Here is a 144,179-nt window from a genome sequence, read left to right as displayed (position 1 = left end):
TACTAGAAAAGTTACACAAGATGCAGACAAAGCATGATCGAAAACAGAAGAAAACTCGGACATGGGGAGACTTCGCTGAGTCGATGCAACTCGTTGGAACTCCACCGCAGCTGAAAACAACCGGTAATTTAAGTCAGAGATGGGAAATCTTTAAACAAACATTCGAACTGTATATCATAGCTAATGAGTTGAGCGCGGCCTCAGAAGAAATGAAAATAGCACTTCTCCTAGCAGGACATGAAGCTAGAGAAATCTATAACTGCTTTAATTACTTGAAACGTGGAGACAACACCAAATTAGAAGCAATACTTAAAAAATTTGAAGATTTCTGCAACACCAGTAACAATGCTGCTTTGAGCCATTCAATGCTCAGACATCAAAATGCACAGGGAATGAGTGTTACAAAACTCAATCATCAGAACAGAAAGGGTTAATGCTGGAAATCGCGTTTGACAAGTGCAGATCGCAAGAAAAAAATAACTTTAAGTTTTTAACAAGAAAAAACAGCAAAAAAGTTCTTTTCCACGGGTCTGAAGCAGTTAAAATGGCGTCTAAGCACATTTTAAACACCCCGGGGAGCAAAAGACACAAATCTGGGTCTGCGCATGCGCAGGAAACGGCAGCCGCACATAGGCAATTGAAAAAAGACGTTTTCAATTCAGATAGGTCTGCGCATGCGCAGGAAACGGTAGCCGCGCATGTGCAATTGAAAAAGAAGTTTTGAGCGCAGATCGTTCTGCGCATGCACAGTTGAACCAGAAGCGCACAGCGCGAAGAGGGATCTGCGCATGCGCAAGCCGCGCATGTGCAGTTTACGAAAAAGCGCAAAGTAAAGGAAAACGATTTGTGCATGCGCAATCCATTCCTACGCTTTACGGCACGAGCGTCATGGCGTCAGAGGTCCCGGACCACGCCCACGTAAAGGGGAAATGTCCGAAAATTGAAAAAAGATTTTTAAAGCTACAAAACACAATCTCACCTCGAAAGACAGAACAATGTCTGAACGTCTACCAGCAGTTGAAAATACCCTCCGCAGCACCCTGGAACAAGCAGTTTGCATCACCTGAAGTGAAGAGCACAATGACAAATCCGAAACCAAAGAAGATGATTTGTTTATCGAAGAATACTACTCAGACATGGCTGAGTTATTCGGATATTATGATCATAAAAGCATCAGCACCACGGTTGAAAAGCGCAACACGACTCTACTCGTGGTAGATGAATCCAATACCATGATGCAATTGCAGATCGTCGATACATTGGATGACAGCAACCTGTCAAATACCCAAGAAGAAAACAATGCCACACAGCGAGAACTGAACGACTCCATTGAGAGAGCACAGATCGACTCCACAGTGAGACCACTGCACAACTCCACACAGAGAGCGATGAAAGACTCCACAGTGAGAGCGATATAAGCCTCCACAGAGAGTTCGTTGACAGACTCCACAATGGAAGCAACTCAGGACTCCATAGCGAAGTCCATGCATGAACAAGACCATGAAGGTCTATCAACCTTATCTGAGCAACCTGCATCAGATTATGAAAATCTACCAAGCTCATGTGAACAACAAAAAGACTATGACAGTCTACCCAGCTTATTTGAGCCACCTGAAGAAGACTATGACAGTCTACCCAGCTCATTTAACCAACAAGAAGACACTGAATGTCGACCCACTGTATGTGAGACAAGTGACGAAGAAATCACAATTCCCATACAAGATGTGCAAGATCACAGCGAGACTGACAGATCTCAGTTTATATGTACAAAAGCACTCAACAATAAAAGTGAAACTACTCAAGTGAGACCACATCAATTAAAACCTCATCTACTCCAACCTATCCACAAGAAAATGAAATCTTGAAGATTTTGTATCCAAAAGAGGAGCACCAAGAAACCAAAGATGATTCAAGTGAACCTGAAATGACTCTAGAAGAGGAGCACCAAGGAATCAAAGAGGAATCACATCAACCACAAATGACTGATGTCACCATGATCAATGCAACATCAGATCATTCACACAATCCTCAAGAATAAACGCTCAGTGAAACATCAGATACCACAACATTTTCTTTGTTCTTGTGCTTTTTGTTGTTCTTGTTGCGCTCAATGACTGTTCCGTGTGGATAATTCGAGTCATACTCAAAGTTATTTGCGTCAGTGTCAAAGTTATTTGATCATGGTGACATCAGTCATTTGTGGTTGATGTGATTCCTCTTTGATTCCTTGGTGCTCCTCTTCTAGAGTCATTTCAGGTTCACTTGAATCATCTTTGGTTTCTTGGTGCTCCTCTTTTGGATTCAAAATCTTCAAGATTTCATTTTCTTGTGGATAGGTTGGAGTAGATGAGGTTTTAATTGACGTGGTCTCACTTGAGTAGTTTCACTTTTATTGTTGAGTGCTTTTGTACATATAAACTGAGATCTGTCAGTCTCGCTGTGATCTTGCATATCTTGTATGAGAATTGTGATTTCTTCGTCACTTGTCTCACATACAGTGGGTCGACATTCAGTGTCTTCTTGTTGGTTAAATGAGCTGGGTAGACTGCCATAGTCTTCTTCAGGTGGCTCAAATAAGCTGGGTAGACTGTCATAGTCTTTTTGTTGTTCACATGAGCTTGGTAGATTTTCATAATCTGATGCAGGTTGCTCAGATAAGGTTGATAGACCTTCATGGTCTTGTTTATGCATGGACTTCGCTATGGAGTCCTGAGTTGCTTCCATTGTGGAGTCTGTCAACGAACTCTCTGTGGAGGCTTATATCGCTCTCACTGTGGAGTCTTTCATCGCTCTCTGTGTGGAGTTGTGCAGTGGTCTCACTGTGGAGTCGATCTGTGCTCTCTCAATGGAGTCATTCAGTTCTCGCTGTGTGGCATTGTTTTCTTCTTGGGTATTTGACAGGTTGCTGTCATCCAATGTATCGACGATCTGCAATTGCATCATGGTATTGGATTCATCTACCACGAGTAGAGTCGTGTTGCGCTTTTCAACCGTGGTGCTGATGCTTTTATGATCATAATATCCGAATAACTCAGCCATGTCTGAGTAGTATTCTTCGATAAACAAATCATCTTCTTTGGTTTCGGATTTGTCATTGTGCTCTTCACTTCAGGTGATGCAAACTGCTTGTTCCAGGGTGCTGCGGAGGGTATTTTCAACTGCTGGTAGAAGTTCAGACATTGTTCTGTCTTTCGAGGTGAGATTGTGTTTTGTAGCTTTAAAAATCTTTTTTCAATTTTCGGACATTTCCCCTTTACGTGGGCGTGGTCCGGGACCTCTGACGCCATGACGCTCGTGCCGTAAAGCGTAGGAATGGATTGCGCATGCACAAATCGTTTTCCTTTACTTTGCGCTTTTTCGTAAACTGCACATGCGCGACTTGCGCATGCACAGATCCCTCTTCGCGCTGTGCGCTTCTGGTTCAACTGTGCATGCGCAGAACGATCTGCGCTCAAAACGTCTTTTTCAATTGCACATGCGCGGCTGACGCAAATAACTTTGAGTATGACTCGAATTATCCACACGGAACAGTCATTGAGCGCAACAAGAACAACAAAAAGCACAAGAACAAAGAACAAAGAAAATTACAGCACAGGAACAGGCCCTTCGGCCCTCCCAGCCTGCGCTGATCCAGATCCTTTATATAAACCTGTCCTCTATTTTCCAAGGATCTACTTCCCTCTGTTCCCCACCCGTTCATATATCTGTCTAGATGCATCTTAAATGATGCTATCCTGCCCGCCTCTCCCATCTCCGCTGGCAATGCGTTCCAGGCACCCACCAGCCTCTGCGTAAAAAACTTTCCACGCACATCTCCCTTAAACTTTCCCCCTCTCACATTGAAATTGTGACCCCTTGTAATTGACTCTTGGAAAAAGCTTGTTGCTATCCACCCTGTCCATAACTCTCATAATTTTGTTGACCTCAATCAGGTCCCCCCTCAACCTCCGTCTTTCCAACGAAAACAATCCTAATCTACTCAATCTTTCTTCATAGCTAGCACCCTTCATACCAGGCAACATCCTGGTGAACCTCCTCTGCACCCTCTCTAAAGCATCCACATCCTTCTGGTAATGTGGCGACCAGAACTGCACGCAGTATTCCAAATGTGGCCTAACCAAAGCCCTATACAACTGTACCATGACCTGCCGACTCTTGTACTCAATACCCCGTCTGATGAAGGCAAGCATGCTGTATGTCTTTTTAACCACTCTATGGCTACCTTCAGGGTACAATGGACCTGAACTCCCAGATCTCTCTGTACATCAATTTTCCCCAGGCCTCTTCCATTGACCGTATAGTCCGCTCTTGAATTAGATCTTCCAAGCACAACAGAAACAAGAACAACAACAGCAACAACAAAAACAACAAGAAGCACAACAAGAACAACAACAAAAACTACAAGCACGACAACGAAAACTACAAGAACAACAACAAAAACAACAACAATGAAACAACGACCTGTACGACATGGTACAACTCTGCACATGAAGGACAATGTAACAGCACAGCTCAAAACAATGGCAAGAGTACAAACATACCATAGCATGACAACAAATCTCACAAATTCACATTTGCTCTACTACAAACATCAAACCAGCTTTCAACGCAGATGACATACAGAATCAATACCGAAAGCACAGGAAAAAGTCCAGGTCAGACAACAAAGGTGACATATAGAATCAATACCACAAACACAGGAAAAAGTTCAGGTCAGCCAACAGAGATGACAGACAGAATCGCTACCACAAACATTTTTTAAAAGTCTAAATCAGACAACAAAGTGATTCGACCATTCGCACACCTCATGATGACTTCTTGGTTACTTAAACACAAGAACACTGATGACATTCACAAATAAATGACAATATCAACATCACCACTTCAACAACAGAAGAAGAAAGCAACTCAACCAAACCAATTTATAAAGCTTGGACTCATAATTTTTTAAAATTAAGATTGGGCTCATAAATATTAATTGGCTTTGTATAATCATCAATATCATCACAACTTGTACATATCATCATTTATCTACCTGTTTTGTACAATTTTCTTTAACAAAGTACAGAAAATATGTAACAAGAAAAAAGGGCGGATGTAGTGATATGTATCACTGTATATACACAAGGGGTTAAGGTAAATACACTACAACTAAGTAACCATTAGAGGGAGCACCAGAGATGTATATATACATAGACAAACAGTCTCTCTCTCTCTCTTCACAGGAACGGCAGATGGTGAGCAGGACACAGACAGGCAGCTCAGACGTAACATAGTATAAGCGCTGGAGAGAGAACAAACTCATAGAAATAAAGCATCTACTTCAACTGTAAGACTACGAGCTTTATTCAGACACAAGGAATAATACATACCTCTGCAATGGCGTGAAGGCATTCAAATCTGCTTGATAATTAGATTGACCCTCAGACTGCTGGCTGCTCCAGGGAACTGACGTCCTCTCAGTACACATATTCTGGTGCTGAAAGAAATACTGATATTATGGCAGTAAAAGTATTCCAGTGGGTGGGTGGGGGGATCTTTGTTACTGTGATAACACAACGCAGCTACAATAAGTATAATCAGACATTTAGTTAAAGGTTAATGGGTGGGATTCTCCGATCCTGGGGCTAAGTGTTGACGCCGTCGTAAACGCTGGAGCGTTTTACGACGTCGTCATCTGGCCCCTAGGATCAGCGATCCTGCGCGGCACATGAGGCCTGGAGCGCCTCACTCTGCTCCAGCTGCCCGTTCGGGCATCAGCACGGCCGGCGCGAGTTTGCGCATGCGCGTGGGTTGCCTTCTCCACGCCGGCCCCGATGCAACATGGCAGAGACCTACAGGGGCACGGCGCAGAGGAACATAGGCCCCCACCGGGATAAGCCCACCCGCCGATCGGTAGGCCCTGATCGCGGGCCAGGCCACCATGGAGGCCCCCCCTGGAGTCGGATCCCCTTCCCCTCCACCAGGCTGCCAGAACACCGATGTCCCACCTAGTAGGACCACACGAGAATGACGCCGGTGGGACTCGGCCGAACTCGGCGGGCACTCAGCCCATCGTGCGGGGAGAATCGCCGGGGAGCCGCTCTGACTGGCGCCACGGCGACCACGCCGGCGCCTTGCCGCCGATTCTCCGGTTGCATGTCTCCCTACGAACACCTGCAGATGACAGGCCGGTCTTCACAAACCGTGATGAACGTGCAGCTGATGTGTGACCATGAGATGTGCATCATGCACGCCTGCACCTGACACCGGAGCTGTGAGCGCTGGCTGATCTGTGGCCCCTGGGCCAGGCGCACCCACAATGTCCGCTCATCGCCCCGTCCCCAGCGCACCCTCTGTGGCCAGACCAGACCATCCCTCGCACTCTTCTGCCAGAGCATCGAGGCAGGATGTAACATTGTACACAGGTGTTTACTGTGAATAAGCATAGACAGGATTGTGCCCGAGCCCCGAATGCTACACTGTGTCCTGCACCCATGCCAACTTAACTGGTGTCTACTTTTCTGGCCTTATGGGCCCCAAGGCTACACCGAGGTGGAACCCCAGGTGGTACATCAGGAGTGGAGGCGGCCTGCTGCGATTCCCGCCCTGTGATCTTGGATGGACCCAGTTACTGCTTTTGTGTTCCAGGTGGCGTGGTGCCACTCTGTTCTGCCTGCTGCCCCTGGGACAGGAGGGGGAGGGGTGAGTGCGAGGCTGTGCTGTTCCAGCACCTCCCCTGCGGGTGTCACCGGCATGGGACCCATCAGCACCTCCTCCCTCAGGGTGCCCGATGGCCCCCGGCCTACATCATGGGATGAGTGTGTGAGTGGAACCATCCCCTCAGGCTCCCCCGCCACCTGGCACTGCCAGGCCCCCCCCCCCCCCCCCCCAACCGTGGTCTCGATGTTCGCAGCCATGGACCATAGGGAGCGGACCATCTCCCTCTGGGACTGTGCCACATCACGCTGGATCAATGCCATGTCAGACAGCACCTGGGCAATGTTGCCAGCGCCCTCAGCCATGGCCCGCTCAGGAGCGCCACTGCATTGTCCAGGTGGCTCTGGCACATAGCAGCCTGTGAGAGGGCAGTCCTGTTGTGGGCCTCGGCCACCGACCACACAGAGTGCCCCAAGCCTTGGACACCTTGGCCCATGGCCAAAACCTTCGCCCCCCCAAGATTGTATCATTACAATACATGGGACTGCCCTTTCCAGAAGACCGAGACCTGTCCAGGCGGCAGCTATTCCCTGGGCCCGAGCTGCCCTATGACCATCCGCCCCCTCGGGAGTTCCTACCTCCACCTGATGTACAAGATAAGCTGTGTGGTGCACACCAGAAAGTGTCCCAGGAGCCTCTTGACTAAATTGCCCAACAGAGGCGAGTGTCCCTGGGTTGATGGAGAGTGTTCGAGATAGCTGTGACGGGAAGTCAGTGTTGTTCCCGGAGTCGAGCTCCAGGGTGTGTCCGGCTGTGGGTGAGGGCTCCCGTTCATGTCCATGTCTCTCTCAAAGAACAAAGAACAATACAGCGCAGGAACAGGCCCTTCGGCCCTCCAAGCCTGCGCTGACCATGATATCAATCTTTGCCAAATCCCTCAGCACTTCCTTGTGCCGTATCCCTCTATACCCACCCTATCCGTGTGTTTGTCAAGATGCCTTTTGAACGCCGTTAATGTATCTGCTTCCTGAACCTCCCCTGGCAACGTGTTCCAGGCACTCACCACCCTCAGCCGAAATCGTGGCGGGTGCCGGTTTCACGGCAAATCGCAATTCTCCAGCACCTCGACAGTGGCGTCAATGTGCTCTACTCCGCACGTACAGTAAACATCGCTGGCATACCATTAGTGGGCCTGACCCGGTATTCTCCGGGTCCACCGCAATTCTCCGCCACCACCGGGGCAAATTCCCGATAGCGAGGTTCACTTGTACTTTTAAAAATCGCGAAACAGCCACTATAGCTGCTGAGGGAAGGAGAGGGCGGATACGGAAAGTGTCCAACATCGCCATAGTTGTGCCACTGGCTGCCCACTGTGAACTTAGGGTCACAGGTCATATGGGTGTCCCACCAGGGCACCCCCCTGGGTGCCCTCTGGCCCCAGTCGACCCATCAATGGGATGAGCGCACTCCAGCACATCCAGTGCCATCTTGTTGGCTCGGATGAGTGTGTGTGGAGAATATAATGTGTATTTGTGGCTGCAGCTTGTCAGCCTCCTGAGCGTAAATCACGGACCCGGCAAATCCTGCACCATTTCTCATTGGAATCTAGGGTGTTCCACTTGCCGCCGGTACTAGCCCCTCAATGGTCACTGAATCGGTCCAGGTGCGGCGCCAGTTTTGGTGACGTGGAAGTCCACAAATCCTGACCCGGCATCAACGTAGTCTCAGGAACGGAAATCCCGCCTGTCCTGGGAATGTCCCTTTAAGAAATGTTTTTGTCTCACAGGCCACGATCTCGCTGATACTGAAGCGGGATAAGGATCCGGAGCTGTGTGGGTCCTCCAGGCCGATATCCCTATTGAATGTTGTCGCCAAACTGCTGGCCAAAATTTTGTCCTCTAGGATTGAAGATTGTGTTCCGGACGTGATTGAGGAGGAACAGACGGGGTTTGTTGAGGGAAGGCAGTTGGTGTCCAATGTAAGCAGGTTGCTAAATGCGATCATGATGCCCCCAGAAGGGAGGGAGGTGGAGGTAGTGGTCGCAATGGACACAGAGAAGGCTTTTGATCGGGTAGAATGGGAATATTTGTGGGATGTGCTGGGACGGATCGGATTTGGACGGGGCTTTATTGGCTGGGTCAGGTTACTGTATCAGTCTCCTGTGACAAATGTACGGACGAATAGGACGAGATCAGACTATTTTAGGCTACACCGGGGGATGAGGCAGGGACTCTTCTCCCCACTGTTGTTCGTGCTAGCTATAGAGCCGCTGGCAATTGCGCTGAGAGCCTCAAGGGGCTGGAAGGGGTTGGTCCGGGGGTTAGTGGAACACAGAGTCTCACTTTACGCAGACGACCTGCTCCTGTATGTGTCGGACCCAGTGGAGGGGATGGAAGAAATCATGAGGATTCTGGGGGAATTTGGCCAGTTCTCAGGGTACAAACTGAATATGGGAAAAGCGAGATGTTTGTGATCCAGGCAAGGGGACAGGAGAGGCGATTGGGGGAGCTGCCGTTTAGACTGGTAGGGGGAAGTTTTAGGTATCTGATGCACTATCAATTACCACAAAGACGAGAGTAGCGGAATAATCGAGGCTTTATTGAGCAAAGCTGTTGTGCCTCCTGTAGCTGGAACCAGAATGGCTGCAGCACCGGCGAGGACACACATTTATACGCCGCCTACTGGGTGGAGCTAGCAGGCAGGGATCTACCCATGTACCTCTACTATACGGCCTTACCGTAATACATGTAATACTACTTAGCGGTGACTACCACATTCACCCCCTGTTAAAAAAAGAGTCCGGCGGGGTGGTGGAAAACATTATAAGTTAAGTCTGCCGGGGGCCTTGACCCTCCTCTGCGATCGCCTCAGTCCTGTTGGTGATGTGGGCGCCGACTTGGTCACCTGCGACTCCGGGAGCGTGTTGTTCTCGTCTTCGTCACCCCTGAGTGGAACCAGTGGGAGGACGGATCCTACCGGGGCAGGGGCAGCGGTGAGGTTCGCTGGGGGGAGGGGGAGTGGCGCAGGGGTTAATGAGGCAGCGGGGGGGGGGGAGCGGTGTCAGGTCGGGGGCTGCGGGTGGGGATCCAGTGGGTGCCAGGTCGCAGAGGGGGAGTGTGTCCTGGCGCCCGTCGGGGTGCGCCACGTAGGCGTACTGCAGGTTCGCGTGTAGGAGGTGGATTCTTTAGACCAAGGGGTCTGACTTATGGGTCCGCATATGCTTGCGAAGGAGGACGGGTCCAGGAACTGTCAGCCATGTTGGGAGCGAGAACCCGGAGGTGGATTTCCTGGGGAAGGCAAAGAGACGTTCATGGGGGGTCTCGTAGTTGCAGTGCAGAGGAGCGAACGGATGGAGTGGAGCGCGTCGGGGAGGACCTCCTGCCAACGGGAGACCGGGAGATCTTTAGACCGCAGGGCCAGCAGGACGGCCTTCCAGACCGTCCCGTTCTCCCTCTCCACCTGCCCGTTTCCCCGGGGGCTGTAGCTGGTAGTAATGCTTGAGGTAATGCCCTTGCTGAGCAGGAACTGACGCAGCTCATCACTCATAAAAGAAGATCCCCGATCACTGTGGATATAGGTGGGGAAACCGAACAGAGTGAAGATACTGTGGAGTGCTTTAATGACCACGGCAGAAGTCATGTCGGGGCATGGGATGGCGAAAGAGAACCGGGAGTACTAGTCAATCATGTTCAGAAAGTATGTGTTGCGGTCGGTGGAGGGGAGGGGCCCTTTGAAGTCCATGCTGAGGCGCTCAAAGGGGCGGGTGGCCTTCACCAAGTGCGCTTGATGTGGCTGGTTGAATTGCGGCTTCCACTCTGTGCAGACCTGGCAGTCTCTGGTGACGGTCCTGACCTCCTCAATGGAGTAGGGCAGATTGCGGGCCCTGACGAAATGGAAGAACCGGGTGACCCCCGGGTGGCAGAGGTCATAGTGGAGAGCCCGGAGTCGGTCCACTTGTGCGCTGGCATATGTACCGCGGGATAGGGCATCAGGGGGCTCGTTGAGCTTCCCCAGGCGATACAAGCCTGCCTGCTTGAGGGTGGCGGCCAGAGCTACGTCCGATGCATCGCTCTCGACCTGAAAGTTGACCGCGTGCATTGTGGCCTTGGCGATGTCTGCCTTGATGCGGTTGAAGGCCTGGCGGGCCTCAGCCGTCAGAGGAAAGACTGTGGACTGAATGAGTGTGCGGGCCTTGTCCGCATAATTAGGGACCCATTGGGCATAGTAGGAGAAAAACCCCAGGCATCGTTTCAGGGCCTCGGGGCAGTGGGGAAGTCGGAGCTCCATGAGGGGGTGCATGCGGTCGGGGTCGGGCCCTAAAATTCCATTTTCCACGACATAGCCAAGGATGGCTAAGCGTTTGGTGCGGAACACGCATTTCTCCTTATTGTACGTGAGATTAAGGAGTTTGGCGGTCTGGAGGAATTTTTGGAGGTTTGCGTCGTGGTCCTGCTGATCGTGGCCGCAGATGGTGATGGTTATCTAGGTACGGGAAGGTGGCCCGCAGTCCGTACCGGTCAACCATTTGGTCCATCTCTCGCTGGAAGACCGAGACCCCATTAGTGACACCGAAGGGAACCCTAAGGAAGTGATAGAGGCCGCCATCTGCTTCGAAAGCAGTGTATTGGCGGTCCTCCAGGTGGATGGGGAGCTGGTGGTAGGCGGACTTCATGTCCACTGTGGAAAAGACCTGATACTGCACAATCTGATTGACCATGTCAGATATGCATGGGAGGGGGTACGCGTCGAGCTGCATGCACCGATTGATGGTTAGACTATAGTCAATGACCATCCTGTGCTTCTCCCCAGTTTTTACTACTCCGACTTGAGCTCTCCAGGGGCTGTTGCTGGCCTCAATGACCCCTTCTCGCAGAAGCCATTGGACCTCCGATCTGGTGAAGGTCCTATACTGGGCACTGTACCATCTGTTCCTGGTGGCGACAGGTTTGCAATCCGGGGGTGAGGTTCGCAAACAGGGAAGGTGGATCGACCTTAAGGGTCGTGAGGCTGCACATGATTGGGGGGGGGGGATCCGCCGAATTTTAAGGTTAAGCTTTGGGGGTGGCATTGAAAATCAAGACCGAGTAGCAGGGCAGCGCAGAGGTGGGGAAGGACGTAGAGCCGGAAGTTGCTAAAGTCTACGCCTTGGACGGTGAGGGTCGCAATGCAGTATCCCCGGATTTCCACGGAACGGGAACCGGAGGCCAGGGTGATTTTCTGGGTGACTGGGTGTACCGGGAGGGAGCAGTGCCTTACCGTAGTGGGGTGGATGAAGCTCACCGTGCTCCCGGAGTCAAAAAGGCAGGTCATCTCGTGCCCATCGATCTTCACCGTCGTTGTTGCGGTCGCGAGGTTGCGGGGCCGGGATTGGTCCAGGGTGATCGAGGCGAGCTGCGGCAGATGCTGGGAGGCCCCGGGCTGGTCAGCGGTGGTGGAGGTAGCGGCAGGCGATGAACGGCCAGATGAGCAGGGGTCCTGAGATGCCGTCCAAAATGGCGGCGAAGATGGTGGCGCCCTTGGGGCGCACATGGCGGGAGGCATCAAAGATGGCGGCGCCCACGGGCCGCATGTGGTTTGCAATGAAGAAGATGGCGGCGCCCACGGGCCACACATGGCTGGCAATGAGGAAGATGGTGGCGCCCCGTGTCGCACGTGGGGGGTGCAGGAACGCCGGGCCTGGAAACAGCGGCAACCGACCGGGCCTGGCAAACAGAAACACAGTGTCCCTTCTTCCCACATCCGTTGCAGGTTGCGCTCCACTCCGGGCAGCGCTGCCTGGGGTGTTTGTTTTGCCCACAAAAATAGCACTTGGGACCCCCAGGGTTGGCTGGCTGCCGCGCGGCGCAGACTTGCGGTGAGCTGGAGTAGGCAGCTGGTGGGGCCCACGATGCCCACGAGGGTGCCGCGCTGTCAGGGCCGTATGCCTGGACATTACGGGAGGCCACTTCTAACGAGATAGCGAGCTGCCTAGTTCCCGCAAGATGAAGCATACCCCCTTCCAGTAGCCGCTGGCAGACGTATGCAGACCTCATGCCTCTAACGAAAGCGTCGCAAATTAAAAGTTCTGTGTGCTGGACTGCCGAAACAGCCTGGCAGTCACAGTTCCTCCCCAGGATGTGCAGGGCATGCCAGAAATCATCCAGAGACTCCCCTGGGAGTTGCTGCCACAGGAGGTGTCTGGCGTATAGTTGATTTACTGGTTGAACGTAATGTCCCTTCAGGAGCTCCATCGCTTCGGAGTAAGTGGGCGCATCCCGGATGAGAGGAAAAATGTCAGGGCTCACCCGTGAATAAAGGACTTGGAGCTTCTGCGAGACCGAGGGTTCCTCAGCGGATGTTCGGAGGTAGCTTTCGAAGCAGGCTAGCCAGTGCTCAAAGGCAGACGTTGCGTTGGCTGCTTGAGGGCTCAGCTGCAGGTGATCAGACTTGATGCGGAGATCCATCGTTTTAAAAATCTTTGCTCAATAAATTGATGCACTATCAATTACCACAAAGACAAGAGTAGTGGAATAATCGAGATGTTGTGCCTCCTGTAGCTGGAACCAGAATGGCTGCAGCACCGGTGAGCACACACATTTATACCCCGCCTACTGGGCGGAGCCAGCAGGCAGGGTTTTACCCTTGTACCTCTACTATACGGCCTTACCGTAATACATGTAATACTACTTAGCAGTGACTACCACAGTATCTAGGCATCCAAGTGGCACGGGAATGGGAATGGTTACACAAACTTAATCTGGCCCGTCTGGTGGACCAAATGAAGGACGATTTTCGAAGGTGGGACGTGCTCCCGCTGTCACTAGCTGGGAGGTCCAGGCGATGAAGATGACGGTCCTTCTGAGATTCCTGTTTGTGTTCCAGTGTCTCCCCATCTTTATTCCGCGCTCCTTCTTTAAACGGGTTAACAAAGTTATCATGGGCTTTGTTTCGGCGGGCAAGACCCCGCGAGTAAAAAGGGGATGATTGAGCGGAGCCAGGGAGAGGGCGGGCTGGCGCTGCCAAACTTCAGTAACTATTATTGGGCGGCGAATATAGCCATGATCAGGAAGTGGGTGGTGGGGGGGAGAGTCAGCATGGGGGCGTATGGACGCGGCTTCATTTAAGAGCACCATTTTGGGGGCGCTGATAATGGCGCCTCTGCTGTTCCCGCCAGCACGGCACTCCACCAGCCCCGTGATGGGGCAGCCCTGAGAATCTGGGGACAATGGAGGAAGCATGTGGGACAGAGGGAGCATCGGTCTGGTCTCCAATCTGCAATAATCACCGGTTTGCCCCGGGAAAGTTGGATGGGGGTTTTCGGAGATGGCAGAGGGTAGAAATTGAGAGGATGGGGGGATATGTTTATAGAGAGGAGCTTACCATCTCCATATGTTCTGGACATGTCCAAAGCTCAGGGGATTTTGGCAGGGGTTTGCAGCTGTCATGCCCACGATGTTAAAAACAAGGGTGGCACCGAGTCCAGAGGTAGCGATTTTCGGGTTGTCGGAAGATCCGGGAATCCAGGAGGAGAAAGAGGCAGACGTTCTGGCCTTTGCTTCCCTGGTAGCCCGGAGACGGATACTATATTGTCCCCGAAGTCAGAGACCTTGCTTACTGATATGGCTAGCTTTCTCTGTCTGGAGAAAATCAAGCTCGCCTTGAGAGGGTCACTGTTAGGGTTCTCCCAGAAGTGGCAACCGTTTGTCGATTCTTTGCAGAAAATTAATCGTCAGCAGAATGGGGGGGGGGTAGTTTAGTTTAGAGTAGGGGGTTAATAAAGGTGGGGCCTGCAAGGGAGGTAGCAGGCTTTTATTTTGCACTATGTTTATGGACTTATGTATATTGTTTATTTTGTCGTTGTTGTAAAACCAAAAAAACCTCAATAAAATGTTTATTAAAAAAAAAGAAATGTTTTTGTCTTATCACATGGCTTCAGTGATGTCATTGTGTGGGTGGAGCTGGGCTGTGGCTCAGTGAGTTTTACTTTCGCTTTGAATTTTGAACTGGTTTGAACTGCACAGGTTGAAAGAAGCGTCTCTCTATCCTCATTTTAAAAGCTGTTTCCAGACTGCTCGATAACTTAAAAGAGATAGTTGCTTTCTGAAAGGATTCTAACCTGCTGTTTGGAAAGGAAACAAGAGTATCAATAACAAGTCTTATACCAGTAAGAGTGCCGTGTGCTGGGCCACACCTTTGAAAAGGGGTTTCTGGTTTTACTTGGATTTTGTTATTGAATTGGAACAGTTAAGGGGGAATTCATTAAAGGTTATACATAGATTACTGAGCTGTGTGGGGTATTTATGTTTGTAATGGATAAAGGCTCTTGCTGTGTGTATTTATACAAATGTTAACTAAATTCTGAAAATAAAGATTGTTTTTTTTATTAAAAGTGCCTAAGAATCCTGTTGACTAACACCTGAAAGACAGGTTCTTGTGCTCATCCTAGCCAAAATCAATAAACAGTTGTAGGTCAGGTGAACCCCATAATATACTTTGGTGTTTTTCTAAACTCTGGCCCATAACACACCCCAGGTTATTTGGTCATTATCATATTCCTGCTTGTGGGAGCTTGCTGTGCTTAACTAGGTTGCTGCGGTTCCCACATTACAATAGTGGCTACACTTCGGAAGTACTCCACTGGCTATAAAATGCTTTGCATCCCAAAGTCATGAAAGACAGCCTATAAATGCAAATTAACCTGTCTTTTTTTCTTCTCTCCTCTGTATCATTGACGGTGGTTCGAAACTGAAACCCTCTTTCCTGGTGAGCAGCCAGGAGTCTGCAGTGTGAATCTTTCTGCTCATTCTTCACTCACAATAATCGAAACGGCCTCATTAGTGAGGTGAGCATTTCTACCCTCGATTCCTTCACTGCGCCAGTTTGATAATCTTCCCAGAGAATTATTAACAATACTGCCGTGTCTCCAGAGCAGCACTAAAGTCTTTCTATCCCAGTAGGCTCTTCAATTATTCATTTTTGTAACGCATCCTTATGTACCTGAGTTCCGAAACAAGCTCTGTGGTGAACCATATGCTTCTAATCGGTGCATTCGCCAGAATGGGAGGGAAGAAGAACAAGTTTATTTCAATGTGTTAAAAGCCAAGTTAATTCCCAGGTTTATAAACCACATTTTTGTGGTTAATTCCTTGTGGAGGTTCCCAGATTAAGTCAACCAAACTTCAGAGGCAGGAAATTCCCTGGACCATTTTTAAGTAATGGATGCGTCGCTTGTGAGACTTCTGCCTCCTCACTGTGGCCTTGAGTTGAGACTCATTCACAGTCTGTGGGGCCTTTTAACTATTTAGATTGCGTACCCAATCCACTCAGGCGATGGAACCTGGACATGGACAATTTAGGAGCCATTATCAGGCCGAAGGTTGGAGGGAACCAGACGAAAACACAATTTCTCTGTTGTTGGCGCTTCCGGGAAGTGCGGAACACGATCCATACTTTGGCAGGTATGGTTTTGTCAGAGGCCTCACCCCCACCGACAACCTTCCAAGATAACTGTGAGGTGTATCAGGGTGGGCCTGCAAGACATGGGGAAACAACATGGGTAAAAACCCAGGGCTGGACTCTCCGCCCCGCCGCGCCACATTTCTATTTCACCCCGCCGGCGGGATGCTCGGTTACGCCGGCCGGTCAATGGGGTTCCCCATTGTGGGCCAGCCCCACTCCGTCGGGAAACCCCCTGGCTGCCGGCAAAACAGAGCATCCCGCTGGTGGAGAATCCAGCCCCCAGTTTTCGGATTATCCCTGTCGTTGTCCTACCCTCCTTTTCTGGTGACGTGCTGGAGATGCACCCGGGCAGGCTGGAGTGTCTAACCTCATGCACTTGTCCAGTCAGTTACCGAGAAGAGAGACCAGACTAATGTTTGAATGCCTGTGCCATCCAAACATATCTTCACAATGGAATGAACTCATTCTTTGAAATTCTTTTCAAATTGTAAAGTGTTTTGACCTTTTTATCCAGTCGAGTCAGCAATAAGCCATCAATTTAAAGCTCAGGGAGAGACCGGGTAATTACTTCAGCACAGAGGAAGATTGGAGCCCGGAATGTTTTATTGCAGAGAATGGAGGAGGGAGAGATCCCTGCATCTTTTAAAGGTCATATTCTTAAAATAAGAGCTAGCAAATTTAAAACAGATTTGAGAAGAAACGTCTTTCTCCCAAAGAGTTGTGAATCTGTGGAATTCGCTGCCCCAGAGTGCGGTGGATGCTGGGACAGTGAGTAAATTTAAGGAGGAGTTTAGACAGCGTTTTAATTGGTAATGGGTTGAAGGGCTATGAAGAGCAGGCAGGATGGTGCAGTTGAGGCCAGGATGGGATCGGCCACGATCGCACGGAGGGAGTTTCGGCTCGGGAGGCTAGATTGCCGACTCCTGCTCCTAGGTCATGTGTTCTAGGGAGGAGATGCTTGGGCTGATTTTCCAATCCAGCTCTTGGTGGTCTGTAGCCTTGTAAGTAACAGATGAGGAACGTAGCAGCCATGATAGAATGGCGGAGCAGACCCGATGGGCCGAATGGCCTAATTCTGCTCCAATATCTTATGAACTTATGAACCTTAAAAGAAAATTGAGTAAATACTTGAGTTGGCGCAGGGCTACAGGAATAGAGAACGGCAGCGGGATTAGATTTGCGGGCAGTACGAACCCGACGGGCCAAACACCCTCCCTTTGCTCTGTAAAGCGTCTGACATTGCCACAATTGAGTACACTTAAATTTATCTGTGGACTCAACTTTGAGCTCGTTTGCAATCCAGGATGTAAAACCAATAAAGCAAAGGTAAATAAATGAATAAAGATGCATTGAAGATCTATCTGGGAGGTCAAGACCTTTCTCTGATTAATCAATGTGAAGGCAAGAAACAACAGCTCGAGAACATTAACACCTGGGGTTTTCCTTAATGATCCAAGTGATCTTGGTGATACAAATTGTATCCATTGGGAAGGAAATAATGGATTGTGCGCAGATTCATTTTCAGCATAGCTGCCTTTTTAGTTATCTTGGTCTAAATCCGCAAGGAGAGATCATTATTTCACTAGATGAAATATCGCTGCGCGTTCTGTGGTAAATGTGACAGATTTATCACAGCTGCAACCTCAAGACCTGCGCACCTCCAACCTTGATAATTGCTGCTCTACTTGGATTCTAGATAAACCCATAATCATCTCTGTCATTCAGAATAGCAGTCCCATAATAATGTCAATCCCGTGGAGGTCTACATGAAAAACCCTGGAAATGTCAAAGTGCTGGAAGCGTGGCCACTTCTGTAATGCAGGAAAACATGACAGCCGATTTGCACAGAGCAAGGTACTGAGGTAAATGAACTGAGGTAAATGATGTGTCTTTCAGCGATATTGGTCAAGGGACGAATATTGGTTCGGATGCGAATGGGGAAAATGTTCCTGTTTGAGGATCGAGCCCATGGATTCCTATATATTCACCTGAACAAGAAGATGCAATGTCCGGTTCTCTTCTGATTCAAAAGATTTTTAAGAGGTCAGTCATCTGCCCTTTTGAGAGCTGCTATCTCAAAACATTTCTCACCACTGCCCCATCCCCCCCACCCCCACATAACACTTGCTCACATTTTTCCAATAAACACACACGACTGTGTGGCAAAATTTAGTTCCAACTCCATCTACAGTTTGCTGACGACACGACCATGGTGGGGTCAGATCTCGAACAACGACGAGTCAGAATACAGGAGGGCGATAGAGAACCTAGTGGAGTAGTGCAACAACAACAATCTCTCCCTCAATGCCGGCAAAACTAAAGAGCTGGTCATTGACTTCAGGAAGCAAAGAACTGTACACACCTCTGTCTGCATCAACGGCGCCGAGGTGGAGATCATAGAATCATAGAATTTACAGTGCAGAAGAAGGCCATTCAGCCCATCAAGTCTGCACCAGTCCTTGTAAAGAGCACCCTACTTAAGCCAACAACTCCACCCTATCCCCGTAACCCAGTAACTCCACTTAACCTTTTTGGACCATTAAGGGCAGTTCAGCATGACCAATCGACCTAACCTGCACATCTTTGGACTGTGGGAGGAAACCGGAGGAAACCCACGCAGACACGGGGAGAACGTGCAGACTCCGACAGACAATGCCCCAAGCCGGGAATCGAACATGTGAAGCAACAGTGCTAACCACTGTGCTACCGTGCCGTCCAACCACGATGGTTGACAGCTTCAAATTCCTAGGTGTGCACATCACCAAAACTCTGTCCTGGTCCACCCACGTCGACGCTACCACCAAGAAAGCACAACAGCGCCTATACTTCCTCAGTAAACTAAGGAAATTCAGCATTTCCACACTGACTCTTACCAACTTTTACAGATGCACCATAGAAAGCATCCTATCTGGCTGCATCACAGCCCCGTGTGGCAACTGCTCGGCCCAAGACCGCAAGAAACTTCAGAGAGTCGTGAACACCGCCCAGTCCATCACACGAACCCGCTTCCCATCCATTGACTCTATCTACACCTCCCGCTGCCTTGGGAAAGCGGCAAGCATAATCAAAAAACCCTCCCACCCGGCTTACTCACTCTTCCAACTTCTACCATCGGGCAGCAGATACAAAAGTCTGAGAACACGCATGAACAGATTCAAAAACAGCTTCTTTCCCGCTGTTACCAGACTCCTAAATGACCCTCTTATGGACTGACCTGATTAATACTACACTCCTGTATGCTTCACCCGATGCCGGTGCCTAGGTATTTACATTGTGTATCTTGTGTTGCCCTGTTATGTATTTTCTTTTTTTTTCATGTACTGAATGATCTGTTTGAGCTGCACGCAGAAAAATACTTTTCACTGAACCTCTGTACACGTGGCAATAAACAAATCCAAATCCAAATGAGGAGCAAAGGATAATGTCTCAAAATCTAACCTATTGCTAGGTACCTTGGTATCAGAGTGGGTCATGCCCTGGACCTTGCTCACGTTGCAGCGATGGGCAGCAATAACATTTTTTAACCCGAGACAGTCCAGGGTGGTGAGAAGCAACCTGAGGGAAATGCAGGCAAAATGAAGTATCGGTCCGAATCTTATTGAGATACACATCTATTGGATGAAGCAATGAACATATGGTCAGAGGATTAAAATTATTCCCAGAAGCGGAGTTAGTATCCCAATTTATCAGCACACAGCAGAAAGTTCTTCTGGATTCTTTATTTTGATGGTTGCTGGGAGAGATAATGCTGAAGGTCTACGATTGAGGATACAAAGCTTCTCATGGTGAATAATTAAGGTTCCTCTATTCCTGCTCAAGGCAGCTTGTACATAACAATGTATCCCCCGAACAATAGTTCCACATCGATACCTCAAGTTTCTACCAGCTCTTGCAAAGATTCCGAAGGCCTCTTATGTTAGGTAAAGGATTTATGCCTCTCTGCTGCCTCCTCCACTCACACTTTTCCCCACCACGCCAACCCCCCCGCCCCTCCAACCTCTACAGCAAATATTTAAGGGGCGGGATTCTCCATTTTTGAGACTAAATGTTGACGCCGGGGCAGAATTCGATGACTTTCGTGACAGCAAAACTGCGGCCGAACCTGGACCGCTTCAGCGACTGTGGAGGGGCAGCACCGGCTCCATGTGGAACACAATCGATTCCAATGGAAAACGGTGCAGGATTCGCCGGGTGCGTAATTGACACTCGGGAGGCTGACAAGTTGCAGCCGCACATACACATTCCAATCCCCACACACACTCATCCCAGCCAACAAGATGGCACTGGGTGTGCTGGAGGACGCACATACAGCTGATGGGTCGGCTGGGGCCAGAGGGCCCCTAGGGGACCTATGGGACACCCATACCACCCTAGGTTCACAGTGGGCTGTTAGCAGCGTGCGCAGCTGCATGGTGTTCTGTGCCCATCCACACCAACCCCACAGCCCACCTCCTGCCCCCCCGCCTCCCCCACCCCGCTACTCTCCGCAGCCTTGGCAGAAGCCCCCCGGTCAGCGGCACAATTGCCAGAAAACTATGGTGATGTTGCACACTCTCCATACTCCCTCTCTCTCCCTCAACAGACGCAATGCCAGTTTCACGATTTTTGAAAGCATAAGTGAACCGTATTGTCGGGAACACGACCCATCGGAGGCAAGCATCTTCGAGGATCTGGAGAATACCAGGTCAGGCCCGCTAATGACATATAAACGGTGTCGACTGCATGTGCATTCCAGATCACATTGATGCCGCTGTTGAGGTGACAGAGAATTGCAATTTGGCAAATCGGCACCCACTGCCATTTTGCCGTCAGAACCTATTCTTTGCCCAATCGCGTTTCACAATTTTGGCGTCATCCAATGGAGAATCCGTCCCAAGAACGTATTCCAACCAGCATTTTATCAAGGTCGAAGTCTAACGCAAGGGCAAGGTTCAGTTAGCTTCACTGCGGATCACACATTCAGCATTTGCGGTATTCAGGTAGGTGAGGGTTACAACCAGCAAAAGGTGGTTAGCATTCTCTATGTCAGACCGCATTGTGATCTATTAAAGTTCCAAAATCTTGGTTTCATTTTGTTTTCAATTTTCCAACGGGGGTCGATAACCCCTGTGAAATGTCAGCCATTCCTAGATGTACTCACACTGGGATGCACTCAGGAACTGTGAAGTGGAATGTATCCATTTTATTGAAACTGCTAGGCCACTGTTGCCAAGGGCAGTGCTTGTCACAGCTGAACTGTGATTGGCAAAATGCATTGAAAGCTTTGCTTCTCTCACTTCAGAGAGCAATGCATTAAGGAATGATTCCCAGGGAAACTATTGTTACCTCCTGATATCCCCAGTGCCACGTTAAGCTCACATTCATATGTGTTCAGAGATATCCCATAAATGCAAGAGTCTTTGACTTTAATTACCTCAAATCCTGTGTGGTTCAGATTCCAACTGGCTTTGTTCCAGACTTGCTTCAGCTTTTATAAATCCATCTGTGTTCATCTCGCAGCAATAAATGTGCACAGGAAAGAAAGTGGCATCTGGGCTAAACAGTATTAACATTTTCCATGCTGAATTGTGTTGTGGTTATGTTTATTTAATGTTCTAAAGAGAGATATTTCGGTGTTGTTTAAATTAATTATTTTTCTGCAGGGGAGGGGTGAAGAACACCAGAAATGGGAGACAAAGCAGAAAGGTCAAAGTAAACAAGCCATCGGGGAAATGGCCTTAAAATACTTGATTTTTACCTGACTTGGAAGGAGGATTTCTTTTCCAGAGAGGTGGTAAAGCAAATGGAGCTGAAATAGGGAAGGGTAATGACAGTGGTTGAGGCACAGAAAGAAATAGTCAGGAATATTGGCGATGAGGAGTGGAGAAGCCAATTCAGATTGCTCAGTCGAGGTGTGCTGTGTTTTTATAATGATTAAAGAGCACCACTCACTTATGAGGGATTGAGTAAACATGGTGTGGGTTCATTTATCAATCTTAAACACATGTGAACAGATATACAGGAACAGAAAGCTTGAAGAATCAGGTTGCAGAACAGGGCGTGTGTGCTCTGCTGGAATCAAAAGCTAAACTAAAACTGGATCACGTGACATGCTTTTTCTTCTAGTGATGTCATGCTTCTATCTCTTAAAGGCATGTTACAACATCCCAACATCCCCCTTTCTTTTTCAAGATACTTTACCCCCCCACCCCCTCCCCATCCAAAGAAGTATAACAATTGTTATGGGCATGAAAGGGGTTTAATTTAAAACAGCCCTGATTATTCATCTCGCCACCCATCTGTGAACAGAAAGTTGTTGCTTTCATTTTTGATTTCCACTTTTATAAGTGGTGGCATATTTTCCCCAACCCTTCGGGTTTGGAATGATCCAATCCACTATTGATCACCCCATAGCAAATTTGATATGGGGTAAAATGAAACAGTTTATTTTGCACACACTCAAAATGTGGGAAGAGGGTCCACAACCCCCCCCCCATTCTCGCTCTCTCTCTCTTCCCCTACCAACCGCCCACCCCCACCCCACCATCCTCATGCACACGTTTTGCTTTCAATAAGAGAGGGATAAGGGAAAGAAATAGGTACAGGGCAAAGATCACAGACAAAATAAGGATTATTGTTTCACCTGAGTCCAGACTCAAACATCTAATGGTGTTTTCCTTCAAAGAGGTTAGCAGGCTGAAGCTGATGTGGGTAATCCACTTTTTCAATAGCATCGACTTCCACAATGGGAGAAGCACGCAGCGATTAATTAGTCTTGTCGTAGGCACTGGAACAGAGGTTCTGATGTTCATAGAGAATCATAGAATTTACAGTGCAGAAGGAGGCCATTCGGCCCATCGAGTCTGCACCGGCTCTTGGAAAGAGCACCCTACCCAAGCCCACACCTCTATCCGATCCCCATAACCCAGTAACCCCACCCAACACTAAGGGCAATTTTGGACACTAAGGGCAATTTAGCATGGCCAATCCACCTAACCTGCACATCTTTGGACTGTGGGAGGAAACTGGAGCACCCGGAGGAAACCCACGCACACATGGGGGGAACATGCAGACTCCGCACAGACAGTGAACCAAGCTGGGAATCAAACCTGGGACCCTGGAGCTGTGAAGCAATTGTGCTAACCACAATGCTACTGTGCTGCCCACCACGTTGTCAAAATATTTTGGACATTTCAGTGTTCGACCATGAACCGAGGTGTTAGGAGTAGCTTCTCAGCTTGATCTGCTGTATGATGTCTGATTAGTTCCATGGGTTGTCACTAACGTAAGGTCACAGCATGCTGATAGATCTGCAATCGACGTGCCTTCAGTCTCCACGATGTAGAACGTCTGAGATACCCAGGAGAATTGATTGTACTTGTACTCCAGGAGCATGGAACCCTCACATGGAATTAGTAAACAATTGCAGCCTGAGAGTTTCACAGCAGTAGGTTTCGCCATGGCTTTCCGTGTTTGTGGATATATGTCTTTTATAATTCATAGGGCTAGAATGTTGGCGTCAGTCCCTATGTCGATTTTGGTCAACAATGAGTAGTTATCAATATTCTTAGGATGGATAATTTGAATCTTGGCGAACACTTTGGATGGTGTGATGGTATTTATATTTTCAATGAGATTAATGGTGTGAAACAGATGAGAAAAATATGCACATCATTGTCATTTTCTGGTCTGTCAACCCCACATGTACATGTTTCTGATGGGATACTGGGCAAATATTCTTATTACTTCAAGGTACCCATAGTGTACAATCTGTTTGCATCAGTGCATGGCTCTTTGTAGCTGCATCAACCTTTGCTCTAGTCCGCTGCCGCCGCTGCCAATGGCACTTTCTGCCACAAGCCTTGCAGAATTGATGAAAAGTTGGGCATGCAAAAGATAACATTTTCCACATGGATCGCTACATTTAGGTTTTCTAATGAGTGCATCAACAATCAGGGTTGTACTTAGGACCTGTAAAGTTCATTGACCTGCTATTACGATCCCATACCAGTTCCCAACAGGTGCTTGGATACCGGACAGAAACCCCCAATGTTTTATTTCATTTGTCAGACTGTGAGGGAGTGACACTTTGCTCAAGGAGTGATTCCACAAACATATATGGTATATTAAAACAAACTTTATTCCCAACACAGTATTACTAGTTTTAGCATCACAAATGGCTTACAATTACCCATTAAACAATGCTTAACAATATAATGAAACAGTAACTCTTAACTGCTATCTTTATCTCCACCCAAACAACACCCATCTTAGGTCACAATCCCCTTTTAAATACAGTTAGCCAACCCACGAATACTTGCTGTAAAGAGATGTCTTGGATACCCCATTTTCAGAAAGCAATTTCCTTCAGGACCCAGCTTGCAGATGCTTGCCTGTCTCAAACGACTGTTTAAACTGCTAGCCTGGGAGATTGCTCCTGTCCTGTCCCCGGTCAAATCTTCAACTGAAATGCTTTGAAAACGAATGAAATGAATGAAAGAAAATCGCTTATTGTCACAAGTAGGCTTCAATGAAGTTACTGTGAAAAGCCCCTAGTCGCCACATTCCGGCACCTGTTCGGGGAGGCTGTTACAGGAATTGAACCGTGCTGCTGGCCTGCCTCGGTCTGCTTTCAAAGCCAACAATTTAGCCCTGTGCTAAACAGCCCCAGCTAGAGAAGAAGCTAGTCTGTTCCCAGACAGATACAACCTGAACTGAAACTTCAGAACCCAACACCTGACTGCTTCAGCCCTTCGCTCTTCCCATTAACTACATCATCTCACTAAATTGAACACAAAGGGCGTGATCTAGAACAAAGAACAAAGAAAAGGACAACACAGCGTTAAAGGCGAAGTCTCTCCCCGTTACCGGGGAAGTTTGTATTCCGTGGAGGTCACAGGGAAACGGATGGGCCCACACCCCATGTCCTCCATGGGGGTTGTAACCATCCCCCCCCCCTCCCCCAACCCACCACAACCCCTTTTGGTTACCAGTGCATCTGTGCATGAAAATCCAAGTGCCAAATTCCACTGAGGCGCGATGCCAGAAATTAAGCGCTTCTTCACACAAAATCTCGTGGAAATCTGGAACTTTCTTCCCCCCAAAAAAGGTCACCTGGAAATTCCAAAGCTGAAATGGTTAGATTTCTGTTAGTCAAGGGTACCAGGAGGTATGGATCCCAGCTGGGTAGATGGTGTTAAGGTAAACATCAACTGTGACATAAATGAATGGCAGAACAGGTTTCAGGGTTACTTCTCCTTAGAGGTGGCAAGGGATACCCAGGGCTGTTAAAATGGCGGATAGCCAGGCCCGATTGGCTACCCAACACTTCCTGCCTTTGGGGCATTCCACCCCCTCCCCCCCCACCCCCCACAAATTCTATTAACGTCTGCTCGAGAACAGTTCTATTCTACCCATTATAATCTTCTCACAGGAATGAAAAATATATGTTATGCCTGACTGCATCAGGAATCAATACAGACTCTCGGCAACAGCTATCCGGATGATAATTTGCATCGGCATAACCTCGATTCTAGGAGGTGCAAGACCTATGGACCAAACTGCCCTTGTTCAGCACTAATTAGTGCAGAATTGGCAACCCCGCTCAAACACCAGGTGATGGCTCCTGTGAGAAATGGAAAATGTCAACGTTGGTGACGTGGAGGTGCTTCTTGGGAATGGGGCTGAGCACGTGGGGTTACGTACGAGGATGGAGTTTGGAACTTGCCTCCGCAACTAACCTGAGTTGGGAATGGTTGACGCTGCGTTTACCTGCATCAGTCATTAATTCTTAATTCCCCCACCGAGCATCGTAGCACATTGATGGTAAATCTGCGTTTATTCAACACCAGATTGTTTCGGCTCTTACATTCTCTGTATATTAAAATGTTCTGTTTTCTAAGTGAGTGAGGAATGAAGTTTTTTTTCCCAGTGAATAATTAAACAGACAGGCTCAAATTATATTAAGTGGTTCTCTACTGCAGTTTGGGATGCCCAAAATACCAAGTAAGCATCTGCTCATTAGTTTACATTTATATTGACCAGTGCGCCACAACACACGAGAGAACAGCAGGCTCATTTAGTCTATAAATATTAATTGGTCTACAAGGAAATCTTTCAGCTGTAATCAGTAGCTTTTCAGGTTTAAATCAATTTGCGAGAATTTACAGATATTTGTTTATTATTCTCTCTCTCTCTATAGCAGCCCCTCGAAGCAAGGAGTCCCTGGCAAGGGTTTGTGCATGGAGTATTTTAATGTGGAGAGGCTATCACACAGCTCTGGCTGACCAGGAAACCCTTCCAATCTTACCAGCTGCCACCGGCTCATCGGAAGGATTTATACTTGATAATCAGCCCGCTTAGCCGCACCCTGATTGTAACTTCTGTGGCCATCAATTCCTGGGATGGTACTTGAACCAGAGCTCCTGGGATCAGAGGGAGGGTCACCATAAGACGATAAGACATAGGAGCAGAATTAGGCCATTTGGCCCATCGAGTCTGCTCCGCCATTCAATCATAGCTGATATGTTTCTCATCCCCATTTTCCTGCCTTCTCCCCTTTACCCCGATCCCCTTATTAATCATGAACCTATCTATCACTCTCTTAAAGACACAGCAACTTGGCCTCCACAGCCTTCTGCGGCAATGAGTTCCACAGATTCACCCACTCTCTGGCGAAATAAATTCCTCCTCATCTCTGTGCCTTCAGTCTGAGGTTGTGCCCTCGAGTTCTAGTTTGTCCTACTAGTGGAATACCTTAGTATTCTGTATGTTTCAATAAGACCCCTCCTCATTCTTCCAAACACCATCGAGTACAGACCCAGAGTCCTCAACCGTTCCTCATACGACAAACTCTTTGTTCCAGGGATCATTCTCGTGAACCTCCTCTAGCCCCTCTCCAAGACCAGCACATCCGTCCTTCGATACAGGACCCAGAACTGCTCAGGGCATTCCAAATGGGGTTTGACCAGAGCAGTACATCCCTGCTCTTGTATTCTAGCCCTCTTGACAAGGGCGCTAACATTGCATTTGCCTTCCTAACTGCTAACTAAACCTGCAAGTTAATCTTCAGAGAATTGCGATCAAGGACTCCTAAGTCCCTTTGTGCTTCTGATTTCCTAAGCATTCCTCCATTTAGAAAATAGTCGATGCCTCTATTCTTCCTACCAAAGTGCATAACCTCACACTTTTCCATATTATATTCCATCTGCCATGACTTCTTTGCCCACTTGAATTCAAATGTCACTACCTGCCCTGGTGTAATTCGTTCCCAGGTCTCTAAAGCATTACCCTCAGCCTCTGGATTACTAGTCCAGTGAGAATACCACTATGCCACTACCTCCTCCATCAATAATATTATATGCACTATTGTTTACAGAATTTTGCAGCCCCTACATTCTATCCCTTGCAGCTATTCAAACACTTTGCCGATCTGTCCATTCTTTCCAAACAATCTGCTGAAGAGCACCCTCTGCACTGATCACCACGGAAACATTCTGCAAAGCTTTTCCTGCCCTCCTCAAAGGCAAAGGACCATTTTAACCTTACATGATGATCAACTTCGCAGAATCCCAGACAAACTGGAGATGAGAACATTTAAACATCATGGTAAAATGCCGAAGATTTTAATTGGAAGTTGACAGTAGGCTGGACAACATCCCATGTTGAAAGAATTGATTATAGAATCATAGAATTATGGAATCACTGCAGTGCAGAAGGAGGCCATTTGGCTCATTGAGTTTGCACCGACCCTCTGAAAGATCACCCCATCACTCCCCCACCCTATCCCAGTAACCCAAACTAACGTTTTGGACATTCAAGGGACAACTTAGCATTAGCTGGGGCGAGATTTAACAGGAGAGGTTTGAAGTGCTGTGGCGGGCAGGACTTCCTGATGGCTGGGTCTATGTTTGTATTTAATGGCACTTAGTGCCGGAAATGACCCCCCCATGGGCTTCACGTCAGAAAGGGCCGTCCCACCAGCCAATTTGCCCGGACCGCGCCCAAAAGCTCCTCATGGACATGGGGGGAGCTGCACAATGTTTCCTTCGGACACACTCCACTCACCTCGCAGCCATGATGCCATGTCCCCCTGAGCCCAGTGTTCCAGGACCCGGTTTTATTGGGAGAAAATTGTCCTCCTTTTCGACTACAAAAGAGGAAGGAAACAGCAACAGCAGCCTCCAGACATTTGCAGCCAACAGCAGGAGCAAGCAGCAAACACATGCTGAGGCTGTGAGGTGATCTCACATAACTAACGATGCCAATTCCTTATCAGCAATAGCTTTCAGCTGTGCAGCTAGAGGTTACTTACAGTCAAAGGGAGTTAAAGTGACCGTCAGCATATAACCAAGCCCTAGGGTCAACTAACCCCTCCCCAGCACCGGGGCAGTAGCCCCATTGTCCCTGGGCTGCATGCCTGAAATTGAAGGTGGTTATTCATCTCCTCTGATCCCCTCAGCAGCCATTGCGCTAGATTAAATCGAGTGTGAAACAGCGTGACTGCTCGCCAGGGAGCCGGTTAGATCACGGAAGGCTGTTGGATCGGGCTTTCACCTCACTAATGAGATTGCCTTCACTTGGCCTCAATCGGCTTTGCGCCGTCTCTAGGCGGGGATTCCACCAATGGGAGCAGACCGGTTCGATCGCAAACCACCCGGTTCGGTGCCTGAATCAGGCCTCTCCAGCAATCTAACTAACCTGCCCACGCGGATCCTCGCCGGGCGCACTGGGCCATTAAATCGGCCCCATGAAACAATGCTGCTTTCCCCCCGCCTTTTCTGAAGATGTCACCTCTCTGCTGAGTAACCGTTTTATGGGATTCCGATTTCTCTTCTGTACTTTGCCAGCGAGACCAGTATTCATCTGTGTGCCCTGACCATTAATACCTGGTCATGTGCCGTATCACAACTGAATCAAATCCTGTTCTTCACCATATGCAGCCTTATACATACATGCATCCCTGCGACACGGGTCACTGGAAAAGCATTCTCAGGTGAAAACCCTGGCTGGTTGGTTTTATCCTCCCTGCCCCACAGTCATTGAGACCAATTGCAATAATTAATTAACACGGCAAAATGGATCTGCCTAGTCAGTGAGGCTGAGGTACTCGCTGGTCTAACTCTGTTCAACCATCAGGGGAAGATGGTGCGCAAGCTCCCTATGCTAACAATTTTTTGTCTGCACCGCAGTTTGTCACAAGCATGATTTTCTTTTCCTAATTTTAAATATAATTACTCTTTCCGTCCACTATCGGCGCTTTCCCACTAGCCCCCTTCAGTTTAGACAGCAATCTGACCAACAGACTGCTCGATGGTTGCTGTCAACGTCACTCTGTGACCATCTGAAAGACGATCCGATTTCAACCCTCCTCAAAGAAGCAATGGTCCGGGAGCTGCTCGAAGATGTCCAAAGAGAACTCAACAAATCTGTCAGCTGTGGCTGGCTGAAAGATCCCTTCCACACACCTCATAAAAGAAGCAATAAGTCAAAGCCGGGGTTCCTTACAAAGAGTCCCCCATCTCAGCTGGGAGAAAGGCGTGAGAATGTTTGGCACAAAAATCTATTGTGCACAAGTTGTCAACTTGAAAGTGATGGACTGGAACACCATGGAGCAACCTTCAGTAACCTCTCCTGCTCAAGATGTCAAATAAAAATGCCATAGCACAGGGTAGCAAGTTGTCATGAGGGCTTTATGTTATGGAAAGTACAAGAATGTAACGGCTGCGTTGCTGGGCTAGTCACCTAGAGGACCGGGCTACCGTCATAATCCAGAAAATTTGAGTTTAAATTCCATCATTGAGAATTATAATTCAGTGCACAAAATCTGGAAATGTCAAAGCTCATATCAGTAAAAGTGACCATGAGGCTGTCGGGTGGTTGTGTAGGGAAGAAATTTTATTCCATCTGGCCTATTTGTGATTCCAATCATGTGTAATGATCCTCCTGTTTAATCACTGTCTAGCCCCTTTCCTCCTTTTAATTTCCGTTAATCTTTTTGCTATTGCAATTTTGGTCCATGATTGTTTAATGGCTTTAAGGAAAGCTTACTTTTAATTTAAAATCAGGAAACCCCAGCAGGATGTGCTGTTTGGTCTGACATCAGTGATGACCCGGACTGACTGGCTTGGCTGGATTTTCGGAGGCAGTGATTGGTTCTGCTGTCTCTTGAATGTTCCTTAGGGGAACCAGATTTTACTTTCGTTTTGGCCAAATGCTGGAGGGTCAAAGCTCTTATTTCTCTCTCATCTAATGGCTTATTTCTGAAGGTCCAAAGTAAAGACCTTTCTCTTTCCACAGCCAGATTGAACTGCAAAGAAATCCAATCCAGCCTTTGGCTGCAAGCACGGTCAGTTGCTTAAAAATCCTTTTTAAAAATCTTGTGTGGGGAACTCTGATCTTATCTTAGAAAGGCTGTTGCTCATTCTGCTGGGTTTGAAAACAAGTAAGAATTAAACAGGCCTGAGGCGGGTCCTTCGAGTGTAGGCCCAGGTTAATGAAAGTTAAAGGGACTCCCCAGAAGGAATCCTACAGCCTGGGAGTTATGTCTGAATGCGACTACCAGAAGATCCTCATTTGCAATCCGACTAGTGGATCCAATCACTCTGAGTCCTGGGAGGGCAGCCTGCTGTAACAACCTCAAAACCAGAAACAAGGACAGTCATCTCACTCTTTTCATGTTAATCCCTATCATTTTACCCCTCCTCCTCCCTCTGCTTGTGTGTTTGTCTTGTGTTTGGGTAGAGGGTGGGACGGTAAAAGGGAGGAGTAGTAGATTAGCTGGCCGTTAATCTGTTATAATTATTGCATGTTTTAACTCTATTTCTGTTCTAAATAAAGAGTTGCTGTGTGTAATTTACAAATCTGGTGCTGGCAAGTCATTGGAGCAGTCAAGGGCCAAAGAACTCAGAGATCTTTTACAAATTATCGGTTAATTCACTTGTGTTGGGGTTCTGGGGACAGTGGGGCTGGAATTGACCGTGCACACACACCCAGGATGTTACAACACATGTGCCAACATGGTTACTTCTTCACTGAACTCTGAAGTGGCCTTGCAAGCTCTTCCATTGAGCCAAGCATGGGTAACGAGGGTTGGGCATTAAATGCCAGCCTATCCAGCTGTCCCCATATCCTGAGAGTTATTAATTTTAAAAATGGATGAGTAATCATTAATAATCTGGATATCTACTTGAAACTCTATGAAACTATTCCTTTATTCCCACAGCAAGAAACGTTTCAACCCAGTCAATCCTTTACATTTTTCCCCCCATGTACAGAAGGTAAAGTGAAATCTTTTAATTACTGTTAATGATGTTTAACTTTGATATTTGTACAACAATCTGCATCCTCAACCAGAGGAATAAATTGCAAGGAACTGCCAAAGGATTTTTAATAAATTAAACTAAATGTATTCATTTGTTGTTTTTGTTCCCGTGCTATTTGCAGCACAGACATAAATGATTAGTGTGAATAGGTCAGTCCTGGAGCTGAGAGATGCTGAGGCATTGAATCAATAGCTTTCCACATCAGACAAATGTGTTCTTATTCAACAGGACGTTCGTTAAATTAGCTGATAAGGGATTCGACTTTCCAGAGCAAATTGTAAATTTAAAAGTCCCATTCATCTTGGCTGCCTGGGTGTGACCTGCTGCCTCATCATTAAAGAAGTTTAATTCAGTGCAACTCTTCTGAGGTTGGCGAAGAAAGAAAATGGAAATCGAGTTGCAGGAAATCACTGTCATCAATTTTATGTGACAAACGGATTTAAAACGTGTTAATATTTTATCAACTGAGCCATTAGGACTTCAAGATTTAGAAAGCGACCTCGACTGTGGACATGATGAGCCGGGTTTTATGATTATTTTTCATAATGGGGATAGGGGATCAATGTCACAACAACGAGTTGCATTTCTATAGCGCCTTTCATGAGTAAAGTGTAGAGAGGTGCTTAACAGGAGCATTATCAAATAAAATTTACACACAGCCATGTAGGAGATACTAGAATAGGTAATAAGGAGAAGTAGGTTATAAGGAGCGTGTTAAAGAAGGAATGAGGGGTGGAGAGATTTAAGGGGAGCATTCCAGAGCTTGTGGGCAAGGCAGCCAGTGGTGGAGCGATGAGATTTGGCAATGTGCAAGAGGCCAGAATTGGAGAACTGCAGAGAACTCAAGAGCGTTGGAGGGCTGTAGGAAGGTACAGGGATAGGGAGGGGCCAGAGGGGTATTTTATGTGAATTATTTGCAATGCTTTGGATAGTGACTAAACAAACCTGACTGGTATTTCCCTAAATAAAATCTAAAACTAAACATGCAGGATCAGGAATTGATTTATGCTACAATAAAATGCCAAGTCATTTGTCTGCTTTATGTTGTATCCATGCTGTGTGAAAACATACATTTTGTTTTCTGTCGTTAGTTGCAGCTATTATATTTCCATAAATTGTGGATTAGAGAGATGGTGGTATATTGGTAATGCCACATGACTAGTAATACATAGGCCCAGGCTAATGGTCTGGAGACATGCGTACAATTCCCACCACAGCAGCTGGTGGAATTTAAATTCAGTTAAGAAATCTGGAATTGAAAGCCAGTCTGAGTATTGGTGACCATGAAACTATCCTTTTTCTAAAAAATATAGTTTTATCCTCCTCCTTTATCACATTTTCTCCCAAATTTGCACCCACCATGAATAAACAATAATCAGTAACGAATATAATGTCAATCCCCATATCAATAACAACGATCCCATCCTCCCACCAAACACCAAACATTAGACCGCATTTTAACATAAACAAATGACAATAAGGGATCAGGGGCGTCATTCTCCGACCCCCCGCCGGGTCGGAGAATGGCCGTTGGCCGCCGTGAATCCCGCCCACGCCCCCGCCGAAGTCTCCGAAGGGAGAAAAGTCGGCGGGGCGTTAATGGCGCCGCTGCCGCGGAGAATGTCACGGGTCTGCGCAAGGCAGCCGATTTTCGGCCTGCCGATATTCTCCCTCCCGGATGGGCCGAAGTCCTGTCGACGTGATGACCGTTCACGTCGACGTGAATCAAACCTCCTTTTCATCGGCGTGACTCGGTGCTCCAGGCTCACGCCGACCAACGAGGAGGTGAGTAACGGCCTGGGGGGTTGGCTCTGGGCAGGAAATGGCGTGGCCGCAGACTGATTGCGTGAGGAGAGGTGTGTCTCGGCTTGTGTGTGTGTGTGTGCGGCGGGGGGGGGGGGGGGGGGGGGGGGGTGGTTAGAGTAGGCTGGGCTCCGGGGGAGTGCCGGGAGGGGGTCCGTGCCGGGGTGGAGGTTGGGGGTTGGAGGGGGGTCCGTGCTGGGGTGGAGGTTGGGGAGGGGGTCCGTGCCGGGGTGGAGGTTGGGGGTTGGGAGGGGTCCGTGCTGGGGTGGAGGTTGGGGAGGGGGTCCGTGCCGGGGTGGAGGTTGGGGAGGGGGTCCGTGCTGGGGTGGAGGTTGGGGAGGGGGTCCGTGCCGGGGTGGAGGTTGGGGGTTGGGGGGGGTCCGTGCTGGGGTGGAGGTTGGGGAGGGGGTCCGTGCTGGGGTGGAGGTTGGGGATGGGGTCCGTGCTGGGGTGGAGGTTGGGGAGGGAGTCCGTGCCGGGGTGGAGGTTGGGTTGGGGGTCCGTGCTGGGGTGGAGGTTGGGGGTTGGGGAGGGTCCGTGCCGGGGTGGAGGTTGGGGGTTGGGGGGGGTCCGTGCTGGGGTGGAGGTTGGGGGTTGGGGGGGGTCCGTGCTGGGGTGGAGGTTGGGGAGGTGGTCCGTGCCGGGGTGGAGGTTGGGGAGGGGGTCCGTGCTGGGTTGGGGAGGGGGTCCGTGCCGGGGTGGAGGTTGGGGGTTGGGGGGGGTCCGTGCTGGGGTGGAGGTTGGGGAGGGGGTCCGTGCCGGGGTGGAGGTTGGGTTGGGGGTGCGTCCTGGGGTGGAGGTTGGGGGTTGAGGGGGGGCAGTGCTGGGGTGGAGGTTGGGGGTTGGGGGGAGTCCGTGCTGGGGTGGAGGTTGGGGAGGGGGTAGGTGCTGGGGTGGAGGTTGGGGAGGGGGTCCGTGCCGGGGTGGAGGTTGGGGAGGGGTCCGTGCTGGGGTGGAGGTTGGGGAGGGGGTCCGTGCCGGGGTGGAGGTTGGGGGTTGGGGGGGTCCGTGCTGGGGTGGAGGTTGGGGAGGGGGTCCGTGCTGGGGTGGAGGTTGGGGAGGGGGTCCGTGCCGGGGTGGGGGTTGGGGTGGTCCGTGCTGGGGTGGAGGTTGGGGAGGGGGTCCGTGCTGGGGTGGAGGTTGGGGGTTGGGGGGGGTCCGTGCTGGGGTGGAGGTTGGGGAGGGGGTCCGTGCCGAGGAGGGTGATGGGAGGGCAAATGAGTTGGTCCACCTGGCCAGGTGCCAGCCTCCAACAGTTGGACCCATGCGGTCCATGCCACCTGGCTGGTGGGAGGAGGGGATATGGGCAATGATGACATGTCGTCGTTCCCCTCCCCCCCACCAGGCCGTCATGTTTTCAGATCATCCAGCGATGTTGGCCGCCGTGGTGGCAGCCGCTCATGTCTATGTTGCCCTGGATGAGGAGGACGAGGAGGAGGAGGAGCGTGCCAGAGAGGCGGCGCAGGCTGCCGCAGAGGGGCAGGCGGCAGCCGCCCAGGCTGGAGGGACACCTGGCCGACAGGACGAGGAGGGCGAGGAGGACGTCGCGGCCCCACGGCAACGGAGGCACCCGAGGGCGCCCCGTGTGTACCGGCCCCGGCAGTCATACCAGGAGCTCACGGACCGGGAATGCAGGAGGAGACTCCGGATGAGGCGGGAAACCGTGGCACACATCTGCCACCTGCTGGCACACCTGTCACCGCGTGGCACTGGCGGGGGACACCCTCTCCCCGTGCCCGTCAAGGTTACGGTGGCCCTGAACTTTTATGCAACGGGGTCATTCCAGGCACCGAGTGGGGACCTGTCCGGCATTTCGCAGACATCGGTGCACCGGTGTATCCGGGCAGTGACAGATGCCCTTTATGCCGTGGCGCACCGCTACATCCGCTTCCCCGTGGACCGGGCCAGCCAAGATGCCCGGGCCGTGGGCTTCTCTGCCGTGGCCGGGTTCCCCATGGTCCAGGGCGCGATCGATGGGATGCACGTCGCCGTGCGGCCACCTGCAGATAACAGGGCCGTGTTCACTAATAGGAAGGGGACCTATTCGATGAACGTACAGGTGGTCTGCGACCACCGCATGATGATCCTGCACATCTGCGCCCGTCACCCAGGCAGTGTACACGACTCATTCATGTTGTCGCGGTCATCCATCCCCGGCATGTACGAGGGACGCCATCCCCGGCTGAGGGGCTGGTTGCTGGGCGACAGGGGCTACCCATTGCGATCGTGGCTGATGACGCCTTTACGGAGGCCACGCAATGAGGCGGAGAACCGCTACAATGATGCCCATGTAGCGACAAGGGGAGTGATCGAGAGGTGCTTTGGCGTGCTGAAGATGCGTTTCAGGTGCCTGGACCTCTCTGGGGGCGCCCTCCAGTATCGGTCAGATAGGGTCGGCCGCATCATTGTGGTGTGCTGCGTCCTGCACAACGTAGCCCAGCAGAGGGGCGATGTGCCGCAGGCAGAGGAGGGCGGAGTGGAGGAGCAGCAGGAAGAGGCACAGTCCTCCCCAGATGAGGGGATGGGGGCAATGGTCAGGGCAGACGGGGTAGACACAGGCGGGTGGCTGTCCACCGTTATCGGCTGGCCCAGCGGGCACGGGATAGACTGATAGCCGCCCGCTTCACTGACTAGATGGGCGTGGGAATCGGGTAGTATGGCCACAGACCGCACATCATGGCAACAGCCGACCACCCACACCCCACACCCATCCACCCACCCAGCACCCTCACCCCCCTCCCCAACCCCACCCACCCCACCCGCATGCACACCAACCCCCCCCCCCATTGCCGATCCACCGGCGGCACAACGGGCCGGGCTCACACAGTTGCGGGTGGACGCGTGTCTATCGCAGGCCATGGAGGATGATGACAACCCGCCCTGCGATGAGCTCCTGGCTCTACATCGTTGGACTATGTCTGACCCATGGCCACAGTACCACCATCCACCCGGACCATCCCTGCATGCGGCTGTGACACTGCAGCGCACGGTCCCGTCCTCTGCCCGGGGGGATGTTGATGGCGGCCCAGGGGGAAGGGGGCAGACTCACCTGGGGCTGAGGTAAGACCACCCCTCACACACACACTTGCGCTCAACGTACATGACACGCCCGCACACTTTGGACAGAGCACAAAGGCAGCTTCGGTAGGTGTAACATTGACTTTAATAACCAAAGGAGTTCATGCACGTGCCCTAGCCCCTAAAACTCATCTGTGCCCTGCACCCGTGCCAACTTACTCAGTGTCTAATTGTTTGGCCTTACGGGCCCTTTGACTACGTCTACGTGGTTCCCCAGACGGTACAGCAGAACTGGAGGTGGACTCCTGTGATTCCTGCCCTCTGACACTGGATCCCTTTGGCGGCCGTTTCCTGGGGCGTCCTGGCCTAGATGGGCCAGGCTGCGGCCCGGGCGACTGGGATGGCGAGCTGCCAGCCTGTCCTGCCCGTTGCCCACCCGATGCACCTGGGACGGAAGGGGGGGAGTCCGAGGTGTCGCGGTGTACCGGGACCTCCCACACAGAGGGAGCCGGGACAGACCACACCACCTCCTCCTCCCTCGGGGTGCCCGATGGCCCCCAGGCCTCTACATGGGTGGGGGATGCGAACGGACTGGCCATCCGACGCCCCCCGACATCTGGCGCTGCCAGTCCTGGAGGCCCGTGCTGGTATCGACAGGGGTCTGCAGGTTTGCAGCCATGGAGCCCAGGGTGTTGGCCAACCCTGTCTGTGACAGTGCGACGCCGGCACGCACATGGCCACTGGCGCCGATGCCCTCAGCGATGGCCTGCTGAGACTGGGCCATGGCCTGCTGAGACTGGGCCATGGCCTGCAGAGACTGGGCTATGGCGTTGAGCGCCTCTGCCATCTGGCGCTGGCACTGGCTCTTGGCCTCCTGTGAGAGGGCAGCCATTTCCTGGGCCACAGACGCCGCCTGCACGGAAGGCCCCAGGCCTCGCAAACCGTTCCCCATGTCTGACACCGCCGCAACCATTGCCTCCACCGCGGACGCCACCCGTGCGGTGTCAGCCTGGGTGGCACGCATGACCGGGACCACTCCCAGCTCCTGGACGCGGGTGGAATCCTCCACCTGCGACCGCAGCCGCCGCAAGCCGCCCGTCACCCTCTTCGCTCGTCTCCGGGTCGGTGGTTGCATCGGATCTATGTGTGGGTGTGGTAACTGCAGGAACCCGGGATCCATCTGGGCGGCAGATGTTCGCTTGGCCTGGGCTGCCCTCCGACCGCCCGGTCCCTCTGCTGCTCCTACCTCCACCTGCTGTACCGGGACGGCTGTGTTGTGCGCACCAGTGAGTGTACCAGACGCCTCATCACTAAAGTGCCCAACCGTGGTGAGTGTTTCTGCGATGGTGGAGGGTGTTGGTGACAGCAGTGGCGTTGTGTCGTGCTCTTCGTCCCACTCTGACTCCATGGCACTTTGGGGTGGGGGTTCGTCTCCCCCCATCCACTCTGAGTCACTGTCCGGTATTCCGTCTTCCCGGGTAGGGGTGTCCTGGGTAGTGCTGTCCCGGGTAGGGGTGTCCTGGGTAGTGCTGTCCCGGGCAGGGGTGTCCTGGGTAGTGGTGTCCTGGGTAGTGGTGTCCTGGGTAGTGGTGTCCCGGGTAGGGGTGTCCTGGGTAGTGCTGTCCCGGGTAGTGCTGTCCCGGGTAGTGCTGTCCCGGGTCGGGGTGTCCTGGGTAGTGGTGTCCCGGGTAGGGGTGTCCTGGATAGTGGTGTCCTGGGTAGTGGTGTCCTGGCTCGGATGTGACGGGGGCCTGTGGCTGCCCCCCTCATCGCTGGGTGGTCGCTCCCGCACGTGACGGGGGTGTCGTCTCCCTGTTGCTCCGGGTCTCTCCGTCTCCCGTGGTGTGCGAGGGGCATCCTGCGGGCGTCGCATGCTGGAGGGTCCGGGTCTCTCCGTCTCCTGTGGTCTCCGAGGGGCATCCTGCGGGCGGTGTGCTTCTGCGGGGATGGGTGCTTGGACGTTTGGTCCTGCGATACACAATGAAGCATGCATGGTTAGACATCAGGCAGTGATCAGGTGATACGGGGAGGGGGATATAGGGGAGGGGGATTATGGGGACGGGCTGTCGGTGGCTCACTTGCTGGTGGGCCCCCGACCTCTGCATCAGCAACCTCCCGGTCCTCAGGTCCGCCAGCCAGTTCCAGGGCCCTTTCCTCGTGTACGGTCAGTGGCCTCTCATCAGCGGGCCCTCCTCCAGTCCTCACATGCTCCCTATTGTTGTGTGTGCGCTTCTCCTGTGGGGGGGGGGGGGTGGTGGTGGCAGGGGTAAAAGGCAACAGTGTTAGGCAGGTATATGAATGCACGCCATCGGCTGCGCGTGCATTGCAGAGGTTAAGGTTAGGGCTGGATTCACTTGGGGATATGGGGGATATGGGGGAGGGGGGATATGGGGGAGGGGGGATATGGGGGATATGGGGGAGGGGGGATATGGGGGAGGGGGGATATGGGGGAGGGGGGATATGGGGGAGGGGGGATATGGGGGAGGGGGGATATGGGGGAGGGGGGATATGGGGGATATGGGGAAGGGGGGATATGGGGGAGGGGGGATATGGGGGAGGGGGGGATATGGGGGAGGGGGATATGGGGAGGGGGGATATGGGGGAGGGGGGATATGGGGGATATGGGGGAGGGGGGGATATGGGGGAGGGGGATATGGGGGAGGGGGGGAAATGGGGGAGGGGGGATATGGGGGATATGGGGGAGGGGGGATATGGGGGATATTGGGGAGGGGGGATATGGGGGAGGGGGGGATATGGGGGAGGGGGGGATATGGGAGAGGGGGGATATGGGGGAGGGGGGGGATATGGGGGAGGGGGGATATGGGGGAGGGGGGATATGGGGGAGGGGGGGATATGGGGAGGGGGGATATGGGGGAGGCTCACCCTGCCTGCTCCGACGAGGCCGTTCACCTTCTTGTGGCACTGGGTGCCTGTCCGTGGTGTCAGGGCCACAGCGGTGACGGCCTCTGCCACTCCCCTCCACAGACGCCGGCTGTGGCGTGGGGCAACTCTGCGGCCGTGCCCGGGATACAGGGCGTCCCTCCTCTGCTCCACCGCGTCCAGGAGCGCCTCCACATCGCGTGACTCGAACCTCGGGGCTGAGCGACGGCCAGCCATCCAGTCGGGTGTTGCGGTCGGGTGTTGCGGTCGGGTGGGGGGGGAGCTGCGCGGCCTTATGAGCTGTCACGCCGTGCAGCGCGTATGACGCTGCACGGCGTGAACCACTGCGCAAGCGCGGATCCCGTTACGTCGCTGCTAGCCCATTTCGGGCCAGAGACTATCGTCCCATTTTTATGACGTGACGCAAGTGGGATTTGCGCCGTTTTTTGCGCCGATCGGCGGACTTTCCGCCGATAACGGAGAATTTCGCCCCAGGAGTCGCCCATAGTCACCATTAACACACACAGCCCCCCTCCCCCCAACCCTCCCAACCACCTCCCCTCAACAATGTTTGATGTTATCCAGTTCTTGAAAGTGCAGAATGAATACTGCCCATGAATTGTAGAACCCCTCCATCCTTCCCCTCAGTTCAAACTTAACCTTCTCAAGTGTCAAGAATTCCAGCAGGTCCCCCCACCATGCCAGGGCACAGGGTGGAGAGGTTGCTCTCCATCCCATCAGGATCCACCTTCGGGTGATCAACGAGGCGAAGGCTACAACATCTGCCTCTGCGCCCGTTTCCAACCCCGACTGGTATGACACCCCGAATATGACCTCCCGAGGGCCCGGGTCCATTTTCACGTGTACCACTTTAGAGGTTACCCAAAAACCTCCTTCCAGTAATCCTCCAGCTTTGGACAGGCCCAAAACATAGGAACGTGGTTTGCGGGCCTCCCCCCGCAACGTTCACGCACATTTTCTACCCCTTCAAAGAATCGTCTCATCCCCGCCCTTGTGAGGTGTGCTCTATATAACACCTTCAGCTGTATCAGCCCCAACCTTGCTCATGAGGTGGAGGCGTTCACTCTCCGGAGCACCTCACACCAGAACCCCATCTCCATATCCTCTCCCAACTCTTCCTCCCACTTTGCCTTGATCACTTCCAGTGGTGCCTTCTGCTATTCCAAAATAGCTCCGTAAACCGCCAACACTACCCCTTTCTCCAGTCCCCCTGTCGTCAGCATCTCCTCCAGCAATGTGGAGGCCGGCTCCACCGGGAAGCCCTGTATCTCCTTTCTGGCAAAATCTCGAACCTGCATGTGTCTAAACATTTAATAATAATAATAATAATCGCTTATTATCACAAGTATGCTTCAATGAAGTTACTGTGAAAAGCCCCGAGTCACCACATTCCGGCGCCTGTTCGAGGAGGCCAGTACGGGAATCGAACCCACGCTGCTGCCTTGTTCTGCATTACCAGCCAGCTGTTTAGCACACTGTGCTTTCTCCATGCTCCAGCCTATACTTCGCCTCCAGCTCCTTCAATCCTGCACCACAATCTCTCCAATCATCCACAATATGTGGAAATATAATAGCTGCGACGAAAGTCAGGAAACAAAATGTGTGCGGATAATCAAACGTTTTGATCACATTATGACCAATAAGCGCTTTCCATGACCACCAAGTGCTGGGATGGGACTCAAACCCAGAACCTTTGGTTCTGAGGCATGGACACTACCCACTGCACCTCCCAGGGTTGGATGGGGAGGGGAATCCAGGACAAGTGGGCATAATTTTAGAATTAGAGCTCGGGAACGGTAATGGAAATCTGGAACTCTCTCTCTTGCAAAAAAGGTTGTGGCTGCTGGTGGAGAGGGGTCACTGAGATCAATGGAATTTTATTAGGTAAATGTATCAAGGCTGGGGAACAAAGGTGTGAAAATGAAATTGAGGTTCAGTTGAGCCACTATTTAACTGATTAACTATACTCATTTCCTAATGTTCCTACAAGGTAAAACTATTGATTTCACCATTGTGAGATGACTAAGTCCTTACGCTAAATATTTTTATAAAATATATATATATAGATAACCTCATGGCTATTTCTAACATTTTAAGAACTGCACAAAGACCTTTTAAAATGGTTGAAGCTACGTCTATCTTTGATCCTCAAACAAAAGGAGCTGCCAGAGCTTGCACCACTTATCTCTGAAGTGACACTGATGAGCTCCTGTGGGCTGCAGAGATCAAATTCAAAGAGAATTAGACAAAGGCCATCTGCATTTCATAAGCCAGGCTGGCCAACCGGAGCCAATTCAGCTGCTAGGACAAAGGACCCCACGACCTTCCTTTCAAATTTTAATAGTTGGAACATTTAACAATTTCAGGGGCCCAGGCAAAGGGATATGCCCTCTTTGTCAAATATAGAGTGGGGAGATGGGAGTCATGTGACATGGACCTAGTTTGTCGAAGCAGTAATATTGCCTTGTGGAATTGCACAGCTTTGTCGGCCATTTTACCATCTGCAAACAGCCTCACAGAAAAGGGGCTCTTGCCCAGATTGAACATCTGGCCCCATCTACACGGTTTCTACTGGAACTTCTGTATTATCGCTTACAAAACTGGTTCACCTCTGTGCCTATTTCATGGTGTGAATTCAACTCCATTGGAACAGTGAATTATACAGCATAGTTTTTCAACCTGCTGACCCCTGTCAAGGAATACCCCATTGGACTTTGATTCTGGACTCTGAACCCACATGAAATAATTACTATTTTCTCTGTGGTCGCTGCACTACAAATCTTTCTTTTCACTATCCCTCTTTAACTGGATGAGTGCACAGGGGGCAATATTGAATCTTGCTTTCCTCTGCTTGAGAGTGTGCAAATAAACTAACCCTTTGAGTTCACCCTATCTCAAGTTTCCTGTAGGGTTATTAATGAAAAATTGGATCACACCAAATCTGAGGGGCTGGGAAATACACACCATTTATAAAAGGGGAAACCGATCAAAATACCTTTCTGGTTATGGATGAATGATGAGAGGAAATATCAGGGTTGTTTAAATTAACCCCTTCCTGTCTGTAACACTGGGCGGGATTCTCTGTTGAATCCGCCTCGCTACTGCTGCCAACGAAGATGGAGACTTTGGCGCCCAGCCAAAGAAACGGGAACGGACAATCCGCTGGTGTGAAGGAATGGACATGCAATGTCACTGGGTGGGATTCTTTGTCCCGTCACATCAGATTTCTGGTGCAGCACGCCCCCAGGATTCTCCGTCCTGCCAGCCGGCCAATGGGGTTTCCCATTGTGGGCAGCCCGGGCTGACGGCACAATGAAGAATCCCGAGAGCGGAGAATCCAGCACACTGTATTTGAATATAGTTGGTTCATTGCATTTTATGAGCTTTATCAGGTCTCCATTTTATTAATGTACTAAATTATTTTAAAACTGTGAACAGTAATCTCCTGATCGCGCTGTGCATTAATCAACACCACGATTTTGGACTGGCTACGTCTATGAGAAAAATGCAATTCCTGATTTTCAGGGATTTTGACGATCTCAGCCCAAAGCGAACGTCATGTTCACCATTTAGCCTTGGCACATCCAGGCTAGGAAATGAAATGAAATGAAAATGAAATGAAATGAAATTAAATGAAATGCCAGGACAAAGCCAGGATTACTGCTGCTGATCATATTCAACCACCCGTCAACAGAAAGTGCACAGATCTCGAGAGAGCAAAGGTTCTAGTTAGGCTGTAAAGGTGGGGGCAGTTGTCACACGACGCTTGATGGAAAGATTTTGCCATGTTGTATATGCAGAAAAGTGCAGCTTGATATGGAATGTTAGTTGTCTGATGTCAAATAAATCATTGCCTGAAAGTGAATGAAATGAAAATCGCTTATTGTCACAAGTAGGCTTCAAATGAAGTTACTGAGCAAAGCCCCTAGTCGCCACATTCCAGCACCTGTTCGGGGAGGCTGGTACGGGAATTGAACCGTGATGCTGGCCTGCCTTGGTCTGCTTTCAAAGCCAGCGATTTAGCCCTGTGCTAAACCAGCCCCTAAAATCACTTATTGTCACAAGTAGTCTTCAAATGAAGATACTGTGAAAAGTGAGAGCAGATAGGCAGTCATCTTTCAAAATTGGATTGGATTGGATTGGATTTGTTTATTGTCACATGTACCGAGGTACAGTGAAAAGTATTTTTCTGCAAGCAGCTCAACAGATCATTAAATACATGAAAAGAAAAGGAAATAAAAGAAAATACATAATAGGGCAACTCAAGGTACACAATGTAACTACATAAACACCAGCATCGGGTGAAGCATACAGGGGTGTAGTGTTAATGAGGTCAGTCCATAAGAGGGTCGTTTAGGAGTCTGGTAACAGCGGGGAAGAAGCTGTTTTTGAGTCTGTTCGTGCGTGTTCTCACACTTTTGTTTCTCCTGCCCAATGGAAGAAATTGGAAGAATGAGTAAGCTGGATGGGAGGGGTCTGTTATTATGCTGCCCGCTTTCCCCAGGCAGCAGGAGGTGTAGATGGAAGCGGGAGGTGCAGATGGAAATAGAGGAAATAGAGTGAGAGTAATAAAATAACAATGTTGAATGAAAAAATGAATGAAAATCGCTTATTGTCACAAGTAGACTTCAAATGAAGTTACTGTGAAAAACCCCTAGTCGCCACATTCCAGCGCCTGTTCGGGGAGACTGGTACGGGAATTGAACCGTGCTGCTGGCATGCCTTGGTCTGCTTTCAAAGCCAGCGATTGTTCCTGTATCCTGAATAATTCTGGCTATTTACCGATTGGCATCCATTGGACAGTTTAAAGAACAATTTTATAGCACGTTTAATCTGATGAGAACCATCTGTAACTGAACTCAGTGCTAGTTTAGTTCCTATCAGACACCTCACTCTAATACAATAAAATACCTGAAAATATCTCCCTGGGCACAGGAGGGCAGTGCTTATCATGGAATGTGAAGGATTCTTGTTGTCAACGCACTTCTATCGCACAAGTAAAGCACAGCGTCACGCAGGCTGCACTCATGGATTGTGAGTGACGATCAAACCAGCTGGAAATTGGAAAGCATGGCCAGTAGTACGTAAATTCCAGATTGTTATCAATCCGAAACCCATCATTGTGCGTTGTCAATATCCCTTGTTTCACAATACTTCAGAGAAGGGAACATCTGAACAGTGTAACTTATGGATAAAGTCTGAGATGGGAAAGCTTGAAGAGATGTCATTTTGTTTACGAATTATACAGCCCAGATATAAATTGGTTACTTGGATAGGAAAGTAAAAGTGGGCAGTATGTAAGTTGGGCAGCTGATGCTATCCTGAGGCATGTTAGTTTAAAATTAGCCCAAAAAGTGAAGATGGAGACATGTGGTTTGGGGGAGGCAGGAGGGATAGTGAATATCTAAATTGCACTTCAGCAGGAATCGATGAGTGACTTTCTGGCTTCTTTACACTTTTATTGAATCTGTTTATCGCAACTCATCCCAGATCCACTTTGCTGTTATCCATTGCTGATCCCACTGTAGCCTTTCGCACAGAGTCTATCTCTAAGTGTTACTTGAAACAAAGGAAAAGGGATGGAAAGGGGAGATTGGGTGCCATGGAAGCAAGGCTATCTACTTGGAGGAGGGAATCTAACTCCCTCACTTAAATGATTATGCCAAATGTATTTATCAGTGTAACTCTCTGGACTTGAAAGAAAGGCATGTTGGCCAAAGACTGAGATTGACCAAGGTGGCAACAAATCCGCAGTGCTTATCATTTCAGGCTGACCTTCGTTGAAACTCTAAGGTGGGCATGGGATTTCCACTGCCTATGAATATCACTTAATTCCTGAACTCTTTTGCCTTGAGCTCTTTCCATGCTGGCAGAGCAACAGACAGCTTTAGTCTACCGGATGTATTAAGCAGGTGGTTAATGCAGTGTTTGCAGCAGATACCAACAATATCATGTGCCCCATGGGCATTCCAAATTCATGACATTTCCCAAGGTCCTAGATGTGATCAACTTTCCATGTCAAGTCCTTATCTCTGCGTTTGAAGGTTTAAGTCCCAATCCAGAAATTTGGCGGTCAACATCTAGGCTGTCACTCGGGTGCAGTACTGCAAGAGTGCTGCACTGCTTTTTGGATACCACTTTAAACCCTCTCACGCAGACATAAGAAACATCCCCTATTTTGAAGCACAGCAGGGCAGCACTCTCTTGTGTTTTGGCTAATATTGATCCATTGATCAGTATTCCCTGGTAATTGTGACATTGTGGTTTGTGGGACCTGATGTGCACTAACTGATTACTGCATTTTCTACATTACCACGAAATACCAAAGAAAACGGCATTGTCCATAAAGCGCTTCAGGATGTCGGAGGTTATTGATAGAAATCTAGTTTTAATATAGAATAAGTTTATAAGGAAGAAATGCTTCAAAATCAAAATGGCTTTTTAAAGTGATTTAGAATCATAGAATTTACATCGCAGAAAGAGGCCATTCGGCCCATCGAATCTGCACTGGTTCTTGGAAAGAGCACCCTACCCAAGCCCACACCTCCACCCTATCGCCCAGTAACCCCACCCAATGCTAAGGGCAATTTTGGACGCTAAGGACAATTTAGCCTGGCCAATCCACCTAACCCGCACATCTTTGGACTGTGGGAGGAAACCGGAGCACCCGGAGGAAACCCACGCAGACACGGGGAGAACATGCAAACTCCGCACAGACAGTGACCCAGTGGGGAATCGAACCTGGGACCCTGGCGCTGTGAAGCAATTGTGCTACCCACAATGCTACCGTGCTGCCCACAAAATTGCTCAAAATGACTTCACTAAGGTTACACAATTCAGACAGAGAGGCAGTGAAAACTGCTGAATACCCTGAGAATGATCAGATTAAAACTCCAGACACACACATTCATTACAAAATTATTACTATATGCATCTGGGCAAAGTTCCTAGTTCAGTGGTCATGAGAACTGATAAAGAGTGTTGGGAATCACCCCATGCTAAAAATTTGATAGACTGTCATTTCTGTCGAATAAAATGAACCATAATTATTATAACCCAATCACAGACAGAAAGGGGAAAGAACATTAGCAATAGCAAATATCTTACTGTCATGATATTCAGGTAAACCTCATAGCACATACATACATACATACTGATGGACAGATCAACGGACCAATCAACACACACACAACATGACAGCCAATCACAGGCAAGAGCATACACAGTACAAAACAGGGAACACGACACTTCCTGGGCACTCGAGCAGGAGACAGCTCAGGGCACAGAGCTCATAGCAAGCCACTCAGACATCCACCATGTGCTGAGTGCCACTACAAGATAGAATTAGGAACAGGTCCACAGATTCAAGGGTTATGATCGAACTTCAATAAACAGTTTACCACTGTAAATAGATGTTTGAAATAAAACTGCGTTGTACCATTCGCAACCGTGTTGGTTCGTCTGTGTAGCAGAGTACCCAACACTTCATCGTACCAGGAGTAACTGTAGTACCTACCTACAAATCCTCCGGAATCTGCCATCCTGCGCCATGGACACCGTCAACACACCGCAGCCACTGCAAGTTGCTGGAAACCTCGGCATTAATTGGAAGCTGTTCAAACAGCGCTTCCAGCTCTTTCTGGAAGCCAACGAAAAGGAAAGCGCCTCGGACACCAGAAAGATCGCCATCCTCCTCACCATGGCAGGTCAACACGCCATCCATGTCTACAACTCCCTGGTGTTCGCGGAAGGTGAGGACAAGACCAAATACAAGACGATCCTTCTCAAACTCGCCCAACACTTCAACGTCGAGGTCAACGGGAGCTTTGAGAGGTATCTCTTCCAGCAGCGCCTGCAAGGTAAGGATGAGCCCTTTCAGTCATTCCTTACGCATCTCTGTATCCTCGCGCAGTCCCGCGGTTACGACACCACCTCCGATTCCATGATTCGGGACCAGATCGTTTTTGGAGTCACCTCAGGCAGCAGCTCTTAAAAATAAAAGGCCTCACCTTAGCCTCCGCAATCGAAGCCTGTGTCCTGCACGAAAACGCGACTAGCCGCTATACCCAATTTCAGGCGGCTGAATCGGCGCGGCAGGGGTCCTACATGGCCGGATCAGCGAGGAAGGCGTCCTACGAGGCCGATCGGGTCCAGGCGATCAAGTTCCTCCCGGCCCGCGTCCCGGACGAGGGCAGCCATTTCGCGCGATTTTCGAGGCCTTCTGCGCTTGTGCGCACCAAAAGCGACAGCAACACTGAGGAGCGTGACGTGCAGGCGCGCTCGACGCAAGACCGAACTGCGCATGCGCGGTGTCGCAACGAACGCCATGACGTCACGACGTGTGGCAACTGTGGAGCCGCACATTTAAAGCGGCAATGTCCCGCAAGAACCCGACAATGCCTCCGCTGTGGCAAGGTGGGCCACTACGCTGCCTGCTGTCGAGCAGCTCAACCTGCCAATGTTCCCCAACTCCGACAACCTCGCAGGGACGTGCGGACCATTCAGCCTCCTTACTATGAGTCGTGCCCAGACGATATCCAGACCAGTGACACAGACGACCGGGACTCCTTCCGTGTTGCGGTCATTGATGGGAACCAAATGTCTCCACCCAGGACCCACCAGCCGATGCAAGTTAACACTGTCAATCCAGGTGATGAATGGTGTGCCACCCTAACGGTCAACCGATCACCGATAACATTCCGTCTGGACACTGGCGCCTCCGCCAACCTCATAGCATGGTCAGCCTTCTACGCCATGAAGGTCAGACCACCAATTCGGCCGCCCCGTTGCAAGATGGTCGACTACAACGGGAACGTTATCGCAGCTATGGGATCCTGCCAGCTCCAGGTGACACACAACACACATACAGCCACACTCTCATTCGAGATAGTCGGATCATCAAAGGACTCCCTGTTAGGCGCACAGGCATGCAAGTCTCTCCACCTCATGCAACGAGTCCACGCTCTGTCTCCAGAAGGCACATCTGACTTCCCGGATGCAGAGTTCAGGGCACAGCTCCAATCGCTCCTTGCCCACAACCAGGAGGCATTCGAGGGCATGGGAACACTGCCCTACACCTACAGAATTCGGCTCAAACCGGACACCACCCCGGTCATTCACGCACCTCGCAGGGTCCCAGCGCCACTCAAAGACCGCCTCAAGCAGCAGCTGCAGGATCTCCAGGACCAAGGGGTGCTATCCCGGGTCATGGGTCAGCTCCATGGTATGTGTTAAGAAGCCCTCCGGCGAGCTCCGGATCTGCATTGATCCAAAAGACCTCAACAACAACATAACGAGGGAACACTACCCCATACCCACGTCACAAAACTGGATGCCTCTAAAGGCTTTTGGCAGATCCAACTGAATCCGTCCAGCCGAAAGCTGTGCACCTTCAACACCCCTTTCGGCAGGTTCTGCTACAACCGAATGCCATTTGGCATCATCTCGGCATCCGAGGTCTTTCACAGGATCATGGAGCAGATGATGGAAGGCATCGAAGGGATGCGCGTCTACGTGGAGGACGTCATCATCTGGTCCACCACACCACAGGAGCACATCTATCATCTCCAACGTGTCTTTGCGCGCATACGCGAAAACGGCCTGCGCCTCAACGGAGCCAAGTGTTCTTTCGGCCAAACCGAGCTGAAGTTCCTGGGGGTCCACATTTCCCAGTCAGGGGTCCGTCCAGATGCAGACAAGGTGAGCGCCATTACAGCCATGCCGCAGCCGGCAGACAAGAAAGCAGTGCTACGCTTCCTAGGCATGGTCAACTTCCTGGGGAAGTTCATTCCCAACCTTGCCTCCCACACGACAGCTCTGCGCCACCTCGTCAAGAAGTCCACGGAGTTCCAGTGGCTGCACACAGGCCAGCAGGAATGGGAGGAGCTCAAACTTAAGCTCACCACAGCACCGGTATTGGCGTTTTTCGACACATCTCATGACACTAAAATTTCGACTGATGCCAGCCAGTCCGGCATTGGGGCGGTGCTCCTACAGCGGGATGACAGTACGTCATGGACCCCGGTCGCCTATGCCTCGTGGTCCATGACCCCACAGAACAGCGCTACTCGCAGATCGAAAAGGAGTGCCTGGGCTTGCTAACGGGGATAGACAAGTTCCATGAGTATGTGTATGGTCTCCCCCAGTTTACCGTTGAGACTGACCACCGCCCCCTGGTCAGCATCATAAATAAGGTCCTGAACGAGATGACCCCTCGCCTCCAGCGCATCCTACTTAAACTTAGGAGGTATGACTTCCAACTGGTTTACACCCCGGGTAAGGACCTTATCATTGCGGATGCCCTATCTAGAGCAGTGAGCACACCGCCCGATTCGGAGGGGTTCGTCTGTCAGGTCGAGGCGCAGGTGGCTTTCACATCGGTAGATCTGCCAGCTGACGACTCCAGTCTGGCCCGTATTCACCGAGAGACTGCGGCTGACCCCCTTCTACAACGGGTGATGCGCCACATGATGGGAGGGTGGCTCAAAGGGCAGTGCCCGCAGTTCTACAATGTCCGAGATGACTTGGCCATCATTGATGGTGTCCTTCTAAAGCTGGACCGGATTGTGATTCTGCACAGCATGCACAGGCAGGTCCTCGACCAACTACACAAAGGCCATCTGGGGGTCGAGAAGTGCAGACGGAGGGCCCGAGAGGCGGTATACTGGCCGGGCATCAGTGATGACATTGCCAATATGGTGCTCAACTGCCCCACCTGCCAAAGGTTTCAACCGGCGCAACCTCCTGAGTCGCTTCTGCCCCATGAGCTGGTGACGTCCCCCTGGGCGAAGGTGGGTGTGGACCTCTTTCACGCGCTCGGCAGGGACTATGTAATCGTCATTGACTACTTTTCCAACTATCCAGAGGTCATACGCCTACACGATTTGACATTGTCCACTGTCATAAGGGCCTGCAAAGACACCTTTGCTTGCCACGGCATTCCGATGACTGTCATGTCGGACAATGGGCCCTGTTTCGCCAGCCAGGAATGGTTATCCTTTGCTGCCTCGTATGGCTTCACACACGTGACATCCAACCCTCTGCATCCCCAGTCCAATGGAAAGGCGGCGAAGGGCGTTCACATCACCAAGCGGCTCCTCTGCAAGGCTGCTGCTGCCGGATCGGATTTATGCCTAGCCCTGCTGGCCTATCGCTCGGCCCCACTAGCCACTGGCCTCTCACCAGCCCAGCTGTTGATGGGTCGCGCCCTCAGGATCACTGTGCCATCAATTCTGGCACCCACAACCAACCATGCTCCGGTATTACACAGAATGCAACAGCAGCGCGTTCGCCAGAAGAGGGCATATGACACACGGGCAACTGATCTTCCCGCCCTGGCCCCTGGAGACGAAGTCCGCATCCACCTACCAGAAGGTGGCTGGTCAGCACCAGCCAAAGTTCTCCGACGCGTGGCTCCCCGCTCGTTCATGGTTCGCATGCCTGATGGATCCATTCGTAGGCGCAATCGTCGGGCTCTTCGTCTACTTCCACGCTCGCTACGGGAACTTATACCGACACCGCGCCCTCCTGTTGTTCCTGATATCGACTTTGTGGAGCTGCCTGTCACCATGCCCCTTCCGTCATCGCCCATGGCCAGGTCCATTCCTCAGCCGGTGGTTCCAGACCCACCCTTGAGGCGGTCAACCCGAATTCGTCGCCCACCTACTAGACTGGACTTATGAGACTGTTTGTACATTGAACTCATACTACCACTGTGTTAATATGTTTCTGTTGTTATCGTTACAGGAATTTGTTTTGTCGTTCAACATTTCCCCGTTCTTTGTTTATGGTACAACCTTGTTGTTACAGGGGCTGTTTAGCACAGGGCTAAATCGCTGGCTTTGAAAGCAGACCAAGGCAGACCAGCAGCACGGTTCAATTCCCACAACAGCCTCCCCGAACAGGTGCTGGAATGTGGCGACTAGGGGCTTTTCACAGTAACTTCATTGAAGCCTACTTGTGACAATAAGTGATTTTCATTTCATTTCATTTTCATTATGTCGCACCCGATATCGCCCCTTGTATATAGTTTAGCCCCATGTACATGCTGTAGATATTGCAGACACACATTTAGCTACACTCAGTACACATCTCTATTTATGACCACGTAGGCACATGTTCTTGTAAAAAAGGGGGATGTCATGATATTCAGGTAAACATCATAGCACATACATACATACATACTGATGGACAGATCAACGGGCCAATCAACACACACACAGCCAATCACAGGCAAGAGCATATACAGTACGAAACAGGGAACACAACACTTCCTGGGCACTCGAGCAGGAGACAGCTCAGGGCACAGAGCTCATAGCAAGCCACTCAGACATCCACCATGTGCTGAGTGCCACTACAAGATAGAATTAGGAATAGGTCCACAGATTCAAGGGTTATGATCGAACCTCAGTAAACAGTTTACCACTGTAAATAGATGTTTGAAATAAAACTGAGTTGTACCATTCGCAACCGCGTTGGTTCATCTGTGTGGCAGAGCACCCAACACTTCACATTAGCAATAGCAAATACCTTAAAAATAGATGCCGATTATGAGCAAATTATTCCGGAATCATCTTTATTTCCTGTCTTTAACTATTTCCTGCGCTGTGCTCTGAAGAAGCTATTTTGATAATTTTCAACTTCTCTGTATCGTGTATTTTAACTTGAAGAAAACATCAAGAGCTGTCATTTGTATTGAATTTAACTCAGTCATCTGAACTTGCTTGGACAAAACAAACTTTTAAAACTCTGTATTTGCAAGCAAACTGACTTGATAAGTGACACTGCAAAACTAACTGAATAAAGATTGGATTTACTTCACACATAAAGCTCAGTTTAAAATTTTGTCGAGTAATATATCGTGCGGTGACACATAAGATATATTGACCAAAGTACAGATCTATCAGTTATGAAAAGCGTGACTCAAGTGTAAGGCCTTAATTTTAAGGATGGCGGGACTGCGGCCCCCAGCATCCGGTGAGTCGGCAAGGATCATCAGGCTACAACGGGCCCGCTGCCATTTAACGCACTGATAATCACTAATTAGCAGCAGGTTGGATTTCCGCCCTCACAGTGCAATTTTCTGTTTCCCGCCTTGAGATTTCCGATAGCCTCCAGCCTGAAAATTAAGGATGGGGGGGGAAAAGGTCCTTAACGGCCACTTAAAGGCCATAATTGGGGCAAGGGTGGGCTTTCTATCTGAGGCCCCGCCCATCCCATCATAAAATCACGTCCTGGTCGGGCTGAACAAGTTCCCAGAGGGAATCCCATCCATGCAATTACATGTTCCGCCCTGCCTCAAAACCCACGGAGGTGGGTGTGGGGGGAGCTATAAAATTCAGGCCCAAGTCTTTTGTTTTTCTCTTTCTGTCTTTTAATATCCCCCTTTCTTCATTTTGTCTTATGTTTTCACTCTCGTTCACTTCTGTTTTTAAATCAGACTTTAATGCCAAGCAGTGTAAAACCTATTCTTTGCACTTGTGATTTTGTCAAATAATGCTTGACGCATTCCAACCCTCCAATGCCACAACATTTCCCTTTCACCCCAAGGATAATGAGAAGTTGAGTGGGTACAAAGTGTTCCCAAGCAATTCAAAAGAAATCCCTTCCGAGGCAGAAAAGGTGCATTAGTGATCAGTTTAAAGCACTAAATTGGAAGAACATATCTCAATACCGTCTACTCCTGGCATACTTCCACGTTAGCTTAGTACAACAAAATACATCCACAAAGGCATTTATGAGAAAAACAGCTTTGTCGGTTGCTGGTTTTAACAAATTGAGGTTATGGTGCTCCAATCGCCGGGAAACAAGCCAAAATGCTGGCTATTCCCCACCAATCTCGCAGCTCCCGAAAAAGTATGTTTTCCGTTCCTTTGAAGTTGGTGAGTGCAGTCGCTGACAACACCCTGGAAGTGTTGTATCGCTGATGAATGAATGATAGTTTTTGTATAACATTTACAGTGTTCCTGTAAAACGTACTACAGGAAGAATGTTTTTATGTTTGTGGAAAGCAAATCATAAAGGTTGTAGAAAGTTAAATCTGTCAAGCGAGATTAATTCTGCATATGGTTCACATTGAAATTGGGAGCATTTACGTGCTGAATATAAACCAATTTAAGGCCTCAAGCGAATGTATTTGATGGCAGGTACCAGTTACACTGTGGAAATGTTGAACACACTTTTGGGTGTAAAGGAGAAAGGATCTGGCTTTAGTACGCAGACATCAATATTTCTGAATGGTAGCAGTGGGGAATGATCTTTCCCGATGGCGCTTTGAGTAATGTTGCTCTCGTGGGCTGGCCTTCCCGGGGAATTCTGGGTGAAAAGCTGCGGCAGGTGAGGTTCGACGTGGGCAAGCATGAGCGTATGTGGCGAGAAACTAGGATCTGGAGAGGAGCAAAGAGATTTGTGAATCCGGGTATATAAATTCTTAAAAGCTAGCACAGAGGAACGAAAAGCAATGCAAAAGGCCTTAAACTTCAAGGGCATTAGACTACGAGGGGGAGGAATTCTGCTCCAGTTGTATACAGCTTTGGTCAGACCCCATCATTTGTGCTGAGTTTAGTTGTGGACATTGTACCTTTGGAAGGACATATTGATCTTGGTGAGGATGCAGCACAGATTCACAAGAATGATATTGGAGCTTAGCGGGTTAAATTATAGGAACAAGATGCAAAAACCTGGCTTCCCTTGAATATAGAAGTATGAGGGGTGATCGAGCTGTTCAAAATGTTACAATGATTCAATCAGATAGATACAGAAAAAACTACTTTTTGTGGGGAATCTAGCATGAGGTGTCATTATCCTAAAAATAGGGTTGGGTCATTCAGGATAGAAATCAAGAAGCACTTTTTCACACAAAAGACAATGAAAATCTGGGGCGGGATTCTCCGCAATCGGCGCGATGTCCGCCGACCAGCGCCAAAAACGGTGCGAATCAGTCCGGCATCGCACCGCCCCAAAGGTGCAGAATTCTCTGCATCTTGAGGGGCCGAGCCCTCACCTTGAGGGGCTAGGCCCGCGCCAGACTGATTTCCGCCCCGCCGGCTGGCGGAAAAGGCCTTTGGTGCCCTGCCTGCTGGCGCGGAAATTACTTTGCCGTGCGACACATGCGCGGGAGCGTCAGTGGCTGCTCACGGCATCCCCGCGCACGCGCATTGGAGGGGGTCTCTTCCACCTCCGCCATAGTGAAGACCATGGCGAAGGCGGAAGGAAAAAGGTGCCCCCACGGCACAGGCCCACCCGCGGATCAGTGGGCCCCGATCGCGGGCCAGGCCGCCGTGGGGGCCCCCCCCCCCTCGGGCCCAGATCACCCCGCGCCCCCCCCAGGACCCTGGAGCCCGCCCGCGCCACCTTGTCCCGCCGTTCGAAAGATGGTTCAATCCACGCCGGCTGGCGTGGGCTGACAGCGGCGGGACTTCGGCCCATCGCGGACTGGAGAATCGCTGGGGGGGGGGGGCCTGCCGACCGTCGCGATTTCCGCCGACCGATGCGGCGTGATTCTCGCCCCCGCCGAATCTCCAGTGGTGGAGAATTCGGGACACGGCGGGACGGGTTTCACGCCGGCCCCCGGCGATTCTCCGACCCGGTGGGAGGGTCGGAGAATCGCGCCCCTGATATTCTCACTTCCACTAGGACTTCAAGTGAAAGGATAATTGGAGTTTTCAAGATTGAGATTGATGAATTGTTGCTGGGTAAAGATATGGAGCAAAGGCAGGTAATTGGAGTTGAGGTTCAGATCGGTTGTGACCTGTAATGGAATGGTGGAACAGGCTCGAGGGGCTGAATGGCCTGTTCATGTTCCTATCTAGATACCATACCATCCTCACTTGGGCAAAAACGTCATTCCTTCATTGGCCCTGGGTTACTGCCCTTGAATTTCCAACTCAACAACGTTTGTGGAAGGAAAATCATCACAAAGACGTTGGCGGCTCAAGAAGGCAACCCATCACACCATTCTCCTGGAAACTAGTGGCGGCAATGAATGCCAACTTCTCCCACATTCCAAGAGAAGATATATCAAAACTGGAAGAAACGTTCAGAGTGAGTAATTAAGGCAAAATGCCTGAAAACACATGAGAAGCCATGGTTCAGTTGGTAGCACTCACATCTCCAGGGTTCGAAGCTTGTGGATTCAAGTTACGGAGCATAGAAATCCGGTCTATGGTGCTGTACTGGCAGCGATGCTGTCTTTTGGATGGGATGTTAAATTAAGGCCCAGTCTACCCTCTCAGTGATCCCATGGCACTATTTTGCAGACGATTGGGGAGGGTGGGGATTATCCTCAGTGCCCTGGGTCAAGAAATGGCTCCTGAGGAGATAGAACTGGTTATAGCAGCATCCACTGCCTGAAAAAATGGCAGCGGCAGATATCATCTAAAGTTGCTGAAGTCAGTTTTAAGGCCAGAAAGCTGTAAAGTGCCCAATTAAAAGATGAGTAACTGCTTGTCAAGCTTCCATTGATCTTCATTGGAGCAGTGTAGGAGGCGGAGGACAGAGGGGTAGAGGGTAAATGGGACGACAAAGGAAAGTAGCAGAATTATAACTGAGATGCTGCAGTACTTAGACTTGGCATCAACAGCTTAGTAGCAAAGCTACTGAATAATCCTGCTGATCAATAATGTTATTTGTTACACAAGCAGGATGCTTCATCACAGTTCTTGCACACTGCAAGTGCACCAGAGTCAGTAAAGTGAGCCTCACTTCGATTTTGTCACTAGTTCACCATTTTAGTGACTTGTGTATGAATAAGAGTCAGTACCAAAAAGTAGTCTTAAAAATATATATTCAGATGGGGCAATGAGAATGCTTTTTTATTCAATGAGTTGGAAGGCATTGGCTGAAAGGGCATGGAAGCAAATTCAATAGTAACTTTCAAAAGGATGTGTATTTGAAAAGTAGAAATTAGCAACGTTTAATAATAATAATCTTTATTATTGTCACAAGCAGGCTTACATTCACACTCCATATGGGTAAAGAGTAGGAAAGTGGGATTGATTGATGGTCTTTTGAAGAGCCGTTACAGATATGATGGACCATAGAAACAGAAAATAGGAGCAAGAGGAGAACATTTGGCCCTTCGCCCCTCCGCAGCCATTCATTATGATCTTGGCTGATCATCCAATTCAGTAACCTGTTCCCACTTCCCCTGCCATATCATTTGACCCCCTTTGCCCCAAGAACTATATTTTACTCCTTCTTTAAAATATTTTGGTCTCAACTGCTTTCGATAATAGTGAATTCCACAGGCTCACCATTCTCTAGGTGAAGTAATCTCCCCTCACCTCTGTCCTAAATGGTCTACCCCTTATCCTTCGACTGTGACTCCTGGTTCTGGACTCCCCCACCATTGGGAGCGTCCTTCCTGTATCTACTCTGTCTAGTCCTGTTAGAATTTTATATGTTTCTATGAGATATCCCCTCGTTCTTCTAAACTCCAGCGAATATAATCTTAACCGACTCAATCTCTTCTCAGACATCAGTCCCCCCATTCCAGGAATCAATCTGGTAAACCTTTGTTGCACTCCCTCTAAAGCAAGAACCAGGGGCGGGATTCTCCGACCCCCCGCCGGGTCGGAGAATCGGCGGGGGCTGGCGTGAATCCCACCCCCGCCGGTTGCCGAATTCTCCGGCACCGGATATTCGGCGGGGGTGGGATCGCGCCGCGCCAGTTGGCGGGCCCCCCCCCGGCGATTCTCCGGCCGCGATGGGCCAAGGTCCCGCTGTTGGAATGCCTGTCCCGCCGGCGAGAATCAAACCACCTCTCTTACCAGCGGGACAAGGCGGCGCGGGCGGCCTCCTTGGGGGGGGCGCGCGGCGATCTGGCCCCGGGGGGTGCCCCCACGGTGGCCTCTCCCGCGATCGGGGCCCACCGATTCGCGGGCGGGCCTGTGCCGTGGGGGCACTCTTTTCCTTCCGCCTTCGCCATGGTCTCCACTATGGCGGAGGCGGAAGAGACCCCCTCCACTGCGCATGGGCGGGGATGCCGTGAGCGGCCGCTGACGGTCCCGCGCATGCGCCGCACGGCAAAGTCATTTCCGCACCAGCTGGCGGGGCACCAAAGGCCTTTCCTGCCAGCTGGCGTGGCGGAAATCAGTCCGGCGCGGGCCTAGCCCCTCAAGGTAAGGGCTTGTCCCCTCAAGATGCGGAGAATTCCGCACCTTTGGGGCGGCGCGATGCCGGACTGATTCGCGCCGTTTTTGGCGCCGGTCGGCGGACATTGCGTTGATTGCGGAGAATCCGCCCATTGTTCCTCAGATAAGGGGACCAAGACTGCACATGATGGGCGTTATCTACTGACCATGTTGCACCCGAAAAGCAGCTTGGCGGCCAGGAGATCCCTCCTCCGGGGTCAACCCGGCTCACCATGCCCCGCGAGATCTAACGAGACGTTGCAATGTGAATCCCACCCATTGTGGGCAGGATCACTTCCTAGCAAAGCTGGCATTCCCGAGATCTATCCAAGGTGTGGGATCTGTTGTGTTATGTAGTAGCCTTGTCTTTGCAATGATTCATACAGAGCTGCTGGTGACTTAACTAGAATGATGATCTATTGATGTACATGTGGTAAGGTAACAATCATAATGCTATACAGACTAAGTTACTGACTGAGTTACATAGACTCTCCTGGAACTATCCTTATGTGCGACTGTCCTGGTGTACACCTTACAACCTTCTGCCCATAGCCGGATGTCACGTGACTGATGTCTGACGCCACCTGCTGGTGGGAGGTCACATTGCTGAGTACATGCAATATTATTCACAGGCATTACACCACAGGATCTAATTTCCTTGCCTTGGAGACTTTGGGCGAGCACTGTTCAGTGCTGATCCCCACAAATGGGGACCAGACAGAATGACAACTTGTCGGGGCCTCCCAAGGGATCGGAGGCTCCCAGGTGCTTCTGCTCTGTGCAGGGTGGCACCCTGGCAATGCCACCTGGGTGACAGCCTGGCACTGCCAAGATTACCCAGGTGGCACTGCCAGCTGGCAGGAGCACTGTCAGGGTGCCAGGCTGGCTCTACCAAGGTGCCAAGCTGGCATTGTTTGTGCAACGGGTATCAGGCCCAGGGATGCCCTGTGCGGGTGAGGTGGGGTGCAGAGGGAGAGTGGCGAGGACCCCCTTATCAGTAATTTGGGGCTTGGGGGAGTTTGTGGGTCAAGACAGAGTAGGTCGAGAAATCGGGATGCCGATCTCGCCCTGCACTGCTGAGTTCCTGCGAGCTGAGCTGCTCAGTTCACGAAACAGGACTATGTGCGGCCTCGGCTGCGCGTTCCCCGCTGAGGCCCCCGATCTGCCCAAATGGCTGTTCGAGAGCGTGATGTTTCTCGGCGCTCCGAACGCCGGGAAACACCCAGCTAATTGTGCGTTATGAGACTCTGTTCCCATTCGGGTCGATCGCGCCCAATATTCCAGGTGTGGTCTCACCAAGGTCCTGTATAATTGTAGCAAGACATCCCTGTGCCTGTACTCAAATCCTCTTGCTATGAATGCCAGTATACCATTTACCTTCTTCACCACCTGTTGCTCCTGCATGCTTACTTTCAGCGACTGGTGTACAAGGGCACCCAGATCTCGTTGCGCATTCCCCTTTCCCTCAATTTATAGCCATTCCGATAAAAATCTGCCTTTCTGTTTTTACTACCAAAGTAGATAACCTCACATTTATCCACATTATATTGTATGTGCCATGCGTTTGTCCACTTACTCAACTTACCATCCTCCTCACACCTCACCTTCCCATCCAGCTTTGTGACATCTCCAAATGTGGAGATATTACATTTATTTCCCTCACCTAAATCATTCATATATATTGTGAATAGCTGGAGTTCCAGTGCAGTAACCCACTAGTCACTGCCTGCCATTTGGAAAAAGATCCATTTATTCCTGTCTGCCAACCAGTTTTCTATCCATTTCAAAACTACCCCCAATCCCATGCTCTTCAATTTAACATGCTAATCTCTCACATGGGACTTTTTCAAAAGCCTTCTGAAAGTCCAAATAAACCACATCCACTGGGTTCCCCTTGTCAACTCTATTAGTTACGACCTCGAAGAATTCCAGGTTTGTCAAGCATGATTTCCCTTTCACAAATCCACGTTAACTCTGTCTGATTCTGCCACTGTTTTCCAAGTGCTCTGCTATTATATCTTTTATCATGGACTCTAGTACTTTCTCCACTACCACGTCAGGCTGACTAGTCCGTAAATCCCTGTTTTCTCTCTACCTCCCCCCTTTTAAATAGTGAGGGGCTGGTTTAGCACACTGGGCTAAATAGCTGGTTTGTAATGCAGAACAAGGCAGCATCCAGGGTTCAATTACCGTACCAGCCTCCCCGAACAGGCGCCGGAATGTGGCGACTAGGGGCTTTTCACAATAACTTCATTGAAGCCTACTTGTGACAATAAGTGATTATTATTAAATTAGCGACCCTACAATCTGTAGGAACTGTCCCAGAGTCTATAGAATCTTGGAGGGTGACCACCAAAGCATCCACTATTTCTCGGGTCTCTTCCTTAAGTACTCTGCGATGTAGATACCAGGCCCTGGGGATTTATTGGCCTTCAATTTATCAATTTCCACAACACCATTTCCCTACCAATACTGATTTCATCAGTTCCTCCTTCTCACTAAACCCTGTGCTCCTCAACATGTCTGGTACGTTATTTGTGTCCTCCTTCATGAAGAAAGAACCAAAGTATGTTTTTAGTTGGTCAGCCATTTATTTGTTCCCCATTATAAATTCCCCTGTTTCAGACTAAGGGGCCTACATTTGTCTTCACTTCATATTGGCCTCCTATTGTGCTGAATGTTTCTGGCCAATATTTATCCATCAATCAGCGTCACAAGGAAACAAATTATCTCTTTGTAATCACGTTGCGACTGGTGGGAATTTGGTGTGGATAAACTAGTTGCTGCATTTCTGTCATTACAACAGTGCTTAAGCTTCAGAAGTATGCAACATATACAATTCTGAGGGGTTTTAGATGCTGAAGGGATGCTTCCCACCATGGAAGAATCTAAAACTAGTGAGCACTAGTTTTAAAATGTGTCTCCCATTTAATATTGAGATAAGGAGACATTTTTCCCTCAGAGGACCGTTATTTTGTGGAATGCACTGAGCTGTGATCATTGAATATATTGAAGGCTGAATGAGTTAACAGATTTTTCATTATCAAGGGAGTCAAGGCTTTTGGGGTGGGGGGGGGGGGGGCAGGAAAGACAATGGAGTTAAGGCCACAATCAGAAAAGCCATGGTCTTCTTGAATAGTAAGATATCTTACAACACCAGGTTAAAGTCCAACAGGTTTGTTTTGAATCACTAGCTTTCGGAGCGCAGCTTCTTCCTCAGGTGAAGGAGCTGTGCTCCAATAGCTAGTGATTTGAAACAAACCTGTTGGACTTTAACCTGGTGTTGTAAGACATCTTACTGTATCCACCCCAGTCCAACGGCGGCATCTCCATATCTTGAATCGTGGAGCAGGCTTGAGGGGCCAAATGGCTGACCTTTGCTCCAATTCCGTACACTATGTACTTAATTGGCTGTAAATTACTTTGGAATATTTAGTGGTGATGGAAAGGCAGTACAGAAAAGCATACACTGGAACTCTGGAGAGTCTGCATTGACCCTCTGAAAGAGCACCCTACTTCGGGTCAGGCCCCCACCCTATCCCCGTAACCCAGTAACCTCACTTAACCTTTTGGATACTAAGGGACAATTTAGTATAGCCAATACACCTAACCTGCACACCATTGGACTGTGGGAGGATACCGGAGCCCCCGGCTGGAAACCCACGCAGACACGGGGAGAACGTGCAAACCTAATGTGCAAAGGTTAGGTGGGGTTACTGGGTTACGGGGATAGGGTGGAGGTATGGGCTGGGGTGTTCTTTCCAAGAGCCGGTGCAGACTGCTGCACTGTAAATTCTATGATTCCACACAGACAGTGACCCAAGGCCGGAATCGAACCCGGGACCCGTGAGACCGCAACGCTAACCACTGTGCCGCCGTGGACTGTTCCTCTCCCTCCACAGAGGCTGACCGACCGACCTTTTCCAGCATTTTCATTCAGATTTGCAGCATCCGCAGTATTTGGCTTTTATCACAGAAATGCAAGTCCCTTTTGTTCTATTTGCTTTTCCATCCCACCAGACACGATGTAGTTTTTATCTAACAAGCCAAGTGCCCCTGTGGCGTGGGTGTGACTGAGTCTCCCCTGTGAAAGGGTCCAGGACACGTGACGCCGTTCGGTCCGGAGGCGGGAGAGGCTGCTGATTGGCAGTCCGCGCAGCCAACCGCGTCACCACGATGATGTCACGAAGCGGGCGGGGGGGGGTCCCCCCCGCGTGCGGCAGCGGAACGGACCAATAGCGGTCGGCGGGGCGATGTATCTCTTTTCTTTGTGACGTGATGGAAGGGGAACCCCGGGGAGAGCGGCGCCGTGGAGCTGGGACGGGGCTCCGGCGGCTCTGGCTCTACTGCCTGTGCTGCTGCGCTCTGCTCTTTCTTATTGTCACTTTGCAGGTTAGCTGCTTTCAATCCGCAATCGCTGCTGCTGACGCCTCTCTGGGCGCGGCGGTGGCTACTCAACGGCTTGGCCTCACACCCCGGTACCGCCTTGCCTTTCCCGTCAGTTTCCAGACTGGTCCAGGTTACTCCCCTGCATTTGATTCCAGTTTACCAGGGGGAGGGCCTGATTTTTGCATAATTGACCGTGCAATATTGCAATGGGAATTATCCACCTATACTCTTGCTGGAAATGTGAAATGAAATAACAGAAAATGCCCACAGTCCTCGGGGTCTGGTAGCATTCTTTCTGATGAAAGGTCACCTGAAACGTGGACTCTTGTCTTTCTCTCTGTCTCCACGGATGATACCAGACCTGCTGAGTACTTGCAGCATTTTCTGTTTTTGATTATGCAAACTGCCTATATAAACTTGTCACGATGCAAGTGATGGCGTTACAGCCAGTATTGGGTCGGCAGAATTAAAGAAAATACCTGCATTTATTTGTATGTCTTCTTGATCTCGACCGGTTCACAAAGGCATTTTTATAAAAAGTAGAAATAGGAATTTATGACTGGAAGTTGATTAGATGTAGGTGTAAGATGTTTACTGCATTAATGCATATGCAAGAATGTTTGGCTTGGAATAATGTATAGTGGTTGAAGTTTACTAGTTGTTTATGATTGATTTTAAAAATGAATATAGTATGCCCATGTAGCTATGCTTAATGCAAAGGGAATTAGTTGGGAAATGCAAGAAAGGTCAGGGTTCACCACCTTTTGTTTTAAAGGTGTAATTTAACCTGTCACTCTGTAAATCTTTGAAGTTGATTGTGACCTTTTCAAGTAAACCATCTATTCACCCCAGTTGCAGAATTTTACTGCCTGTTTTGCTTTATGATAGAAAAATTGTTGAATCTCTCTCATGGGAGAAAACCTCAGGACGCTAAGTAAGTATACACCCTTATTTCATCACTAACTTTTTGTTTGCTCTTGAACAGCATACCTTGGGAAAAGCTCACCGTTATGATTTGTCAATTTTTGACATTGGATGAAATATTGAAGCTTCATAGTCCTTGAACTTGTAGATTGAAACTTTCTTAGTTGAATCAGCTACAGTCTTCGGGGTCATTGGACAGTCTGTCTCCCACTTCCTTTTGATTTGAAGTCCATGTTGGTTTACAGTGATCAGATCAATTCCAGATGACTACCCATTTCCTCATTATCATGTACATGCTTCCTGACTTTTAAGGTTTACATTTGGTGTGGCTGATCCTACTGTGCACCTAACATTTTAAACCTATCCGCAATGGCCTGTCCCAGTCCCAACTGAGCCAATTGACACCTTCATAAGATAACTGCCAACTCAAAAAATGCCTTGAATATAGGCCTGCCATATTTCACCCTGATAGTGTAACTGGGGGGGGGGGGGGGGGGAGGGGAGGAGAGGAGGATTAGCTGCTGGGGTATAAAACACTTGTATAGCAAAGAGCATGGTGCAAATGATGGAAATTTGCCCCTCTTTGGGGAGGCTGCAGGTCGTTATGTATCCTCTTGTTGCCAAATTGCCGCAGGCTCCCTTTTCCCTATGCACTTCAATTTATTCCAGCCCTCCTTTCACTCGCATTGGCCTCCTTCTTATTTTCCCCTGTCAGATCATGCTGGCACACTTTGTTCCTCCCTCTGCCCCCTTTTTTGGCTGGCGGCCCCATGTGGGCAGATAAACTTTCCTCGCAGTAAGTAAACACCCTTATTCTGTCACTACCTTTTGTGTTTGCTATTGAGCAAACCTTACAGGAAATCTTACATTGGAAAGCATTCACAGTTATGATTTCCCAATTTTATCATCACCAGATAAAAAATTAAAATCTTGCCTTAGTCCTTGAACTTGTAGATTGAAACACCCTTATGGATTTTTTTTTGGGGGGGGAGCGAACTGTGGTTCTTAAGCTACAGTCTTCAGTGTCATTGGGCTTTGTGACCCCCCACTTCATTCTGATCTGAGGTCTATGTTGGTCCCTCTTGGTTCACACTGACATTTGTTTCCCCACTCCTCGCACACAACCCCTACTTGAATTTTGCAGGAAATAAACTCCTCTGGAGGTGGAAGTAACAGATCTTGCAAAATTATTGACACCAGAATGCTGTCTATCAACATGGACTTGCAATGCAGCCTTCAGTGGTCACATCACTGAAATAATTGTCCAGACTCAGCAGAGGGACATTGCACAGTTAAATAAAGCATCACTCAGCAGATGTGGTGACAGTTCTGGAGACCAAAATGCAAGTTAACATTTTGGATCAATGTTAACGTAGTTAGCAGGGTTCCAAGTACGATGCTTGGTTCGGAGCAGAGCTTGAAGATGTCACTAGGCACAGACGCACTCCCAACTTTAATATATAATTGATGGTACTGTTTGTAAGAACATTCCCATGTAACTGTATGACCCAGTCGTGTGCCTGTCTTACAAATGACTGATCAGTAAGATATCCTTGGCAGACACAGCAAAGGAGGCACTTACGCAGTTCCCAGTGGTGCTGGATTTCGTGACCAATCATCAAAAATCCTAATCATGGTGGCCACTGCAAGCTCTTTTCCTGCAAACCCTCCTTCCAAATATCAAAGGGCCGTTGCGCGATTACTCTATCCCACTCCAGTAAAAAGAAAAAAGACCAACTTTATTCCACACCAGTTGCTGTAGCGCCAATGTGAAAGCCTAGTCATTGCAAGACTGTGTCCTTGAGTCAATGCCTTACAACCAGCTTAAATTTGAGTAGAGTGTTCTTGCATTAAAGTGCACAGTTTGAGCCGTCACATTGATGGAAACGTTGCAATGTAGCTGGTCCCCCCATGTATTCAGTCCACTGCTGGGTTGGGGAAAAAATCCTAGCTGTTCTGGAGCTAGCACAGGCCAGCATTTGTACATATCAGTGATAATAGTGTTTGCAAATTAGAATAATTTTGCTTGCTTAATTGTTTTTTTTTCTCCCACTTTTTAAACTTTGAGCTCTGTAACTAAGTTTTTATTAATGCTATGTAGATCATGGTGCTAACTAGCTGATGCTGTAGATGATTCCTATTGATCATTTTGATATTATTTTGCTCTCTTCTTGCAGGCTTTACCCTACAGTAGCTTGCGATTTCTTCCTTGCTTTCCTTTCTCACTGAACAGCCTCTACCAGTTCCTGTCTCCTGTCGCTGATCCTGTAGCTTACAGCTGGCGGATTCTCCTCCAGTCCCACTCTATTCCTCCCGGTATATACAAAATGTGATGTTTTATTACTGTTACTAACTCTCTCTTGCATGTAACAAATTGTACCACGACTAACAGCAAATGCCGTAACAGCCAAGCAAGATGCCGCAAACACTGGAAATCTGAAATGAAAGTAGCAACGCTGGAAACACTTAGCAGGTCAGGCAGCGTCTGGATAGAGTAACACCGGGTGCGATTTAACAAACAAAAAAAGTCACATGGTGGGCAGGGCCGATCCCGCGATCAAACAGAGCTCTGTTATGTTTTCGGGCTGTGGCGAGGACAGACCAGCCAAGACCGCGCTTACCTTCATTTTTAAATTTTTCAATGGCGCTCCGATCTCTTGATCCACCAATGTGACCCCTAGACCCTCCTAATGCCCCAACTTAACCATTGGGGGTCCTCGGGCTCCTGCACCCACCTCGTAAGGGCAGGGCACCCTCTGCCTGATCCTCGGTCCAGGCAAAATGCCACCTTGGCACTGCCGACTTGGCACCTTGACAGTGCCCTGCCACCTGGACACCCTAGAAGTACCTGAGTAGCACTTCCAGGCTGCCAAGGTGGCACTGCCAGGGCAGCACCCTGCCCAGAGGCCATCCACCCAGGGACACCCCTCTTAAGTGCTGTTCTGCCTGGTCCCGATTTGTGGAGACCAGTGCTAAACTGCGCTCAGCTGGTGTCTCCTTGGCAAGGCTGTTAGATCCTGGGAGCGGATTAACTCTGCTGGCGATATATTTATGTATGCCGAACTGCACGCTTAAATATGCAAATTTATGTCCCAACCATTGAGGGCGGGATCCAGATCGCAACGTCTTGCGACATCTCTATAAATCTCGCAAGGCGTGGCGAGCCAGCTAAATCTTGCGTGAGGCCTCTTGCGAGATTTACCGGCCACGACGCATCCTGAGTCGGGCGTGACGTGGCCGTTAGACCACGCCCAGAGTGTTTTTGAGATTGTGACCTTTTTCGAAGAACTGGAAGAGGTTAGAGATTTGAGTTTTAACTGTTTCTAAGTAAGTTCAGAGCTGGAGGATGGAGGTGTAGAATAAGGAAAGATGAGAATGGTACCAGGGTTGTGGTGCTGCAGTTTGCCAGCAGGTTTGGAGGAAATTGACTGGTTTCTTTCACGCAGCAAGTGATTAGGATCTGGAGCGTACTGCCTGCGAGTGTGGTGGAAGCAGTTTCAATCGAGGCATTCAAGAGGGGTTGTTACCTGAAAAGGGATGTGCAGGGTTGCGGACGTGAAGGTGAGTGGCACCAAGTAAATTGCTCCGAAGGTGAACCAGCACACACACCTGGCCAAATGGCCTCCAGTGCTGTGTAACCATTCTGAGATTCTGGAAGGCTGGTGAAAGGGTGGGGGTTAAAAGTGATTGAACAGCAACAATACGATGATGGTGTTGGGGGGAAAAATGGAGTGATAATGGATCAAGCTAAGAAACAAGATATGGCTCCTGAGGAGATATAACTGGTTATATGGCAGCATTTACTGCCTGAGAAAATGGTTCTGATCTAAAGTTGCTGATGTCAGCTTTACGGCCAGAAATCATAATGGTGCCCGATCGAACGATGAGTAACTGCTTGTGAAGTTTCTATTGATCGTCATAGGAACAGTGTAGGAGGCTGAGGACAGGGAAGGCAGAGGGTAAATGGGACGGCAAAGGAAAGTAGCAGAACTATAACTGAGATGCTGCAGTACTTAGACTTGGCATCAACAGCTTAGTAACAAAGCTCTTGAACAGCCCTGCTGATCAATAACATTATTTGTTGCACCAGCAGGATGGTTTTATCCTAATTCTTGTTTACTGCAAGGGCACCAGAGTCAGTAAAGCGAGACTTAAATTTTGTCACTAGTTCTGCGGTTTGGTGACTTGTGTATGAACAAGGGGTGGCACGATAGCACTGTTGCTTCACAGCGCCAGGGTCCCAGGTTCGATTCCCGGCTTGGGTCACTGTCTGTGCGGAGTCTGCACGTTCTCCCCGTGTCTGCGTGCGTTTCCTCCCACAGTCTAAAGATGGTGCCGTTTAGGTCGATTGACCATGCTAAATTGCTCTTTAGTGTCCAAAAAGGTTAGGTGGGGTTACTGGGTTACGGGAATAGGGTGGGCTTAAGTAGGGTGCTCTTTAGTGTCCAAAAAGGTTAGGTGGGGTTACTGGGTTACGGGAATAGGGTGGGCTTAAGTAGGGTGCTCTTTCCAAGGGCTGGTGCAGACTCGATGGGCCAAATGGCCTTCTTCTGCACTGTAAATTCTAGGAACTCTAACTAGAGTCCCTAACAAAAATTAGCTATGGAAAATATATCCGGATGGGGCAATGAGAGTGATTTTGTTTCCACAGTGTGGTCAGGAAGGCACTGGCTGAAAGGGTGTGGAGGCAGATTGAATAGTAACTTTCAAAAGGGACCTGCAGGTACACCTGACAAGTAAAAATTTGCAATGTTATGGGGAAAGAATAGGCGAGTAGGATTGATTGATGGTCTTTTGAAGAGCTGGTACAGATGCCATGGACCAAATGGCCTTCTACTATGCTGTATGACTATTATTCTGTTCCGCGTTTATCAAAGGTTGCTAATTAATGGAAATGGCAGCACAGCTGAAGACTGTACAATGCTCTGGACTAACCTCAGTGTTTGGGCTGTGTTCTTTCTTCCATTCCTAAAGAAGGAAAAGCTATTAAGTCCACTAACATCTCTCCTCCCAATACTATCGTGAACTCTTATTGAGTAATTTGGTTTCCTGAGGCGGATACCTAACCGGGATGGAAGTTTCTTTGGAATTTCTCCTTGAATCCCTGAGGTGATTGTACAAAACCTCCAGGGGATCCATTTTATTTCATAATTTACATTGGGAGTCAAAAGAATGGGCAGTTCCAGTTGAAGTGATGTTGGATGGATAAATGGATCATGACTTGCAGATACAGTCAGTCTGCGTTTTAAATTGCCCCGTTTTAAGTCGTTCTGCTTTAATAACAGTTAATGGGGACCATATTCACAGTTAGCTTCAGTAGTTTTGTTTTAAAGTCATCTGGTGTTGCCCCTGATAGAGGGATGCGTGGCCCTTTTTGGAGTGGCCTCTGCTGCTCCCTCTTCCTGCCTCTCACTTGCCGAACTTTTGGTTTGGGGCCAGTACCTCGTCCTGCCCTTCCCCCTCGCTGCCGACCCGCCAGCTGGTGACTTACCCCCTGCAAGTTGAAGCTGCTCTTCGTGTCTCTTGCCACTTGTCTCCAGAGCCCTTGCCCACAGTGGGGGTTTGGGATAGGGATGCGACAAGCAGGAGCGATGGGGTGTGGGAAGTTCGGAAAAAGGAAGCAATGCAAAGTACTTCAACTTGCAGGTTGTACTGGGTGGCACGGTAGCACAGTGGTTAGCATTGTTGCTTCACCGTGCCAGGGTCCCAGGTTCGATTCCCGGCTTGGATCACTGTCTGTGCAGAGTCTGCACGTTCTCCCCGTGTCTGCGTGGGTTTCCTCCGGGTGCTCCAGTTTCCTCCCACAAGTCCTGAATGACGTGCTTGTTCGGTGAATTGGACATTTTGAATTGTGTTGCTCACTTTCCTAGTTTGGTGTCATCTGCAAACTTGATCACTTTGCATCTGAGTGGTTTCTTGAAATCCTAAATATGGGGGTCGTTAAGGAAGCTGCCTGTGTAAAGTAGGAAGGTCTAGCTGCTTAAGATAGCCATACTCTCCATTGTGCTGATCTTTTTCTTTGTAGCAGGCATCAGTTTCTTCAATGTGGGAATATTGGATGAGTGGGGTGAACAGTCGTCTTCTTTTACCTTGGAGTTTGAATTTAATGTAGCAAAGCAGTGTGCAAAGGCAGCCTTGTGCCAATGCATAACTCGTTTGTTTTAGGAACTTGCTTGTTCGTGAATCCTCAATCACCGTGAAGCAGCCTTGGAATATAAAACCTGGTGACCTGGTACAATTTGCAGTTTCCCTTGGGTTTCAATGTTTGGGTTTTGTTGCAGGATTTAATGTCAGTGCTGAACTTGCTGTATTTCGTTTGAAGAAAGAGAGCTTGTCTTCCATCTCTAGGTGGCACGGCAGCACAGTGGTTAGCACAGTTGCTTCACCGCGCCAGGGACCTGGGTTCGATTCCAGGCTTGGGTCACTGTCTGTGTGGAGTCTGCACGTTCTCCCTGTGTCTGCGTGGGTTTCCTCCAATTTTCTCCCACAGTCCAAAGATGTGCAGTCAGGTGGATTGGCCATGCTAAATTGCACTTCCTGTCCAAAATATGAAGGTGGGGTTACGGGGATAGGGTGGAGGTGTGGACTTAAGTAGGGTGCTCTTTTCAAGGGCTGGTGCAGACTTGATGGGCTGAATGGCCTAATTCTGCACTGTAAATTCTATGATTCTATTTACTGGCCTTTTATTATATTTTGCTTCCATGGCTAGTTGTGACATTGGGGCAGCTGTTTGAGAATCCAGACTATAAGTTATTATTGGAGGCTATAAAAGAACAGATGCTAAACTGGTTTGAGCAGCAAGATACTTTTTCTTTTCCCCCTTCCTCGGGTAAAACCTTTTTTGTCTTTGATTCTCAGTCTGCAGAAGTACATATTTTAACAGCAGGGTAATGTTTAGTTCTTACATGAATCCCAATTCCACCCAATTGTAAATCTCTCATTGTGAAAGTGCTTCCATCTTCTCTGCCACTGACCCCCTTCCTTTCAATAACCCTTCTGTCCTCACAGCCTAGCTTCCCTTTCAACTTTCTGAATGTGTTGTGTTCAAAAATCTGTGCCCATCTTTCCTGCGGCTCCATGTTTGAATCTCTCCAACCAGATTTCCAACACTTGCGCTAAAGCCGCTTGTAACATCCTGACCACGGCAACACCTCGATGTTCTCTGTGACTTCAACTTTGTGCAAGATTCCTTCTCGGGCTTGTTCCGACATGTTCAAATGCACCATCTTCCTCCATGATCCATATCAGTGGGACGCCCATCACCTTTTCCCATGCTTATCCATCCGATGGAAGCCGGAGTATCTGCAGCAATGGTTTCTTCTCCTGCCCTTGCATTGTACAATATCCCGAGGAGCTGACTATCTTTGTCTTTCCCCTCGTCCTCATTGCAGGCTGCCCCCCTGACAGCACCTCCCAAGCCAGGTTTCACACGTACATTGGTGACGGGCCACCTCCTTGACCTGCCAGAGATCACTGTGCTGTCAGATTGCTCGATCTGGTATACAATCCTTGTTCAGCCACTGCCTTTGTCTTGAACCGCTGTACCTTAGCTTCTGATTTTGATCCCATACTCAGCCACTTGCTCAGGTTTCACTTGGGCTGTTTACTATCTATTTATTCTGAGTGAGCCTCTGACCCCATGTTTTTTCCATTACAAAAGCTGCCCACCTACCTCCTCTGTTACGTTGTCTCCTTGAGTATTCCTGAAAAATGAGAGACGAGGGGCGCGATTCTTCCCCCCCCCCCCCCCTTACGCCGAGGGGGGGGGAGAATCGCCGGGGCGCCGCGCGAATCGTGCCACGCCGCCTCGACCCCCGCACGCGATTCTCCCACCCCCCCGAAACCAGCGCGGCGCGATTCGCTCCAGGCTGCTCGGAGAATCGGCGCAAACGGCTAGCGGCGATTCTCCGGCACGGATTAGCCGAGCGGCCGCTACGGCACGACAGGTTCCCGCCGGCGCCGTCCACCCCTGGTCACTTCCGGCGGGAACGCTGGGGGGTGGGCTCCTTCACCGGGGGGGGGGGCCTCCGATGGGGTCTGGCCCGCGATCGGGGTCCACCGTTTGGCGGGCCGGCCTCCTTCCGCACACAGTCCCAGAACACAGGCACGCGTAAGTAGTTCCCCGCGCATGCGCAGGATGGCGCGGCCCAACTGAGCATGCGCAGGATTGGGCTGCCCCAACTGCGCATGCGCGGGTTGGTGCGGCGTAAGGACGCTGGAGTGGCGTGAACCGCTCCAGCGCCTTGCTGGCCCCCTGTGGGGGCCAGAATAGGTCATGCCCGGGCCCTGTTCGCACCGTCGTAAAACGCGACAGCGTTCACGATGGCGCGGGCACTTAGTCCCGGGAGCGGAGAATCCCGCCCAATGTTTTTGACGTGCACACACCAGGACGGTGGAAAGAATGCCATTGTAAAGGGAATAATAATATATACTGCATAAGAAGAGAGTGCCGATTGGCTGGCAAGTGGTCTCTGATTAGAAGAGGCATTGCCGTGGAGAATACACCAGGGAACAGTTAACTGCCAAGCTTTTCTTCAAATTCAAACCAGGCAGGTCGACTTTGGTCAAGACTTTTCCCTGGGGAAAGAACCAGGGGATGGCTGTCTCTCTCTCTCTTCCCCCCCCCCCCCCCCCCCTCCCCCAAGCTTTTTTTTTTCATTCAAAAAGTTGCACATGCTCCTTCTGCCTGCAAAGGACAGAGCCCTATATGTGTAAATGTGTTGCTTCCAGCAAGTGTAAGTGAGCCACACTGCGAGCCCCACTGATAATCTTAAATCGGTTTTCGGTGTAATTCTGCCAATGGACTGTTCATTAGCTTCCATCTCTGTCAAATGCTATGGTTGCCAACCTCTTTTTCTTACACTTGCCATAGGCTTCCGTTATCCCAAACTCTTGACTGTATCTGATCCCACACCAACCTGGCTCACTCGTCCTTGCCCCCTCCCTATTTAAGGAACCTCCTCCAGACTCCTGAGACCTCTGACTGCAGCCCTATATCTCCGGCCTCTTGCTCCCACTTTGGTGGCTGTTCATTTCGGCTCCTTGGCTCCATGCTTTGGAATTTCCACCATAAAACCTTCTTCTCTATCCATGAAAATCTTCCTTGAAAACTGCCCTCAACATCCACTTTCACCCTGTCCACAGTATAAATCTATTTGTTTGCACGCCTCTATCCAGCCACCTCTATTGGAACCACCACTTGTCCAAAAGGTTAGAAATTGAGCATGCCAGATTTAGTCACTGCGGATTTAGTAATTGATGTAAAGCTCTTCGATGTTATGCTGATCCAGTGCTGAGGAACATGCTGTTGCTTGATCATACTCACTTTCTTAGTGAGAAATGATTTGAAGCCTCCACCCTCAATTGCACAAGGAGACATGAATTATAATGCACAAGTGCAAAGTCGTGACTGAAACAATCTTCCTGAACATGCATCCCAGCAATTGGGAATAAAGCTTTGTGTTCGATCTGTTTAAGCAGACTTCCAACCCCGATTCTGCACAGGGCTGTTTGAGTGTGTCTCTGGGTGCTTTCTGATAACTCGTGACTTTTCAAAGTAATGAATATGGTTATTGTACATGCACAATTTAAAAAAACAAAGGTTCTGAAATGCTGACAGTTACTTCTTTGACTAATCGATCCTTCGGGGCAAATGGGTTTCCTTGTATAATAAAATGCTTATTGGAAACTATTGAAACCCAGTTTTTGATGGCATCATTTCTGCCAATGTCTTGTGATGGGCCAAGTTCTCAATAATTACAAGGTAAATTTGTCCGATTGTTTGCGATTGTAAAGAAATGTGGCTTTTCTCTCAAAATCCATTTCAGTCCATCCATAGAATCATAGAATTCTTACAGTGCAGAAGAAGGCCAATGAGCCCATTAAGACTGCACGCACTACCAAGGCCCCACCCTAATCCCGTAACCCCATAACCGCACCCAACCTGCACATCCTTGAACACTAAGGGGCAATTTAGCATGGTCAATCCACGTGAGTTGCACTTCTTTGGACTGTGGGAGGAAACCGGAGCACCCGCAGGAAACCCACGCAGCCATGGGGAGAGCATGCAGATTCCGCACAGACAGACGCCCAGGGCCGGAATTGAACCCGGATCCCTGGCATTGTGAAGCAGCAGTACTAACCACTGTGCCACCATGTCACCCCTCACTATATTAAATTCATTGAAAGGGAGCGCTGAATAGCAGAAACGTTTAATGTTATCTTGCACTTCTTTGAGCTCTTGTTAAAATTCCAAATTAGTTTATTCCAGTTGTGCGTTGAATATAGTGAAGTATTTAATTTCACAAATCACTATGGGCTAGGTCAATGAAAACTTTTAATTGTGCAAACATGAGTTGAAGAAAATAGATAAATATGTAGTTTTATTGCAACCTAATTTTTCTTTTCATTAGTAAAATTGATTAGAATATGATTTCTTCTGGATGTGAAGGTTTATTACTTCAAACATTATTACAATCCCAGAGCAGATCCCAACAGTGGTCAAGATACTGGACTGGAAACCCCAATATTTTTAGTTTATCTTAAGACGGAAAAACGATTCTCTCCAGGACTGATTGCATGAAAAATAGGGCTTTGGTATTTCTGAAACATAACCTTCACTAGAAATACAATATAAAACTCTAACTTCACACCCGAAAGGAACAGCGTACAATTACCCCTTAACACAACAAAACAATTTCCTATTGAACAACAAGAAAAGAAACATACAGCTCTTAATCCATCTTAAAACTAACAGGATACAAAGTAATACTTTCGGTACAGAACAGATTCTAGCTCTTGTTAGAACCCCTTCAGACTCTGGCTGAATATCTTCAAATAATTGCTTCAACTCGCTTATTTCAGCCTCTTCTTTGTCTTTAGACAAGAATGTTCCGCTTTTAAAATATTAATGTTCTTTTGACCCTATCCTACTGGGAAAGAAAACTGCCTTGATCTGTGGTCTTAAAAACACATGGGTTGCCAGATCAGACTTCACTTCCAAAAGCCTGTTTCTCTCCATAGCTTTCTCCAAATCTGCCTCGCTCCACAGCTTCTCAAAATGTCTCTCTGCATTCCTTGGCTCCACCCAGCAATGACCTCATCTCCCCATGCTTACATTTTTTTTTATCACTGCAGGCTGCAAAAGCACATTAACACCCTAGGGACCTCCCCACTCAAACCACAGTCCATTAGCTTAGACTGAAAAACACATTCCTTTGTCAATTTCACCTGCAATTCCCTAGACGCAAAACAAATTCCTTTTTAAACCCATGGCCACTGCAGAGCAGAATTACTTTTAAACAAACACATTCTAACTCTGGGGTTTTAACACTTAAATTGCCCACTACATTTATAATCCAATTTTCCTAACATCATCCAACCGTCACAACATCAATCCGTGTTCACGCATTGAGATGCCCCGTCCATGTTCCGGTGCCCCCACTCCTAATGCTCTGTTTTTGGGGTGAATTATTTTCAGCAGCCCTCTGTTGATAGAGATGTCCAGCAAAAAGCTTTATCTCATTGTTCTTTGATTGGGTAAGAGGTAGACATAATTGCTTTGAGGAGGCTATGTGTGCAGATGGAAAGCCATATGGTATGTCGGCACAGTCTGAATGTCAAATGCATAACAGACCGATGCGATGTGATTTATGTGATGTGGTTTAACGAAGAAATGCAATACTAGTTGTAAATATACAATTTGTAGCTAAACAGTAACATGGTTTCTTGACGAGGCAAATGATTGATGCAGAATATCGTTGATGTGAGCAATTGATTAGCAGTGTGCATATAGAGGTTTGGAGTGATTTCATCGTGGTGAGTTAGGGTGAAAAGTAAATTTGGTTTCTCTGCTCATTCAATAGCAACATTGCATTGGCCATTCAAGGTAAGAAATTAAATACAAGCCCTCTGGTAGGATAATATTCATCTGTTTGAACGTGAACTTCTATTACTATGTATGTGTGTGTTTAGGAGTGAACCTTGGAATGAGTGACTGTATTCCTGCCTCTCAAATTGGCTGATTGCATGTTCGAACTCCGCTCCAGGCAAACTGGAGATCACAGTCTGTGGCCCGTGAATACTGGGTTTACATCCAGCAGGTACCTTAGTCCGACAGGAGTGGAATGACGTCTCTGTCTCTCTCTCCTCCAGCGTTTCAAGGCAGTCCTCCTGAGCTCTGCTAACAACCTGTCCATGTAAAAACAGAAGTGAGACATTGAAACGGAAATAACCCAGAACACAGTTCGCTGTAAGCGCAATGGGTTGCTCCTTGGCCTGAAAAAGGACGAAGAACACGTGTGTGGCTCGGTGTCATACGTGGCTTTATCATGTCCCAGTGAAATAACTTTGAGTGTTTCATTATGTTAAAGGTGCTGTATAAATATAAATTGTTGATTAGTTGCAGGTACAGATATTGGTCAGAAACTTATCTTGTGTTATTTTATTAGTTCTGGAGATGTGAGCATTGCTGCCAGTTGGCTAGCCATTTGTTGTCCATTGCCAATTGCCCTTGAGAAAGTGATAATGAGACACTAGAATTATATTTGCTGCAACCCATGTAGGTGCACCTCTGGTGTTGTTAGAGTCATAGGTATACAGCACAACAAGAGATGTTTCGGCCCATTGTGTCTGCACCAGCCATCAAACACCTATCTATTCTAATCCTATTTTCCAGTACTTGGTCCGTTGCCTTGTATGCTATGACGTTTCAAGTGCTCTTCTCAATGCTGCTTAAATGTTGTGAAGGTTCCCGTCTCTACTACCCTTTCAGGCAGCGAGTTCCAGATTCCACCACCCTCTGGGGTGAAAAAGGTTTTCCTCAAATCCCCTCTGAATTTCCTGCCCCTTGCCTTAAATCTATGCCCCCTGGTTATTTGACCCCTCTACTGAGGGGAAAAGTTTTTTCCTATCTTTGTCCTTCATAAGTTTGCACACCCTCAATCAGGTCCCCCACATTCACATCTAGATAAATAATGTACGTTACAAACAGCAAGGGACCCAGCACTGATCCCTGTGAAACACCACTGGGCACAGGCTCCCAGTCACACAAACAACCTGAGAACATCATCCCCTGCCTCCTGCCAATTTTGCGTCCACATTGCCCAGGATCCCAGCTTCTTCATCAATGCAGGCCCTTGCCAAAAGCTTTACTGAAGCCTATGCAAACTACATCATCTACACTACCCTCATCTACACACCTAGTCACCTCCTCAAAATTCAATGAAATTTGTTAGACATGATCTCTCCGTGACAAAGCCATGCTGACTACCCTAGATTTATCTTTCCTCTCCAAGTGAAGATTAATTCTGTCTCTCAGAAGTTTTTCCAATACTTTTACGACCACTGATGTTAAACTCACTGGCCTGTAGTTACCTGTTTATTCCCTACTTCCCTTCTGAAATAATGGTACCACATTACCTCTCCTCCAGTCCTCTAGCACCTCTCCTGTGGCCAGCGAGGATTTGAAAATTAGTGTCAGTTAAGGAGGGAGTTTCATGATTTTGACCTAGCAACAGTGAAGGAATAGCAATTCAGTTCCAAGTCAGGATGGTGTGTGACTTGGAGGGGGATCTAGCAGGTGGGTGGTGCGCCCGTGCACCTGCTTGTCCTTCTGGATGGTACAGGTGGTGGGTTTGGAAGGTGCTGTCGAAGGAGCCTTGGTGCATTGCTACAGTGCATCTTGTAGATGGTACACACTGCTGCCACTGTGCATTAGTAGTGGAAGGAGTGAATGTTTAAGTTGGTGCATGGAGTGTCGGATCAAGCAGGCGGCTTTGCCCATGTGCTTGAGTCAGTTTGGAGTTGCACTGAAGCAAGCAAGGGGAGTGGATTCCATCACCCTCCTGACTCGTAGATGGTGGACAGGCTCTGAATGTGTTTTCGGAAATTGTTACTCCCAGGTTAGGTTCGTGTTGTTCCCTTAGTACTTTGATCTGCCAGCTCACCAAAGTGTATTGTACCATCCTGCGTGTAATTGAAGATTGCTGCACCAACTCAAAGCTTTGCATGACATTGAATGTTCATATCTGCAGGTGGTGGTTGAGCTGGGACAGTTTGAAAAGGAGAAAGTGAAAAGTGAGAATGAGCTCCGAGACGGACTGGACCTTTGGAATCATGTGAAGGAAACAAATACTTTACTGAACAGCATGAAGAAGTCTTCAGATGTGGACATTCAGCATCCCATTGTTATCTGGTGGTCACCACTGACTGGTGAATTGGGCCGATTAGGCCAGTGTGGAGCAGACACCTGTTACTTTACCATAAACAGGACTTACCAAGATCACCACCTGACGCGAGCATTCCTCTTTTATGGTAAGTTTTCATTGAATTCCTCGTCTGCGTAGAGAACTTGAGATATAAATCATGTATGTAAACTACAAGAACAGAGGGACATGGGGCGGCATGGTGGTTAGCACTGTTGCTTCACAGCTCCAGGGTCCCAGGTTCGATTCCTAGCTTGGGTCACTGTCTGTGCGGAGTCTGCATGTTCACTCTGTGTCTGCGTGGGTTTCCTCCGGGTGCTCCGGTTTCCTCCCACAGTCCAAAGATGTGCAGATTAGGTGCATTGGCCATGCTAAATTGCCCTTAGTGTCCAAAAAGGTTGGGTGGGGTTATGGGGTTAGGGTGGAGTTGTGGGCTTAAGTAGGGTGCTCTTTCCAAGGGCCGGTGCAGACTCGATGAGCTGAATGGCCTTCTGCACAGGATATAGGGCTAATATACATAGAAATATAAATTTATTGAGCGGTCCCTCGTGTCCACGCTGACCAGCAAAGCACTATGCAGCCTATACCCACCTTCCAGCTTTTGATCAAAGTAGTCTTTTATGCCACGGCACTTGAAGTGCGTATCAAAGTACTTTTCAAATGTTCTGGAAGTTTCCACCTTTATCATGCTTTCCGGAACATCCAGATCCCCAGTCTCACACTGGGTGAAACAATGTCCCCTTCAAATCTCCTCTGAACCCTCTACCTCTTCACGCAAATCTATGCTGCCCTGTTACTGGACCCTCAACCAAAGGAAATATCGTCTTCCAATCCATTGCATCTAGATCCCTCAACTTCGTCCCTCTGTTCCAAAGAAAAGACCCCATCCTATCCAATCTTTCCTCATCACTAAAGTTTTCCAATTCAGGCAACAGACTTCTAAATCTCCTCCAGGCAGCCGATTTTATTACCACCTGTTTGTTACTATCCCAGTCGATGTTATAACTGGATGGGAATTTCCCAGAATGGAAACCAGGCACAAAAGACTTGACTTTTACTTTTTTTTTAAATAAAACGTGGAGGATCAGAGTCCATAGGACTGTTAATTAGTTTTAACAATTTAAAAAAAATGATCAAACATGGAAAAAATTGGATTATAATACAATACTCCTTTACTTCCCCTGTAGCTGAACAATTGGATTTGTTTATTGTCACGTGTACTGAGGTACAATGAAAAGTATTGTTCTGCATGCAGCTCAAACAGATCATTCTGTACATGAAAAGAAAATACATAATAGGGAAAACATAAAATATACAATGTAAATACATAGACACAGGCATCGGGTGAAGATGTGTGAAGAGATCAGATCAGTCCATAAGTCCATCATCAGTCCATGCTGGCTTTAGAATTAACACTGGCTACAAAGTACATTTTAAGCTCCAATGGTCTCAACACAAGATGACTGTGTTCAAATACACCCTCCGCTCTGGACCCCAGTTAGTGTCTGTGCAATTCTCTTTGGAAACCCCCTAGATGATTCTTATACTGTGAGCCATCTTGTCTCATTGAATTCGAGCTTTCACACGCGTGATTTCAAATTCCGTTTTCAAATCTTCATTTTAAATTCTGCTTCCCCTCCGCGGCTTCCATCAAGGTTTTGCTTTGCTTTCAGGCTTTTCACACCTCTCCCTTCAGCTTTCCCTTGTCTTGAAGGTGTTTACACAAACTCCCACGGTCCAGCCACTGATTTTTCACAATTATTTCAAATAATGTCTCGCAAACCAGTGATTTCTCACAAACCTTGGCACTGCTGCAGATATCTTCCTGGCCTCTCACGATCCAATGCATTTTCAACTCTAACATTAATCTGTTCGGGTTTCCTGTTTCCTCTGTTCTGCTAACTCCCGACTTGGAAACTTCTCTTCATTTCTCTAGTACCCTGAACTAGCTGGACTTTAGGTTTCCGGCATCTGTTTTCTTAACCATTACTCCATAGTATGGCCTTTTCTTCCAGCAAGATTGAGCGAGATGCTCCCTCTTTTGCTTCCTAAAACCAACTGCTTCCAGCAGAGCTGTGAGAGCTTCCTTCTCTCTCACTACCTATCTCCAACTGCAATCAAATTAGCTGAAGTAAAACTTAGAAGCTTCTCAACCTAGGTGGATTGGCCATGCTAAATTGCCCTTAGTGCCAAAAAAGTTAAGTTGGGTTACTGGGTTATAGGGATAGGATGGAGATGTGGGCTTGGGTATGGTGCTCTTTCCCAAGGGCCGGTGCAGACTCAATAGGCTGAATGGGGCCTCCTTCAGCACTGTAAATTCTATGATCTTATAAGGCCTCGTTCTGAGCAACCATTGCTGGTTTATTTATTCTTCACGCTGTGGCCCTCTCTAAGCACAACAGAGTGACAGTTGGAATTGAAACCAACCCCCACACATACAAACATCTTTGTTCACCATGAGTCTAACCCTTAGTTTTACCCTTCCAGGCACAGAAACATTAGATTAAACCCACTTAAAACTATACCTTATTTCTAATGTTTACCAATACAAATATAAATTCCTAAAAACTACTTTTCTTTTCCTAACATGTTGTTTTATCCCATCAAAGTTTAATTTTACTGCCCTAGATCTTTAAAGAGTTAAACAAGCTGTAATGAAGCTGTGTGATTCTGGAGTATTCAACTTCAAACAAGGAAGTCCCCGAACAGGCGCCGGAATGTGGCGACTAGGGGCTTTTCACAGGAACTTCATTTGAAGCCTACTTGTGACAATAAGCGATTTTCATTTCATTTCATTTTCATTTCAAATCCTGTTAAATTAATGCAAGCTGTTGGTTATAATTGGGGAATTGTGTTGGCTTTAGCAAGTGCCATAATTGGAGCCATGAGAAGGGGACAGCACAGATTGAGTAGAATGATGACAGGAATGAGGGGCGAAATTCTCTGTTATCGGCGGAAAGTCCGCCGATCGGCGCAAAAAACGGCGCAAATCCGACTTGCGTCACGTCGGAAAAATGGGTCGAAAGTCTCCGGCCCGAAATGGGCTAGCAGCGACGTAATGGGATCCGCGCTTGCGCAGTGGTTCACGCCGTGCAGCGTCATATGCGCCGCACGGCGTGACGGCTCATAAGGCCGCGCTGCTCCCCCCCCACCTGACCGGAACACCCGACCAGAACATCCGACTGGATGGCTGGCCGCCGCTCAGCCCCGAGGTTCGAGTCACGGGATGTGGAGGCGCTCCTGGACGCGGTGGAGCAGAGGAGGGACGCCCTGTATCCCGGGCACTGCCGCAGAGTTGCCCCACGCCACAGCCGGCGTCTGTGGAGGGAAGTGGCAGAGGCTGTCACCGCTGCGGCCCTGACACCACGGACAGGCACCCAGTGCCACAAGAAGGTGAACGATCTCGTCAGAGCAGGCAGGGTGAGCGTCCCCCATATCCCCCATATCCCCTCTCCCCCAAATCCCCCCTCCCCCATATCCCCACTCCCCCATATCCCCACTCCCCCATATCCCCCCTCCTCCATATCCCCCCTCCTCCATATCCCCCCCTCCCCCATATCCACCCTCCCCCATATCCCCCCTCCCCCATATCCCCCCTCCCCCATATCCCCCCTCCCCCATATCCCCCCTCCCCATATCCCCCCTCCCCCATATCCCCCCTCCCCCATATCCCCCTCCCCCATATCCCCCTCCCCCATATCCCCCCTCCCCATATCCCCCCCTCCCCCATATCCCCCCCCATATCCCCCCTCCCCCATATCCCCCCTCCCCCATATCCCCCCTCCCCCATATCCCCCCTCCCCCATATCCCCCCTCCCCCATATCCCCCCTCCCCATATCCCCCATATCCCCCTCCCCATATCCCCCTCCCCATATCCCCCTCCCCCATATCCCCCCTCCCCCATATCCCCCCTCCCCCATATCCCCCTCCCCCATATCCCCCTCCCCCATATCCCCCTCCCCCATATCCCCCTCCCCCATATCCCCCTCCCCCATATCCCCCTCCCCATATCCCCCCTCCCCATATCCCCCCTCCCCCATATCCCCCCTCCCCCATATCCCCCCTCCCCATATCCCCCCTCCCCCATATCCCCCCTCCCCCATATCTCCCCTCCCCCATATCCCCCCTCCCCATATCTCCCCTCCCCATATCCCCCTCCCCATATCCCCCCTCCCCCATATCCCCCCTCCCCCATATCCCCCCTCCCCCATATCCCCCTCCCCATATCCCCCCTCCCCATATCCCCCCTCCCCATATCCCCCCTCCCCCATATCCCCCCTCCCCCATATCCCCCCTCCCCCATATCCCCCCTCCCCCATATCTCCCCTCCCCCATATCCCCCCTCCCCATATCCCCCCTCCCCATATCCCCCCTCCCCATATCCCCCCTCCCCATATCCCCCCTCCCCATATCCCCCCTCCCCCATATCCCCCCTCCCCCATATCCCCCCTCCCCCATATCCCCCTCCCCATATCCCCCCTCCCCATATCCCCCCTCCCCATATCCCCCCTCCCCCATATCCCCCCTCCCCCATATCCCCCTCCCCCATATCCCCCCTCCCCCATATCCCCCCTCCCCCATATCCCCCCTCCCCCATATCCCCCCCTCCCCCATATCCCCCCCTCCCCCATATCCCCCCTCCCCATATCCCCCCTCCCCCATATCCCCCCCTCCCCCATATCCCCCCCTCCCCCATATCCCCCCCTCCCCCATTTCCCCCCCTCCCCCATGTCCCCCCCTCCCCCATATCCCCCCTCCCCCATATCCCCCCCTCCCCCATATCCCCCCCTCCCCCATATCTCCCCCTCCCCCATATCTCCCCCTCCCCCATATCCCCCCTCCCCCATATCCCCACCTCCCCATATCCCCCCTCCCCCATATCCCCCCTCCCCCATATCCCCCCTCCCCCATATCCCCCCTCCCCCATATCCCCCCATATCCCCCCTCCCCCATATCCCCCCCTCCCCCATATCCCCCCTCCCCCATATCCCCCCTCCCCCATATCCCCTCTCCCCCATATCCCCCCTCCCCCATATCCCCCCTCCCCCATATCCCCCCTCCCCCATATCCCCCTCCCCATATCCCCCCTCCCCCATATCCCCCCTCCCCCATATCCCCCCTCCCCCATATCCCCCCTCCCCCATATCCCCCCTCCCCCATATCCCCCCTCCCCCATATCCCCCCTGCCCCATATCCCCCATATCCCCCCTCATCCCCCATATCCCCCCTCATCCCCCATATCCCCCCTCCCCCATATCCCCCCTCCCCCATATCCCCCCTCCCCCATATCCCCCCTCCCCCATATCCCCCCTCCCCCATATCCCCCTCCCCCATATCACCTGATCACTGCTTGATGTCTAACCATGCATGCTTCATTGTGTATCACAGGACCAAACGTCCAGGCACCCATCCCCGCAGTTGCAGACCGCCAGCAGGATGACCCTCTGAGGCCACGGGAGACGGAGAGACACGGACCCTCCAGCATAAGACGCCCGCTGGATGCCCCTCGCACACCACGGGAGACGGAGAGACACGGACCCCCCAGCATGCGACGCCCGCAGGATGCCCCTCGGAGGCCATGGGAGACGGAGAGGCCTGGACACTCCAGCATGCGACGCCCGCAGGATGCCCCGCGGAGGCCACGGGAGACGGAGAGACCCGGACCCTCCAGCATGCGACGCCCGCAGGATGCCCCTCGCACACCACGGGAGACGGAGAGACCTGGAGCAACAGGGAGACGACACCCCCGTCACGTGCGGGAGCGACCACCCAGCGACGAGGGGGGCAGCCACAGGCCCCCGTCACATCCGAGCCAGGACACCACTGCCCGGGACACCACTCCCGGGACACCACTGCCCGGGACACCACTGCCCGGGACACCACTGCCCGGGACACCACTGCCCGGGACACCACTGCCCGGGACACCACTGCCCGGGACACCACTGCCCGGGACACCACTGCCCGGGACACCACTGCCCGGGACACCACTGCCCACGAACCCCCACCCCAAAGTGCCATGGACTCAAAGTGGGATGAAGAGCACGACACTACGCCACTGCTGTCACCAACACCCTCCACCATCGCAGAAACACTCACCTCGGTTGGGCACTTTAGTGATGAGGCGTCTGCTACACTCACTGGTGCGCACAACACAGCCGTCCCGGTACAGCAGGTGGAGGTAGGAGCAGCAGAGGGGCCGGGCGGTCGGAGGGCAGCCCAGCCCAAGCGAACATCTGCCGCCCAGATGGATCCCGGGTTCCTTGAGTCACCATACCCACACATAGATCCGATGCAACCACCGACCCGGAGACAAGCGAAGAGGGTGACGGGCGGCTTGCGGCGGCTGCAGTCGCAGGTGGAGGAGTCCACCCGCGTCCAAGAGCTGGGAGTGGTGCCGGTCATGCGTGCCACCCAGGCTGACACCGCACGGGTGGCGTCCGCGGTGGAGGCAATGGGTGCGACGGTGTCAGACATGGGGAACGGTTTGCGAGGCCTGGGACTTTCCGTGCAGGTGGCATCTGTGGCCCAGGACATGGCTGCCCTCTCACAGGAGGCCAAGAGCCAGTGCCAGCGCCAGATGGCAGAGGCGCTCAACGCCATAGCCCAGTCTCTGCAGGCCATGGCCCAGTCTCAGCAGGCCATGGCCCAGTCTCTGCAGGCCATCGCTGAGGGCATTGGCGCCAGTGGCCATGTGCGAGCCGGCGTCGCGCTGTCACAGACAGGGTTTGCCAACCCCCTGAGCTCCATGGCTGCAAACCTGCAGACCCCTGTCGATACCAGCACTGGCCTCCAGGACTGGCAGTGCCAGATGTCGGGGGGGCGTCGGGTGGCCAGTCCGTTCGCATCCCCCACCCATGTAGAGGCCTGGGGGCCATCGGGCACCCCGAGGGAGGAGGAGGTGGTGTGGTCCATCCCGGCTCCCCCTGTAGGGGAGGTCCCGGTACACCGCGACACCTCGGACCCCCCCCCGCCCCCCTCCCCTTCCGTCCCAGGTACATCGGGTGGGCAACGGGCAGGACAGGCTGGCAGCTCGCCATCCCAGTCGCCCGGGCCGCAGCCTGGCCCATCTAGGCCAGGACGCCCCAGGAAACGGCCGCCAAAGGGATCCAGTGTCAGAGGGCAGGAATCACAGGAGTCCACCTCCAGTTCTGCTGTACCGTCTGGGGAACCACGTAGACGTAGTTAAAGGGCCCGTAAGGCCAAACAATTAGACACTGAGTAAGTTGGCACGGGTGCAGGGCACAGATGAGTTTTAGGGGCTAGGGCACATGCATGAACTTGTTTGGTTATCAAAGTCAATGTTACACCTACCGAAGCTGCCTTTGTGCTCTGTCCAAAGCGTGCGGGGGTGTCATGTACATTGAGTGCAAGTGTGTGTGTGTGAGGGGTGGTCTTACCTCAGCCCCAGGTGAGTCTGCCCCCTTCCCCCTGGGCCGCCATCAACATCCCCCGGGCAGAGGACGGGACCGTGCGCTGCAGTGTCACAGCCGCATGCAGGGATGGTCCGGGTGGATGGTGGTACTGTGGCCATGGGTCAGACATACTCCAACGATGTGGAGCCAGGAGCTCACCGCAGGGCGGGTTGTCATCATCCTCCATGGCCTGCAATAGACACGCGTCCACCCGCAACTGTGTGAGCCCGGCCCGTTGTGCCGCAGGTGGATCGGCAATGGGGGGGTGGTGTGCATGCGGGTGGGGTGGGTGGGGTTGGGGAGGGGGGTGAGGGTGCTGGGTGGGTGGATGGGTGGGGGGTGTGGGTGGTCGGCTGTTGCCATGGTGTGCGGTCTGTGGCCATACTACCCGATTCCCACGCCCATCTAGTCAGTGAAGCGGGCGGCTATCAGTCTGTCCTGTGCCCGCTGGGCCAGCCGGTAACGGTGGACAGCCACCCGCCTGTGTCTACCCCGTCTGCCCTGACCATTACCCCCATCCCCCTCATCTGGGGAGGACTGCGCCTCTTCCTGCTGCTCCTCCACTCCGCCCTCCTCTGCCTGCGGCACATCGCCCCTTTGCTGGTCTATGTTGTGCAGGACGCAGCACACCACAATGATGCGGCCGACCCTATCTGACCGATACTGGAGGGCGCCCCCAGAGAGGTCCAGGCACCTGAAACGCATCTTCAGCACGCCAAAGCACCTCTCTATCACTCCCCTTGTCGCTACATGGGCACCAATGTAGCGGTTCTCCACCTCATTGCGTGGCCTCCGTATAGGCGTCATCAGCCACGATCGCAATGGGTAGCCCCTGTCGCCAGCAACCAGCCCCTCAGCCGGGGATGGCGTCCCTCGTACATGCCGGGGATGGATGACCGCGACAACACGTATGAGTCGTGTACACTGCCTGGGTAACGGGCGCAGACGTGCAGGATCATCATGCGGTGGTCGCAGACCACCTGTATGTTCATCGAATAGGTCCCCTTCCTATTGGTGAACACGGCCCTGTTATCTGCAGGTGGCCGCACGGCGACGTGCATCCCATCGATTGCGCCCTGGACCATGGGGAACCTGGCCACGGCAGAGAAGCCCACGGCCCGGGCACCTTGGCTCGCCTGGACCACGGGGAAGCGGATGTAGCGGTGCGCCATGGCATATAGGGCATCTGTCACTGCCCGGATGCACCGATGTCTGCGATATGCCGGACAGGTCCCCACTCGGTGCCTGGAATGACCCCGTTGCATAAACGTTCAGGGCCACCGTAACCTTGACGGACACGGGGAGAGGGTGTGCCCCGCCAGTGCCACGCGGTGACAGGTGTGCCAGCAGGTGGCAGATGTGTGCCACGGTTTCCCGCCTCATCCGGAGTCTCCTCCTGCATTCCCGGTCCGTGAGGTCCTGGTATGACTGCCGGGGCCGGTACACACGGGGTGCCCTTGGGTGCCTCCGTTGCCGTGGGGCCGCGACGTACTCCTCCCCCTCCTCGTCCTGTCGGTCAGGTGTCCCTCCAGCCTGGGCGGCTGCTGCCTGTCCCTCTGCGGCAGCCTGTGCCGCCTCGCTGGCACGCTCCTCCTCCTCCTCCTCATCCAGGGCAACATAGACATTAGCGGCTGCCGCCACGGCGGCCAACATCGCTGGATGATCGGAAAACATGACAGCCTGGTGGGGAGGAGGGGAACGACGACATGTCATCATTGCCCATATCCCCCCCCCCCCCCCCCCCCCCCCCAGCCAGGTGGCATGGACCGCATGGGTCCAACTGTTGGAGGCTGGCACCTGGCCAGGTGGACCAACTCACTTGCCCTCGCATCCCCGTCCCCGGCACGGACCCCCCATCCCCCTCCCCGGCACGGACCCCCCCTCAACCTCCACCCCGGCACGGACCCCAACCTCCTCCCCGGCACGGACCCCCTCCATCCCCCTCCCCGGCACGGACCCCCCCCGCCCCCCCCCCCCAACCTCCTCCCCGGCACGGACCCCCCATCCCCCTCCCCGGCACGGACCCCCCCCCCAACCTCCTCCCCGGCACGGACCCCCCCCAACCTCCTCCCCGGCACGGACCCCCCCCAACCTCCTCCCCGGCACGGACCCCAACGTCCTCCCCGGCACGGACCCCCCCCATCCCCCTCCCCGGCACGGAACCCCCCCCAACCTCCTCCCCGGCACGGACCCCCCCAACCTCCTCCCCGGCATTGATCCCCCTCCCCTCCACGGACCCCCCCCAACCTCCTCCCCGGCACGGACCCCCCATCCCCCTCCCCGGCACGGACCCCCCATCCCCCTCCGCGGCACGGACCCCCCCCACCCCCAACCTCCACCCCGGCACAGACCACCCCCATCCCCCTCCCCAACCTCCTCCCCGGCACGGACCCCAACCTCCTCCCCGGCACGGACCCCCCTCCCGGCACTCCCCCGGAGCCCAGCCCACTCTAACCACCCCCCCCCCCCCCCTGCCGCACACACACACACACACACACACACACACAACCCGAGACACACCTCTCCTCACACATTCAGACTGCGGCCACGCCAGCGCCTGCCCAGAGCCAACCCCCCAGGCCGTCACTCACCTCCACGCCGGTTGGCGTGACCCTGGAGCACAGGGTCACGCCGATGAAAAGGAGGTTTAATTTACGTCGACGTGAACGGTCATCACGTCGACGGGACTTCAGCCCATCCGGAAGGGAGAATATCGGCAGGCCGAAAATCGGCTGCCTTGCACAGACCCGTGCCATTCTCCGACGGCAGCGGCGACATTAATGCCCCGCCGACTTTTCTCCCTTCGGAGACTTCGGCAACCGGCGGGGGCGGGATTCACGGCGGCCAACGGCCATTCTCCGACCCTCTGGGGGGTCGGGGAATGACGCCCGAGATGTCCAAGTTATGATGAAAGGTTTTGGAAACTAGACTTTTTTTCCCTGGAAAAGAAGGTTAAAAGGGAATCAAGTAGACATATTCAAATGTGAATGGCATTGCGAGCACCTTGTAAAGTATCCCAATTTAAAAAAATGTTAAGTATCCAATTAATGTTTTGCAATTTAGGGTGGCCAATCCACCTATCCTGCACATCTTAGTGTTATAGGGGTGAAACTCACACTGGGAGAATGTCCAAACTCCACACAGACAATGACCCGGAACCGGATTGAACCCGGGCCCTCAGCGCCGTAGGCAGCAGTGCTAACCACTGCACCACCGTGCCGCCCAAAACATCATAACATTAATGTCATTCTATAAATACAAGCTGTTTTGAACCGTTTAAGATTACTCGCACTAATTGATAAATGGAGGCTAAAGAAGTGTCACTTAAATGACTGAAAAGAGAAGTTAGACCTCATTTTCATGGAGGATTATTAAACATACAATTCTTTTACAATTAATTTTAAACCTGAGATTGATGGATCTTGCTAGCGAAGATACAGATATCCCATCCCTATTCACCCGCCTTGGCTCCACATCACTTAACATCCTTGGCAAGCAAAAATCTCATTGGTCTTATTAAATGGCATGAGCGCCTGAATGGCAAACATCTGTTCCTATGTTTTTTTGCTACAAAATGCAAACGGAGGATGTGACTAACATAATATAGAAGGAAATTGAACAGGAATTTGGAAAAGAAGAATATGACAGGATACAGGAAAAGAGTAGGAGAATGAAATTAGAGTAAATACAGTTAACTCCATCTTCCTGCCTTTTGCTGAGAATGATTGACCTCTGCATGTACTGTAATACAACATCCCAGTTAAAACTGGCTTTAGCTGCTGTTTGTTTAATGTTATTCATTAATAGTATGTGCTGATTAAATGTCCTGCTGGTTGTATGGAATTCATTGATGAAGCATTGATTACAATGTGGTTAAATGTAAGTGGGTCACGGCGCAGGTATTTCTGGACTGTTGCTGAATGCTGCCCTCCCTAAAGAACAAGATGATACCGGTTAGACCGTGCGGACCATATTCTTTCCTTTGACTTGGCAGCTTGTGGTTTCAATGCCGATCTTCAGCATCTTACCTGCACTGCCACTTGAATGGAGGGATACTTGGTGAGAGTAGGAAGGTCCAATTTCAGAGTGTGGCGATAGCATGTGTTGAGTATGAACGCAGGCATAGAATCAGTTGTCCTGTTTCTATGATGTGAAGTATATTCAATTCTGCACGCTTATCTCTGTACTCCAGAAGCAGCCATTTTATTTAGGGTGTTTTAGGGGAAATGGATCCATTCTGCATTCCTTTTAATCGACATAATAATCTTTATTGTCACAAGTAGGCTTATATTAACATTGCAATGAAGTTATTGTGAAAAGCCCCTAGTCGCCACATTCCAGCGCCTGTTCGGGTACACAGAGGGAGAATTCAGAATGTCCAAATTACCTAACATTACATGTCTTTTGGGACATGTGGGAGGAAACCGGAGCACTGTACTGGATGCCGAAGGGTACTCTGTTGGTTGTGTCCTGTGTTTGTCTTCTGAGGAGGTAGATGCGGTTTTTGCTGTGGCGCGTTGGAACTATCGATCAATGAGTCGAGCGCCATATCCCGTTCGTATGAGGGCATCTTTCAGCGTCTGTAGATGTCTGTTATGTTCCTCCTCGTCTGAGCAGATCCTGTGTATACGGAGGGCTTGTCCATAGGGGATGGCTTCTTTAATGTGTTTAACCTAAACCTAATGTGTGCAACCTAAACACTTTAAAGAAGCCATCCCCTATGGACAAGCCCTCCATATGCATTCGGCCTCTGATCTTCGGGTAAGCGTCCTACAAGGCGGCCTTCAGGATGTGCGACAACGCAGAATCGGCGAGCAGAAACTGATGGCCAAGTTCCGCACACATGAGTACATCCTCAACTGGGATCTTGGATTCATGTCTCATTACATTTACCCCCCACCATCTGGCCTGGGCTTGCGAAGTCCGACCAGCTGTCCTGGCTTGAGACAATTCACCCCTCTTTAACCTGTGATTATCCCTCTCTCCAGTCCCTCCATCTGGACCTGTAAAGACGTAATTACCTGCAAAGACTCGCATTCAAAGTATCGTCTTGCATCATCGACTTTGTCTATATATGTGTTTCTGGAACCCACCACGTCATTCACCTGAGGAAGGAGCTGTGCTCCGAAAGCTAGTTATTCGAAACAAACCTGTTGGATTTTAACATGGTGTTGTAAGACTTCTTACTGTGCCCACCCCAGTCCAACGCTGGCATCTTCACATCATGGCTATCCAGATTTTGGCTGGCGAGGATCTTCTATAGGAGACAATGTTCCCAGTAAGCTCTGTGCATGTGGAGTTATACAGCAACCTGGAGGTACCATGCAAGTTACTCGCAAGCTGCCCACTTTTAAGTGTTAAAACCGCTAGATGTTATAAGATGGTTATATTTTAAACTGTCTCCTTTAATTTAAGGTAAAATGGAGTAGTGGAGAGGGTCTTGTGATCTCATACAATGTCTGCCCAGGGACCCAGCTGATGTGACCTGGTTGCCATGGGAGCAGGGGCCCAGGTTGAATCTTATTGCAAGTAAGGTTCCCCATGGTAGGCTCATTCAGAAAATTAGGGGGCATGGGATACAGGGAAATTTGGCTGTCTAGATACAGAATTGACTCGTCGAAAGAAGACAGCGAGTGGTAGTGGATGGAAAGTATTCCGCCTGGAGGTCGGTGACCAGTGGTGTCCCGCAGGGATCTGTTCTGAGACCTCTGCTCTTTGTGGTTTTTATAAATGATTTGGATGAGGAAGTGGAAAGGTGGGTTAGTAAGTTTGCCGATGACACGAAGGTTGGGGGAGTTGTAGATAGTGTTGAGGGCTGTTGCGGGTTACAGCAGGACATTGATAAGATGCAGAGGTGTGCTGAGAAGTGGCAGGAGTTTAACCTTGATAAATGTGAACTGATTCATTTTGGAAGGTCGAATTTGAATGCTGAATACAGGATTAAAGGCAGGATTCTTGGAAGTGTGAAGGAACAGAGGGATCTTGGGGTCCACGTACATAGATCCCTCAAAGTTGCCACCCAGGTTGATAGGGTTGTTAAGAAGGCATATGGTTTGTGGGCTTTCATTTACAGGGGGATTGAGTTTGAGAGCCGTGAGGTTTTGCTGCAGCTTTACAAAACCCTAGTTAGACCACACTTGGAATATTGTGTCCAGTTCTGGTCACCTCATTACAGGAAGGATGTGGATGCTTTGGAGAGGGTGCAGAGGAGATTTACCAGGATGCTGCCTGAACTGGAGGACATGTCTTTTGAAGAAAGGTTGAGGGAGCCAGGGCTTTTCTCACTGGAGCGAAGAAGGCAGAGAGGTGTACAAGGTGATGAGAGGCATGGATAGAGTGGATAGCCAGAGATTTTTCCCCAGGGTGGAAATGGCTGTCACGAGGGGACATAATTTTAAGGTGATTGGTGGAAGGTATAGGGGGGATGTCAGAGATAGGTTCTTTACACAGAGAGCGGTGGGTGTGTGGAATGCACTGCCAGCGGAGGTGGTGGAGTCAGAGTCATTAGGGACTTTTAAGCGACTCTTGGACAGGCACATGGACAGCAGTAAATTGAAGGGGTGTAGGTTAGGTTGATCTAAGATTAGGATAAATGGTCGGCACAACATTGTGGGCCCAAGGGCCTGTACTGTGCTGCCCTGTTCTATATTCTATTCAGGTGCAACTCTTAACACAACACAAATGAGAAGGCAACTGTTCTTGCTGCTTGTCGACTAGCAGAGATTTGCCGAGACGGTTCACCCAAAAGACTCGGAAGACTGCAATAGGTGCTGCTCTGCCAGAAATAAAGAATGGACTGCTGTTGGGGTAATCACCAAGTGGAGGGTTAGTGTGGACTGAACCCATTTTCAGTGAAAGACTCAACCCACTGAGAGAAGAAGCTCCTCCACATCTCAGTTTAAATTTATGCTGAGATGGCCAACATCAGGAGGTTACTTAATGTGATCCAGGGAGGCGAGAGGTAGAGATAGTGGTTGCCACGGATGCAGAGAAGGCCTTTGATCGAGTGGAGTGGGAATATCTATGGGAGGTCACGGGGCGGTTTGGGTTTGGGCAGGGATTTGTGGACTGGGTCCGGCTGTTACATCAGGCACCGGTGGCGAGTGTGCGGACGAATCGGGTGAGTTCAGACTATTTTAGGCAGCACTGAGGGACGAGGCAGGGATGCCCACTTTCCCCAGAGCTGTTTGCCCTGGCTATAAAGCCACTGGCAATGGCGCTGAGAACGCCAGGAGGGGATAGTACCATGGTGGTGAGGGGGGGGGGGGGTGGAGCACAGGGTCTCGCTGTACGCGGATGATTTACTTCTATATATTTCAGACCCGCTGGGCGGGGATTGGAGGGATTATGGGGATATAGAGAAATTTGGTCGGTTTTCGGGGTATAAATTGAATATGGACAAGAGTGAGGTCTTTGTGATTCATGTGAGGGGACAGGAGAAGAGATTGGGAGGGATGCCGTTCAAGGTGGTGGTGGGGGGGAGGGGGTGGAGCGCTTTCGGTATTTGGGTATCCAGGTGGCACGGGAATGGGAGCAGCTACAAAAGCTGAATCTGGCGCGATTGGTGGAACAGATGAGGGGGGGCTTTCGGAGGTCGGATGCGCTGCTGCTGTCGTTGGCGAGGCGGGCACAGACAGTGAAAATGACGGTCCTCCCGAAGTTTTTGTTTGTCTTTCAGAGCCTTCCAATTTTTATCCCCAAGCCGTTCTTTAAAAAAGTAAATGCGGTGATCTCGGGATTTGTTTGGGTGGGTAAAACCCCGCGGGTGAAGAAGGTGCTGCTGGAGCAGGGGCGGGGTTCTGGCTCTTCCGAATTTTCGAAAGTATTATTTGGCGGCGAATATAGCGATGGTCAGGAAGTGGGTAGTGGGGGAGGGGTCGCTTTGGGAGCGGGTGCAGGCGGCCTCATGTAAAGACACGTGTTTGGGGGCACTGTTAACGGCGCCTCTGCCGTTGTTGCCGGCAAAACGAGCTCACAAGCTCGGGAGTAGTGGCGGCCCTGAGGGTGTGGGGACAGAGGCGGCAGCACCTGAGGCTGGAGGGGGCATTGGTGTGGGCACCGATATGTGGTAACTACCGGTTCGCTCTGGGGGGGCTGGATGGGGTATCTGGAGATGGCAGCGGGCGGCGATCGAGAGATTTGGAGATCTCTTTATTCATGAGTGCTTCTCAAGCCTTGAGGAGTTAGAGGAGGCATTTGAGCTGCCAGGTTCTGGTATCTGCAAGTGAGGACTTTGTGCGGAGGCAGCTTTTGACCTTCCCGCATCTGCCACCCCAACCTGTTTTGCTCATAAAACAATCTCTCCATACCGGGGATCATCCTCGTGAACCTCTGAGCCGCCTCCAATGAAATATTATCGAGCCTTAAAAATGGAGATCAACACTGCTCACAGCATTCCAGATGTTGGGGTGGATTGCCCGACGCCACCTTCGGGATTCTGGGTCGGTAGGAGAATGCCAGGTGCCACACATGCTGCGATGCTCCAATCCCTCGCCGGCAGCCTCCATGTGGTTACCCACGCCGCACCGGCGGTGATTTGCATCCATTTAAATTTAATGAGCAGGCTGGAAACCCAATTCACCCCTCCCGCTCCCCATTATGCACCAAATCAGCAGGAAACCCAACAGGCGGGCTTTGGTGCAAGATTGCCCAAGGGTGGTCCCCGAGGTGGGTCAAAGTGGTAAGTGCATAATTGAGGTGTCCCTAAAGCTCTCCTCTTTCCCCCCCCCCCCAAACATCGGATTAACGGGTCACCCCTCCCCCCAACCGCACATATACATGAGGTTGATCCAACCTTCATGAGAAAGCCACCAGCTCCCATTAGAGACGCAAACCCCCCAACCCACGAATGGTGAAGAGCCGTCTAGGTAGTACAGTGAAAGATCGCTGCATTTTCACTTGCTCTTCCCTAACATCTGGCGCCTCAAACTAAAGAGTTTAAAGCAGCAGCTTTTGCAAGTGTCAGAGGCTTCCTCGAAAGCCAAAGTGCACTTGAAAAGGTTTCAAATGTTTTGAAATGCAAAACTCTCATTCAATTTCATACAGCAATACATTGCACTAGCCAGTGATTGACAGTTTTATTAGTCCAGAGACAGGTACTTCATGGATCATTGAACTACCTTTCCCTTCATACTTGAATGCATCTCAAGTACCCTGCTTTGATGCTAACCACAATGTTTGTGAACACTCTTGCTATGATTGACCACTCTTTACCTCATCAAAAGCAGCTAAGTGCTTTTCTGCTGTGAATATATGAAGGGGCTGGTTTAGCACAGGGCTAAATCGCTGGCTTTGAAAGCAGACCAAGGCAAACCAGCAGCACAGTTCAATTCCCGGACCAGCCTCCCCGAACAGGTGCCGGAATGTGGCGACTAGGGGCTTTTCACAGTAACTTCATTTAACCCAATCAACATGAAGATTGCAGTCACCCATAATTATTACTCTATTTTTTTTATATGTTCCAATTATTTGTTGATTTATACTCTTTCCTACAGTGTGGCCACTGTTTGGGGTCTTTACATTACTCTACCAGTCTTTTTTTTTGCTGTTTTGTTTTACCTCAACCCAAATGGATTCTACATCATTTAAGTCGAGATTGTCTCTCACTGCTATCCTCATTTAATCTCTTATTAACAGTGCTACCCCACCATCATTTCCTTCCCTCCTCTCCTTCCGAAAGGTCATATATCCCTGACTATTAAGTTCCCAGTTTTGATCTTGTAACCATGTCTCCATCGTGGCTACGGGATCATATCCATTTACCTCTATTCGCATCATCAGTTCGTCTACCTTGTTCCGAATGCTTCGTGCATTAAGGTACAAAGCCTTTTGGCCTGCCTTTTTGCCATTTTTAATCATCCTAACGTTTCTTTGTAATGTGACCCTATTTACCTCTTGCCCTTGATTACCCTGTCTACCGTTTGTGCATTTCACTTGTTCTTTTATTACTGTCCTCGTTTCTCTTTCCCTTGTCACCCTGCTTAGGTTCCCATCCCCTTGCCATTCTACTTTAAACCCTCCCCAACCATTAATGTCTTCCTCTTAATGTCTTCTTCTTTGACCAAGCTTTTGGCAATCTTGCTATAATCTTATATGGCTCAATGTCAAATTTTGTTTTATAATGCTGTTGTGAAGCAGGATGAGGCAGTTTGCTACATCGGAGGTGCTTTTAATGCCATTTTAGGGTTGTTGTTGCTTTCTGCTAGTCCAGGTAGACGATAACTGTTAGGTTCACGAATTCACTAACATGGTCACTCCTCAAAGATTCAGTCAAGATCGTAAGACACGTCCTTTTCCGAAGTCTGTGTTGACTGAGCTTGCCTCTCTATCTCTGCTGCTTTCGACTTTACAGCCCAGCACAATGTCAGTGTATTGAGCTCGTAGGTTGTAATTGTACTACAAGCATAGTGGTCTCGATGACATTCAATAAAGGTCACACGTAGTTGAAAACTATCTCTCCATGTAATTTGAACTTGGAACACCCGCATGTTGATCAGGTGTGTGCGTTCAATTTAGTAATTTCTGACTTGACGGTAAGGGCCGTTCTATGTTAAATGGTTAGCGAGGAAACATCTTTGCTCTTGCAGGCAAGTGAAGTTTTAAATCGCGATCCTTCAGAGTTCATTGCTGCAGAGATATTTTAATGTGTCTGCATCCTTCAGAAGATGCTCTGTGTCATGCGCCATTTGTGACCCTCACAGTAATTACAGTGTTTACAGCAAAGAAATGGACAATTTACCCTAATCTATGCTGTTATTTACGCTCTACAGCCTCTTCCCATCTTAACTTAATCTCATCACATCAACATACTCCTTTCTCCCTCATATGCATCTCGCCTCCTCTGAAATGCATTGATATGTGCCTGGCATGCGTAGCACTTAGAAGTGTTATTGAAGTTGTGCCCCCCCTCCCCCACCCCCTTAACCCCTGACTTCATGGAAACAGCAGCTGGCTCCTTAATCCTGTCACATCCCATCATGTTGCAACTCACGCACATCATAACCCCTCATTCGCATCCCTCTCATCAATCCTCACGCAATCTCCTGGGGGAGGGGAACAATAGTGGAGGGAAATCCCTGCGACAGCTTAGAGGGGTGGAAGGGGGAGCAGCTTGAGGTTGTTCTCTCCTGAAACCCTGTGAAAGGAGACCATGCTCCAATAAACCACTTTTTTTTTTTTTGTCGTGGAACTTTCTTCTATCCTTCATTTTCATAACTTCAGCCCTGTGTTTTCTCGGAATTGTTGCTTTTATTGATCTTGGTCGGCTGCAGAGGATTGATCGAACTAAGGGGCACAGTTTAAAAATAAAGGGGTCTCCCATTTAAGACCGGGGTGGGTGCAGTAATTCTTTTCTCGCTGAGGGTCATACAAACACCTGAACAGGAACAGAAGTAGTCCCTTCAGCCCCTCGAGCCTGCTCCACCATTCACAAAGATGGCTAATCTGTTCAAAATCCACATTCCCATCTACACCCGACAACCTTCGATTCTTGTTAGAAAAGGGAATCAACCTACCCCCCCCACCCCCGTCTTAAAAATATTCAATGGTCCTGCCTCCACCGCCTTCTGAGGTAGAGTTCCAAAGTTGCACAGTCCTATCAAGAGGAAATATCTCTCCTCTTCTCTGTCCTAAAAGGGTGAATCCTAATTTCAAAACCGTGCCCTCTGGTTCTGGACCCACCCACAAGAGGAAGCATCCTTCCTACATCACCTTGTCAAGACCGTTTAGGATCTTGTCTACTTCAGTCAAGTCACCCCTCGCTCTCCCATACAATAGCTCGGTCTACCCAACCTCAACCTTTCCTCATAAGAAGACCTGCTCATTCCAGGCATCAATCAAGTAAACGTCCTCTGAAGAATGCATTAACATCCTTCCTCAAATAAGGAGACCAGAACTTCACACAGTATTTAAGAGGTGGGACGCGGTCCAGCGGCCTCATCGAGCACATCTTGGTGTCGGGATGAGGCCATTTAATCTCACCTGGGGGGGGGGGGGGGGCGATATGTTGGTGCAGTGGTTGACACCGTTGCCTCACGGCGCCATGGAGCCGGGTTCGATCCTGGCCCCTGGTCACTGTTCGTGTGGAGTTTGCACATTCTCCCCGTGTCTGCGTGGGTCTCACCACCCCCCCCCCCCCCCCCCCCCCCATCTAAAGATATGCCGGATAGGTGGATTGGTCACGCTAAATTAATCCTTAATTGTGAAAAGTTTTCAAACAGAATCTCGCGAGAGACCTTCATCGAGATTCACAGCGCTCGAAACGTCTCGCGAGATTCAACAGAATCTCCCATAGCAATCCAGATTTCACTCTCGCTGGCGAGATCCAGGGGCGCGTATTTAAATGAACCATTAGGCTAATTTAAATATGCGCTCAACCAATTCACTCGGAGCCTGGGATTCACCGCCCTCACCAGTGAGGCGTCAACTGGGCGACATCTTGAACCAGTCGTAATGGTACCTCGGGGCATTTCGCTGGGGAGTTGAGGACCCTTGGCAGTCGGAGGCAGAGCAGTTTGGCACCTGGGCCTAGCATCTTGGCACTGCCACCATGGGCCCCCTGTCAGTGCCACCATTGCACTGCCAGGGTGCCTGGGTGGCACTGTCAGGTGTAATGTCAGGGTGCCAGGTTGCCCATATCAGGGAACCGGGTCCTGGCCCAGTCGTTGAGGGTGGCCTTGCCCATACAAGTTGTGATGAGGAAGGGCTCAAAGGGGTAAGATGGGTGAAGTGAGGGGTGTTCTGAAACCGCGGTAGGGGGGTGCAGAGGGAGGTCGAAAGATCAGGACCGCCTTTGAAAATGGCACCCCAATCCGTAAGTGGTCTCCCTCACTAGTGCAGGTGGCCTTGGCAGGAGTTCCATGCTGAGGCCCAAAAAAATCTTTTAACTTGAGTCCACTGAATCAAGTGCGTGGTCTCACCAATGCTCGGTATAACTGAAGCATGACATCCTTAATTTTACATTGAATGCGTTTTGTAATAAAGAATACCATTCCATTGGCCTTCTTAATTACATGCTGTACCTGCATATTAAAGCTTTTTTTGACTCATGCACTGGAATACCCAGATCCCTCCGCAACTCGGAATTGTACTGAATTCTCAGTTCAAGTAATACTCTGCTCTTTAATTCTTCCTGTCCAATTGAACAACTTCACGTTTTCCCACATTATACTGTTACAGTCCCCAATTTGATTTTTTTTGAGATTTAAAGTTAGCCCTGCGCTGATGTGAGAGGGTAAACAAAAATAAACGTGAAACAATGTGTAAGAGAGGGTAAGGTGCCCCAGATGAAAATGCCATTATCCGGAGAGGTACAGAAGGAGCTGGACAAGAGAGCAGGAGCTGCAGAGAGTGGACTTCCCAGAGCAAAAGAAAGTTCCAGAAGCCAGGGAATGGGACAAATGAAAGTTCCAGGAAGTCGGTGAAGTCAAGTGCAAGGAGCCGGAATCTGGAAAGCAGGTCTTGTTCAGTGACGCTGAAGAAATGGAGCTACAGGAAGCAGACATAAAGCGAAGTGCGTTTGCAAAAAACCAGGAGATACGAGGAGATCTCCAAAGGGCGGTGACTCCTTGCCATGGGACTGTGAGGCAATGATATCCTGTTGGTATGGCTGAATACCTGAGTGAGTGAGTGGAAAGCAAAGTATGAATGCAAATGACGCTCAAAGCCTGTGGAACGTCATAAAGGAGAAGCTGAAACCCTGGAGGTGGATCCTTGGTGAAGTGTGAGAAAGGGTTGTTTGGGAGGAGAATCCAAGGTCTGTTCATCAAGAGTGTGTTCTGGGGAAATTGATCTGCCACTTGGTTTCAGGGTGTGGTCTGTCTGATCACAATTTTTCTATTGGTTTACATGGACAGTGTACTTACTGTGAACAGTGGAGTACAAGATAAATTCTGTATATATCTGTAAAGGTATAGATGGGGGTAAAGGAGTAGCGTATTATAACTACTCTTTTCTTACTTAATAAATGTTTTATTTTGTTAAAAGTTCATCAGCTGCTTCCGATGACTGTTCAGTAGCCACCTTCTATGTATCTCAATAAAAAATATAAGTTAGGATCCATCAAGCAGGGTTCCATCCTGGGGTCTGACTTGTCCATTAGTAACATTAGCTGGGATTGTAACAATTTTTGCCAGATTTTTGTCCGCTCACTCAACCTAATTATATCCATCTGCAAGCTCCTTATGTCTTCTTCACAACATACTTTCCTACCTATCTTTGTGTCATCTGCAAGTTTAGCTACCGTGCCTTTGCTCCCCTCATCTAAGTCATTGATATAAATTGTGAAAAGTTGAGGCCCCAGCACAGGCCCCTTGCGGGACTCCACTTGTTAATCCTGCCAATCAGACCAACCCACTTATACATGCTCTGTTTTTTGCCAGCCATCTAATGCTAATATGTTACCCCCCTACACCATGAGATATTATTTTCTACAATAACCTTTAATGTGGCACCTCATCAAATGCCTGCTGGAATCTAAGTATAGTACATCTACAGGTTCCCCTTTATCCACAGCACGTTATCCCTTCAAAGAACTCCAATAAATTGGTTATACATGGTGTCCCTTTCACAAAACCAGGCTGACTCTTCCTGATTACCTTGTGTTTTTCTAAGTGCCCAGCTATGGCCTCTTTAACGATCAATTTAAACACCTTCCCCACGACAGACTTCAAGCTTTAATTTCCTGTTTTCTGCTTCCCTCCTGTGATAGGGTCATTGAATATTTTTAAGGCAGAGATAGAGCTAAGGTTATCATGGGTAGGCAGTGGAGAGTGGACTTGAGGTCACATTTGTATCAAACGTTGAATCAAATATTGAATAGTAGAGCAAGCTCAGAAGGCTGAATGTGGATGTGTTTTCCACAGGAAGAACTTGCATTTGTATAGTGCCTTTCATGTGCTCAGAACATCCCAAAGTCCTTTCCAGCCAAAAAGTATTTTAAAAAGTGTAATCATTGTTGTAATGTAGGAAATGCAGCAGCGGGATTGCGCGCAACAAGCTCCCACAGGCAAGCAATGAGATAAATGGGCAGATAATTTGTTTTTCTTAGTGATGTTGGATAAGGGATAAATATTGACGAAGACACGAGGAGAGCTCCCCTGCTCCTCTTCGAATGGTGCAGGGTACGGTTTACATTTAACTGAGTGGGCAGGCTCATAGGCAGATTGGGACTTTACCCCTCTTTGCGTGTTCACCTTTAAATGGCAGATTAGCCCTTGTGTTTGAATTCCTTCCTTTGTCTTTGTGCAAATTGAACCTGAATGTAACAAGAAGTCAAAACATTTTACTTTGTGCAAAGGCTTTGATGCAATTACATTTATTTGGTCACTAGAGGGAGCCATTCAGCTGAATATCCACTTTTGGTGCAGGCTGTACTTTCAAAGTGCAATGAACAAAATGTAGGTTTAATTTAAACTGTATTGATTGACGCTAAAAGAATGTGGTTTCAAAACGCTGCCCTTTAGACAGGTAAGCAGACATGAAATTTACAGTCAGTTGTGAAATGCAACTGTCGTTTGTGATGACCGTGACGCAGAGATTGTTTGAAAAGGGCTTTGAAATGTTTGCACCAATTATAAAGGGATCAATTGTAATTTTCTTCTAGAGAAAAAAAAATACTGGTCCATGTAACAGCCGCCTTGATTTGAAAGGAAATTATGCCCAGAAGCAGTGTGGAGAGCTGCAGACACAAATGACAGATGCGAGCTGAGGAGCTGGAGGGTGAAGGCGACCAGGGCGTAGGCGCAGACAGAGACAGAAAGAGGAACACAGAACTCTCGTGAGGAGGAATAGCAAATCACTCAAAGAGGTTGTTTTTTTTTCTATTTGGCAGAAAAGGAGCCAGGAGCTCTTGGAGGGTACTGTGCGAGCTGGCTAAAACAGTCTAAGAGCTGAAATGCTGTGTAAATATCTTGGACGCTCAAGGGCTGGGTGTTTTCCCAGAAAGTGAAAAAATCATGAACAATTTATTTCAATCGTTTGGATGAAGGGACTAAAGGTATGGTTGCTAAATTTACTGATGACACAAAAGATTGGCAGGAAAGTAGGTAGTGTAGAGGACATGAGGAGTCCGCACAGGGACATAAGTTAAGCGAGTGGGCAAGGATTTGGCAGATGGAGTTTAATGTGGGAAAATGTGAACTCATCCACTATTGTCAGGGAGAATAAAGAAGCAGCATACTATTTAAGTGGGGAGAGATTGCAGAACTCTGCGGCCCAAAGGGATCTGGGTGTCCTGGTACATGAATCACAAAGCAGTTAGTTTACAGGTAGAGCAAGTGATCAGGAAGGCAAAATGGAATGTTGTCATTTATTGTGGGGGGAATGGAATATGAAAGTAGGGATGTTTTTCTATGAGTACCAGGCATTGGTGAGAGCTCAGAGTACTGTGAACAGTTTTGGTATACTTATTTAAAAAAGGATATAACTGTGTTAGGATCAGTTCAGGGAAATTTCACTCGTCTGGAAACTGGAATTGGAGGTGGTACCGGTGAGTCGTTAACTTAAGAGGAAAGGTTGGGCCTGTATTCACTGGAGTTGATAGATTATCTTATTGAAACATATAAGAAAGATCCTGAGGGAACTTGACAGGGTGGATGCTGAAAGGGTGATTTCCCTTGTGTAGAACTATTTGTGAAAAAAAAAACAAATGGTCCCCCAATTAAGACCAAGATGAGAAAAAGAAAAATATTTCTCTTGAAAGTCGTGAGTCTCTGGAGTTCGCTTCAGAGAGCGGTGGGGCAGGGTCATTGAATATTTCCAGGGCAGTGTCATTGAATATTTCCAAGGCAGAAGTAGAGAGATTCTTGACTAACAAGGGGCCCAAATGTTATTGGAGGAAGTTGGAATGTGGAGTTGAGACCACAATCAGATCAGCCATGATCTTATTGAATGATGGAGCAGAATTGAGGGGCTGAATGGCCTACTCCTGCTCCCAGTTCATATGTTTGCATTGTTCCCCAAGCCATCGATTTTATGTCTCCTTGATAATTGTTTGAGGTTGAGCCTCGAGCGCTATTTGACCGTCGTTATGTAACCGGTTCCCTAAACAATCAAACTCCATTCACTGAGACTCATTTGCAGTGATGTTACTTTTGTCAAAGTAAATATGAAATGGGGGAAGGATGTTTTTAACTAAAAGCTTGGTGAGTATGTGGAACAGTTTACCAGCCAGGAACAAGAAATCTTAACGGATTTTAAGTAGAGACCCAACAGTTTCATGTCAACAAACGGGGTTTAGGATCATTGAAAGCTGCGGGATGGAAATGCTGAATATTTCTTAAATGGTGAGAGATTCGGAAGTGTTGATGTCCAAAGAGACCTAGGTGTCACTGTTCACAAGCCATGTAAGCTAGCATGGAGGCTTATGAAAGGCAAATGGTATGTTGGTCTTTATTGCCAGAAGATTTGAGCAGAAGAGGATCAAACCTGGGACAGAATGCAGTTACGGTAATAGGGCGGTGGAGTGGGCCTGGGTTGGTGCAGACTTGATGGGCCGAATGTTGTCCTGCACTGTAGGGATTCTATGGAATTTAAGTCTGAGGCGAGGAGAGATGGTGACTCTTAGGAAATTAGTAAACTCGCGACCTGATCAATGACCACTTTGTTGGTATTCGCGGTTCATGGTCAGCAGGGTTGGTTTTGGGCAGCACTCCAGCCAACCGCAGCAACCAGGGTCCGGAGAGTCAGTTCAAAAGGCTCGGTTAGTATCCAGTCGGAGCCCTTATGTCCAATGAATGCTGCACACTAACTGATTGCCAATCGTAGCCAGGTCTCAGAATGAGAGGTAGGCCATTTAGGGTGATGAATCTTTGGAACACGTGCCCCAGAGGGCTGTTGAGGCTCAGCCACTGAATATGTTCAAGATTAGAGACGGATAGATTTCTCGTTCTTGATATCATGTGACACGGCATGGCGCAGGAAGATTCTGTTGAGGTAGATCAGCCATGCTCGAGTTGAATGACAGAGCAGACACGAGGGGCTGAATGGCCTACTCCTATTTTCTATGTTCCCACCACAAGCAATGCCACGGGGATCTACTAGTAACGCAAATAACCTCGGGGGGGGGGGGGGAATATTCCCAGTAAACTGCATGTGGGTGGCTGCGCAGCTGCCTGGAGCGTACTGCGTAGTCCTTGTTCTTTGTGAAATACCATGCTGCGAAGATTGTTGAGAGTATCTGTCATGTGAGAGTACCTTTAAGACAGGGATGTTTAAGCAATGTACCTTTAAGAAAACAGTGATGTCAGAGCGTGGGTGGAGCTGGGCTTTAGATCAGCCATTTTGCAGTTTAGTTTTGCAGTTTGAAAAGAGCTTGGGAGTGTCTGTGTTTGCAGTGAGCTGGATCGCTGCCATGAAAGACTATCTCTGGATTATTTGGGTGATTTAAACTCATAATAGTAAAGCCTTTAACCTGATGTGATTCTGTTCAAAGGTGTTAAGTCTCTTGGAAGTTTGAAGGAACATTTTGAGGAATTATTTAGTGTTGCAATATTTTCTGAGGTATCTTTGAAGTAAGGGGTGTTAAGAGATCCAATGTTTATTGAAGATGTTAAGTTGAGTTCATGGAATAAACAGTGTTTTGTGCTTAAAAACCCACGTGTCCATAATTGTAATCCCACCCCTAGGGAACAAGCCATGTGCTAGGTAAAGCAACAAATACATTAAAGGGAGAGGTTGGATGAACTCCATGATACATTTTGGGGTTCTGAAAACGCCTCGCCCATAACAGTATCCAATTCATTACTTTCCAATTAAGGGGCAATTTAGCGTGGCCAATCCACCTACCCTGCAAATCTTTGGGTTGTGGGGGCGAAACCCACGCAAACACGGGGAGAATGTGCAAACTCCACACGGACAGTGACCCAGGGCCGGGATCGAACCCGGGACCTCGGCGCCGTGAGGCAGCCGTGCTAACCACTGGGCCACCATGCTGCGAAAATTGTTAATGGTGCAATACACTGGAAAATCCTGCTGCGTGCAACTGTGACTTTTTAAGGAAGTTCTCCTTCCATAATTATCGGTGGGGAAGTGGTAGTTGTAGAACCTAAAGCTCGTGCATAATGACCGACGTGCGGTCGCACTGCGCCCATTGCTCAAATACATCTGAAGTTGTGGAGGGTACTCCAGGAGGAAGCCATAACCCACTGCTTTGCAAAAAAAATTATAATTATGGTATTACAGAATAGGCAGCAGCTGCCAACCATATTAACAAATCGCAGGGTGTGTTGGCACCTACTGCGAATCACTTAGGAAAACAAAATCCCCAAATCTCCCAAAGGAGGAGAATTCCTATTTCATAGCCAGTTCAATAAATTCACTGCTTTAGGTCTGACGTGTAAAAGTGAATGCATGAACATCAAGTGTTCATTCTAGTTAAGGTGCCGTTGCAACTGTGAATGATTTGGCATACATCCGAGAAATTGCTCAGTTAATTAACCTTTGACATTGCGAATAATTATGATGGTGATTAAATAGCCCGCTGGATTCTCCGGGCTTCCTCCCTCCGAGAGCTGCCGCTTCCGCGCGGCTTTGAGCCAAGCAAACCTGGCTTTTCTAATAATTGTGTAGCCGAACCAAGTAACGAGACGAGAGGCAAATCCTCTCGATTGTACTTTCGTTGCATTCCCTGAGAGTGGTTGCTTGCCTCTGAAGACCTCCATGAGAGGGTAAATCTCTGGAGTCGTTGCAGGTAACTTTTGGAAAAGCTATGGCGTAACTGTGTACTGCTAATTAGTAGCAAGAGACCGGACTTAATCCTTTCATCCTTTGTTGGGCAAAGTGCCATTTTGCAAAGGCACTGTTGGCACGGAGCAAGGATCCAAGAAATAGAGCTAATGCGGCGTTTCATGCAATGGTGCAGTTTTGACTCCTGACCCGAGGTGTCGAAACTGTAGCCTGCCTGTTGTTTGTGCACAGTAGCTCGTCACACCAGAGGCTGCTAATCAGCTAATTGCACTATTGCCGACCACTGCCTTCTCCCCAGACAGTGGAATCACAGCTGGCTGCTTGCATTGCTGTCCAAACCGCAGGCCTTTGGAGAGGCTGCCAAGGAGGTCGATCAGAATGACACCAGGGATGAGGGGCTTTGTTCCTGTGGGAAGACCCGAGTAGCTGGTTTTGTTCTTTGAGTAGAGAAGGTTTGGGGGGTGGGTGGGGGGGGGGGGGGGGGGGGGTGCGGAGTTTAAACGAGCTACTTAAATGTATGAGGGGGTTTGGCGGAATAAATAAGGAGCATCTGTTTCCTGTGGCAAAAGACGCAGCTAACAGATAATTGACAAAAGAGCAAGCTAGGTGATTTTATTTTGAGGTGTTAAGGTCTGGAATGTGCTGTACCAAAAGGTGATGGAAACAGATTAAATAGTTTTCCAAAGGGAGTTGGATAAATAAATGAAAGAAATGATTTGGGGGGGGGGGTTGCAGGGGAGCACGATGGGCCGAATTAGCAGCACGATTCTATAATACGATTGATAACAGAGTTAGCACAGCATTCACCAAAGTTGTAACTCCGTTACTGTGGACAGGATAAAATTGTTTCCCCTGGTGGAGAATTCTAGTACCAGGGGACATAGCTTCAAGATAAGTGGCAGAAGGTGTAGAGGGGACATGAGGGAAAGCCTTTTTGCACGAGGCTAGTGGGAGTCTGGAATTCGCTGCCCGAGTTGGTGGTGGAGGCAGGGACCCTAAACTCTTTTGAAAGGTACCTGGATCTGCACCTTAAGTGCTCCCAAGCTCCAGGTCTATGGACTGGGTGCAGGAAGGCGGGATTAGAAAGGGCACCTGGGTGTCCTCGGGCTGGCATTGACACAATGGGCTGAATGGCCTCCTTCTGTGCTGTAGCTTTTCTCTGATTGTCAAAGACTGCCGTGTGGCAGTCAAGCCACAATGCAGCAGCTGAGGGGCGAGTGTTGCGAGTTGCGGGGAAGCTGGTGGCGTGAGTGGTAAAGCCACTGGGTTAGTAATCCAGAGGCCCAGGCTAATGCCCTGAAGATAACGGTTTCAAATCCCACCGCCGCAGCCGGTGGAATGTAAATTCAATTAATTAATAAATGTGGAATTGGAGAGCCAGACTCGGTAACGGTGGCCATGGTAACGGTGAGCATGAAACTATCATCGATTGTCGTGAAAACCCATCTGGAGGAAATCTGCCCTCCTTACCTTGTCCAGCCTACCAGTGACTCCGAACCTTCAGTCATGTGGTTGACTTTTAACTGCCCTCTGGAATAGCATCCAAAGTCACTTAATTGTACTGCTGTAAAAAAGCCTAGTTAGTCGGACAGCAGCGTTTCAAGGAAGTAGCTCACCGGTTCAGGATAGGCAACAAATGCTGGCCTTGCCTGCGATGCCCACTTCCCATGAAAGAATTAAAAAAAGAAGTGAAGTGGTATGGTTACCGCTAATTTATTTGGGATAGTATTGCCCCTGCAACCTTCCAGTTACTTTGGAACCTCTTTAAAGGTGATTGTTGGTGGATCCCTCTCCACAGTCTCCAGGGAGAGCGGAGCCTAGTGGAGACCGCACTGCTTTGCAGCTGCATCTTCTGATGCTCTGGGCAGACTGACCTCTGGTATCCTGAGGTACAGACGGAAACGAACATCGTTAAGACCTGCCCTAATCTTTGGCCTAGCGCCGTGCATTTATATTTGACTTCACCAGTAAGGAATAGCACATGTTGTAACAGTTGGGTGTGTTTTAATAAACCCTGAGTTTAGTGATAGTAAAGAGAAAATGAGCAGAATTTGCAGAGCGGAGTTTGCAGGGAGTGTAGGGATAGACAAACCTTTTCCAGAGGCGGCAGTGACCTTCATCGTTCTGACTCGAAGGAGTTAGATTCTTGCCAAGGAATACCCTCAAGCAGATAGATAGTGTGGTGACTTGAGACCATAAAGCAGGTAGTCAGATGTGCTGTTCAAAAGAAGGAACTTCTTTAGATAACTAAATAATGAAGTTTACCAATAACAGTAACTCAGCAGAACAGTAATAACTGTGAAAACCAGGCACTGGAGTAAAACAGGTCTCGCTGACAAGTCAAACTCCTGCAGACTGTAAAGTCTGCCAAAGTCCGCACATGCTCAGAAACAAGTAAAACAATTACATAGGAAAAAGGCTTATAAGAAAACTCTGTACTCAAAATTACACTCTGTAACACTTCTCTCTTCCCCCCCCCCCCCCTTAAAATTCCGATCCCCCACAAGGACAGAAATACAACAAAAGTAATACCGTAACCATACGAAAGTCTGTCAGGAGCTTTGCGATTGCGTAGCGACCTAGGCAATACCACTGGTGAATCTTGTAACAGTTGAGCTGGAAGCGTAGGTGAAAAGGGCTGAGATTGAGAATCCGAACATGAACGTCCCGCTTCCGCTCCACTAGCAGAGTCAGCTGGCAAACCTGGAAACACAGGAGCAACGTCCTGATGGATGTCCATAGCAGCATTACCTTCTGCCTTGTTATCTGTCACGGTTGCTGACTCCAAAGATTTTCTTGCCTCTGAGTCATAACGTAAACGAATATGGTCTTGGTGTTTCGAACAACATGTTGCAGTCTCACCACCCAAAATACTGGACCACGTTGGTTTAAAATTATTCCCGCTAACCACCTTTAGTTGCGACCAAAGTTCCGAATGTGAATCTGATCGTCCGGTTTGAACGGCCTCTCTTTCAGGTCTGACAAAAACTTTCCAAGCCCACGAATGACCTGAGCTCTGATACATTGCTCGACCCCCGAGATTCTCTAATGGCTCAGATTTTCCCCACAACAGGAGATAAGCCTTGCGCAGTGATTCTGTGGCCTAGATACTCTGTGCCTGGAAAATGCACTTGCTCTACTTCAGATGCACTCCCGCCTCTGAAAACCTTTTTAAAACATGATCCAGATTGCTGAGGCGTTCCTCCTCCGTCTTATCCGTAATTAAGATGTCACCCAAGTTTTCTGCTACCTGAGCAATGCCGTGCTAACAGGTTGTCCATCATTCTTTGAAAGATCGCAGGACTGCAGGATACACCAAAAACCAAACAATTGTACTACAACTCTCTGCCCGTTGATGGTCACATCTCGTCTTCCTCCAGCAAAAGATGTCGATACGACATTAGTGAACCAGATTTATTTTTTTTAATCGATAATGGTTTCATGGTCATCTTTAGCCTTTTTAAAATTCCAGATTTCATTTATTATTTAATTCAAATTTCGCCGTCTGCCATGGCAGTATTCAAACCCGGGTTCCCAGTGCATGAATCTGGGTCTCTAGATTACTAGTCCAGCGACAATACCACTCTGCCATTGCCTCCCCATAATGCACCACTGCCTCACCACATATGCGCACCGCATCATCATTTTTAAGGACAGGAACGATTGGAAAGGTCCAATGGTAAAAACTGAATGGATTCGATTATTGCAAGCTTTTGCAGCTGTTCCAACTCCTCCACTTCTCATGGCTTAGGACATTGTCCTGGGCTTGAAAAAGTGAGGAGTAGGCTGAGGATTGACATACAGCGTCACAATAGTACCCAGTTCATCCTTGAACTCGGCCGGATATTTCTTGACAACATCCTCGGTCACCCTCTTGTGCTTGATCTCAACCCACTTCAATGGAATTTTGCTTTTCCAGTCACTCACTAGCAAACTTAGTCCCTTCTCTTTGACCACAAGGAGATGTGTCCTTCTTGACTATTGTAGGCAATATGAACCTCCCAACGCCCCAAGCAAAGGTATAGACTCTCCGGTGTACATCCGAAGATTAATCTCTGCCAGAGTAAGGGCTGGAGCTCGGTTAGAGTCCCCCGTTGTCTTGTAGGTCTCTTCACTAATTTCAGACGCGGAAGCTCCTGTGTCCACCTCCATTTTGATTTGCTGACCACCACTGTAGTACAAATACCTGCTTGAGCTGTCCAAATGATATGTAGTTGATTGAGGCTTCTTCGAATTTAAATCTTCTTGCACAGCTTTTGCGTTGCTCGTGGCACCCCGTCTTGTTGCAACGGTGACAAACAGCATCCATAAATTTGCAATGGTTAGCATAGTGTGGCCCACCACTTCTAAAACACGCCACTGCTTTCACCTTTTTGCTTGCAACCTCTTTCTTCATTTGATATAATGCCTGTGCCTGGGCATCAGCATTAGTCTTCTGAATATCTTCACTACTGGCAGCCATTTCCATGCCCTGTGAAAATACTGGAGCCTTCTTAAAAGTCAGTGTGGCATCACTCAACAACCGGCGCTGCATGCCGTCCTTGTTAATGCCGCAGACCAGCTTATCCCTGAGTATATCTTCTAAAACTGCACCAAAATCAATGTTCTGAGAGCTGGCATAATTCTGCCACAAAGTTAGCTACCGATTGAATTACTTTTTGAAAATGGCTTTGAAATTTGAATCTCTGAACAATCACTGAGGGTTTCAGGTTATGGTGATCCTGGACCAGAGCAAATAAATCTGCAAATGAAATATCCCCAGGCTTGTTTTGCCTCATCATCTATTCCGTTCACTAAAATGTAATGCTGCAACCTCCACGTATTCAGCCCAGTCCTCATTTCTCTCATCAAACTGACCAACCACCCCGACCATAGCCGTGGTGCTGCTAAGTTGAAATTTTGATGAATAAACTCATGATGAATAAACTAGTTACTCACTGAATGCACCCTCATGTTGACACGCTGAAAGTGAAAAAGAAGGAGCATCTTTATAATGAAGTTTAAGAATAACATTAACTCAGCAAAACAGTAATAACTATGAAAACAGGAGCACGAGTAAAAACAGGTCTTGTTACAGGTCGCCCTCCTACAGGCTGAATATCCCGCCAAAGTCTGCACGTGCTCAGAATCCTCCACAGACGCCAGTAAAACATAGGACAAAGACTTAATATTCTTTACTCAAAATAACGCTCTGTAACAGAAGGACACAGCTCAGAGGGAGCAAAAGACAGGATTAAATAAAACATGTCACTGGGTCAGAATTGAAGTTGACTCGTACCGTGTTTCTTCAGAGCCTGGTATCGATTTTGTGTCTCGGCGATCTGATTGTGATTTTGATGGAACATGTTGCCTATAAACGTCAGTTTTGTTTATCTTAAACTAAATAGACTACAGAATTCTGGCCCTAAGTGAAGCTGAGCACTGCTTCGACAAAGGATATTATATCTATGAGTTTTGAAGGACTGCAGTGTTGGGCCAGTTTTGAAATCATGGGATTTATTTTTCCTCCAATGTCTAAGCATCATTATTATACCCTGCGAGCAGGATTTAATTTGAAGGACAATTCCAATGCAATGTTATGATTTCTCGTCTGGCATCAATGCCTGCTCTGGAGGCCGCTTTCACTTCCTGCAAATGCACCTGCTTTTATGGGATTTGATTTGCACCAAATCATTTGTATGGGAGCTTAGTTATAGCTCCTCTGAGCCGAACCCTGTAGCTTCAGCAACATACTAATTGTTGGGTTTTCACATGTAACCAGTCTGATTGACACCTCTGGCTTTCCGTAGTCATGTCACTGTGCCATGAGGGTGCCTCTTGAGGCGGACATCTTAAGATCAGTTCAATACAGACTTCTCACAGAAACAGACACTGGTGGAAACTGTTGTCCTTCTACTTGAAACATGGTGAATAAAAGTGGCTAAAAATAGATTATTGAATCCTGCAAGGTGAGCAGAGGAGACACTGAGAGCCCAGGAACACAGCTTTAAATCTTCAGAATAGCTTTGGAAAAGAATGAAGAAAAATAACAAAGTCTGCAAGTGAGGCATCTCAGAAAGTCACACCGAAAAGTACCAATCTCCAAACTGAAACCAGAAGTAGTAACAGGCATGAGTGAAAAGATCGGGGTGAACCAACGGCCAAATTTCAGTTTGACAAGACTGCCAAACCATTGCCAGAGCTGAGCATTGGAGAGTTTAGGTCAGGGTAGAAATGCCCGCAACAGGAATCAGCCCACATGGAAACTTGGCCCATGCATAGAGAAATAGTCACCTCAATCGTATGTCGTGGAAACCAATAACCAAATATACCAGTGCAACTGCAGGTCTATCCAAACAGCAATTGGGTGGTCAGGGGGAAGGGGTCTCAACTGTTCAGAGTACAGAATTACCGTCAATCCCAGAGGTCCATGAGTCCCCAACAATTGCAATGGAATGACAATCGTGACCGAGATGACAAGGGCCACGTTTCCAGAAAAGGAACATCACCCAGACGAACAGCCAATGTCAATGCGTGTGCGCTTCATTAAGAGACCTGCATGCTTCAAAGACGATGTATGAAATGTATGTGTAGAGACTAACTATTAGAACAAACAATGTTAATGCATGAGAATCGTGGGGTATAGTGGGAAACCTGTGTAACACAGGATTGTGCATGCAAATGTGTCTTTTGTACAAATGGGGATATTTATATATTTTGTTTGAGATGAAAAGGGGGATGTTGGCTTTTGAAATGTAACCAGTCTGATTGACACCTCTGCCTTTCCGTAATCATGTAAGTATGCCATGAGGCTGCCTCTAGAGGCAGATATCTTAAGATCAGTTCAATAAAGCCTCTCAGAGAAACCGACACTGAAGAAGACTGCTGTCCTTATACGTGTAACACTAATCTCCTTGAAGGTGAACTGTGTTTTGTTACCTGTGTGGTAGGTAACGTGCTACTCAATCCTAGGCTAATGAGGTCTTCTGAATCTCAATGAAGAAGACTCAAACTCGTCCAGTGGCAACAAAAGGTTTATTGAGTAACTATAACAATAATTGTATGAGTTCTTTACTTTGACTTTGATACTAGTGACAAGGTTAATACGATTGAACTACAGTAACTGTACATAACTCCACTAGCCATCTGAACTAATATGATACTGCCCTGGTCATAGTGCACCTAAGAGAGAGGGAGAGAGACAATGTGGTTGCTTTTTATACCCCTGTTGGTCCGGCCCTCTAGTGATCATGTGGTGCTACTGATTACACATTAACCCCTTATGTACATGCACATACAGAGATCACTACATCCCTTTTTTTTTGTGTTACATATTTTCTGTATGTGGTAAAGAAAATTGAACAAACAATGGATGCAGTTTGAAAATGCATTACGTAAAATCAATGAGCTAATCAGTCAAATGTTAATACATTTAGTCTCTTAGGTTTTTCTTCTCGTTTGCTTGAAACAAGTAGACAAATGATGTTATGTACAAGTTGTGATGATATTGATGATTAGACAAAGCCAATTAATATTTGAGTCCAATCTTAATTTAAAAATTTGTGAGTTCAAACTTTATGAATTTGTTCAGTTGAGTTGCTTTCTTCTTCTGTTGATGTCGTCATTTCTTTGTGAGCGTCGTCAGTGTTTCTTGCATTTGAGTGACCAACAAGTCATCATATGGTGTTTGAATGGTTGAATCACTTTGTTGTCTGATTTAGACTTTCTTTCTTTTTCTCTATGCCTGTAGTAGCGATTCTGTGTTACACCGTTGTCTGATCTGGACTTTTTCCTGTGCTTGCGGTATTGATTATGTATGTCATCTTTGTTGTCTGACCTGGACTTTTTCCTGTGCTTGGGGTATTGATCTAGTGTGTCACCTGCCTTGAAAGCTGGTGTGCTTGCCTGTTCTGGAGCAGATGAGAATTTGTGAGATTTTTTCGTGGCATGTTTGTAGTCTTGTCATTATTTTGCTGTGTGTTGTGGCATTGTCCTTCATGTGCAGAGTTGTACCATGTTGTCATTTCATTGTTGTTCTGTCGTTTCTGTCTTTGTTGATTTTGTTGTCGTTCTTGTTGTCGTCGTTCATGTTGTTGTTTTTGTCATGCTTGTTGTTTCTGTTTTTGTTGTTTTCATCGCTGTTCTTGTCGTTTTTCTTGTCGTGCTTGTTGTTTCTGTTATGCTTCTTGTTGTTCTTGTTGTACTCAATGAGTGTTCCGTGTGGATGATTTGAGTTATTGTCACAGTTATTGGTGTCAGTGTCCGTTGTGGTATCGGTTACATTGAGCGTTTCTTCTTAAGAATTGTGAGAATGATCTGATGTTGCATTGATGTTGGTGACATCAGTCATTTGCGGTGGATTTGATTCCTCATCTTTGCTTCCTTGGTACTTCTCTTCTAGAGTAATTTCTGGTTCACTTGAATCATCATTGATTTTGTGGTGCTCTTTTGGAGTCATTTCAGGTCCTCTTGAATCATCATTGATTTCTTTGTGCTCCTCTTCTGGAGTTATATCTGCTTCATTTGAATCACCTGTGGTTTCTTGGTGCTCCTCATCTGGAGTCAAAATCTTTAGGATTTCATTTTGTTGTGGGTCGTGGTGCTCCTTCTGGAGTCAAAATCTGCAAGATTTCATTTGACGTGGTCTCTCTGGACTCATGAGTAGCCCTCCTCTGATTGTTGAGTGCTTCTGTGCAGACGAGCTGAGATCTGTCAGTCTCGCTGTGATCCTGCATCACTTGTCTCACATACAGTGGGTAGACATTTAGTTTCTTCTTCTGCTGGCTCAAATAAGCTTGATTAGACCTTCATGGTCTTGTTCATGCATGGACTTCGCTATGGAGTCTTGAGTTGCTTCCATTTTGGAGTCTGTCGACGAGCTCTCTGTGGAGGCTTGTATCGCTCTCTCTGGTGTCTTTCATCGCTCTCTCTGTGGAGTCGTGCAGTGGTCTCGCAGTGGAGTCTTTCATCGCTCTCTGTGTGGCGTCGTCATCCTCTTGGGTATTTGACAGGTTGCTGTCATCCAATGATGTATCGACGGTCTGCCATGGCATCATGGTATTGGATTCATCTACCATGAGTAGAATCATGTTGCTGATGCTGTGATCAGCAGATCCGAATAGCTCAGCCATGTCTGAGTAGTATTGTGTGCATTGTTCGATAGACAAATCATCTATTTTTGTTTTGGAGTTGTCATTGTTCTCTTCACTTTGGGTGGTGCAGACTGCTTGTGCCAGGGTGCTGTGAAAGTTATTTTCAACTGCTGGTGTAAGTTCAGGCATTGTTCTGTCTTTTGAGGCAAGAAAATTAGGTTTTGCAGCTTAAAATGTCTTTTTTTCAATTTTCGTGCATTTCCTTTTTAAGTGGGCGTGGTCCGGGTCCTCTGACGTCATGCGCAGGGCTCGATTGCACATGCGCAATCAGAGTTTCCTTTACTGTGTGCTCTTTTCGCAACTGTGCATGCGCGGCTTCTTACACATGCGCAGAACACCGTTTCACCGGTTTGCGTCTTTTAGGGTAGTGCGCCTGTGCGTACTGGCCGGAACGCTCTCGCTCAAGATGGCTGCCAATCAAAAAGTGCTGTTGCATCGAGTGAGATTCTGCCTCTGCCTCGTGGCGAGTATTCATGCCGTTTTTACGGATTTTGTTTTCTAGATAATGATTTAGTCTTTGTAAAGACTCAAAGTATTGATTTTGTTTTTGTTCATAAGCAAGGCATTTTTGTATAGCGATTTCTAATGTTAAAAACTTTTTTTGTGAAAGTTCTTCCCTCAAATTTTTTTCAGTTAGTCCATAATTTAATTGATCCAATATCTCTGAAATCAGCATAATTACAGCCTTTTGCTAGTACCTGGAGGTCTGTAATAAAATCAGTGATGGGCTCACCGTTTCGCTGGCATTTATGCCAAAAGATAAATCTTTCTAGCATCTCACCAGACTGACTTTTGCAGTATTCTTCAAATTTCGCAATAATCACTTTAAATTTAGTTTTGTCTTCACCTTCCAAGAAATTAAAGGAGTTATAAATCTCTATAGCTTCATGTCCTGCTCTTCCGAGTAGTATTGCTATTTTCCTTTCTTCAGAGACCGTGTTTAATTTATTAGCTGCCATATATACTTGGAACTTTTGTAGAAACATTTTCCCGTTATTACTTAATTTACCGTCAGTTTTCAACTGCATTGATACTTGAATGTGGTCCATCGAATCGTTTAGTTGTCGAGGATCCATCTGCTGCGAAGTCTTTCACAGTTGAATATCCGGTCTGAATTTTCTTCTCTTTATTTGTCTAACCTCATCTAACTAGTTCTGTTAAAGCCAACACGCCTGGTACCATATTTTGTTACCTGTGTGGTAGGTAACATGTGCTACTCAATCCTTGGTTAATGATGAGGTCTTCTGAATCTCGATGAAGACTCAAACTCGTCCAGTAGAAACAAAAGGTTTATTGAGTAACTATAACAATAAGTGCATGAGTTCTTTACTTTGACTTTGATACTCGTGATACGGTTAACAAGATCGAACTACAGTAACTATACGTAACTCCACTAGCCATCTGAACTAATCTGATACTGCCCTGGTCACAGTGCACCCAAGAGAGAGAGAGAGACCCAATGTGGTTGCCTTTTATACCCCTGTTGGTCCGGCCCTCTAGTGATCATGTGGTGCTACTGATTACACATTAACCCCTTATATACATGCACATGCAGAGATCACTACTAACTGAACAAACATCTGTTGAGATGAGGGGCTGGATTATCCGCAGCACCACACCAAAATCGCGTTTGGCGCGGGGGCGGAGAATCAACTTTCATGCAGAAATCGGGCCCGGCAATTCTCCGGGACCCGACAATCGGCGTGTTCACGGAGTACTCCGCATGGCTGGAGGCCCATTGCCAGACCCCGCCCAGCGATCATCCACTCTCAACCGGCCAAGTTCCCGATGGCGTGGAGCTAACTACCTATTGCCATTCGGGAAGCTCGCGTGGCGGCTGCGGACTCAGTCTGCGGCCGCCCTGGTGGGGGGCGGGGGAGATCGGACACCGGGAAGGGGGAGGGGTCCTTATGGGCCGCTGGGGGACAGATCTGGCCAGTCAGAACTTCAGGTGTGCTGCCGATCGGGGGGGTGTCTACATTTTGAAGCTGCCTCCGCAGTCCAAGTCTGCCATGGCGCTCGGAGCGGCGGCTGGAGTACACCGCGCGTCCGGGCGCCCATTGCCTGAGGCTCGCTCATCAATCCTTCGCTCCCAACCAGCCAAGTGCCCGACGGCATGGAACTAACCACCTTTTGCCGGTCGGGATGCTCGCCTGAGTCCGCAGCCGCCCTGGTCGCGGGCCGGCGCACGGAGACCGGGACAGCCTTACAGGTGGCCGGGAATTAAATGTGGGGGGATGTGGGACCGATTGGGGGGGGGGGGGGTCTCCTTACTCGGCATGGGTCCGAGTCCACCATGGAGCACAGCGCTGCCGCTGGAGGCTGCCGCCGTGCGCATGCGCGGCCTCCGCCTCGGAAGTGCGGGGCCCGTATCTGCAGCAAAAGCTGCGAGATTCACTCCGGGTCCCTGCTAGCAGGGCTATGAATTTGTTCAACTTTTGTCATGGAATTTCAGGATTAAAACGTTTTTCCGCCGGCGTGGGGACATAGTCTCATTTTGGGAGAATCCAGCCCAAAGTCTAAACAGTCTTGGTACAAATGGTAGACCCTTAATAGTTCACTGATCATGAGTGCAAGCTTTCTATCTGTACTTTTGTCCAGCTGATATGGCAGAAATGTGTTCTGTCGCAGAGTCATTGGATTTATGTGCAAGCTGATGAACATTAAATCTGGTTGATGTATTTTGTGATTGCCCCGTTGTGTGTTTAATATTGGAAACGAGTATAGGAGAAGCAGGGGTGGGGGGGTGGTCATGTGCCAGCTTTTTTGATTTATGACTAGTGGAAGATTCGGGTTACCCGCTGCTGGATTTAAATAAGTGCGGCATTCACTAAAGTGGATTTTTCATAAACACAGCAAAAGTTGACATGACCGATAGTTCATCTTCCCCCTCCTTGGTGGGCGGGGGGTGGGAGGAGCAAAATATTTACAGTCGAAAACTGGAAGAGATTGCCTGGTGTCAAATTGAGTGGAGGGGGGGATTGTATGCACATGCGCTCAATTTGTGACTTGCTGTGCACGTTCTATATGAATATATGTATTTATGTGTATGCGCATGTGAGTATCCAAAGCCCAGAAGATCATTCTTGAACCCTACACCACACTATCAATTATTTCAGTTGTTTGGATTCTTAAATAAATCAGACTTGCCATTTGTATTTAGCATCTGATTGTAATGCCTTTGCTGGCAGTCACCGCCTCCCAAACTTGCAGCAGTAAATTATTTTTAATCTAGGGCCATTTAAGAAAGTTCTGGTCAATCTACATAAAGTAGCAGTCTTTCAATGTGTGTTTCATTCCATTTTTGGGGTTTGTGTCTGTCACATGGCTACCCATTCATAGTTATCCTTGAGCAAGTGGTGGTGAGTCTTCATTCTGACGAGATGAGGTTTTCTTCCCGACAGGGCACTTGTGAACTAGTTGGGTTTCGATTACCTTCCAACAGTTTTGCAGTCACTTAAACTGATACCAACTTGTCAGTTCTTACATTTTTTTTTAAAAAGCGGAATTAAAATTCTCAAACTTTCACGGTGAGATTTGAACTCTCGGCCTCTGCATTCGTCTAGGCCTCTGAATTACTAGCGCGTAATGTTGATAACCACGTACCACCTATGCCTCATATATCGATTAGCCTACAAAAGTTAACCAACTGTTTCAGAAAAGCTAACTACTAAATGAAATAGTCCTGGCCAAAGACGGGTGATCAACGTCACTACTTAAAGGTGACTGAATATGTTAAATTCCTCATTTCATTGGAATTCAGGATTGCATCTGTAAGCAATTAGGGACGAATTGTTTAACACAAACGTTGCATTTCTAAATGAAACCAAATCTTCGCCGTTTTCCAATTGTAAAAACGACTCTGTTGGGGGTTCCTGCAGCGCTCCAATTACCATTACATTTGGATTTAAAGCAAAAAGTGCTGGTAATATTCATGTTTGGCAGCACCTGTGGGAACAGGAGAAGAGTTAATTTTTGGAGTTGAATACGGAGGGGTGGGGAGGCGGCAGTGGAATGAGGCTCCACAGGAATGTTCAAATGAGGTGCTGTTGATCGTGCACAGCACGTTTGATGTTCGAGCATACGTTCGACAATGTTTGCTTTTGTGAATAATGGGTGTCCAAAGTTAAACCCCCGTTGGCAAGGCGAACAATTGTATTTGAGTCCGTTTAAAAGCAGTTTGGAGCTTTTCTGGTGTGAACTGAACCTAGATCAGAAAACCTAAGCTCATTCTCTCCGGATTCTCAATCTTATTGAGGGTCACTCCAGACAATTCTCAAGTACTTCATTCTTCTAACAGTTAAGTTACCATAGCCCCAGCTGACCATAGGCTGCTTTCCCCTTTGAGGGGGAGAGCTCACTGGCGGTGATTTAATTTGAGGATCAGCACACCTCAGGTGAGGGGCAAGGTTGGGAAGGCAGGGCCTTCATGAATAACCTCAGCCGATACGGGAATTGAACCCACGCTGCTGGCCTCGGCTCTGCATCATGCACCAGCCGTCCAGCCAACTAAACTAAACCAGCCCCCAAATCCTCTTGCTTGATCACCACAACCCAATCTCTCCCATACCCTTAGATGGGGCAATGACATCTTTTATCTCCAAACATTTTGAAGAGCGTGATTACTTGGGTGCCCTTTAAAAATGGCAGGCAGGTTTGGAATTCGAGATTCCTGAACCTATTCCTGGGCTGGGCTGTGAGATTTTCGGGAGTGCCTTTAAAGGGCTGGTTCCTGCTAAGGCCGACACCGCCGTTTTAACCTGGCCGGCTCAATTGTGGAAATAGGCACGTCCTCCACCTCCTCCGCAATCTTCATGGAGTTGGCCAGGTTTTTTTTTTAAAGAGTTGCTGTTCACGGTCCCTCTGAGCAATGTGTACCCTAGCCTACATGAGAACTTTTAAAAGAGTTGGGGATGGGGGCAGGGGGCATAGCTTTGCACAAGGGCTACAAAGAGGCCATAGGGGGTGAGTAGGGGAGCATAGCTTGGCATTGGGGATATGAGGAAGCCATAAAGAGTGGATGGGTGACTTCTCAGGGCAGCATGGTAGCATTGTGGATAGCACAATTGCTTCACAGCTCCAGGGTCCCAGGTTCGATTCCTGACTTGGGTCACTGTCTGTACGGAGTCTGCACATCCTCCCCGAGTGTGCGTTGGTTTCCTCCGGGTGCTCCGGTTTCCTCCCACAGTCCAAAGATGTGCGGGTTAGGTGGATTGGCCATGCTAAATTGCCCATAGTGTCCAAAATTGCCCTTAGTGTTGGATGGGGTTACTGGGTTATGGGGATAGGGTGGAGGTGTGGACCTTGGGTAGGGTGCTCTTTCCAAGAGCCGGTGCTGATACGATGGGCTGAATGGCCTCCTTCTGCACTGTAAATTCTATGATCTTACCTTGGCGTAGGAGTCATGAGATGCCACAAGAGACAGGTTGGGGGTGAAGAAATGAGAGGGCTGGAGGGCCCTTGTGTTTTAACTGGGATGAAGTCCCCAGCCCTGACCTGGGCCTTTCAAACAGTCCACCTGGGCACTTGGCTGGCCCGACTCCAGCCCACACCTGGCCCCTGGCAATGAAGATCCCACCTTTGCAGGCACTTCTGAGGCAGGTGGGCGGGGCCGGGAACTTTCCTAACTCTCCCTATCCGCCTCGGTGATGAAAATTTATTTTAAATCACTCCCTCCTCCGGGCAGTATCGATTGGCTCTTTACATGGATACTTTCTTGGGGTCCTAAATCTATTCGTATATTTGACTCTATCTCTTCCTGATTTCAAATTAAACTCTCACATCCTCCCTATTTTTAAAATTCACTCCAAGAAAGTTGGTTTCCTATTTATTGCCAGATATGTCTTTTCTCTTCAATAACTATTAGCCCTTTTGTCAAAATGAAGAGGCTGTAATATTTTTCCACTCCCAAGAAGATACAAAATAGGAGCAGGCCATTCAGCCCTTCGAGTTTGCGCCACCATCCAGTAAGATCATGGTTGTTCCGATTGTGGCCTTGCCTAGACTTTCTTGCCTGTTTCCATAACTCTGGACTCTCTTGTCAATCGAAAATCTGCCTAACACGGACTAAAATATCACAGAATCACAGAACAATACAGCACAGAAGAGGCCCTTCGACCCACCGAGTCTGCACGGACGCGTGAAAAACACCTGATCTACCTACCTAATCTGGTTTGCCATTAATGTTATGACGTGCCAAGTGCTCATCGTACTTTTTGAAGGATGTGAGGAAACCAGCCTCCACCCTCCCAGGCAGAGCGTTCCAGACCATCACCACCCTTTGGGTAAAAATGTTTTTCCTCTAATCCCCCCCCCCCAACCTCCTGCCCCTCCCTTTGATCTTGTGTCCCCTCATAACAGACCCTTCAGCTAAGGGGAACAGCTGTTCCCTATCCACCCTGTCCATGCCCCTCATAATCTTGTACACCTCAATCAGGTCACCTCTCAATCTTCTCAGCTCCAGCGAAAACAACCCAAGCCTATCCAACCTCTCTTCATAAGTTAAATGTTCCATCCCAGGCAACATCCTGGTGAATCTCCTCTGCACCCCCTCCAGTGCAATCAGATCCTCCCTATAATGTGGCGACCAGAATTGCACACAGTACTCCAGCTGTGGCCTCACCAAAGTTCTATACGACTCCAACATGACCTCCCTGCTTTTGTAATCTATGCCTCGATTGATAAAGGCAAGTGTCCCATATGCCTTTCTCGCCACCGTATTAATTTGCCCTTCTACCTTCAGAGATCTATGGACAAACAGGCCAAGGTCCCTTTGTTCCTCGGAACGTCCCAGTGTCACGCCATTCATTGAGTACGTCCTTGTCACATTACTCCTTCCAAAGTGTATCACATCACACTTTTCAGGGATAAATTCCACGAACCACTTTTCTGCCCATTTGACCATCCCATCTATATCTTCCTGTAACCCAAGACACTTTTTTTTCTAAATTTAGAGTACCAATTCATTTTTCCAATTAAGGGGCAATTTAGCGTGGCCAATCCACCTACCCTGCACATCTTTGGGTTGTGGGGGCGAAACCCACGCAAACACTGGGAGAATGTGCAAACTCCACACTGACAGTAACCCAGAGCCGGGATCGAACCTGGGACCTCAGCGCCGTGAGGCTGCACTGCTAACCACTGTGCCACCGTGCTGCCCTCCAAGACACTGTTAATCACCCAGCCAATCTTTGTGTCATCCGCAAACTTACTGATCCTACCTCACACATAGTCATCTATAGCACTAGGTTAATGTCCAACAAGTTTGGTTTGAATCATTAGCTTTCGGAGTGCAGCTCCTTCATCAGGTGAGTCACACTAGTCCAGCTAGTGATTCCAAACAAACCTGTTGGTCTGTAACCTGGTGTTGTAAGACTTCTTACTGTGCCCACCCCAGTCCAACGCCAGCATCTCCACATCATGGTCATCTATGTCATTTATATAAATGACAAGCAACAGGGACCCAGCGCAGATCTCTGTGGTACGCCACTGGTCACTAGCTTCCAGTCACTAAAGCAGCCATCTGTCATCACCCTCTGTCTTCTACAGCTAAGCCAATTTTGAATCCACCTGATCACGTCACCCTGTATCCCATGTGCATTTGCCTTCTTTATAAGTCTCCCATGTGGAACCTTGTTAAAGGCTTTGCTGAAAATATATTCAGTGACCCTGCCTCCGCTGCTCTCTGCGAAGAGAATTGCAAAGATGAATGACCCTTTGAGAGAAAAAGTTCCCTCTCATCACCATCTTAGATGACGGACCCTTTGGGCGGGATTCTCCCCTACTCGGAGGGGTGGGAGGTTCCGGCGTAATGGAGTGGCGGGAACCACTCCGGCGTTGGGCCGCCACAAAGGTGCAGAAGTCTCCGCACCATTAGGGGCCAAGCCCTCACCTTGAGGGGCTAGGCCCGCACTGGAGTGGTTTCCGCTCCGCTGGCTGGCGGGAAAGGCCATTGGCGCCACGCCAGCCGGCGGCGAAAGGTCTTCGCCGGGCGACGCATGCGCGGGAGCATCAGCGGCTGCTGATGTCATCCCCGCGCATGCGCAGGGGAGGTGGACTCTTCCGCCTCCGCCATAGTGAAGACCATGGCGAAGGAGGAAGAAAAAGAGTGCCATCACGGCACAGGCCCGCCTGCGGATCGGTGGGCCCCGATCGCAGGCCAGGTCACCGTGGGGGCATACCCACACCGGCGCCCCCCTCAGGAGCCTGGAGCCCGCCAGCGCCGCCTTGTCCCGCCGTTCAAAAGGTGGTTTAATCCACGCCGGCGGGATAGGGTGGACAGCGGCGGGACTTCGGTCCATCGCGGGCCGGAGAATCGGCAGGGGTGGGCCCGACGACTGGCGCGGCGCGATTCCCGCCGCCACCGACCGGCACGGCACGATTCCCTCCCCCGCCGAATCTCTGGTGGCGGAGAATTCGGGACACGGCGGGGCGGGATTCACACCAGCCCCCGGCGATTCTCCGACCTGGTGGGGGGTTGGCGATTTGCGCCCATAATCTTTAAACTGCGTTCCCTAGATTTAGATTCCTCGACAGGCAGAAACATCATGTCTGCATCTATCTCTCAGAATCTTATTCTCTTCAATGAGATCACCTCTCATTCTTCTGAACTCCAGCGAGTAGGTCAAACAAATCTCTTGGCCTGATGGAGAATCTTTGAGGTTCCACATTTGTCATAGACATTTGTCTTTCTCTATTTCCTTAACATTACCACGGTATTAATTTCCACATAAGCTTTTACTTGCCCTCGATTATTGCTCCAACACATATTCCTTGGGCCTCCTCATATTCTGAACCCAGTTTATTTCCCTATGAGTTTAAAGCTGTCCATCTCCAACTCTCCCTTAGTTTTTCAGGTGGGCAGATTTTTCTATGCTGGATCAGGCCCACGGTCTGCCTTAGCCTGTCTTAGTTAGCACACATCAGCAGCTATGTAATATTTGGGGTGTGCAAACAAGCTTGTCGGGGAGCATTAGTCCCCAGTTTATTAGCTTGGTGCTGGGCCATTATTTTGCACTGTCAGCTGGCAGTAGTATCACATAGAACAGCAGTTTGTCTGAAGTCTATTTTAAAAATTAATGTATGTATTCGTGAGGTAGGGTCAACAGCTATGGCATGGAGTCATTTACCGTGTCAATATTTTACCCCTGTAACCTACACAGCCTATTTTTAAAGATACTGTTGTGAAATGTATTGAACAATTAGTTGTCTCAATTCTTTACCCAGAGTGGTTACAATGTGGAAACTTGAACTCTGCTCCCTCTTTTCACCCCTTCCTCCTCTCCTTCTTTCCCCCCCCCCCCCCCCCCCCACCCCTCCTCCCTCTTTCACACACCATCCCCCGCCTTTGAAATTTAGAGTGGGGACCGCTTTGGATTTGAATTTGCGGCCACTGAAGGAACGGTGATACATTTCCACGTCACTTACAGATGGCGATGTAACGAAGCGTGTGCTGCCCTTGTCCTAATGGGTGATCGTGGAATGGGATTTGGGAGATCCTGACGAAGAAGAGTTGCTGCAGTGCATCTTGTAATGCATTATTCTACTGCCATGGGGCTGTTGTGTTCCCTTAAGCCACAGGGTGTTGTGGTAAATGAAAGGTTAACTTGTAAGTTGGCAGCTCGTTGCAAGTGGTGCTTCTCCCAAGGTTGGACTAAAGCAAAGATAATTATCAGCTTCCTTTGCTTTTAAGATTGCTTCGCATCTGTACCTATTTTTGGGTGAGGGAGGAAATGAGTTTAAAGCATTTTAATTCTTTTGTCCCTCTCCTGTTTGCACCCCTCCCCTTCTGAGATTGTTTTCCACAGGTATCAATTATTTAGCATCCTTTTAAAATGAGCAGTTTTCTTGGCGTGGTTGGTAAGTGCCAACTTGCGCTTCCTATCATGGGATTCATTTCACCCAGAGCCTATCCTTGCACTAGAACAGGGAGGTCATCGAATTGTGACCAAACATGGGTCTGGAGTGTGGGGTGGAGCTCACTGTTTCCCCAAATCCCATTTCTAATCCTAACTTTCCCTATCGCCACCCGCCTGGTTCGTACGGCTCAGTAGATGAAGCTCGTGTGTAATTGAGCCACGCAGAACAGGCAATGACGGCTTCAACCCCCAGATGGTTCAGTTCGAACTGTGCATTGGGATTAGTCTGAATAAGGAGCTGATTAACAGTTGGGTACGCGTCTGATTCAACATGCAGACTTGCTATTTTATGCACGTTGTTTTAACATGCTCACCTTTATCCCTTTTGCTTTCCTGAATTGAATAGGTACGGATTTCCAGGTCAACAGTTTGCCGTTGCCCCGGAAACCCCGCCATGAATGGGCCTTGTTCCACGAGGAGTCGCCTAAAAACAACTACAAGCTTTTTCACGAGCCCGCAATCACATTATTTAATTACACTTCCACATTCAGCCGCAACTCTCATATGCCGTTAACTACCCAGTACCTGGAGAGCCTCGAGGAGCTGAAATCTCGCAAGTACTTGATCCCACTGTCTCAGAAGAATCGGCTGAGGGAACACCTGGCGCCATTAGTGTACGTACAGTCTGACTGTGATCCACCTTCAGACCGAGACAGTTATGTGCTTGAATTGATGAAATACATCCCGGTGGATTCTTACGGGGAATGTTTACACAACAAGGATCTTCCGGGTAGCCTGAAGGATCCCACAACCATGGACGACCATAGATTTTATAAGATTCTTGCTCAGTACAAATTTATCCTGGCGTTCGAGAACGCAATTTGCGACGATTACATCACTGAGAAGCTGTGGCGCCCTTTCAAACTGGGAGCGGTTCCGGTTTATTATGGCTCCCCCAGTATTGCAGACTGGCTTCCCAACAATAAAAGTGCCATCCTTGTCAGCAGCTTTTCACACCCCAAGGAGTTGGCGGAGTACATAATGCAATTGGACGGGAATGACCAACGGTACGAGGGCTACCTCGAGTGGAAGTGGAAAGGTCCAATCTCCAACGAGAAGCTACTGACTGCCATGAAAGAGCGCAAGTGGGGAGTTCGAGATGTTTCCCAGGCCAATTACATTGATGCCTTTGAATGTCTGGTGTGCAACCGAGTGTGGGAAAACCTCAGAAGAAAGCAAGAGGTACATTAGGTGTACGCTCACTGCCATTGTCTATGAGGTCATATCAAAACCTGAGGCAGGTGGCAAAATTGCTCCCAGGTTGACATCAGGGGCCGAAACATTCCTGGGTTGAGAAAGGACCTGAGTCCAATTTCTATTTGGTAGGCCCATAACGCCAATCTGCTGGGATTATGCCCTGATTGTAGACTGGAGATTAAATCCCAGTCAGAATGGGAGGGAATGGGGAGAGTTGTCACCTGCTCACCATGTCAAGTGAGAATGCAGTGAGATTCGGGCCTTAGTGGAACCCATGCTTCTGTGAGTCCCTTTCGGGCCTTCTGAAGGACACCGGGCCTTCTGAAGGATCCTGGGTCTTTACCAAACTTTTATAATCAATCCCGTGGCGGTGAGGGAAATTTGGTGGGGAAAACAGAAATGGCGCAGGTGGCCATGGCTTCCTCCGAAGACTGGGTTTAAAATTTTTGAATTAGGCAACGCTTAAATGTCTTCGGTGGGTTTCTCTGACTGTTAGAAACCTGGATTTGTGCCTTTTTTTCCCTGCTAATTTGTTTACCCTCTTTTGCCTCACCAACAGGGTTTATCGCCAATTCAGTGGCAGGCGCAAGCTAATCACCTGAGCTGTCCAGCGCCAGAGGCGTTCACATTCCTGCCACCCTCGATGGGCAGGGCACTTGTCCGAGATTTATGGATGCCAAGTTTCCACCAGTCAAAACGAGAAGCCACTGCACTGAGACACCTGGTGGAGCTGAACCGAAACTTCACAACTGAAAAGTTCTGGCGAGTGGTGTTTAAGGACCAACTTTAATTGCAATCAGATATTTGTTTTTAAAAAGAGCCTCTACTCTTACGATGGCCCTCGGGAATGGCAGCAGAATTGCAACCAGTGATGCTGATTTTCTGCATTTCAAAGCAGGCTGAGGACTTCTTACCAAGTGAGGAAAAAGAAGTAGCAATTACAAAGTGCCTTAGTGCAGCCGTGTTATTTTAGCCGTACCACTTAAGTGATTGTGCAGTGTGATAGGAATTAACTGTAGCATCTGTCAGCTGATTGTAACTTGAAGTAAGTGATGTTTTCTCATGCGCAGGGGATTTTCTCAGTAAGAGCCATTTTAAGTCTCATGGACCTTGAAATTATGCTGTGGTAAATGTTTAAATGCTGAACAGGTTCTTCTGAAGATCCCCTCTGCTATTTTCCTGCAAGTGTTAACTCTTTTAAAATGAATAGAACATTGCATGTTCTACGTTAGTTAGAACGGAATCTCAGACGGAAATGTTGGTGCTTAACTGCTGCCATTATCCCACAGCATCTTTTCAAGCCGTAGTTACAAGGGCTCACATGTAAAGTTGATGCATATCAAACTAAACTGAGGTGGCTGGCTACCAGCGTAATGCAGACTTGAATTTCGCCAATAAGGTGATCAGATAGAAAATATTAACTGACTAATGAGGACTGTGAGATTCTGTGTAGTCTGTAACATCATCTGTCCCTTTCCCTCCCTCAGCTCATCATAGAATCATAGAATTTACAGTGCAGAAGGAGGTCATTCGGCCCATCGAGTCTGCACCAGCCCTTGGAAAGTGCACCCCAGCTTAGCCCACATCTCCACCCTAAATCCGTGACCCAGTAACCCCACCTAACATTTTTGGACACTCAGGGCAATTTATCATGGCCAATCCACTTAACCTGCACATCTTTGGACTGGGAGGAAACCGGAGCACCGGGAGAAAACCCACGCAGACACGGGGAGAACGTGCAGACTCTGCACAGACAGTGACCCAAGCCGGGAATCGAACCTGGGACCCTGGAGCTGTGAAGCAACTTTGCTAACCACTGTGCTACTGTGCATCTGCATCAGCAGCATCTGCTGCTGAAACCCTCATCCAATCCTTTGTGAGCTCAACTGTTCCAATGCTCTCCTGGACAGCCTCCCACTATAAACTCTCTGTGCGCTTGAACTCATTCAAAACTTTTGCTGCTCACCCCTTAACTCACATCAAGTCCTGCTCACTTGTCAACCTTGTGCTCACTGACTTACTTGGCGTCTGGTCCAATGACACCTGGATTATAAAGTTCTCATACACGTTTTTACATCTCAATATGGCTTCCTTATATCTGGAGCTTCCTCCAGAACTGCAACCCTTCCGGATCCCTCTGCTCCTCCAATTGTGGCTCCGTGTGCGTATCCGACGTCCATTCGTTCCACGACTGGAGGCTGTACCTTCAGCTATTTAGGCTTTTAAGTCCTAGAATTCCCTTCCTAAACCTCTTCAGCTTTCTACCTCTTTCTTGTTCAGACGGCCTGTGAAATCTACCTCTTCGACCAGGTTTCTGGTCACCTGTCCCAGCGTGTGCTTTGTGTCAAACTTTGTTTAATAATGCTCCTGTGAAATGCCGAATAATATTTTACCACATAGCTGAAAAGAGAGACGTGTTGCTAAAGCTTTTCATCTTGTACTCATCAGGACAAATGCAAGAAGGCCAAATTTTAAATGACCACAACAATTTATACTACAGGAGAAAAGGGCGCTGATTGATTGGCAAGTCGACTTTGATTGGCTGGGGCGTTGTCATGGAGAAAGTAATAGGGGGCTCTAGGCTCACCAAGCTCCCAGGTGGTTCAAATCACTCTCATTTATGCTTGCCAGAAGCAACGTACATTCATACGCAGGGATCCATTCTCTGCAAACAAAAGATATATGTTCAAGCTTTGTGCAGTTTTTGAATTACCCGGGAGCCTGGTAAGCCCCCTTCTCCATGGCAATACCTCAATCAATCAGAGTTAACTTGCCAACCAATCAGCACCATTTTATCCTGTTGTATAAATTGTTGTGATTGTTTGAAATTTGGCATTCTTGGGTTTGCCCCGATGAAGCTTCAGAAACACGTCTCTCTTTGCGGCAGTGTTCAAGTTGGGTACATTTCACTTTGTTAAATGCGCTATATGGGGGGAAATTATTGCTGTTGCTTTGTTCTAAATCAGATGAAAATGTTTCTGTATTTGTTGTCGTTCTGTTACGGGACCGACAAGAATCGGATGAAACTTGTCTTTCTCTGGTCGTCGACTGAATTGAGCCTGGTTTGGTGCCACAGTGCCTGTTTCATGTCGAGCTGTCCTTTCCACCCTTGCAGTTCCGCGAAGCCCGCATTGATCTGGAAGCTACACTTTTAACCTGGAAATCGTGAGCCATATGGCTGAAAGATCAGACCGAGTTTACTGCACATCGGACCCTCTAATTGGCCCATTGAAGGAGACTCCACGTTGGGAGTGCAGCCTTGCAATTTTGGAGCTTGCATTTAATAAGCTCCAGCTGAGTTTCCTGACTTGAGGGTTAAAGAGTTACCTGTTTCCCATAAGTATAGTCACATGCTACATTATCATGCTCATTGTGAAAGAACGCACACTAAGTTCAACCAGACTGCAAGAATGAATAAACTTATTCACAAGTAGGGATAAGAAGCACTTTGCACTTGGTATATTGTGCTTTTAATGTATTGCTATGAGACAGATCTGTCCTGCGCTATTTAACCTTTGCCTATTAATGACAATCCTCTGGATTCTAATTTCTGCTTTTCACCCTTCTATGCAGTTTTTTAATTATCAATGTCTCTCCTCCTGCTTTATCAGTCACGTTAGCACTTTCAAAATATGTTTCCCACTCGCATTTCAGAAGAACGACATTTCTTTTTTGTTATATTTTTAACCCAAAAAGACGCTGGTTGGGGAAACTTCAATCACATAACTTGTGCAGTGGAAAATGAAGGATTAACTCATTTCTTTCATGAGCATTTGCTTTGGTGTGTTAATTCCCTGGACGGTTAACAATGCTTCCTGCTTAAGTTCAATTGAGGATCATATCCAGGCGATCCCACCTCCAAAAACCGAAAAACATTTTCGACTGCAAAACTACATAGAATTTACAGTGCAGAAGGAGGCCATTCGGCCCATCGAGTCTGCACCGGCTCTTGGAAAGAGCACCCTACCCAAGCCCACACCTCCACCCTATCCCCATAACCCAATAACTCCACCCGACACTAAGGGCAATTTTGGACACGAAGGGCAATTTAGCATGGCCAATCCACCTAACCTGCACATCTTTGGACTGTGGGAGGAAACCGGAGCACCCGGAGGAAACCCACGCAGACACGGGGAGGACGTGCAGACTCCGCACAGACAGTGACCCAAACCGGGAATCGAACCTGGGACCATGGAGCTGTGAAGCAATTGTGCTAACCATTATGCTGCCCATAAAACTCTGTTCCATTTCCTAATATCCAGAGAAAGGACAGAAAATTCTGTAAATATTCAGCAGGTCTGGCAGCATCTGTGGAGAAGAAACAGAGGGTGGAGTTCTCTCATGGCTCCATCAGAAGGTTCGACGGTGAGCGAGGGGGAAGAATTTGGGCCAGTGCTAATTTCCCATGGGATGTTCCGCTGTTGTCCGCCATGGCAGCTCGGGAAACCCACTGGAGGCTGGCATGAAACTGTGATTTGAATCCCACTAATGGGATGCCGATGAAGGCCTGACCAGAATCTTCCACCCATCCCCCGTTCTCCATGACACCAGTGGCAAAATATGTCTGGAACAATGGAGCAGCCTCCGGAGTTCGGAATGGAGGGTGCCAGCAGCCCTGGACCCGGGAACACCACAGCAGTGGGTGGGAAAAGCACCCACAGGTGGATCTTCCAGATTGAGTGTCATCAAGGAAGTCCATCTTTCAGCCTCAAGAGTATTCCCGGAGATCCATCCTCATTTTCAGGGGACCTTTCTTCAATAGTGGGCTAATGATGGCTACCTTTTCAATTTGACCCGCAGATACGACAGTGGATTATGCGCCAACAGGCATGCCCCGGCACGGAATATGGCCCTGTAAAAATGGTTGCATTATTAATGGGTCAGGAAGATATGGTGTGGCTTCCTGCTGACTTCCACAGCAAGAAAGACTTCACGATCCCGCCCCTAGCATGGGACTTCGTCCCAGATGGGAGAATTCCGCCCAGGGTTAAAGTTTACGATCTGTGACCTTTCATCAGAGGTGGGAGCTATTGAATGTCAAGGGAAGATGGTTGGATCCTCTCTTGTTGGAGGTAGTCATAGCCTGGCATCTGTGTGGTGCAAATGTTACTTGCCACGTATCAGCCCAAGCCTGAATGTTGTCCAGATCTTGCTGCATTTGGCATGGAGTGCTTCAGTTTCTGAGGAGTCGCGAATGGTGCTGAACATTGCGCAATCATTAGCAAATACCTCCGCTTTTGGCCTTAAGATGGAAGGAAGGTCATTGATGAAGCAGCTGAAGATGGTTGGGCCCAGGACACTACACTGAGGAACTCTTGCAGTGATGTCCTGGAGCTGAGATGATTGACTCCCAATATCCATCTTCCTTTCTGATGGGTATGACTCCAACCAGTGGAGTGTTTGTTTTGCGGGAAGGGGTGGTCCGTTAAAACTTACGTTCCGCCTGACCCGGCCAGTTTCCTGCCTGGCAACATGGGTTAACGTTACCCCCGATCAGTCCACGGTTTGAGAAAAATGTAGAAATCTGATGAGCGGGAGTTAAACATGTGATGTTCTTGAGCCCCCTGAAATTTGCATCATGCTTTTCTATCTGTCAGAGACTCCATTTTGAAATTCCCTACCCTACAGTCAGAATAATGGTTCATGCTTTTAAAATGACCTTGTCATGCATTTGGACCAATGATATCCAGTGAAAATTCTCCCCCCTGTTGTCACAGTACGAACATGAGCAGCATTAGTGTGGCCAGCAGCACGGTTCGATTCCCGTACCAGCCTCCCCGAACAGGTGCCGGAATGTGGCGACTAGGGGCTTTTCATTTGAAGCCGACTTGTGACAATAAGCGATTTTCATTTCATTTTCACTTTCATAATATCTGTCCCCATCATATTAGCTTTCTTCCAAGCTGTGGTTGATGTATCCAGTATATATATTTTTTAAAGTTGCTACATTGGCAGTCACGGCTTATAATTGGATCTCTGAATTCTGCTTATGGTCATGAATCCATCAGAATGTCTCAGTTGTATTGTAGTTTTTAAACTCCCTATGCACTGATTGTATCCTACAAAATGTAATTTTATATCTGACAGCCTTACACAAAAGTGTTTTCATAAGCAAGGTATGAATTGGTAATTCACTGCTGTAAATGTACTTCCTCATCACCTTTTAAAGTTACACAATGTTTTGTTATTGGAATACCACGTCAGAAGACACATGGAGTAACATGTGGTTAGATGAAACTCGCAAGTGCAATATACAGTCACGGGTTAAAATTGTATGCTTGAGATTGCGTTACATCGTCTCTGTGCACAGGCATAGGCATGCACATACGTGTTCTTGCAGTTGTGGTATATATATATATATTTATATACGGACACACATGGACACACAGATACATGCACAGATATACACATACATGGATACATGCGCACACACACAGATACATGCACACACTGATACATACAGATACACGAACACACAGATATATGCATACACGTGCAGATACACACAGGTTCACGCACACGCACAAATATACATATGCACAGATACACGCATGCGCCCAGATACACACACACACACAGATACACTGATACACACACACAGATATACACACCCACGCACGTGTATATATTATTAGTACATTAAGCCGGCTTTGCTTGCACAATACAAAATTAATTCAATTTCCCACCTCTCTCGCCGTAACCCTGCATCTTTCGTTGTTTCAAATATTTACCTAATATTCCCTTAACAAATACAATGGTTTGTATCTCAACAACTCCATGTGACAAAGCATTCAAATCCAACAACCCTATGTGTAAGGAAATATCTCCCATCCCCTCTCAATCCCTTAGTGACGGTTGTAAACTAATGGACCACTCATCACTATATATCCAAGCAGAGGAAATCATTCTTCCCTCTTTGTTTAATCAAAAGCTTCATAATTTTTTTTTAAATTGTTAGCTAAGACACATTGAGATCAATAGGATGTCTTGCATTTACCTTTCATGGCCTCCGGACGTCCCAAAGTGCTTTACAACTATTAAGTATTTTTGAAATACGGACTCTTTTGCAAGTAGAAGACACAGCAGCCAGTTTATACACCGCAAGATCCGACATGTATCTTTGCTTTAGTGAATGTCGGTTTGCCAGAACACTGGGAAATTGCCTCTTTACTTTGAATAATGGCATCGGGTCACTTACATTGGCCTGAGAGTGCAGACAGAGCCTTGGGTTAACATCTCATGTGGAGAACAGCACCTCCGACAGTGCAGCACTCCCTCCCCAGCGATGTACTCAAGTGTCAGCTGGAGAAGAGGTTTCTGGCCTTCCCTATCACTTTCCAGAAATCAGTACTCTCGCTCCTGCTCCTTCCCAAAGTCCAAGGCTAGAGGTTTCTCAGGAAAGCAAAGAGAAATGAGATCTATGTGCACTGTTAACAGTGACTCAGAGTAAAACTTGAAAATCATTGGCAGGATTAGTTGCAGTTTGGGAGGGACAGCACACCTTCAACCTGCCACCATGGCATAAGTGGAAGATCAGTGGAAACCCAAAAGAAACATAATAAATGGCCAGTTCACCAGGGTTTCTGCAGAGCTTATAGCAAGAAGAGTCCTTCATAAATTCTCTCCAGAGTGTTTTACATAGCATATGAAATGTACTAATTTGCACAATTCTTTGCGATAACCTTTTTATTGACCTAAGAAGTTATTAAATAAAGTACTGTATTTTGTGCAATGCAAATGCTCCTTAAGTTATTCTCCCTGGTATATAATTGTGATAGTAAACGCGAAATGAGAGCTCGCTGGTGCACATATTAAAGAACTTTGATTCTTAATCCCAAGGTTACAATTTATACTGGGTCCAAACTGGAATAAAAACAGAAAATGCTGGAAACACTCAGCAGATCTGGCAGCATCTGTGGAGAGAGAGAAGCAGTTAACTTGACGGATCTGTGACCTTTCATCAGGAAGGGTCGCAACGTGTTTGGTTGGCATCAAGCTTTGGCCTGGCAAAGCATCATTGAATACCAGCCGGCAGAGGAGAAAGGTGATCTTGCGTTGATTTGAATCGTGCCTGTTGATGCGCTCACATAAAGTGTCACAACAGGATGACCGAGAAGCCGTCTGCACAGGTCTTCCCACTGTCACTGCTCGTCATTGGTTGACGCCACAGTAGAACAGTGGTTAGCAGTGTTGCTTCCCAGCGCCAGGGTCCCAGCTTCGATTCCCGGCTTGGGTCACTGTGTGGAGTCTGCACGATCTCCCAGTGTCTGTGTGAGTTTCCTCCGGTGCTCCGGCTTCCTCCCACAAGTCCCGAAAGACGTGGTTGTTGTGTGAATTGGACATTCTGAATTCTCCCTCAGTGTACTCGAACAGGTGCCGGAGTGTGGCGACGAGGGGATTTTCACTAACTTCATTGCAGTGATAATGTAAGCCTACTTGTGACACTAATAAAGATTATTATTATTAAAAACCACACTAAAGGAATAAAAGTGAAGGTGAAACAGCTACTGTGTTGAATGCGGAAGTGCACCAACCGAAAACCATCCTGAACCGTGTTTTATCCGCCCAAATCCGGCAATATGAATGTAGAATTCTTCACCCGGAGGTGGAACAAGACCCATGGATCCCGATCAGTTTTACAACGACCTGGAAGGGTTATGCTCCATAAATGTGTTTTTAATTCCACATCATCACTGTTGTTGCCAGGCATTTGGCCATTATTACTTCTCACATTGGCTGATGTTTTGAACTGTAAGTGAGGGATTCCTTCAACAGTTTTTTTAATGTCACTTATGAACCTATAACATCTTGTTATAAATGCCACCCTCAGAACATTAGTCGATATTGCATTGCCGATTATCGATAAAAACCCACCTTGTTCACTTTGGTACCCTCAATAATGACGCTTAGAGTGTAAACAGTAAAGAAGGCTTTAATAAACTAAGAATTAGACGAGTGCCGAGACGTGTGCTAACAGCTGCACTGCCCACAAGGCGGTCCCTTGCATACGGCTCCCAGATGGGCGGAGGCGGAGCTCCCCAGGGTTCCGAGCCCGGTCTTAAAGGGGACATCACCTTACATGATGACAAGGGTACAGTGTTACAGTAACCGTTCATCACATTCACCCCCTGTTTAAAAAAAAAAGAGTCCGGCGGGGGTGAAGTGCTATCATAAGTCCATTCGTCTCGGTGGCCTGATTGTCCTCATCGACCTCCTCATTTCGGCCGGTGGTGCGGCGGCCGGTGGTGCGGCGGACACGGACGTCCTGGTTGAGGGTACGTCCGGGAGCATGGCGGTCGGAGCTTTGGTCCGGGTCGGGGCAGGGGAATAGGGCGCAGGGAGAATAGGCGGGGCCGGGGGTAGCGGCGCCGGCGGGGTGCGTAAAGCGCTAGGGGAGGGGGCGCGGTAGGTGCTCTACAACGGGGGGTGGGGCCGGGAGTGGGTGTGTTGTAGTGGTTGCCGGGTCCTGCAGGGGAGCGGCGCGGGAAGGGGCGTCTGTAGTGGGGGATCCAGCGGGTGCCAGATCCCGGAGGGAAACTGTATCTTGCCTGCCGTCGGGGTACTCGATGTAGGCGTAATGGGTTGGCGTGGAGTAATCGGACATTTTCGACCAGGGAGTCCGTTTTATGGCTCCTCGTGTGCCTCCGGAGAAGAACAGTTCCTGGAGCCGTCAGCCAAGGTGGAAGCAAGACCCCAGAGGTAGACTTCCTGGGGAAGACAAACAATCGGTTGTGAGGGGTCTCATTCGTGGCCGTGCAGAGGAGCGACCTAATGGTGTGTCGGGCGTCGGGCAGGACCTCCTGTCGGCGGGTAGTTGGGACTTCTCGACCGTAGGGCCAGAAGGACAGCCTTGCACACTGTCGCGTTCTCCCTCTCCACTTGCCCGTTTCCCTGCGGGTTCTAACTGGTCGTTCTGCTCGAGGCGATGCCTTTGCTGAGCAGATACTGGCGCAGTTCATCGCTCATGAACGATGTACCCCGGTCGCTGTGGATATAAGCGGGGAAACCGACAGAGTGGAGATGCTGTGCAGTGCCTTAATCACGGTGGCTGAGGTCATGTTGGGGCAGGGAATGGCGAATGGGAAACGGGAGAACTCATCGATAACGGTGAAGAAATAGTAAGAAGTCTTACAACACCAGGTTCAAGGCCAACAGGTTTGTTTTGATGTCACTAGCTTTCGGAGCGCTGCTCCTTCCTCAGGTGAATGAAGAGGTATGTTCCAGAAACATATATATAGACAGATTCAAAGATGCCAGACAATGCTTGGAATGCGAGCATTAGCAGGTGATTAAATCTTTACAGATTTATACAAATAGGCATTACGATTGGTGGACGGAGGGGCCCCTTGAAGTCCACGCTCAGTCGCTCAAAGGACCCCGAGGCCTTTACGTGCCAAACCTTGTCTGGCCGATAGAAGTGTGGTTTGCACTCCGCACAGATCTGGCAGGCCCTGATCATGGCCTTGACCTCCTTGGTTGAGTAAGGTAGGTTGCGGGACTTGATAAAATGGATGAGCCGGGTAACCCCCAGGTGGCAGAGGTCATTGTAGATGGCTTGCAGGCGGTCGTCCTGCGCGTTGGCGCATGTGCCGCAGGACAGGGCATCTGGAGGCTCGTTGAGCTCCCCTGGACGATACTTGATATCGTATGTGTAGGTGGAGAGTTTGATCCTCCACCTCAAAATTTTATCGTTTTTTATTTTGCCCCGTTGCGTGTTATCAAACAGATAGGTGACTGACCGTTATTCGGTGACGAGGGTGAACCTCCTACCGGCTAGGTAGTGTCTCCAGCGCCGCACAGCCTCCACAATGGCTTGTGCCTCCTTCTCGACTGCAGAGTGTCGAACCTCGGAGGCGGTGAGGGTCCGGGAGAAGAACGCTACTGGTCTGCCTGCCTAATTGAGGGTAGCAGCCAGGGCGATGTCTGATGCATCGCTCTCTACCTGGAAGGGGCCTTGACGATATCGGCCTTGATGCGGTTGAAGGCCAATTGAGCCTCAGCCGAGAGGGGGAAAAGTGGTGGTCTTCATGAGTGGGCGGGCTTTGTCCGCATACTTGGGGACCCACTGGGCGTAGTAGGAGAAGAGCCCCAAGCACCGTTTGAGGGCCTGAGGCTGCGGGGGAGGGGGAGTTCCTTAAGTTGCATGCGGTCGGGGTCGGGACCTAGGACCCCGTTTTCCACGACATAGCCGAGGATGGCTAGCCGGGATGTGTGGAAAACGCATTTTTCCTCATTATAGGTCAGGTTAAGGGCCCAGGCGGTCTGAAGGAACTTTTCGAGATTAGCATCATGGTCCTGCTGGTCATGGCCACAGATGGTGACATTGTCCAAGTACGGGTAAGTAGCCCGCAAACCGTACTGGTCCACTATTTGATCCATTGCCCTTTGAAAGACGGAGACCCCATTTGTGACGCCGAAGGGGACCCTGAGGAAGAAGAAGAGCCGGCCGGCTGCTTCGAAGGCAGTATAGGGGCAGTCTTTTGGTCGAATGGGGAGCTGGTGGTAGGCGGATTTGAGGTCGACCGTGGAAAATACTCGGTATTGGGCGATCCAATTTACCATTTCCGCGATGCGAGGAAGGGGGTACGCATCAAGCTGCGTGAATCGGTTTATGGTCTGGCTATAATCCACGACCATCAGTTTCTTATCCCCGGACGGGACTACCACCACTTGCGCTCTCCAAGGGCTGTTGCTAGCCTCGATGACCCCCTCTCCCAGTAAACACTGGACCTCTGACTTGATAAAAGTCATATCTTGGGCACTGTACCACCGGCTCCTGGTGGCGACTGGCTTACAGTCGGGAGTGAGGTTTGCGAATAGCATGGGGGGGTGCGACTTTCAGTGTCACAAGGCAGCATACCGTGAGGGGGGGGCAAGGGTCCGTCGAACTTCAGTGTCAGGCTTCACTGGAAATCTAGTCCGAGCAGCAGGGGGGGCACAGAGGTGGGGAAGGATATAACATTTGAAACGGGTGTACTTGGCGCCCTGGATCGAGAGATCCGCGATACAGTACCCCTTGATTTGTACCGAGTGAGACCCGGATGTGAGGGCTATGGTTTGGGACGCGGGATGGGTGCGCAGGGAGCAGCGCCTTAACGTTTCAGAATGGATAAAGCTCTCCGTGCTCCCGGAGTCGAAGAGGCATGCAGTGTCACGTCCGTTGACCTGGACCTGCATCATAGACTTCTGCAGGTGTTTTGGCCGAGTTTGGTCGAGGGTGATCGCTCCCACTCGCGGGTAGATGGAGTCCTCAGCCGAGTCGGACTCGTAAAATGGCCCACACCGGCTGCGCGTGTCGGGTCGAGAAGATGGCCGCCGACAAGATGGCCGCTCCCATGATTCGCACAAGGCTGATGGCGTGTCAGAAGGGGGCGTGTCGGGTCGGTGCGCAGCCGCATTGCGAGGCCTGCGGGCCTGAGAGCCTGATTTTCGAGCCGACTGTTCTTTGTTCTTCTGGCAATAAACTAAGAACTAGACTAGTGCCGAGATGTGTGCTAACGGCTGCACTGGCCACAAGGCGGCCCCTTATATACAGCTCCCAGATGGGCGGAGCCGGAGGCGGAGCTCCCCAGGGTTCCAAGCCCGGTCTTAAAGGGGACATCACCTTATATGATGACAAGGGTACAGTGTTACAGTGACCGTTCATCACATTCACTAATACCTCAGGGAAGGAAATCAGCCATCCTTACCTAGTCTGGCCTACATGTGACCCCAGACCCACAGCAATGTGGTCGACTCTTAAATGCCCTCTGAAATGGCCCAGCAAGTCACTCAGTTCAAGGGTAATTAGGGATGGGCAATAAATGCTGGCCCAACCAGCAGCGCCCAATCCCATGAATGAATAACTACATTCTCCGAGGGCATGACAGGGTAGATGCTGCTTGGTTGCTTCCCCTTGTGGAAGGACATAATCCCAGGGGAAGCGGGTCACCCATTTAAGAGAGAGATGAGGAAGAATTTCTTCTCAGAGGGCAATGAATCTGTGGATTTCTTTTACTGCAGAAGGCTGTCGAGGTTGTAGGGGACGGCATGGTAGCACAGTGATTAGCACTGCTGCCTCACAGCGCAAGGGACTCAGGTTCACTTCCAACCTTGGGTGACTGTGTAGAGTTTGCACATTCTTCCCGTGTCTGCGTGGGTTTCCTCCTACAGTCGAAAGTCCAAAGATGTGCAGGTTTGGTGGATTGTCCATGCTAAATTGCCCCTTAGTGTTCATAGGTTAGGTGGGATTACGGAGATAGGGCTGGGGAGCGGCTCTTTCAGAGGGTCGGTGCAGGCTTGATGGACCGAATGGCCTTCTGCATTGTAGAGATTCTATGAGGTTGTTAAGTATGTTCGAGGCTGAAATAGCTTTTTAAACAGTAAGGGAATCAAGGTTTATAGGGATGAGACGGGAATGTGGAGTTGAGGATTATCAGATCAATCACTATCTCATTGAATGATGGAGCAGAGTCGATGTGTTGAATGGCCTACTTATGTTCATACATCTTATGGTCCACTGCACAAGCCTTGGGCATCGGTGCAACGTTATCCTCTGTTGCCGTGATCAATTTACAGGGTTGGAAGATTTGGGCTGGTTAGGATTGTGAGCACCGTATTAGAGTTAGGACATTATTCTGACTGTCATTGTGTCTCCAGTTGACACACTGGAGGCTCGTAGACCCGACAACTAGAGCTTCAACTTCAGAGTGGTTAAGCTAAATTAAATCCAGAGCTTGAAAGCACCCTATTGTTCAAAATATTTTATTTTGAAAGTGAACTAGTCTATTACTGTGTTGAGTGATTGGAGAGATTCTTTCATCAATAAGTCGTTTGAAGGGTTTTAAATGTAGAACAAGAACAAAGAACAAAGAAAATTACAGCACAGGAACAGGCCCTTTGGCCCTCCCAGCCTGCGCCGATCCAGATCCTTTATCTAAACCAGTCACCTATTTTCCAAGGATCCACTTCCCTCTGTTCCCCGCCCGTTCATATATCTGTCTAGATGCATCTTAAATGATACTATCGTGCCCGCCTCTATACCTCCGCTGGCAAAGCGTTCCAGGCACCCACCACCCTCTGCGTAAAAAGCTTTCCACGCACATCTCCCTTAAACTTTCCCTTTCTCACCTTGAAATCGTGACCCCTTGTAATTGACACCTCCACTCTTGGAAAAAGCTTGTTGCTATCCACCCTGTCCATACCTCTCATAATTTTGTTGACCTCAATCAGGTCCCCCCACAACCTCCGTCTTTCCAACGAAAACAATCCTAATCTACTGAACCTTTCTTCATAGTTAGCACCCTCCATACCAGGCAACATCCTGGTGAACCTCCTCTGCACCCTCTCTAAAGCATCCACATCCTTCTGGTAATGTGGCAACCAGAATTGCATGCAGTATTCCAAATGTGGCCTAACCAAAGTCCTATACAACTGCAACATGACCTGTCGACTCTTGTACTCAATACCCAGTCCGATGAAGGCAAGCATGCTGTATGCCTTCTTGACCACTCTATCGACCTGCGTTGCCACCTTCAGGGTACAATGGACCTGAACTCCCAGATCTCTCTGTGCATCAATTTTCCCCAGGAGTTGAAATCAGCCATGATTGAATGGTGGAGTGGACTCGGTGGGCCGAATGGCCTTACTTCCGCTCCTATGTCTTATGGTCTTATGGACTCTTCCATTGACCGTATAGTCCGCTCTTGAATTAGATCTTCCAAAATGCATCACCTCGCATTTGCCTGGATTAAACTCCATCTGCCATTTCTCTGCCGAACTCTCCAATCTATTTATATTTTGCTGTATTCTCTGACAGTCCACCTCGCTGTCTGCAACTCCATCAATCTTAGTATCATCTGCAAACTTGCTAATCAGACCACCTATACCTTCGTCCAGATCATTTATGTATATCACAAACAACAGTGGTCTGAGCACAGATCCCTGTGGAACACCACTAGTCACCTTTCTCCATTTTGAGACACTCCCTTCCACCACTACTATCTGTCTCCTGTTGCCCAGCCAGTTCTTTATCCATCTAGCTAGTACACCCTGAACCCCATACAACTTCACTTTTTCCACCAACCTGCCATGGGAAACTTTTTCAAACGCCTTACTGAAGTCCATGTATATGACATCTACAGCCCTTCCCTCATCAATTAATGTTGTCACTTCCTCAAAGAATTCTATTAGGTTTGTAAGACATGACCTTCCCTGCACAAAACCATGCTGCCTATCATTGATATCATTCTTCCAAATGTGAATAGATCCTATCCCTCAGTATCTTCTCCAACGGTTTGCCTACAACTGATGTCAAGCTCACAGGTCTATAATTCCCTGGGTTATCCCTGCTACCCTTCTTAAACAAAGGGACAACATTAGCAATTCTCCAGTCCTCTGGCACCTCACCCGTGCTCAAGGATGCTGCAAAGATATCTGTTAAGGCCCCAGCTATTTCGTCCCTCGCTTCCTTCAGTAACCTGGGATAGATCCCATCCGGACCTGGGGACTTGTCCACCTTAATGCCTTTTAGAATACCCAAAACTTCCCCCTTCCTTATGCCGACTTGACTTAGAGTATTTAAACATCCATCCTTAGCCTCAACATCCGTCATGTCCCTCTCCTTGGTGAATACCGATGCAAAGTACTCATTAAGAATTTCACCCATTTCCTCTAACTCCACGCATAAATTCCCTCTTTTGTCTTTGAGTGGGCCAATCCTTTCTCTAGTTACCCTCTTGCTCCTTATATACGAATAAAAGGCTTTGGGATTTTCCTTAACCCTGTTAGCCAAAGATATTTCATGACCCCTTTTAGCCCTCTTTATTGCGCGTTTGAGATTTGTCCTACTTTCCCGATATTCCTCCAAAGCTTCATCAGAATTAAGTCGCCTAGATCTTCTGTATGCTTCCTTTTTCATTTTAGCTAGTCTCACAATTCCACCCGTCATCCATGGTTCCCTAATCTTGCCATTTCTATCCCTCATTTTCACAGGGACATGTCTGTCCTGCACTCTAATCAACCTTTCCTTAAAAGACTCCCACATTTCAAATGTGGATTTACCCTTAAAGAGCTGCTCCCAATCCACATTCCCTAGCTCCTGCCGAATTTTGTTATACTTTGCCTTTCCCCAATTTAGCACTCTTTCTTTCAGACCACTCTCGTCCTTGTCCATGAGTATTCTAAAACTTACCGAATTGTGATCGCTATTCCCAAAGTAATCACCGACTGAAACTTCGACCACCTGGCAGGGATCATTCCCCAATACCAGGTCCAGTATGGCCCCTTCCCGAGTCGGAGTATTTACATACTGCTCTAAAAAACTCTCCTGGATGCTCCTTACAAATTCTGCTCCATCTACGTCTCCAACACTACATGAGTCCCATTCAATGTTGGGGAAGTTAAAATCTCCCATCACGACCACCCTATTGCTCCTACATTTTTCTATAATCTGACTACATACTTGTACCTCTACTTCACGCTCGCTTTTGTGAGTCCTGTAGTAAAGTCCCAACAATGTTACTGCACCCTTCCTATTTCTTAGCTCTACCCATATTGCCTCAGTGCTCAAATCCTCCATCGTGCCCTCCTTAACCACAGCTGTGGTATCATCTCTGACCAATAATGCAACTCCTCCACCCCTTTTACCTCCCTCTCTATCCCTCCTGAAGCATCTATACCCTGGGATATTTAGTTGCCAATCTTGCCCTTCCCTCAACCAAGTCTCCATAATACCAATAACATCATATTCCCAGGTACTAATCCAAGCCCTAAGTTCATCTGCCTTACCTGCTACACTTCTCGCATTAAAACAAATGCACCTCAGACCACCTGTCCCTTTGCGTTCATCATCTTTTCCCTGTCTACTCTTCCCCTTAGTCATATTGAGTTTATTATCTAGTACCTTACTGGCTTTAGTTGCTGCCTCTTTACTGACCTCTAACTTCCTAATCTGGTTCCCATCCCCCTGCCACATTAGTTTAAAACCACCCCAACAGTGTTAGCAAAAGCACCCCCTAGGACATTGGTTCCAGTCCTGCCCAGGTGTAGACCATCCAATTTGTAATGGTCCCACCGCCCCCAGAACCGGTTCCAATGTCCCAAAAATCTGAAACCCTCCCTCCTGCAGCATCGCTCAAGCTACGTATTCATTCTGACTATTCTTGAATTTCTACTCTGACTGTCTTATGGCACTGGTAGCAATCCTGAGATTACTACCTTTGAGGTCCTACTTTTTAGCTTATCTCCTAACTCCCTAAATTCTGATTGTCGGATCTCATCCCGTTTTTTGCCTATATCGTTGGTGCCTATATGCACCACGACAACTGGCTGTTCACCCTCCCCCTTCAGTATGTCCTGCAGCCGATCTGAGACATCCCTGACCCGTGTACCCGGGAGGCAACATACCATTCGGGAGTCTCGTTTTCGACCACAGAAACGCCTGTCTACTCCCCTTACGATTGAATCCCCAATGACTATAGCCCTGCCAGTCTTTTTCCCGCCCTTCTGTGCAGCAGAGCCAGCCATAGTGCCATGAGTCTGGCTACTACTGCCTTCCCCTGGTGAGTCATCTCCCCTAACAGTATCCAAAATTGTATACCTGTTTTGGAGGGAGATGACCGCAGGGGACACCTGCACTGCCATCCTGCTCTTTCTCTGCCTTTTGGTCACCCATTCCCTGTCTCCCTCACCAACCCTAATCTGCGGTGTGACCAACTCACTGAACGTGCTATCCACGACCTCCTCAGCATCGCAGATGCTCCAAAGTGAGTCTATCTGCAGCTCCAGAGCCGTCTTGTGGTCTAAAAGGAGCTCCAGCTGGACACACTTCCCACACATGAAGGAGTCAGGGGCATTGGCCGCGTCTCTGAACTCCCACATTGAGCACGAGGAGCATAACACGGGTCTGGGATCTCCTGCCATTTTTACACTTTACCTTAACTGATTACAAATACAATATCAAATAATGAATAAGTGAAAGGAATAAGGATTTTACTTACCAATCACAATACTTAGCAACCCACGAAGAGTTAAATTTCTCCCAGCTACTTACCTTCCCGACAGACCCCTGGCCATTGCTCCTGCCGAAAATCTGAAGCTATACTTGCGGATAAAAGAAAAGAGAGAGGTTACCTGATATTCACTCACCCCCTTAGGTTAGAGGAGGTGGAAGGGTGGGAGACACTACAAGTGTAGTGTCTCGGGTTTAGCAACCACCCAACTTAAATAGAGGTAAAAATCAAACACTAAAGCACTTACCTGATTCTCAAGCTGCACTCCGGCTCCCTCTCTCTCTCCCGCCCCGGAAATGAAGGCCACTGGAACCTGGGGGCAAGTTTAAACACCTACCTGAATCCCAAGCTGCACTCACTGCACTCCGGCTCCCTCTCTCTCTCCTGCTCCCGGAAATGAAGCCCACTGGAACCTGGGGGTAAGTTTAAAATCTACCTGAATCCCAAGCTGCATTCGCTGCACTCCGGCTTCCTCTTTCTCTCCTGCTCCTGGAAATGAAGGCCGCTGGAACCTGGGGGCAAGTTTAAACACCTACTTGAATCCCAAGCTGCACTTGCTGCACTCCGGCTCCCTCTCTCTCTCCCGCTCCCGGAAATGAAGGCCGCTGGAACCTGGGGGCAAGTTTAAACACCTACCTGAATCCCAAGCTGCACTCCGGCTCCCTCTCTCTCTCCCGCTCCCGGAAATGAAGGCCGCTGGAACCTAGGGGCAAGTTTAAACACCTACCTGAATCCCAAGCTGCACTCACTGCACTCCGGCTCCCTCTCTCTCTCCCGCTCCCGGAAATGAAGGCCGTTGGAACCTGGGAGCAAGTTTAAACACCTACCTGAATCGCAAGCTGCACTCCGGCTCCCTCTCTCCCGCTCCCGGAAATGAAGGCCGCTGGAACCTGGGGGCAAGTTTTAACACCTACCTGAATCCCAAGCTGCACTCGCTGCACTCTGGCTCCCTCTCTCTGTTTGGCTGCTGAGGGCTACAGTTGAGTCCAGTGGGAATCTGGAGCTGAGAATAGGAACATGTCACAATAAGCCCAGGGGTGGATAATACCTCCAGCCCCCTCCCCAAACATTCTGAAATTGAACTGCACATTGGTTACTTTTGGTAGGGATGGAATGGTTGCTTAAGGCCTGTTGAATGAAGTATCTGTCACCTCTATCATCAACAATGCATTGGCTGACTTCCGGGTGCGGCGATGACCAGCTGAGTCGCAGGTTTCAGCAGCTCCCTGTGAAACGGACTTTTGGGCTCTTGATAGGAGCCCCAACTGCAATTTTGACGGCTAAAAACACTGTGCGGTAAACCAGAAGGGAATCCCCCCTGGATACGGATGGAAAAAGGAGGAGAAAGTGGCCAGATTGCAGTGGATCCTTTAGAACAGCGGCAAGGAAGGCAAGCAAAAACCAAGATGGCGTCGGAAGGTGGCAGTTTAACATGGGGCCCTGAACAACAAGAGTTCTTGAAATGCTGTGTGGAAGAGATCAAAAAGGAAATGAAGAAAGAGCTGTTGGCCCCGATACTACAGGCGATCGAAGGGCTAAAGGAGGAACAAAAGACCCAGGAGCGGGAGCTTCGGGTCGTGAAGGCAAAGGCAGCCGAGAATGAGGACGACATACAGGGCCTGGTGGTGAAGACGGAGACGCAGGAGGCACATCAGAAAAGATGTGTGGAAAGGTTGGAGGCACTGGAAAACAACGCAAGGAGGAACAACCTGAGGATTCTTGGTCTTCCTGAAGGTGTGGAGGGAGCGGACGTCGGGGCATATGTGAGCACGATGCTGCACTCGTTAATGGGAGCGGAGGCCCCGGCGGGTCCGTTGGAGGTGGAGGGAGCATACCGAGTGATGGCGCGAGGACCGAGAGCAGGAGAAATTCCCAGAGCCATAGTGGTGAGATTCCTCCGTTTTAAGGATAGAGAAATGATCCTTAGATGGGCGAAGAAAACTCGGAGCAGTAAATGGGAGAACGCGGTGATCCGCGTTTATCAAGACTGGAGTGCGGAGGTGGCGAGAAGGAGGGCGAGCTTTAATCGGGCCAAGGCGGTGCTTCATAAAAAGAAGATAAAATTTGGAATGCTGCAACCGGCAAGACTGTGGGTCACA

At 49.1% G+C, this 144,179-nt stretch overlaps 1 protein-coding gene and 1 long non-coding RNA gene across 8 annotated transcripts; one reads left to right on the top strand and one right to left on the bottom strand.

Moving 5' to 3' along the window:
- Positions 1-24,495: 24,495 nt before the first annotated feature.
- On the bottom strand, positions 24,496-89,350 carry LOC140408347 (uncharacterized). The gene is made up of 3 exons (XR_011940089.1): positions 89,313-89,350; positions 74,651-74,734; positions 24,496-24,528 (listed from the first exon to the last, which is right to left on the bottom strand). It is a non-coding gene; the product is annotated as an uncharacterized lncRNA (long non-coding RNA).
- Positions 61,456-132,216, top strand: fut10 (fucosyltransferase 10). Of its 7 annotated transcripts, XM_072495419.1 has the most exons (6): positions 61,481-61,624; positions 62,510-62,555; positions 64,723-64,861; positions 76,579-76,858; positions 123,240-124,075; positions 124,650-132,216. In XM_072495419.1, exons 4-6 carry the CDS (start codon positions 76,693-76,695, stop codon positions 124,878-124,880), a joined length of 1,233 nt encoding a protein of 410 aa, XP_072351520.1. In that variant the 5' UTR covers positions 61,481-61,624; positions 62,510-62,555; positions 64,723-64,861; positions 76,579-76,692; the 3' UTR covers positions 124,881-132,216. The 7 variants fall into 7 exon arrangements, with proteins under 7 accessions (XP_072351516.1, XP_072351520.1, XP_072351523.1 ...); XM_072495422.1 differs by lacking the exon at positions 64,723-64,861; XM_072495420.1 differs by lacking the exon at positions 61,481-61,624 and having other exon boundaries at positions 61,639-62,555.
- The last annotated feature ends 11,963 nt before the right edge of the window (positions 132,217-144,179 follow it).

The sequence above is a fragment of the Scyliorhinus torazame genome, chromosome 3 (genome assembly GCF_047496885.1).
Source record: "Scyliorhinus torazame isolate Kashiwa2021f chromosome 3, sScyTor2.1, whole genome shotgun sequence".
In the NCBI taxonomy this organism is placed as follows: Eukaryota; Metazoa; Chordata; class Chondrichthyes; order Carcharhiniformes; family Scyliorhinidae; genus Scyliorhinus; species Scyliorhinus torazame.
The sequence above is the reverse complement of the archived record's forward strand: the minus strand, read 5'-3'. Positions and strand labels throughout refer to the sequence as shown.

Bases quoted from the DNA above. Each gene is read 5' to 3' on its own strand.
- fut10 (XM_072495415.1), top strand. From the start codon at position 61,511: ATGGAAGGGGAACCCCGGGGAGAGCGGCGCCGTGGAGCTGGGACGGGG. The intron at 61,625-76,578 runs GTTAGCTGCTTT...TCATATCTGCAG, and splicing joins TTCTTATTGTCACTTTGCAG to GTGGTGGTTGAGCTGGGACA. The intron at 124,076-124,649 runs GTACATTAGGTG...CCTCACCAACAG, and splicing joins ACCTCAGAAGAAAGCAAGAG to GGTTTATCGCCAATTCAGTG.